The 144,179-nt window shown below is 37.5% G+C and overlaps 1 protein-coding gene across 1 annotated transcript; it reads right to left on the bottom strand.

Moving 5' to 3' along the window:
- Window positions 1–65,276: 65,276 nt before the first annotated feature.
- On the bottom strand, window positions 65,277–125,208 carry MTNR1A (melatonin receptor 1A). Its single transcript, XM_059817782.1, has 2 exons — window positions 125,016–125,208; window positions 65,277–66,158 (listed from the first exon to the last, which is right to left on the bottom strand). The coding sequence occupies exons 1-2, from the start codon at window positions 125,206–125,208 to the stop codon at window positions 65,290–65,292; spliced, it is 1,062 nt and encodes a 353-aa protein (XP_059673765.1). The 3' UTR covers window positions 65,277–65,289.
- Window positions 125,209–144,179: the final 18,971 nt, after the last annotated feature.

Raw genomic sequence — 144,179 nt, 5'->3', positions numbered from 1 at the left:
CACCCCCACAGTATCTCAACTATACACTTATGGGTAAGAAATTATCTACAGGCTGGATAATTGCTTGCATTTCTTTCTCCATGCTGACTGTGTTTGCTAATTGTACTCTGAATACGCAACGATGGTTGTGACAAGCTACATTTCATAATTTCTGCTGTTGTATCTGACTACTTATTAAGGACTGAGTTTAAATTAATTCTATTTTCAGGTGCAGTCTGCAGTTAGAATAAAGCTTGAAAGGGAAATGTCAGTGGTACATGCAAGGTGTAATTTTCTCCTATATATGGTCATCTTCTTTTGACATAAAGTTACCAACAATCAAATGAGATTTCTGCCTCTAATTCCATAGATCTTTTGAAGAGACCAAATCTGTATGTTTTAATTTAAAAGGTACTTATTCAAAAGATTTCCATGGCAGCTGAACACTCAGTACTGCCTTGTTTCATCTGAGTATTAGAGATAAGAAATTAAAACCTCATTCCTATTTGGCCTGAATTTTTCCTACTTTTTCATGTAAAAGCATATGGACTCCTAAAAGAACTCATTCCAACAGCAATTATTTAATATCGTAATTAAGAATAGGCAGATAAGGATTTCTTTCTTACCCTAATCGAAGATGATCTTAACTTGCTTCAGCTGATAAGCATAATTCCAGAAAGTCACTATCTCTTTTTCATGTACTGTAAAACTAGTAAAGTGATAGTAGATAAGACACAAACTCTAAGACTGCATGTACTAAAGTAAAAAATGCAACAGAACAACTTGATATCAGCTATTGAATCCTAGAGTTCTCATCAAAATATAGCATTTTGTGTTTAAAATAAACTGTCTACACTATAGAGGAATACTTAAAAATAAAAATACGAACTGTTTGCTTTTTATCCACAAATAAATCAGAGCATCAGTTCAGTTGTTTGGAAACAACCTTCACTTGAAAAACCTCAAGGAAAGACTATGGACCAGTGTGTATTTCCAATTTCAACCTAAATTAGAAAAGCAGTATCCCAAGAATCCTTCCTTAGTCAGTGAAGGAGTTTCAGAGCTTTACCTTAACTAAATAAGCTGGAATCACTATCCAAAGGAACCTGTTGTTCTTCACTTATTACAGACATGTGAGGTAGGTCCCTACGATCTATGTTACATGTAAGAAAAAGTGGTAAGGGAAAGGGATAGACATGGTCACCTTGACTATATGACAAATAGAACACATTCCTAGAGATACAACTGGATCATATGTGACAGCTGCAGGTTCAAATACCACAACTATTAGTAACTGCGACTTCTGAGTCCATTTGTGGATACCAGCTTGCTTTTCTTGAGAATGACAGTCCTCTCTGTCTGTTTCCTCATCTTATGTTTGTTTCACTGAATGATGCTATGCTTTCCAGAGCTGTCTCATCCTGTCACATTTTGCTGGGAATCTATTATGACACCACTCTGTCATCTTTTACTCTTTCACCATTATTATTTCTTCAGTCTCTTCTGTAGTAATAAAATTCCCCATTACTGTTTCCAGCTAAACTCAGGCATCTTCCATGTTCCTTCTTCATTCTTAGTGAGACATCTCTCCTTCTTCCACTAAATGCCCCTAGCATTTCTTGCACTTTGCATGTCACAGCATTTATTCCTATCTCTTCCACTCAAGCTAGGTCTTCTCCAAATTAAAGCAAAGTAAAATCTTTCATTAAAGTAAATCTTCCCAAAATACAGTTAGAAATGTAGGGAATTATAATTGATAATCTTCTGTAGGTCCCCCAAAAACTGTTGCTAACATATCCACCTATGAATATTCAGGTACCTGAGTTTCATGTTAATGAAACTTACATATCATGGAAAGCAGGACTGGCATGATCTGTGAAAAAGCATGCATAAATAAAAATAGCAGAAGAAGGAATAGTTCGTCTTTGTGGTTCAGCAACGCAGGGTGGATCTCTGTGGTGGTGAGTTAAAAAGCATGTCTTTTGAATATGTGGTGTCTTTACCACAGGCTAGATCTTCCATGGAAAAACCATGCAGTTCATCCACAATACTTCTTGATGCTGATGTTTTGAAACAAACCTAGAAAATTGGAAGAGTGGCATGGATTTCACCAGTCTAAGTAGATTAAAATAGCTCCATTATTGATTGAAGAAAGTACAGCACCAAGAACCTGCACCAAACTAAACAGTATTTCTGTGACTTTCTGAAAAACTCGAAAGACATATTCTGCCTGAGAGAAATAGAAAAAAGTAGAATTGAATACAACAGAAGCTTTGTAAATGCTTGCTATTGCTAGTCACAAACATACCAGTGAAGTAATACTTTTAGCATCAATGTATACAACTGCCTAGGGAATAAAAAACAGAAGAAACTCAGTAATTTTTTTTGCAAATCCATATTATGTTAAGCATAAAGGTGATCCAGAGAATATTCTCCTATTACAAAATTAGCAGTATGCCAGTTTCTATTATCTCTGTTATGGTCATGTACAAAAGCATTAATCAAGGATAAAAGTCTCATTCCCTAAAGCACTATAAACCCACCCATAGTAAAAAGTCAGCGATTTAACAAATTAAGTATCTGTAGGCATAACTACTGGTAAAGTTAAAATAAATGAATATGTGATGTTTTAATCACAATTAAATTTAGTTGTGTTCAATGCTGTGCAAACACACACAAATCATGGCATTTTTTTCCAAAATACATAAAGACATTCAGATTTCAGTCACTACTTGATGCAAGATACCCAGGTTGATGAATCAGTACTGATGTATCCAATATCTTTAAATGGATCTATATGTCTGTCTGTACATGTCTGTGAAAAATAATAATATCATTGAAGAGACATGGATGATCCCCTATCAAACAGGCAAATCTACAAAGACGTTAATAGATCTATGAATGAGCACTTGCATAACAAAGAAACAGTACACAGTGGCAATTATTAGGCAAGATTTAGAAAATATACACCAGACAGAACAGTGATAATGTTTAGCCTGGAGGGGCAAAGTACAGGGGAAAAAAGACTGGTAAATGAGTCTGGTAAAGAAAAAATACTAAATACACATAGGGTAGAAGAAGTAAAACAGCTTCTAGAGAAATGACCAGGGATGGATAAAACTTCTGAAAAGATTATGAAACCTAATAACAGCTTTGAAAGCCATTGCAAGGTATTAAAATAGATATTAGATAGCCAACTGGAAGATCCTGGAAGCCCCATATCTTCGGTGGGCTCTCCATCTCTGTAACTGATTAGTGAAGTTCAGCTCATACAGAGATTTTGTGTGTGTGTGCTGTAGATAGAAATCATATCACCTCTGCCTGTCAGATGGAAATATGTGAATCTATAAATGCATATCATATATGATTTCTTTTTTTCTGCATATTCTGACCACAATATGAACAAAATACCATGAATATGAGTGTGGTATAAACAAGGTTGATGGAAAAAACTCTGCTGCAGGGCATTGTTTTACTACTAGACTAGACAATGAACAAACATGGAATTCTAATGGATTTTATGACAGCAAATTAAACTTTCTGCAATTTGAATCATGACATGTTGAGTATTCTTGTTCCATTATTGTATTTTAAAGTGTAAGGAATTAAGCATAATTGCTACCTAGACTAAATTTAAGCATATATATCAAAAAGCAGTGCGACATACTCTTACAAAAATCTTGCGGGCATAAGAAAAATAAAGTGGACAAATAGTATGGAAAATATAGGAGTCACTTAAAAAGAATGCATTTGTTGTATTGACTTGTTGGTAGAGATGTTCTGACTGACGTGTAAAAGTTATTCTATATGGTAACAGCATACTTGGACTGACTTCTATTCTAAAGGAGCAGAGAGTCATTATTAGTCCTTTTCTGCAATTCAGAATAAAAACTGAAGAATGCTCATTACACAGACGGATTACCCTGATTTTTCATATGACTTGTAAAGACTGAAGAGCTGGGTGCTCTTATGTGCTGAAATGCACAAGCTCTATATACCTGCCATTTGAATATTTGGGGTTACACAATTAAAATGTGAAAGGGAATGGTGGAGAGGAGTACCTGAACGGCTCCGCAAACCTCAACTTCTTAACCTCAATTTTTTACTTAGGGTGTAAATGATTTGGTGAAGAATAGAGTTCAGAGGCAGTACTGATGACAGAAAATAGGAAAAGGAAGAAACCTCTGCAAATGCACAGGAACAAAGTAGACAAACTAATTTGCATGGATTACTCTCAAGTGGATCATCCATCTCAGCGGAGAGAAGTGCAAAGTGATTAGACTAGGGATTCAAATAATCGGACACCACCAGGCAAGAGTCACAATATTGAGTAGCTGTGTGGTTTGAACACATGCAATAGTAGGTTTGAGCAAATTAATATATGAAGCTCCAGAGTACTTTTCATCACTGGACAATGGGAGCTATATGGATTGCAATTTTGCACAACTGCCAACTTACTTGATTTTATTTTTGCATCTTGTAATATTTCATTTTACAGCTTCATAAATCCTTGTGACTTTCATTTGTGACTACAGTTTGTGACTATAAAATCCCTTATCCTCTAATTATTAAAAATACTTTGTAAATCAGTATAAGCCACCTGAAGATCCTGACAAGGAGAGAAAATCAGTGGTTTAGATTCTGAAATCTTCTTAATATTGACATCTCTGGGGACAATATGACCAGAATTTTGAGATGGTACTTGGTTTATCAGCATGATCAGAAGAGAAACTGGCACTGAATACTTCCATGCAACAGATATGGCTACAGTGGAAGTGCACCAGGACAAACTGCAAAATGGTGGTTGATTTGGTTAAAAAAAGAGAAGAAAGGGTCTGAGATGTGATTTGTGCTTCTATTTTTTGTAATGGGAAAATCATATTGTTAGAAGACTGATTAGCATTTGATCTGCACTGTTCTGGTTCTGTGGGCTTTATGATTATAGGTATACAAACTTTCCCACAGTTCTGTCTGTTCTGGCTATATTTAAGATGTGGAATATTATTATAAACTGCAGGATATTATAAATTAATGTAAATATAAAGTACTGAAAGAACGAGGATTTTATAAAATAAAAATCATAGGTTTCACAGGACTAAGTTCAGAAGTTATTGTGGCTATGTGGAATAGCTTTGCATGTATGTGAATTTATAGCTCATGAAATTATTTGTTCATCTGTCCAAAAAATACAAATGAGTAAGCAGCTCCTATAACAATGGTGTCTGATGGACAGAGGCGGCTCACACTATTGTAAATGTCATTAAACACACAACAAAGCAACTGTACACCTGTGACATGATGAACAGCACAATACTGGAACTGCTACACACAGCATATTCATCTGAATAGCGCAAAAAGGGATTTGCATAGATTTTCAAGATTTGTCTGTTTTTCTAAGAGAATTATGCTATTGATTATTATTTATTAATATTCATATGGTCATTGACTTGTACCTGAAAATACATATTGCCAACATGTCACTTATTTGTCTAATTCTAGAATAAATGAGAGCTTGCCAGAACACTTTTAATTAAGTGCATCATTTTCTAAACTATTTATTTGTCCTCTGTTCATTTAATTAGGGAGCAGAAACAATACCATGTTAGACAATAAATTTGACACAATAAATAGAAAACAGAGAATGAGGAAAGTCTGCGAGAGAAACAAGTATATTATGATCAATTCATTATCTTACATTTACACACACTGTGCATTTAATTACAATTTGCAGAAAATTTTTGAAGAAAGCAGGATTTGTTCATGAACAGCAAGTTAAATATAAACTATCAGACCCTATGCATTCCTTAGTTTCATTGATCTTCTTGATGACTGAAAAAACAAACAAATAAATTAATTTAAGTGATAAAATACTATGTCACTACAACCAATATGTGTTCCTAGCCTTGTAGGCACAGGACCTATGCTAATATGACCCTATTACAGCATTAGCATTATCTAATTGATCTGAAAGTAGGAGGTAAAAACGAAGTTCAGCATGTTGCTCAAATTGTCAGCGTATGTAGCATGAGGTACGTCTGGGAAATCTAAGGAGAAAGAAAAACTGCATCATCAATACAGAAGTGCTTTTAAAGCTTCTGGTGGTAGAAGGGAAGTCAAAGCCAAAGCTTTAATAAAATTTGACTTTGTGCCATATTCAAACTACACTTTCCTATAATGTTCTGAGAACCATCATTTAGGGAACTGGTATTCTGTTCTTCTCTAATGTCTTCAGTCCTTGGTTGAATTATACTTTTCAAGACACTATGCTGCTTTATCAGAAAAAAATGATACACTGTAATTTAGAAGAAAAAGTCATCCCAGAAAGCTCATGAGAAAAAATGGTTCAAGCCACAAATTTCAAGAGACACTTCACTGGTTTTGAAATTAAAAATTTATATTCAGTTCACTAAATGGAAATATTTCAATTCACACCCAACTGTTTCCAGACAAAATTAATTGGTTTAGAGAAAAAGTATAAGCAATATTTTCTACACAAAATAATATTTCCTCTTAGGGAATCATTTAAGGAGACATTCCCAGCCTGCTCTAATGGATATCAGTTGTATGTTATGTACTTTGGTTTGTTTTAATGTTTTTCTGCTGTTATCATTATACTGTGTGTGTGCACCAGCTATCCTGCCCTGTCATGTTTCTAGAAGGGCCTCTGAGACACTCTGGACTATAAGATAGCCTTCATAAACCTTTTTCAAATTGTTTTTTCTTTCTGAATAACTCCTATTCATAGCCCATTAATTTTTTACAAAAAATCCATATTAATCTGTAATTTCATGCAATTATATTAGTTTGCTCATTTTACAGAAGCTTTCAGTAACTTGAGATTATTTCTTCTAGATTTTTTGGTGCCTGACAAACTGGAAACAGAGGAGGCCAGAACTAATAGAAAAAGCCGGGAGGTAATATCAAGGAGGAAACAAAGTAAAATCAAATATGTTGTGTCTGTGCCTTGGGCACAGTCTGAAGATCCTAAGTCAAGTAAAACTCTATTCACAAGTAAATCTAGTTCCCCAATGCACCCCCAGATTAGAAATGGCTTGTATCCTCTTCTAGAAATTACACTAATTGTTTCCTCAGAGAGGAAAGTGATGTATATGCAAACTGTTATGTCTGTGGGCAGATGTTTTCTTTCATGGGAGAGATTTCAAGGAAAGCATTCTCTTTTTCTGGCTGCAGATATTGAAGATCACCAAAATGGAGTTATGGTAATCTATCCTGCCAACTTCTGTTATAAATAATGCAGATTTCACTCTGATTTATGCATATTTCCAGGGTACAACACAGGTAGTATAACCATGCACAAAGTGAGTCCTCCACTAAGCATTTAAGACAGCTTCACAGGGCTTTTGCCCTAGGAAAGAGTGCAAAGTGTAGCCAGAAGAAGATGCGAGATGCACTGTCTTCAGATCTCAGCTGAAATATCTGCAGTCTGTAATCTGTGAAACAATGTAGTTTCCCTGAAACACTGAGAAATGTGGAAAGTTCCCTGCATCCAAGCAGTGCACTCTGTTGAGTTTCTCTTGCTGAGAAAAGGATACCCTAGCATTAACAGCTTTTTATTTTTCTGATTCCTTTTGTTTTTCTGTGATTTATGTGGTCAGAGGATCCTACATCTGGTGGACTTCAGGACCCAGGTGACCACCTCCAGTCCTAGCCCCATAGGTGTGAGGCTGCTGTGTCTCCTTGTCCCCAGGTCCAGCCAGTGGCAAGGCTGAGCATGTATTCCCAATAGCACATACACACACTGCTAACATGGCTGGCCGCACAGACAAATGAAGAGAGAAAACTGGATATTTGCTCAATGACGTATGTTCTGAGTGCCTTGTCCTCTCCCACATTTTAGGACAGGTAGTGAAAATAAAAGGCCTGTTAGGTCATCAAAGATGGCCTTGGACTTATGCAGATGCCTGAACTCTGAATTGTGATTTTTAATTCTCTGCTTAATTCCTGACTAATCCTTGAGGTCCATAAACTCAAATAATACCTCGGTTTCCATTGGCATCTAATGTTCCATTTGTGTAAATGACCATAATATTTCAGGCCTGACTCCGTGGTGCAGCTCATTGCCTATATGGTGCCCAAATCTAATCCACATCTACAAACTGAATGGGGCAATGCTTATCTACCAAAGAAGCTGTAGGATGGAATATAGTTCGCATAGAATATAAAGGATTTATTTTAAATGACTGGCATCTCAGGGACTACAGCTCTCACTCAGGACCACAGGACCCAGGTTCAGTTTTCCTCTTTCCCTGGGGAGATGTGAATTCAAATCACCTGCCTCCCTGATTTGGAAGCAAACTCCTCCTGTTGAAGCTATGTAATTGTGAAGAAAAGCCATCTGGCCCAGGAGGAGAACTGTTATGTGTCATTTAGGAGTTATGGCAGTCTCCTGGACTGTGATATTTTAAGTCTGTAAACTGAGGAAGGGAGCTCAAACTACACCAGCTCTAGCATAAGTTTTTCTACGGCTCTTTTCTTCCTCTCAACCATGTCCCCGAAAGGAAAGAATATCATATTTCATTTTTCAAAGAAAAATCATAGACCTTTGTCTTACAGAGAAGTTTCTGCAGACAGTCCTGCAAGGAAGTATTCACCTTGTTGAAATAATGCACCTTAGTTCTACAGAGAAAAGGCATATATGCTTATTTCAGCTTTTCTGTCTCTAGGTGCTCAAACTCAGGAACTTATTCTAAATATCTTGTAACCTAGGAAAATTAATAGGGCAATATGACAGCGTTGTGTAGCAATTAATACTCATTAATATTAAAATTAATCAAGTGCTGAAGAGGCATAGAGAGAGTCAGTGTCTTGTTTTAGTTTCACAGAATCATAGAATCACAGAATCACTAAGGTTGGAAAAGACCTGTAAGATCATCAAGTCCAACCATCAACCCAACACCACCATGCCCATTAAACCATGTCCCACAATGCCACGTGTTTGGGGAGTTCCGGTTTTGGGTTTGGATTTTTTTCCAAAGGAACTCTTCTTTCATATACAGCTAGGGGTAGGGGGGATGTGTTCTGGTATAAAAGGGAAAATTTTTACAATGAATATTATTTTCCATATTTTGATATTTCCAATGGAAAGACAATTACAAGTTTGAAATCTTTAGGATTTAAAATTTTCCTACGTTTAAGATTAGATAATATACTTTTATATAAACCCTTCTTTTGCCTGAGGATAAGAAAGTTACCCCCACACACCCTTCCCACATACATCTTAATGTTTATACTAATCACTGACACCTGGGTAGGTGCCAATAACACTTTTCCAGATGGCTACCATTTTAAGGTACATCAAAAATATAGATCCTAGAAGCTACTAATACCCTCCATGATTATTCTTTTGAAAGTCATCTTTTATAATCACTTAAAGTAGAATACCAAAGGGGATCTGAGTGGCCTTGGGGAATCCTCAGTAGAATTTTGTGTTGTGATGGCTTATGCAAATATTTCTTACCAGCTCTCTTTTATTGTCATACAAGTATCTATGCTCTTCTCCTTTCATATCATAGAGTATTGGAGCTCTGGAAAAATAATGTGCAATGAAGGTCTTACAATACTTTGTGGTTTTGTACTACTTCTTGCTTTGTTTCTAGAATTGTTAAATATGTGAAAATGTTTTCATGTTAAAAAATGTTTCTAGCCTCACAAATGAGGGAAAAAAGCTGAAAAATTAATCCATTTTTGGGAAAAAGAGGTGGGAAACATTATCTAAAGTATTCTAAGTGCTCGAAAACCAAAAAGTGAAAGAAAACAACTCACAATTTATTATTTAATCAATAATTCATGACACTGCAGCAAATTTCCATAATTTTTGAAAGTTGTTTCATGATTTCTGAGCACTTTGAGGTGGAAATACTAAAGAGCTATGGGATACAGTGTATCCACCGTAAAAATTTCAAATGGCTGGTTGTTTTCAAATGAAAATACAAAATAATAAGTAAGATCCCTGAAAATCGAAGGGAAAGTTTGATTAATTTTTAATTTCAGCTTATGCTTGTTCACCTGCAAGGATTTGCCATTAAGTTTTCAAACTGTGAGCAATTAGTAACAGCTGTGAAAGATAGATGTTACTTGCACAATTTTTACCCCCTTAACTGATATCAAGCCTTGACAAAAGACCATCATCATCAAATATGATCGAATACCTCAATACAGAGTCATGTTTGTGGTAAGACAGTGTCAAGTTCTGTCATGGGTAAGTACGTGGATATAACATCAAGAAGACTAGAAAGGAATGTTTTGCAACTCAGATTTGCAGATGCAATCTGCAAATTATTGCACCATGGGAAATCCCTATGTTTTATAGGCTGTTGGTGACTGAAGTTTTTAAAACTTGAAGTCACACAAAATGTTGAGAAACATCTTTCAAATGTGTTTTTTTCATCTAATATAAGAAGTAGGAACTTGAAGAAGGTCCCTCTGGAGAAGGGTAACAGAGGAAGAGAAAGATATAGGTAAAATGCTTTCTTTTCTTTTCTGTGAAATGCTCATGTATTAACATGAAAACGACCATGAAATGATATAAACAGACCTAAATAGAACGGAACCCAAACTATTTTTTTTTTTTCCACAAAAAAAAAATTCTCTAAAAAAAGAACAGAGCAGACTGGAGATTAGAAAGAAACTTTACTTGTAGACTTTTTTTCCCCTTGATTATATCTCTTTTTAAAAATCTTTTTTGGAAGCATCCAGTACCAGTCACTTTTTAGAAACAGGACACCTTGTATTAACAAGGGTATTACCAGATGATGGGGGTGATGACTGTAGCACTTAGGAGCCATCGCAATGGACTTGAAATTCAGATTCTGTCTGTTTGGACAATTATTGTTTTGGGGTTTTTTTGACTCTTTTAATGTTAATTCAGCTTTTGGTATAGTAATTACGTAGCTATGGTAGCCTCCAGTGTAGTTTGCAGCCAGCTGTAAATTACTAGTGCAATAGCCTTTTCTCCCCATTTTTAGATGTAAATAGTTAGTTCATGGTTATCTCAGCTACAGAAGAAATAAGCAAACCTGAAAGAAAGTTTCTGATTTGCAACTACATACTATGTTATTTGAGCGTGCACACATCCTTGGATATAAGATACATTTGGAAAAAGTCTTCAAATCTCATCCATCTTGGCTAAAGGAGTTAACTTGTTTTAAATCATGGCATACACAATCCTGTCCATAAAACAAATAAAACCACACAAATCTGCAATTACTTTGGGAAATTCAGCTCTTAAGAAGCTCATGATAAAGTTTAGTGTTTTTCCAGTTTATATTCTTAAAGTCTACTTGCCAAAGAAAGAGAATAATACTTAATTCTTTAAAGCATTTTTAAAAAAACTAACCTAAACTACATAACTGATATTATTAAGAAAAATGTTTATGTTCTATAACGATTCACAGTGCTAGAAGACTGTAAGTCTTTTCTTTAACCAAGATGTTAGAATATATACTATCAAAGCAGCAAAACAGTTGTGAAACCTTAGAAAAGCAGAACCATGCATCCGAGTGTGAAATTCAGAGGAAATCCAGAGGACAAACAGAAAAAGAGGCAATATGAAGACTTGATATGTCATTGCACCTGGGTAAATAAGTAGGTGAAACAAAAAAATACTGATGCATCAGTCAGCTCCATATATAGACAGATAAAGACATGAACTTATATATTATTACTGTGGAATACAGTATTTGGGCAATTTACTCTGCTCTTTTCCACCCTCAATGTAACCGCCACATTTATATGACTACATCAATTTCTAGACCTCGGTGATCACGTTTCCACTGAAGTGTTTTCTCATTTATTTTCTCCGACTCCAAAGACAGCCTTTTTTCTCGCCTGGAAGCTGGGATGCTTTGTCATTCCATTGGAGCCTTCCTTCTTTGTCCAGGAAGGCCAGTGTCTTAGGAGAAGTGAAAAGTAGTAGCAAAAATTTTCTGTGTGCAGAAAACTTTTGTGAATAAATTGCTTGAACATTGTCACTGGCTGGAGTCAACCTTTGCTTGTTCATGACTATGTAAATTTCATTTCTATCAGTTTGAAAGTCCAAGTCATGTTTATCTGCTTTCATTCATCAGAGATGTGTTATTCCCCATGCAGCTGGCCAGTTTTATTGGGTTTGATTATTGCAGTTGCCCTTTTACATTTACTTGCTAATGCTGTTAGTGTCATCAAAATTAATTTGTGTCTCATGGAATGTAGTTTGGTTGAATTCTTGCCTTTTGGATTTCTAAATTTGGTTCCTTATGTGGGTCTCCTATTAATAAGGTATGAATATGAAATACATATTTCCTGATTTTATTACAGTTTCTTATAAAACAGATTTATGACATGATTTTCATAGATTGTGTTTTATAAAAACTAACTGCAATGGTGATGTGGCTACAAAAAGCCATGCCTTTGGGCAGATGCCTTTCTACTTGGTCTGCAAATTACAGCTTAGGCTTATGATGTACAAAATATGATGATTTTTTTCTTTTATTAATAATGCTTATTGTTACATGTTTGGATGGCATGGAAAACTGTTATTAATATTCCCTACAATAATATGTGATGTATGGCAAAACTTACATTGTCTTTTCCAAAATCAATCTAGGCTTACTAATAAAAAATCCAGTAGTGTGTCTTTTTTTTTTTCTTTTGCAATTATAGTGGAAGACTTAAATAGAAAACACAAATTAGCAAAATGGAAAACAAAAGTTTGAGATAACAAAAAGAAAGATTCAAGAATGATTTAAAAACAGAGAGACAACAGCTGTTGTCTACATTTTAAATGAGACCATATTCTGATTTTATTGATGTCACAGTAGCAACTTAAGACACATTAAAGGGATTTGATTTTCTGGGAAGCAGATTACTGCATTTTCAAAGCTGGACATAAATGAGCAATCTAAAACCTAGACTCACTTTTGTAAATGAAGGCTTACATGCTGACAATTTATGAGAAGATCTCTTCAAGAGATTCTCTGGCCATGCAAGAGATGCACAGCACAAGGCAGGTCCTGGTCTTCAAGATTTGGCTGCAGCATGCTGTGGTTCTCAGAGTCTACGTGGAGTGCTTTTCTTGCCAGGGACAGGAATGTATGGATGGGGCTTTTGTGCATCTGATCTCATTCTGATATGGGATTAAAATATGCCTGGATCACTTACATGGGCCTAGGGACTAAGATGTGCTCCTGGATCATGTACTCTAAATATAGCTCATATGTCCTAAAAGGAGCCGCTTCACCACTCTGCACTTCCATCTGTTTGATGGTGCCTCATTCCACATCTGAATTCAGAAGAGATTTTCTGGGGAATTCCTCTCCTCCAGTTGAATCTGATAAAATGTTGGCAGGCATTCCTTTCTTCATCTATGCATGCAAGGTGCAACAGGTTCATAAAAGAGACCCATGGTTATTGAGAGAAAAGATCTATTTGCCTCTGTAAGAACACTATCTCCTTGTCTATACTGCTTGCCAGCACTTTATTTAAAGAAAAGAACATTAACTTTCCTCTGGTATAGCGCTAGAGTCTAAGTTAAACAATCTCAAGTGTCCTTAAATGCTAATTGATAGAGCTGCTTGGAAGTGGGTTTGGTTGTTTTAATCACATCACGTCTCTTCCAAGCTCATTTCTCTGAGCATGGGATAAAGTTTTCGCAGCTGACCTGCACTTTGTTTCATTGGTAGCATGTGTGTCTTAGAAATAAAATTCTGTACCTGTATTCCACATACTCATATATTCATATGGGCTCTTTATTTAATAACATCCCTGACATTAGAGGAGGAAATTATTCAGTTAAAAAAGAGAGAGAACAAGAGAGAGAGAGAATGCTCTAAATTAGCAGTATGTGCCTGGAAAAATTATGTGGCATTTTAAGTGGAGAGGAATACTCTACTAATTACAAAAACCTTGGGAATATTCAGCCAATGAAATCCCGTGACTGACTGCATGTTGCTAACCTATGAGATTTAAATAGATGTTGACTCACTGCAACAGTGGTCATAGCAACTTATCATTCCGTTTGGAGGGGAGAGGGATGTAGAGGAATGCTGTACTTGAAATACGTTTATACTTAAACAGGCACAGACACACACAGAGATATAGATATAAATATCTAAAAGCATGCTTTCCATGAGCCATATAATCTTTTTACAACCCGTTAGGAGCTTTGCCCTTGGCAGTGCTTGGTGTCTACACACTCAAAGATGTAAAAATGAGAATAGGACCATTCAGTTCTGCTGCAGCATCTCATATCCTGACATTGTTCTGCTCAGGAAACAACCTATAAAACAATTGTAGATTAGTCATCAAAAAAAGTACATAAACAAAATTGTATGAGAGTAGGTTAATATAGTTTATATTGATTTTAAATATACAATTTTTTAAAAGTGAAATCTAAACTTGTAAACAGAAAATTACTTCTGATTTACTTTTACTCTATGTTTTGTTTAATCAGAAGGATTTTGGCTGTAAAAAGTAACATGCCAACATACCACCCACACAATGATATTTTAAACACTCACTACCACAGCAACACGATGCCCTCATCACTAATGAGTTCCTGAGGTAAATTTGTTCCGGAGGCTTCATTTATGAGCCAAAAAAATTTTTTTTAATGTTACAGTGACAGTTGGGGACTAAAAGTTCCCACTTCAGTAGGTACATCAATAAATGAGAACAATTACAGGTGTGTATACCAATCTTTGAAAGCAAAATAGATCAATTAAAAAGCCAAAACACTTGAGAGGATGACACAGTAGTGGAACCACACTCATGTTATCAAAATAATCCTACAGGAAGCTTTCATGTTGCATCTAGTTAAGATATTTACTTAGTCCTCTTTAGCATCTGAATAGATTAGTGTCTTTATTATTCTTGTGATAATATTATTAATAATATTTTTAATAATTGATAATAGCACTGTTTTACACATAGTGATCTAAGAGTACAGAAAAATGAATTGGCCAAAGACACAGTAAGCATTTTTCCCATCACAGTTATGGTCTTGGAAAGTTGGACTATTTTTCATCTGAACTGCTGCTGCTGGAAAACATAGATGCAAAATTATTACAAGAATGTAGGACCTTATCCCGCTCACTGAACAGGTTTTGCTTCAGCTGGATTGCTCATAGCAATGTTTAAAAGTGCTGCCCAGAATCTTCAGTTCTCTTTATAGAAGAACTGCCTCACCTTATTAAAATTAAGAAAAAACTGTATCAAATAAATACATGCTCAGAATGTTTGTCTTTTCAGACAGAAAATGCATTTTATTGTGGGCCAAACTTTGATCCTTTGAGAGAAAGTCACTCACTGATTTAAACTGATTTCAAAACAAATATACAAGTCCACTGATCTTTGGCAGAATATGGAAAAGCTGGATCTAGTTTTGTATAAAAAGAAAATTCCCCAAAATGGAGGAGTTGTCATGATTCATTAAAAACTCTGCCAACCACTTCTTGTGACTTAGAAATTTTTTAGTCTTTACTGTAGCAATTCATTAATGTATTATATGCAATGGTTCACAAGCTTGGCAGACCAGAAGACAGAGGCACATGTGTTTTTTGTTTTCTACCCTGTCAGGTATACAGGGGTGGTGTGAGAACATCATAGGAGGGGAAAAAACCAAAAACATTAGCTGTGAATCTCTGTATAGAGCTTCCTTAGTAGTTTTTCAGTATGTATAAGGACAGCTGACTGCTGGGGTCATAGCATTCCCATATAGTAACAATTACGGTGGTATTTTTTTCTTATTAATAGCCTGAGAGAGACACTTCCCCCAAACCCAGTGAATCTGTCTATCACAGAGTTCACTTACCCAGAGAGAGAGTGCAGAAATTCCCCCAGAGGGAGAATACCTGCTGAATAAAAAGGTGTCACTTCTCACAATGGTTGCTTTAATGATTCTAATAAACTTGGAGACTGTGTAAGTTAGTCACATGTAGTTTAAATATATATATCTAATTACAATATAGAGAGAGCATATATAATATCTATAATAATAATATTTATAGTAGACATATAATAAAGTTTAAATAAAGTTTATTAATGACGTGCTATTCATCCCTAAAAGGTTAGCTTTTCCTTATATATTTTTTAGTATACATTCCTTTATATTTTTATATCTGAGGTCACCTTATCATAATTTGTAAAATCTTCAGCAATGAATTCTCATTAGTTAAGATTAGAAAGTTTTTGGAAACACGTGCTGACAAGTGTGAGAACAATTTCAAGTCATTAATTCATAATACAAAGATGTTTGGCAAATTTCTATAATGTCATGCTATGGATAGAAACAAACATGACAGAAACCGATTGCACTAATCTGCTGATAGCAGCTGCCATATCTTTACACTGTGTAAACTTAAACAAGAGGAGCTGGTAAGCTGTAACAGCATTACCAACAGAAATCTCTAAAGTCCCCTTGGCATTCAGAACAACAGCTTCCAGTGTTTTCTTAAAGGAAGCTTGGAAACAGTGCTCGTGTATAGGAGTTTAAAGTATCTCTTTCCCTCCCTATGTAGACCCTATTCTTTAAAGGCAAATTTCAAACCCAGTATCCAGGAACAGGTTGCACTTTTACTTTTAATACAGTTTAACCTTCTTTCCAACACTGGCAGCGTTGGAAACTACAGCGCTGCCAGGCATACTGAGAACAACCTACACAGTGCTACAGATTGTTACCAACCAAAACCACCATTTAGTCCTTTTCTGAATGATTTTTTTTTTTTTAATAGATCTTAAAAAGTAATTTTTCTAGATTTGTTAAGAAAGTAATGTTATTCCCACAGAATTATTTGGTAAAGTTATGTCCTTCATGTAGGATGGCTCTATCCATTTTCACAGCTCCTACTCAGTGAAAAAACTAGGATATATAAAAAACCCCTTTCAAATGTAAGACACCTTTCTCCCAAAAATTACAGGGCAAAGAAAGTTTACTTCATGATCTTGAAGTTGATGTATTCCTTGGTTATCATCGGTTTTTCTACACTGTTGATGTAATCAACCGTAAAACCAAGTGGTTTTTAAAAGCTTCTCTTATGAAATCCTCTTTGAAAGAGAATACTAACAAGGCTGCAAGCTTCTCTCTTCTTTCATCTAAGGACCAAATCATTACTTTCAAAGGGTGGTGGGTTCCTATTCTTATGTTCCTATGTAATCTATTGATAAACATGTGTGTCAGAGTCATAAAATAACAAATCTCTAGCACATCTTTTTTCAGCTCTTACGAAAATATTTCTGTTACTGACTAACATTTTGGGTATTGAGATGGAAAAACAGTTATAGAAAATCTTATTTATGCTTAGGACAGAAAGTTTGAACTAGCTCCTCAGAATGCTTTAAATATTAGGAAAAAAAGAGCATTGTGGTAACTTTTTGGCAACTTGTTTTTTTATTAAGAAAACAGGTTGTGGCATTTTGTGCCAGCAGGTTGCATGAGTAGATAAAATACGATTGAAGTAATCAGTTGGAGGTCACAAAGGTATATCTGAGTTGTTACTATTTGCTGGGTTAAGATAACATTTCCTGACCGGTCACCTAAGGAAGCACATAGGTTAGTTAAAAGTTACCCTAGCTACAGGGAAACTCCGTAAGTCTAAAGAGATTTCAATGCCAAAAACTGAAGATACAAAACTAATCACATACTTTTCAATCCTGCAAAAAAAATGTGATTTTTTAAAAGATCTACCACTTCTGAAAATAGGTCTTTAAATACTGATTAACTGAGACATAGAATAAGTGGTGGAAAAAAATATTACGCCAGAGAAACCTCATACCTAGAGAAGTTATAGCAGAATCTTTGTGAACAAATACATACATACGAAGAGAGCAATGGAACATTGGGGAATAAAATACATCTGAAATGATAAAATAATAAAATGAAATGGGAAAATAAACTCTAGAGTTCTGAGCACAGTGATAAGTAAAAAATACGGTTGGTAGAAAAATGAGTTGTATTCTTCCACATGGATAGTAAATTAGAAGAAATTGTGTTGAAGTAAATGGAGTTATAATAGAATTTAAAAAAAAAGAGTTTATGAAAACAGAACTCGATCAAATCCATGAAATGAAAATAGAAGAAAAATGTCAGATTTGTCTTTCAAAGAAGTTAAAGCAAAATACATAACTAAGATAGTGAATATGTTATATGGGACAGCAGGACCAAAAGCAATGGTGTTTTCATGGGTATGTGAGAAAATTATATAGTACTATAAAAAAGTTGTATTTTTTCTCAAGCAATCACTCAAGCAAGATATGACATATGAGAAACTGAGGAAGGCCAAGAAAAGCCAGTTGTTTAAATATTCCAAACTGCTATTTGATAGTAGTTTTTACTTCTGGATTCATATCACAAAAATAGAAGGAATAGGGTGGATCAAGTTGTCTTTCAGGACAGTAGCACATAGACTGCTTCGTAAGAACATTTATAAAAGTTAAAAGACATCTATTGATGAGTAATTGTTCTTCGGTTAAGGCAGAACAATGGACAGATATTGGTGGCCAGACTGTCTGGCTCGATATTAAATTACAAAGTATAAATCTAATTCAAAAAGGATACTGCATGGTGATAAGGATAAGGATGTATATGAATGAGCATCCCATAAAAGTTGACTAGCAGTTACAAAAAGGGAGAAACAAAACTGATGCTGTTACCAGACAGATACCAGGACAATATGTGATGCACTGTTTGGGAGAAAATAAAGAGAAAATTATGTAATTACTTAATGTAATTTTCATCTTCATTATGAGGAAAATATAGATATACTTGATTCAAAAAGAAACCAAGACTAAAATAAAAACACCCACAGACTTTGAAAGAAGAGGCATCATTCTGTTAACCTGCTGCATGTGTACCTGAATGTGAAAAAATTACTTTATAACCTTTGTTAAATTTGGCTCTTAAGACACAGCTTGCCTGTTGCATATCACAGAATACTTCAGAGCCTTTTTGTATCCATCGATTTTGAAGTTAGTTGAACATGTGCTTTGTTCTTTTTTTCACTTAGATTAATTTATTTTCTTTCCTACCTGTATTTGTCCCCACATTTTAAACCTGCTTAACAACACTAGTCTGTTGCTCTCCACTATTGTGCTTTGCTAATTTCCTGATTTGGTGTCACAGACTTCCCTAGGTTCTCTCTTGTAAATTACACCAAATAGCAACCATCAAGGCCATAGACTATCTCTTTTTATTCAAATAAATGCTTCAGACAAGAGAAAAATAGCAAGAGGAATAAAGCTGCAAATATAATTACCAAACCTAATAGGAAAGTCAGAATAATTACTTAAAAATCAGTTGATATTTTGTGACCTCACTCAGCAAGAATTATACTGAAGAAATTGCAATGATTGGAAACAGGAAATCAGGCTATTGGTATTCTTATGGTTACTTCATTGGGACAGAGATTATGTGCGTTTGAACAACGTATACCACAACAGAGAAGACCAAAGAGCATTGTAATCTCTACTTCTCACTGATGACATGCTATGGCAGAGCTTTGGATTGCTTTTCAGAACCCACTTTTTCTTCCACTGATTCTTGGATAACAAGTTTGCATCAATCTTTCCAGTCAACAACTTGAAATAAAAAAGCTGAGAGAAAGGGTCTCATTCTTTGGTCATTTTGTCCAAGTGAATTGTTGCAAAAGTTCTGACAATGCAAGAAGACTGCATTGCCTAAAAAAATCTCTCTCATGGCAGATATCTGCCCAAATTTTTAGGCAAGCAATTGGACCATACAGTCACAAAGGACAATATATGATGCAGTACTAGGATATGGTCTCAGTAACAGGATAAAGCATGTATTCCGTTTGAATTTCTCAAGCATTCCTGCACAGTGGTAACGTACTAGTATCAGCAAACATATGTCATTATGTTACAAGCAAAGCAAGACATGTACACACACAGTAATCTAAAACACTGTAATTTGTGGAGGTATGATGATTTATATGGTTTGAAAGCAAAGTTGTATCAAACTTGACGCAAATAGGTCTCAATCCAGACTCTATCTAAGCACTTGCTTGTTGTAGATTCAAAAATAACCTAGACACAGTACATAATTATCTTCCTGATTCGGATGCTATAGAAACTGCAGTACATCTCCAAATAAGACCACCGTAATGTCTTAAAAAAAAACCCTAAATCCCTTCTGTTTTTATCTGTAGATTTTAAATATTATTTTTGCATTTTTAGAATAATTACAACTTACTCAGAATTTAGAGATTAGTATTTGAAAAAGCATTAGCAAATGTCAGATAGAGGTTAGACATACATGAATGTAAATAATGATGCCCTTTTATGCATTCCTTCAAGAGACCAATTTACAGATAACGGTTAATGTACATTAAAATAACTAATGAGCACCAATTAAAACGTGTGGAAATGTTTGTCAGAAGTTGACAGAAGACAGCTAATCTTTTAGTACAGAGAGGTAATTCTCATTTCTCATCTTTTGAATGAGACAGATGCCTTAATCTGGGTATTCCCAGGGCTCAAGCTATACCAGATCAGGCAGCAGTTGCTGACCACTCACAATGTTAAACCCAGCCACAACCAGCTCAGGCCAAGGCAAGCAAAGGCAAGTGCTGAGACCCTGCGCTGCCAGGCCAGTGTAAAGCCTGGCACCTTCTCCTGGTAATGGTGTTTACGTGAGGAGATGTTAAATATGTTAGTAGTTGAGGTGTTTTTATGATCAGTTTTCAGGGAAATCCTATGGCAAGAATAGAAGAAGAAATTCATATAGTTCATGGTTTTGCTCACAGCTGCTTTCATGAAAGGGAATACACCACTTTTTTATTTACCTCTGGTTTAGTCTTTTACAATTTTTATTCGAAATCACTCGCTTAGAGATGCTTAAAAAAAAGCCCCAAACCTTAGATACTAGGATAGAATTATTCTGCAAATTCAAACAGAACAACCAAGTAGCAATTGATAGATTTTCCTGATACTCTGCCTAATTGCATTATGCACGGAGCTGCGTGACATACACAAGCTTGGCAGACCACACTTTGTCTAGTCACTTTCCAGCAATGAAATGATAAACACGAAGTCTCACTTATGGTTCAAGTGGTTCATAATGTACCAGTGCTTCAAGCTGATGAAATAATCACACGTTATCAAAGTCAGCTATCAAGAAATTATGGTATTGTCTCTTTCTTTAGTGGATTGAGCTGAAGAGAACTAATTGATGTATTAACCAATCTAAGTCACTGGTTTTATTCATTTTTCCAGAACATCTGCAATCTGAAATTCCCTTAAAAAAGCAAATATAGCAAAGGCTCTGTGACCTTCTAGATTACTGGAGATTTTGTACAGTGTATGCTTTATAATTTAAATAAAGTTGCAGTCTCTGGCCTCTCTCCAGGTTCTTAGGCATATCGTAACATTTAGAAATACATTTAAGACATGTCATGATTTTCCATTACAATTCCTTAATTAATCAATTTTCCAAGTGCAAAAGCAGTAAAAGCAAATACAAATCAATTTATTCTGCCAAAGCAGAGTCACATAAATGGCTCCAATTTATCCAACAGTCCCCAATTTATCCAACATAGAAAGCCCCTAGTCTCTTTCAAAGCTTACAAAAACAAAACCAAAAATTCTTACTATTCCATGGAGGTGGACAATAAAACATCCAGGCTCTTTTTAATTCACAGAACCATTGCAAGTTCTTAGTTCTGGAAAGTACCCTACTAGTAATCCCTTACCATCTGATTTTAATGATCACAACTAGAATTATTATCAGAGATGTTTTAGAACTGTAACATAAAACCAATACCTTAAACTCTTGCCAGACACGCTCCCTAAATCTATCTCTGCCAGTTACTTTCCTTAAATCACTAACATTATTTCATTGTCAGCTGACTTAAGCCACATGCCACTATAGTATATAGGACAAATGGGATTATAACACAGTGGATTGGTGAATTTTAATAAACAGTATAATCAGTGATAACATAAAATCATTAATATAGCATTCAGTAGATCTTTGGGGTATTTATCATCATTAAACCTGAGTTTATAACAACCTGAAATTGTACAAATCAGAAATCGTTTGAATACTCAAAAGAGAAAATTTGGGTTTGTTTACATGGTTTTGTTGATCTTAATATATTAAATAATTACTTCAGTTGTCCACATTCAGTATTGAGGTTAAGTATGAGAAACTAAAGATCACAAAAGTTTCAGCCTTTAGATACTGTGAAGTCAATTAAGGATATTTAAATTATTCTAGATCTAGGCTTGTCAACATCACAAGGTTTAGACAGACCTGTTAGGAGACTGTCACCACAAAACTTTCTAATTGTGTTCTCCAGTTTGTGATTTTTTTATACATAAGGAAAGTTAATTAATGAGCATGCTTAAGATACCTCGAACAAATGTCTCAAAGGTCCCTACACTCTGATAATGTCCCTTCAATCGTTTAATTTGTATGTTGAAAAGACAATGTGAAGAGTCATCAAGGCAAGCCTAACCAAAATAGTCACTGTGTAATAAACAAGGTGTGACCTCAGAGATTTGTTAACTACCTAATTAGAATTGAAAAGAAATCTAAAACATATATTGAATTAGAATAGATAATGGGAATAAAGAGGAGATAAAATGGAAGAAAATGTAAACAGCCTTGTTGATGATAGATCAGACAAGGCTAAGGGAGGACAGAAAGTCCTGTGACAGATATACTGCCCTGCTGAGCAGAAAAGAGTTATTAGGTTGGAACTTAAACTATAGGTTTTGCAACTCTGTAGAGTACCTGGCACAACGTTACAAAACACAAAATGATTCAGAATTGGCTTCTAAAAAAATTAAATCACGGCTAGAAAAATTTCAAAATGAGAATAAGCACTATGCTTTAAAAAGTTAATATAGCAAGATCTTCTATATTCAAAAACAGGACCCCTTTCTGTGCCTCAGATTCCCTACCTGTAACATAAACAATGCTAATCATAATGGTTTTCCCTGTATAGCACTTTGAAATTTATATAAAAATGCTCAGATATTTCTAGTAACTGGTTAATAGACAGCTTTCCAAAAATGAAACCTGAATATTTAAAAGCATTTGCAGAGAAAGACTTACATTTATGAAGTCTGTAAAAAATACAGAAATTTTTTTTTTTTCCTTCAGTGGAGTATAAAACAGTGATGAATTAAGGAAATTTGCCTTCTTATAGACCAGTACATTCTTTGTTTGAAGTGAGACTCATGTTTGATGGGTTCAAGTAGCTTTTTTTAAAAATAGAGCAAGGCAACGGATTGAACATCCAAAGAGAATAATAGAAGCTGAGGCTGTCAACAAGTTGTTCCCTGTAAGTGAAAATATCACTTGATAGATCAAGAAGGGATTATTAAAATTGTTAGTAATAAAAGAGAACTCCTTGGATTATTGTTAGTAATAATTCTTTTGTCTAACCTCTCAGATTAAGACTTCTCTATTATTGGATCAAAGATGAAGCATAAAGGTGCTACGTACATTTCCAGGAACTACCTGCACATTTAAAAAAAAAAATCATCAATAAAGCTAGAGTATGTAGGGAGCACAGGACAGGATGAAAGAAAGGGCAGTGGACCTAGTGTTCAGGGTGAACAGTGTAAGACAACTGCAGCCAGGAATCAGGCAGCACAAGAAGCTGCCTCCTGACTTTAACTGCTCTAATACTATTTTTATATGTTACATAATGGGTGCACCATATCCAGCAAATTTCTAGGGACAATTTTGATGCAGGCTGGACACAACAATCTGGAAGGTGCTTTGCTGGATCTGCTACTCACAATCAAGGATGAACTTGTCAGATGCATAATACTTGATGAAATCCTTTGCTGAAGTGACTGTGAGACAGTAGAGATTTAATATACTTGTGGAAGGGAAGCAGGAAACTTCAGCACAGCAGACTTTGGCATCGTCGGGGAACTGATAGGCAGGAATCCATGGGATGTTGCTGGGCAGGAGAAAGGGGTCTAGGACAGCTAGTTGATCTTCTAGGAAGACAACCTTCACAAACCACTCTTTAGTGGTCCATTCCAATGGGCAAGAAAACAAATAGGCATGGCAGGTGGCCAAACTGCAAAACAAGGTGAGTAAGGAATTACTGACTGAACTAAAAAATAAAAATATGCTGTATGGAAGGTAGAAAAGGGGACAGGCTACCAACATGAAATGCAGAAGTGTCACCTAAATTTGCAGCACTGGACTTGAAAATGGCAAGGATGTGAAAGGCAGCTGTGAATATTCTTATATATCAAATGGATCTGTATAAGCTTCAGATGTGCCCCTCAAATCTTTTCTCTAAATTTCATGAAGCGTTGTTAAAATTGGCACTAAGACTCATCTTCATCATATGAAGAACATTTGGGGGACAGAGCGTGTGGGGGCAACCAAAGTTGGATCAGTGTATTCAAAGGTGCATGCCTCTAAATCCAAGTTAATTTTGTTGGTTTCATTTCCTGGAAAGTAAAATGGGGAAAAAAGGGAATATATACTGCGATCAAATGAATTCAAGTTACTGAATCACATCATAGGATTTAGAAAGATCAAGTGAATTTTTACACAACAAAGAATATATATTTTTTTATATAGGTAAAGATTAGACAGCAATTTAGATAAATTTGAGTCTGGGAAAGCTGCAGCTGAATCTGCAAGTGAGAAAGGAAAATTTATAACTTGACAATCTCTGATAGATTTATCTTCTGTAGAGTGTTTTAAGACATTACTGCGTTAACCTATCTGAACCATCTTTCCATCAAAGGTTGCTGCCCTGTAGAGACAGCAAAGAACAGACTCATGTTCTTACAGTTGCTTTGGTTCACAGTCTGGCTGTAAGTCTCTAACTCCTAATAAAGGGAACTTTTTATTACTGTGTCAAAGTGCAGCAGCTGACAAGCACCCTGTTCTGCTGTAGCTACTGAGATGGTTGTGATCTCTGGTAAAAGGGCAAGGAAACTGCTTCAGCTAAATCCACCCTAGTGCATCTGACAAAAATTTAAATTACCATTTCCCATCTGAGACTGGACAAAAATTGAATTTTTCTCTCTTCGAATTGTGCTCTAGACTCTCTTTTTTTTCACATTTGACTGCAGCAACATTTAAAGGAAAAGTGAGACATAATTGAGGGAATAATTTTTAACTACTACCAGAATAAAATATAATTTCAATCTAATTGTGCCTGTCTCCTCATACTTATATAATGTTAAACTCGCTGTCCTTTTAATGTTTCTTCTCTGAAGTTGTTGCTACAGGCTTTGAAATAGCAGTTAACTGCATTTTGGAATTTAGATGAGCTGTGACCTATTTCCCTCCCCACCCCGTGCTCAGTGCCATAAGCACTGCCTTTCAAAACAAGCTGTATCAAATCAAAGATTCGCTAAAATTTATTAGGGAAAAGTGTTCACTTCTAATCCATCAATGGAAGCACAGTACTGTAGTGCATAATAATGAATACACAGTGGTTCATGTGAGCTTCATTGGTGAATTTGGTGGGTATTTTGCCCACGTACATAATCAACTTTATGGTAGGTAAGATTATCACTCATGTTCCTGTTAGAAGACTTCTTAAGTACTGTGGAGAAGTGCTGTCCTTGTCCAGCAAATGTAGATTTTGTGGGTACTATTCAGAGCTAAAAATGGTATTTTTGTTCATTCATTTAAAACAACAAAAATCCATAGGTGACACTTTTATTTGTAAGAAACCATTCCTATTTGGGCTCTGCCTTTCAGGCAGAATAATCTGGTAACAGTAACGAATTTACATACTCATGTAGATTAGCAGACATTACTGCATAGTTTGAAATAGTTCTGTGGCTGCATTGGCTCACAGACTGAGTTAATGTACCAGTTGAAAGGAAGGTAGTTAAGCACGATGGTATCCAGGCGATCAAGCTTTCCTCCAGAATTCCTACCAGCAATTTCTTGTGTAAATTCTCTTTACATCAGTTTGGTAACTATAAGTGTGAGATAATAAGTATTCTTTTATTCTCTATTCTGCCTTCTCTGTTCAGCTTGTAAGCTCTTCAGGACAGCAATGTGTTCATATCGATCTACACCCTGTGATATATATATATACACACTCACACTGTTTCCGAGAACTATGCTTATTTCAGAGAGGGTGCTTTACTTACTTACACTTGCACTTCAGGAAGAAGTGGAAAAAATAAATTAATTTAAGCTCTGGAAAAGTATAAGGATTTGATGTATTAAGTGCAACTGTAATATGTTAATAAATTTGAAATACAGTTATAAACATTTCCCATATGGATTCACTATTTTCAACTAGGATTTCCAGTAAAAGAACATACTTTTTGTGAATAATCCTTTTCCCCAAAATAGTTATCAATGATAACAGAAAACAGAAAAACAAACAAACAAATAAAAGGTAACAAAATTGTACCTTCGTTAATTAAACACTCCAGAAAAATAGATTTTTCCAGAGACAAGACATTCCTTCCTTCAAATGCATTTTAAATCTTCAATATAGTTTTATGTAAATGACTTTTGTGTAAAAGGGTCTTAGAAAAAAGAAAATAAGCGGTTTTCCTATTTTTATCAAATAAAAAATGGACCCTGTAATAGACTTTTTAAAATGGACTTGATTATTTATAAACTTTTAAAATGAGATCAATACAATTTTCAGATACTGATCTAGAGGGCTATGTATTTTAACATATAACATATTTAAATTTTTAACAATTTCTTCTGCCCTTCTTCACTTTTTGAAGCATTTATATTTAAGATATATTATAACCTTCATAAAGTTGATTTGATTTTCATTTCAGGCTGTTAACTGTGTCTACTTCCTAACTTTTGGCAGTAAATTTTTAAGAACGTGTAAGCACACACACAAAAAAATATCTTTCTGCATCTCTCTTAATGCAAGAAATTTCTTATAAGCAATGGCAATTATTTTATTACTAATAAACTTTCTGATTTCTGAGCATCTGGTTTCACACCACAGCACAGCTTAAGGCACAGATCTAAATGCGCAGTCATGCACACAACCAGTTATATAGCCATATAGAACTTGTTACAAATTTTATTTGTAGTCATCCCCCAACAACAGCAGATGAAATCTGTACAGATGTTCAGCCGATTACAAACATTCGGGGTTATATTAAAGATATTCTGCTGCAGTCTATGAGAACTATAATATCTCGTACTAAAGAAAGTTCATAAAAGCCACAAAAAGGCACAAAGGAAATACCACAGAAATTCGTATCATTACTTCTTTATGAAAGAAAAGCAACCTCACAAAAACAGCACATGAAAGAGGGCAGGCATTTAGGTAGCACAGCAATGGCTCTTAACAGGAAATAGTGAAACTATTATATACAGACATTATGGTCAGAATAAGAAAAATGCTTAAAGCAGACACTCATGGCACTTCTTGCAATGAGCAAGGGAAACATAATTTCAAAACATATCAGCTCCCCCTTGGAACTACAGCGTTTTTGCAAAGTACTAAAATGTTATATTCATAGTTAAGTACTTCTTATTTGTAAAAACATAGAACAGTTACTTGCATTCTTCCGCATTTCATGAATCTGCCTTTAATAAACCAAGGACAAAGCTCCCTGTGACATTTTTAGGTAAAAGACTGGGACCTCTTGACAAAGTTTTAAACATAACACTAGATAAATGATCTATTGTATAAATTCAGCATACATTTTCTTAATATACATTTTGTTTGGCTGGAAACTGTATAATGAACTGCTGGGGAAGTTAAGCTTTAGTCTGTGGAATATAGCTTCTTAATATCTGCAATAACTACTTCTATAAAGAACCTTGCAGGAGCATTTGGCTAGCAGCCTGCTTTTCAATCGCTTCAAGAAAAATTAGGAGTGCAGGTAAACTCTACGGAGAAAAATATTGCTTCTTCAGATGGTTTTCTAGTAATATCTGCTTAACTTGCTGACTAAAATAAGCTTTGCCTGCTTTTTACTCCTACAGAAATTTAAAGTCAACACAGTTATGAAGGCAGTAATTGAAGAGAGAGTTTAATGACAGTTCACGTGCCCTGGCTTTTGAATCCTGAAGATAGATACTGCCCTGTTGGTTCTGCAGTGGTGGCAATGATGAAGGAACAGGAAAGCTCACAGTTAACTGCAAAATTCCAAGGTGAGATTGCAAAACTGACACAGAAAAAAAAAGAGAAAAAAAGCTCCAGCCAAACACATTTCCTTACTTGTAGAAAGTACTAAGTAGAGAAATAAATCTGTGAGACTTTAGAAACTTAAGATCTCATGATTTATTTTGAAACAGTCACTCTAATAACAGAGTTAATCTTTAAGGACTCATTTCCACTCCTATTGAAAGCATTAGTCTGGAGTAAGACCTAAGGCAATAGTGTCAGAACATGAAGCTTGAAGGAGGGGGATAGATAGGTTTCTTTCATACCACAATTAATATTACCAAGTCAGAAAGCCTGTATATATTATTTATCCTTTTATTAACATTGTAATAATGCTATAATCAGTTAAGCTTCAAAAGTCACATTAATATGTCTGTCATTTGCCACGGCATTCTTAGGAGGTAATCTGATCGACAAAAAGCAATATTGCACACTAATACAATTATAAATATAAAGTCTTCTGCTAATACAAGAAAAAGAACACCAGATTTCTCCTGAGGACTCACTGTAGACCTTCCATCTTGAAAGAAGATATTGTTGGGCTCTGACTGGCTACAATAACTTTATTCTTTTCCAAGTTATAATAAGTATTGTTCTTTTCTGGTGTGTGTCATTTTGTCTTCAATTTAATTTTTAAAAAAATATTTTAAATAGATAAATAAACAAGAGGTGTGTGTGGGGGGTCATGCTATTTTTACTGGTCACCAGCATCATTATATAACTTTCAATTCTGCTTTAAAAAAGTATTTGGCAGGCTAGGATTTCTCTTCAAGGCTTTGTATCTCTTTCATAAAGAAATTCCATCTTTTAGGTAAACTGAGGAAGCCCTTACATTTTAAGTTTTATAAATTCAAAAATTGGTGAATTCTCTTGTGTACACCATTATGAAGTAGAGTAGGAAAGGAACTAGAAGAATTATTATCCTAAAGGACTTTTCAATTCCTAGTACTGTTCATTTTTAGATTACATCAGCTTCTGTCATCAGAACAAAATGTCACTGCAGAGATGCGCATATCAGGAGACAAAACCAATCTTCACAAGCTGATAAAACCACTTGTATATCACCTCAGTTTTCTCTCAAAGGAATTACAGGAAAGATATGGAGATGAGTCTTTTTCTCCACCCCTGCACTGCCTCTGTAATATCTGCATTTGGAGGTAACTCTCCTGCATTGCCACAAAAGCTAATAAGGAGCAGCAGCAAGGCCAAACATTTCTCACAAAGACGCTTACTTCAGCTCTAGAACTGTTTCAGCTCTGCAGTCAAGCATACAACAATCACACTATAAGTGAATTGAGAAAGCCACGTAAGACACTTTCTACATGACTTTTGCATCTCTGTAATTCCAGACATTACCACTTGGCTACTGTTATCGTTTTCTTTCCAGAGATTTTACAAGTATAAGGCTTTCTTAGTTGTCAAAAGATCATATCTCATTATCATAAGGTCTTTGAAAATCATTTAACCTCCACATAAGTTGTGGCCTCCATCTCCAATATGAGCTTATTTTTTTGACATTTAACATAGCTGCTGAATTAATGTTGAGCTTGAAGAGCAATCACACCTCTGAATCTGGCCAGGAAGCAGACACTACCAAAATCCCTGGGGAAAGTCTGCATGCGCTCATTTGCAATACTAGATTGATGCCTGCATCATTCCACCTGTGCTCCAAGGTTACTGGATGCCAACACATCCTTTCTGAAGACCTTGTGCTATATTCCAGTAAACTTTGCTGAGGCCAAAGCTACAGGGCTTGATCAATTTTCAGCACAGATGATCTACAGGTGACTGTAGACGTCTCTAGAAAAGGCTGTGAGGGCAAACTGGATCCTAGCACTCCATAACACATTTGAGTAATGGCTGCATCTGAATTTAAATACAAACCCTGGGGAACAAAGAAACATATACAAAGTAGCAGTAGTCAGACACGCAGTAAGATATTACAGTAGTCTAGTCTTTGAGTTTCAGCTACATTGATCTTAGATAGGCTGCCAAACCTTCAGTCATGAGATATAAGAAGAAACATTTGGAGAAGAGATATTTGTAATACATATGGATCCTCAATGCTAGACACTACCAATCATTTAAGGTAAAAAGATCAAGACAAAGCCTTCCTTTTTTATTGCTAGCAATCAATGTCCTTTACTAAAATAAATAAGCTACCCCATTTGTTACACCTCCAGATTTTCTTAATTTCCAATATATGTGAGATATTGAGATGAGTTGTAGAACTTTTATATTGATTAGGGGAAAAGAAGTAATCCTAGCCAAAGTGCAATTATCCAGAATCAATGGTAATCTAGAATTCCCTGATGCTTAATTGTATAATTTATCAATTTCCATTTGCAGTGTATCATAATGGTCCCATTATAATCCATTGGTAAACTCTTACCACACTTGCTTGCAGCCAAGAATTATGCTTTGTGTTATATATTCAGATAATTTACATACTACTACCACGTATTACACCCAAATTGCCACTTTTCCTTAAAAAAAAATCCTATGAGAACAACTACCTGTTACATATGCCATAAAAAAGCATTGTAACACACATAATAGAGAGTAAACTTTACAGCTTCTGCAATCATTTTAGCTTAATGTTTGACATCAGTATTTCATAGTAAAAATACAGTTATGATCATCCAAAAATGAAACATGTTCATCAAAACAATTTTATTTTGAATTCAGAGAATAATAATAAACAGTTTTATATCTTTCTCCAGCCTCTACGTATTCCATAAGACCTGCAGCCATTTTTCAGTGCAGTAGCAGTAACCGGAGAAGAAAAATATGCATTCAAAATGGTTTTCATAAAGGCTTTTCATTTTAGCAGTTTCTGCTCAAGTCCCATATAACTCAGAAGAGACCCTCGAAGATGAGAATTTTAAAAAGAGAAGTGTAAATAAAATTTTAATTTACTTAATATTATATCTTGTTGCATCCTGTCCATACTCCCTCCTGCTTCTGAAACCTTTCTCAACCTTTCACACCAAATTTTTATCTCCTTCCTGGACATATTACCTCCAGATACGTCCTGCAATATGAAACTTGAACATACTGTGCACGTGTTTGCTTTACATATTAAGTCACGACTGTGCTACTTATTTACATTTTCAGAAGTTTGAACACATCTATATCATGTGAACAATCCCTTATTAAATCTTGTACATGTTGTTCACTATCAAGTATTTATATAATTTAGATTATTCTTAGAATTTATATATCAAAATTATTGCAAAATTGAATAGACATTTCTCAGCCAGCTGAGAAGCAGTCGGTGAAATGAAAACTCAGGTGGGCAAATCTGAACAGATGTATAGGCAAGAATGAAATATTGCAAGTCACCATAATAAAAGGAACAAAGACTCCAAATTTTGTACTATGGAAAGCTAAGAGAAAGAGAGCCAAAGGGGAGCTAGATGGAAATTTTAGCATATATTTTAACACAAGGTGGGAATATATGGCAAGAAGTGGAAGCCAAGGCAAGATAGTGATGTTAATGCAAAAGATAAAATATACAGCCAATAAAATTAGTCAAAACTTCAGAAGTCAAAACACAGTGGAATGACAGCAAATAGAAATGCTGCTGTATGCCAAAACATGCAGAAAATTAATAACTTCTGAGGATTTGAACAAGACACCGGGAATAATGGAGAAAAACACAGTGGTATAACAAAATAAATGAAAAATCAGTAAATTCAGATGTTTGAAGGAATGACATTAGCCTCAAATGTTTAATCCTTATTTGAAGTGACTGCTTATTGTAGAAAATATAAAAAGTCCTCCTTTGATTCCCTTCTTCTCCCCAATCTGCAGTGATTCTTGTAACCACACAGTCTATATATAGACTTATTTAGGGAAGGTTTTCTACTCAAGTGGTTCTAAGGTTTTGTTTTGCAGCAACTAGCGCTCATGGCCAGTCTGATCTCTTCAGTGCCAAACATTTGTGGAATGGTTGCTGGAAGAATTATGTCCTGAGCAGACTATGGCACTTGGAAGTTGACAGTCCTGTTACTGTGGCTGAAAGTAAATATTGCAGGACTTTATGGTCACTCAGGTAGGTCAGGTAGGCAGGAAAGTAATTTGAATCACTAAATCAGGCAATTTTGAAGAGGAATGAGACCTTGATTTTGAACTGGTATTTAACTGAAAGCCAGTGCAGGAACAGTAGATACAATCTCAAAGACCTTTTTGAATAAGTTTTATTTTCTAATCAAAGTAAACATTTTACTCTTTATAGGCAGAGGTTTAATTTCAACATACACTGCAATAATCAACTCAGAAGGCCACAGAGCTACAGGTTTCCTAAGTGATAACACACAGCCAGAGCAAGATCCAAATTCTGGAAAGATGCTGGAGACCTGGCAGGACTTTGCCATTTCTGAGAAGTGAAAGCCATTAAAAGTGCTTCTTATCCATAAAGAAATGACATACCTAACTTGTTTCAAAAATCTAATTTTATGACCATAACAAGTTTTGCATCTTTCAACTCCTCACATTTCCTTTTCTGCTTTCTTCCTTCCCCTCTTCTTCCCCAGTCAAAAAAAAAAAAAAAAGTAAGGGGAAATCAAAAGTGGGAAGAAAGAGAAACAATATTGCTATTTTAGGGATTTAGTAGTTTTTATCTGTTTTATAAGCTGTTTTAACTCTCTCCAGTATTTTAGTACAAGTAAAGTATACAATTAAAAGGGTAAACATTTTCCATTTCACTCCAGTTTCACAGACTGAAACATCTGACAAGGTCAGTCTCATTTCTTTCCCCACTAGATAATAAAGCCTTTTTTTTTTTAGTGCAAAAAATAAAGCCAGTTTTCAGAACTTGGGGGAAAGAATATATGTTCTAGAGATATCTATCCCCATGTCAGCAGGGACAAACTGAAAACTGTCCTAGGATCTTTTCATCCTGTAAAAACATAACAATAAATGTGAATGTGTCCAAGACAGGGAAACAAAATAATTATTGCCTCCCTAACAGTAACTAGCGCTGGTTGTAAATGGGATTGAGGGTCCATTGAAACAAGAGATATTATTAGTAATCATATTATTTAAAACAACTGTAGGAAAAAACCTAATATCTACTACTAAAAAATAATTTATAAAAAAGATATGATATCTTGAGCTGAATGAATAATTCATAACAAGCCATTTAATTAGCTAACTTGCTTGCTTCTTTCTGCCTGAGATTTGTCCAGGAACAGATTGCCATTTTCACACATTTGTTTCCTATTCAGGATAATTTTTCTTAATTAATCTTTAGGTGAGTAGGTTTTCGTTAAAAATTCACCCTAATTATCCACCGTTTCTCATTAATTCAAATTATCTTGGCTTAATTTTTTGTAAAAAAAGCATTTGGTTTCCTTTTTGTTAAGTAATTTTAGAATCATGGGGTTTGTACCAATATGAATGTTAGGTAAGGTTTTATATTTGGCACCAGTCTTAAAAGAGTCTGTATTAGACATACTTTTATAAATAATAGAGTAACTGCATAGAAATGGATGCCATCAGTGATGAAAAATAAAGCAAATTGTGTCAGGGAAAGTTGCTTTGGTCACAATTACATCCCAAAAAAAGAGTGACCACCTGATTTTGATCATTATATTTTCTGCCCTTTTAGACATAGTTTCTTCACAATGGATAGATAAGAGTTCGGAGGCAGCCCTCACTAATGACCTGCATGCCTGTGTGTCAGTCATATTCTCTGGGGACTACTAGAGAGGAGATGTGACAGGGAGGGAACTGTCTGGGCTCGAAGCACGGAAGATGACAGCCTGGCTAGCCCTACTTTCATCAGCCACACTGGCATGGTCAAACAATCTGGCTGTGATTTTCTAACTCATTCCCAACCATACTGCCTTATTTATGTATTAATGTGAGACGACAAGACTTCACAGGCAGATTAGAGACTAATCTTTTGTGGGCATATAGATGTAGATTTGTTCAACAGTCCCTGAGAACTGCTCAGTATATACATTGGCATTTTGTAACTAGTCACCCAGAGTTTTTCTCTCTGCTGGAAAGTTAGACTCCATGCTAAGCTGGGATGTACCATTGTCACACAATGCTCAAGAGAACAACAGAATATATGTTAACTATGTTGCAATACACATGACTGCACATACACTGGGTAATTCAGTCTGAGGCCCTGCAATTACGTATAAGTAATTTAATTAAGTTGTCATGAATATGACTGTAAGCAATTTAGATCTGCATAAATATGTATGCAGGATCAGAGACATACCCTGGAAAACTGGTTTAGTTCAATGAAAAGTCCTCGAAATTGTATAAGTATAAGGTAGCCCATTCACATTTTCATCAGCAGTAATCCTACACTGAGCTCACTAAAGATTCCAACTTTGTATGTGAATTTGACATAGGATTACTTCACTGTTTTTAAGTAGGGGAACACATTTTTCTGAAATACAATCCCAAAAGAATTAAAACAATTCCATGACGCTAATGAGTGAATGAATGTTTCTATACTTACATGTAAGTCATGACATTTTAAAGGTGGCCTGTCTCTTCCAGTTTGTCCTTCTCTTCTATTTTTGAATTGTTACTTACAGAGGTGTTCAGTGTCCTACCAGCTACGAGAACAAGACAGCTTGGTAGAGCATTAGACTCTTGAAAGCTGTAGAAGCTGAATATGCCCTCCTAACTCTAGAAGATCAATTTATACATGATGCAGTACCAAATGAAAGCATGAGACTTCGTAGATTTAACTAGCAGAAATAAAACATTCACTATTGAAATACACTTGATTTAAGAGATATTGACTGTGTTAACTTTGTAACCACAATTACAATATGCTTTAAAATAAGACTGCAAACGCTTTTCCAATACATTTAGATAGAAAAAAATATTTTTTGTTTTATTGCTATGGATAATCATGAAGGCAATAGATATGTTTTTCTACTGTGCTGTAATGGTTTCTTACACAGCAGAAAAGAGGTCAAAAATGTTGTGTAGGTTTAATCCCGCAATCATATCCAATAGAAACAGTGACAACAGAGAAAAATACCATATATTTGTTCCGTAAAATAGTAGTTCTTTAAATTTCATGTGACATAAATCACTAAGGATGCTTCTGCAACGCAAAAGTACCATATGCCACTAATTCTTTAGCAAAAACCAGAGGTGCATTTAGATTACAATGTAGAATTAATTACTTTGGATAGAGCATCCAACTGGAAGACAAAACTGAGACTGAAGTTTCAGAAAGTGACTTCTCACCTATGGACTCTGACAAAGCCCTCCCTGGTTCAGCATCCAACCTGTAATAAGGGCTACATCAAATGATTCCTGGTACTGCAAGTTTCTGGCTGATCTCAGTGTGGACCTCTGACTGTCAGAGAACTGAATGTGATAGAGCGAAAAAAAGAAATAACTATTAAAACACAGCTATACAATGACAGAGCTGAGATAACAGCTCCAATTAAGACTGCTGCCAAAATACTCCTCAGGAGGTTGGATAATTTGCTAAGAACCATTGCTGCCCTGTCAGCAAGATCAGTTCAATCTTCTTTTACAATCCAAAACAAAGGCACATCAACATATGGTGTAAATCTGTATTACGTGTGCCATTCCCATCATTAAAAAAATTAGGTGGACTGGCTTCTGCAATGACTGAGAAATAATGACCTTTATGGACAGGCTTCTCTTTACTCCTGGTTTGCCTAGTTTGGGCCTGACACACTCTTCAGAACTACAGTGATCAAAAGCCACATTTAAAATACCTTTTTCTTCTCTGGAAGAGAACCTTCTCATTCTCTTCAAATCCCAGGTGCTAGCACAGGCACTGCTGAGCAGACTAATATATAAAGCAATCAAAGAAACAAACAAACAAAAAGCCACTTCAAATATCCAAAAGAATACATCACTCATTTTATCCCTCCAACAACAGGTTGTCTAAATATCACAGATGTAGGAAGCTTCTACTTAACCTGTGTAATTTAAGGTCCATAGCGATGTTTTGTTAGTACTGTTTCCTTTTCTCCTTTTTTAAATAGCTACAGCAATTAATTAAACCCCATCCTGATTGGCACTGAACTTCTTTAACTCTTCAGGGTAAAAGTAGTCTGTGATCTTCTTTCCCTCACAGTTTTTTGTCTAGTTGAAGGTTCTCTGTGCATGGCTAATAGCTTCCTCCATTGTTAGGAAGACAGCTTTATGTAGTCTCTTTTTGTGAAAGAAAGAATAGTAGCCATAAGCAACTTCCTATACCTTCAGAAATTTTCAGGTTTACACAATCCCAAGGTTAGTAAGAAGACAGACTTGTGAGGGCTGTGATTATATATGTCTTTGTAAATGCAAGCAACCTATCTAACAGTGTGGTTGCAAAATATTTCTACGTTTTAGAAATTAAATACCTTACAGCGGCAGTTTTTAGTTCAGCATTAATTTCAGAACTGTGGAAACCATATTATTTAACAAGGAGCTTAGTGACTGATTAAAAAAATTTATACAAGTGAGTTTGGCATTGTTTGAATTACTTTTCCTTCAATAAAAAATACTTGTAAAGAGTCGGGAAAATTCTTCCCCTATAAGTAAGGCTTAGGCAAATTTGTCTACAATTTACATCATTATAAGGATATACTTAAACGCAGTGTGATATATGGAGAACTACTCCACATCTACCACGTCAGCCTATTGTGGATAGGATAGCTGAAAGTTTTGTTTCTTTTAAAAGATGTTTGTACTTGTTTCTCTAGACATCATGCTCTGAGACTTGTCACACCACCTTTTTGCTTGTTTGCAACTTCCTGAAAGTCTCAGAAAGCATACCATATCCTTTTGATTGCAGAGGCAGTGTGGAATTTTCTCTATCTCCCAAGTCTGTGCAAAATCTCAGCATGTCCCAGTTTCTTTCTGGTAGTGAGAGTATTCAGGGCGGGCTGCAGCCTACCCTTTTCTCATGGCACCAAACCTGCACTGTGTGTGTGAAAAGCACCATGACAAATTCTAGTTATATCTGCTTTCTGTACAGGGTATTCTATATCTGGACAACATCTGTTTAGTTCACTCCTTTAGTTGACATTTCCATCTTAATACTATTCATTCTCTGTGCTTCAAAGGTCTAATTACAGGTCTGTGATCCAGAGTGGAGCCTGGCCCTTTTCTGACTGAGGCTGATGCTTGGCATAAGTGAACAGATAACCTCTGCAGGTCCCTTCCAACCTCAACCATTCTGTGATAAGGACTACGTTTTGCAGCAATAATTCAGAATATTCTGTATGAAAATTACAAAGCACTACCACATAGAAAAATATCAGTGTAAGAAGCACCTTTCGTTATATATGAAACTAGGATAGTGTGCATTATATCAGGATATTTAGCAAACACAGCATTTTGCTGTGTGACCCTGGTGTCTGTCTGTCACAGCCAGGCCAATACAAAAGTGCTTTTGCCTTTTTAGGTCATGCTATGCAGGGTAGGTAGTGTTGCTATGACAGCTGAAAAGGTTCTCCTGTCAGCCTATGCTGCATCTCCAGCCAGAGTTATGACAACGTGGCTATGCTAGCATTGGCTTTGTAATGTAGATGTGTTCCGAAGTATCAATGGAGCATGATGCCCGGAAATGGAAAGCCTCTGGAAGCTGGTACGATTGCTGGTAGAAAAGGGATGTTTTGTGTTGTAAATAAAATTAATTCTTTCTCAGAAAATGTGGAGCCATGAAAATGTGGTTGCAGGATATGCTGGTGCAAGCCTTTTGAGAAACTTTGGGCATTGTGTAATTCCATCCAGATACCATGCCTTGCTGCAGGACAAGCTCATCTTGGAGGGTATGTATAGAGGTACATATGCATTCAGGTGCCTACTGCTTTGAACTCCAATGCAGAGATATTTGTGCCAGATGGCCTTCTTCCGAAGTCTTCAAGAAGACTGTAGTTTGGCAGCTGTTCACATTTCTGGTTGTTTTGCATCTCCAGATCTCTTTAAAAATGGGAAAGGACTCTGATAATATATTTTCAGGTTTTGATGAGGAAAAAAAAAAAAAAAAGAGTAAGGAAGGAATTGTAGTTCATTATATTTCACCATAAGCATGGGGAAACCATGTCTGAAATGCTGTTCACCAGAAGGCTCAAAAGCAGATTAGTAAATCACATAAGCACAGATGTTGAAAATACTGATAAAAATCAAACAGAAAATTAGCTATAAGTAATTAGCAAATGACATAAAACCTTTAGACCTGCAATAGGAATCTGGAAAAATATATTTGAAATAACAGTACTTGTGAAGTTGCTTCCTCAGTCCTATGAGAGACAGTCCTGGAAGGTGGGCAGACATGTAGGTAACATTGCAAATTCTTTGGATTCTTTTACAAAAGGGGGAATCTGAAGTTTCACCTGAAGCTTAAATTATGAAAAATAAACATTAAAATTTCTGAGACAAGATGGGAGGAAAGGAAAAATCTATTCCTTTCAGCCAGGCTACTTTCCCATCCTCAACAAACAAAGCAAATCCACAGTAATTTATGTCGTGTAGTTCACACTACTGTGAGCCAATTATCTTTTCAAAGGGTGTTTGAAGAATATGGAAAATTGGAGGTCTATTTCAGTCTAAAAGCATTTGAAGGTTGAAAGCTTGTAGAGTATACTTGCACTGAAATGAAGCAACAGGCTTATGGTCTAGCCTCAGTACAGACAAAAGTGATGAGATAGCAATGTCCCATATACAGGAAAGAAAACCTCATCTGAATGTATGCTAGGGAATATACTCTGCATTGCCTGACATAATCTCCTGTCTACAAATACTGAAATCCCTTTGCTCTTGCAAATCCCATGTCTTTGGATCATATACAAAAGAGACTTAACACGGGAAACAACCTCGAGTCATAGCAAAAATGTTGCAACCTGCTTGCATTACCTTGTAAACAATACACAGATGGGAAGAGCAAATTGATTATTTTTAAGAGGTTTATTTCCACAGCGTGTACTTTAATTGGCACTATTCCGTCTTCCATTATGTTTCTGTATGACTTCTTTTGTTACAATGTATTGTACATTCCTAAAGTACATATGATGCAATTTGATGGGGGGTCAGGGAGGGGGGTGCGGGCAGCTGTTGGAATACCAGACTGGGGACAACTGAGAGTATCAGGATTTAAAAAGTCCACAGACAAACCAATCGAATCCAAAATGCCCTGCCTGGTAAAATACCCATTTCTTTCAACTACTCACACAATGCATTTAAATGCAAGGTTAGAAACTTGATTAGAAAGAAAATTGTAATCCCAATTCTACTTACAGATGTGAAATAAAAATGAGCATACACTTCTAATGAGCATACGTAACTTGTATCCCACACATTGTTGCTAAGATCCTTTTACTGGCACCTGCTGCTATAGCTGTAGAAGCCCACGAGGATGACACACACCACAGCATATAGCTGTATGAAGATCATAAGCTTTTCTAAAACTAGTTATTATATTCTTCTATCAGGTAAATTTTTAGGTGAATGAATACATAATATTTAGTACCTTACAGACTACATATACACAAAGTAGGAGACTTCTTTGCAAGACATTTCTATTCACTGTGCCAACTCAGAATATTTATCATGTTTTTTTGAGTCTGCCTATAGTGTAGTTGACAGCACTTCACAACTTATGATCTTATAGGTAAGGGAGAAAGTAAAAGGATGTCTGGTGCCCTGTTTAGCCCTGTCTATGCACAAAGACATCCTGTTTTGCTCTTCATTCATACCATGTTATGGCTAATTATAAAGAAAAGTAATTGTATAACTATAACTGTCCTTAGACCACAGCAAATCTTTGCTTCTTTATGATCCAGTATAACAGCAATTTAGCTTTAGTAGTCACTGCCAAATCTCCTGAAATCCTGTGTATTCTAGCTGGCAGTCTTTGAGCCAGACTCGTCCTCTGGGCACTACTACTAGTCTATGGTCTGCTGTTACCAGGCAACGATTTCTTATCTTAGCCAGACTGTATAATAACTTGAAAAAAGTTATCAGATCAGATAAACAACAAAGCTCAAAGATAGGTGAAAATTACATGAAATAGATCACATAAAGGCACTGGCAATGCCAGTGTTCTCTGTGGGTTTATAGAGGATTTAATGCTAAATCTGCTTCAATGAAATATTGAAGTTCTTGCATATAGAGAGAAGAACTACAGGAACCCAGGGGAAGAAGAGGAAAACACTAATAATGCCATTATTGTCTGACATGCATAACAAGTTGGAGAAACTAGGAAGAAATATTTTTTTTTTCTTTTAGGGCAAAGACCTGTGATCAAGGCAAGGAAGTACTTTATTTCTTTTAAAAAGAGCTTTTATGCTGAGAGGTACAGAAGTCATGTATTTTAAACCAATAAAGCTGCATTTAACATGTAGGGAATATAAATTAAGCTAAATCATTGTTAAAAATCATTGTTAGAATCATTGTTCGCTCTCTACAACTACCTGAAAGGAGGTTGCAGAGAGGTGGGTGTCGGTCTCTTCTCCCAAGTGACGAGCGACAGGACAAGAGGAAATGGCCTCAAGTTGCGCCAGGGGAGATTCAGACTGGGTATTAGGAAAAAGTTCTTTACTGAGAGAGTGGTGAAACACTGGAACAGGCTGCCCAGGGAGGTAGTGGAGTCACCCTCCCTGGAGGTATTCAAGGAGCGTGTGGATATGGCATTGTGGGATGTGGCTTGATGGGCATGATGCTGTGTGGTGTGGGTGGGTTGTTTTTGGTGTGGGTTGTGGTGTGTTTTGTGGTTTGTGGGTGGTTTGTGGTTTTTGGGGCTTTTTTGGGGTTTGTTTTTTTTTTTTTATGGTTGGACTTGATGATCTTACAGGTCTTTTCCAACCTTAGTAATTCTGTGATTCTGTGAAAAAGAAAATTCTCAGAAGAAATTCTCTAGGTGACATAGCACTAAAGATGATGATGAATAAGTGCTGATGTTTCCACAGAGGTCAGACTGTCATTCTAGTTGCTTAGTTTTTGTTGCTATTTCCCTGCTGGATCCATGAAAGTGGTATATTGTGAAGAAAAACCCCACCATCTTAATGAGATCAGATGGTCTTCATGCAGTACTAGCAATACACATAATTTTTGTTCTTTATTTCTTGTGTTTAAGTTCTTTTTTTCAAACGCTGAAAAAATACTATTTAATTGTGATTAAAGATTTAATGCTAAATGTTCCAGATCTACTTGGTTTTTCTGGTTTCCTATGCAGATGTATAATTTTCCTCTTCCTCTCAATTTCTGGATGAACTGTATTTAGGAAGAGTTATTTAGCTGGAGGAATTGAATGTGAAGAATTAGTTTACCTATCTTCCATATCTGGTTATGCATCTGAATATTTGTTATGTTGAAATGTTCTTGATGACATTTTTCGTAATAGGCAGGCTATAAAATTTTTTGCTATTAGTGGCAGCTCTGGGGACTACCTTCTTGCTAAAAATGGGCAGTATGATTAACCAGTGCTTGTTCATTTGCTTTAAAAATGTAAAATACAGCTCAAAAGAAAAAAGATGGCATCAATACAAACTATTACTGTAGGGCTTATTTACTGCACTTAAGCTGTTTCCATCTCCACTACATTGCAGGGATTTCCATCTCCCAGTATGAATAATGATGAACAAAGATGAAAGTTGACAAACTAAATTAAATCATGACAGTTTGTAGGCTGCAGCTCTTACTGGCATTGGAGAAAGCTGGGATCTTAGGGCTGGGACTGAAGACATACTGCATGTCAGTAAGTCACTTCAAGTATCATGATTCCAACACAACATCTTCTGTAAAGTTTCAGAACATCTTGCACTATCTTTGAGGTGCATGCGACTTACTTAGGTCACACAGCCAGTGTACCCAGTAATTTTGCATCAGAAGCTGGATACACACACTGAGTCCCACTGTCAGTGTCAGCAGAGCCAAAGTTTATAGAACAAGGGAACCATATTGAAAGCTCTGAGATCCTCAGCCACAAAGATAAGCTTTTGAACTGCCCGTGATGGATGAAAGTCTTAACTCAGACAATCTACCTGCTGCTTCATTCCTGGGTCACAGGAGAAACCTGTAAGGTATGAGTGACTACCCCGGGGGGCCCTTTGATTTCTTCACAATGGCCAATAATATAAGAAGTGTTAAATGTAAACTGAAACCTCTCTGAAGTCGTAAATGTTTTTTCTTTTAAAAATGTCATGGTATATACCACTGATATGCATGAGCTATCAACTACTTTTTACAAGATTACACTCAAATATTTAAAACACATCTAAAATGCTCCAGTTGTGGAATTCCTATGCAAGCTCATCTTCAGCATTCCAGTTTAACTTCTATCTCAAAAACAGATAGGCAAGTCTGACGAAGACATTTTCATTCTGAATGCACTGATATAAATAAATAAAAATTAATGGCCAACTTTACACACCCTTGAAAACAGAATCTAAAATGGAAGGTGTTAACTCTAGAAAGCAAATTTAGAAAACAAGTTCTAAGGAAAAACATTTGTTACAGTGATAAAATCTGGAAAGTATGCTAGGCATTTCAAGCAAATACCAGCAGGCAAATTCTAAACACAAATCACCTCACCAGCAGGCAAATTCTAAACACAAATCACCTCATACTATAATAATTACCAGTTTTATTTAGTTGTAGTTTAAATATATATGCACAATTTTCCAAGTGTTTTCTAATTGTCAACATCTGAAAGGAGCTAATAAAGCAATACAAAGAGATACACAGGCAGGCTCATCAAGGTGCTTTAACCAAGTGGAACTGGCCAAAGAGTGATAATGAATACTGGACGCTTAATTTCTGCTAGCCTTAAAAAATCTAGTCATAGGAGTTGGGATTTTAAATTTTTTTTTAATCATTCCTCTTAGTAAATCATTTGTCTAAAAAACCAGTGATGACTTAACGGACTGAGCATTGTGACTCTTACAGTTTCTATTGAACTAGCTAATTCACATAACATTTTAATTGTTCATCCTGATTAATGTTTTCAGTGTACAAAACAAATAAAAACTTAGTGAAAAGCAAACCAGGAACTGTTTACACACAGGTACCATGTCTTTAGAGACCAGATCCACCAACATCAGCATCTTGGGTAGAGCCTAATTTTTACGTACAAGCTATTTATGTAGGTAAGTACACAAGCCATTTGTCCACAATTTCCAAATCTGTTACCTGGACTGCTGGGTGGTGTGACAGAGAGAAAGAGACTTCACTGTAAGGTTCAAATTAACAATTTATTTGAACTTCACTCACAGGTCCAATATGGCACTATTGCAGGTTTTTATGGATACAATGGAGGAATGCACTATTGCAATTAAATACTCTATTAACTGACACAAACCACAAATGCACTAGATACTAATACCTTAAAAGAGTGAACTAATCACTATCTTAAAGCATGCCAAATACCATATGTATGTTTCTTAATCACTTACCATCTCTCTCAGGTAAGCCTCTTAATTCTTGGGAAGTTACCTTGTACAGCATCCTGGACAAGGGGAAAAGAATATCCTACAGGCCACATTGAAAAAAGACTCCCCACCTTTTCTGCCGAAACCTAAACGGTTTTTATTCCCTGATTTGATGGGTGGGGGCAGGATTATGTGTGAAAGTTTATCTCTGGTGCCTTGATAGATTCCTTAGTCTGTATGGCTAATTTTGTGATGTCTAGCACACAAAGTTACTGAATAGTGGTGGAATGGTACTCAGGGCATTTTGTTTGTTAAGGGATCATTCACGGCTCCACTCCAGTTTCAGTTGTTCAGGCAGCCCGGGGCTGAGCCGTTTCCGTAGCTCCCCCCAATCATCTTTGCATAGATAAGGATCTGTCGAGGTGAGACAAAGCTGAGTCAAATCACAACTCCCTGCATCTTGCCTTTGTGGTCCGAAACCGGTTTAGCCGGGTGTCCCCATACAGGTGGTCAGAAATCCATTGTTTGCTGCCTGAAAATGTCAGAGCTCTGAAATATTACTAAAAGAATTAACTTGTCTCTGAAAACAGAAAGATTGTCAATCCCTATGCAGTTTCATTGTCACATGGTGACATATCCCAAGTTTTTGATACTTGGAATGCACTTCAATTCGGATTAAAACTGGCAGTACAAAGGAGATCTTCCCAAACTGCTGCAAGCCTGGCCAGCATGGGCTACTCACATGGTATCCCTATCACTGCTCACTTCTATCAGGCTCTTAAGATTAGATGCTAAAAGCAAATGGCAGAGCACACAGAGTGCTGCCATATTTCTACCATTCTTATGGCACTCTATATACCACAGCACACCCTTTGGGAATCACTGGCACCTGGGCTACATTTACCTTTTGAGATTTTGCACTTGCTACTGCAAAGCCACAGCTTTGAGCAGGGGCACTGGAAGCTACCAAATTTTAAATATAAAACAGTAATAAATTACAGACTACATATGCAATCTTCTCACAAATGAAAACTGACATGATTTAATGTCCACAGATCTATGAAAAAAAGGGAAACAATGGCATATCTGAATCAAATTGCAATATTGATTTTTCTGAACACAGACATAGATCTATTTTCTTAGTATTACATCAGCTAAAGACATGACACTTGCATTTAAAGTCAGTATTTGATGCTCACCATACTGAACACATCTTACAGAAAACATTTCAGAAAAATACTGTGTGGCCTTCAAAATGCTAATAATTTTTTCCACTGATGATTTTTTTTTTCTTCCCTAAACACAAAGGGTTTGGATTAAAACGAAGTCTTGGCAGTCCTTTCTTCAGGGGATGGTGTTTATATAGAATTTTTTTTCTATTTTAGTCAAGATCACAGTTTTGAAAGTATAGATAAGAAAACTGGTACTCCGCTCATGTGCATAAACTCAGATTGAGAAGGGCCAAGTAAATGATCAGGTACAATCGAGATCTAGTCACAGCCCAGGCTTCCAGTTGCATCTGGACTTTGAGAGACTTAACTCAAGGAAACAAGGAACTCATAAAATGAGGCAAGATGGCCCTGCTGAACCAGACTTATCAGGAGAGAAGTCAGGTAGAACAAACTTCATTAGGTCAGCATGTAGCTGCAGCGTTTGTAAAATGGGACAACTGATAAGGCCGATGTCTCTGGCGAAGGACTAGTGCCCCCTTAGTGTCAGGTGACAACTAGACAAAAGTAAAACTAGGGGAATGGAGTCTTTTCAAGACTGGAAATAAATACAGCATATCTGTTGGCACAAACCTTGAACTAGACAGACCTGGCCTGATGACAGCTGAGGAGAATGAGATCTGGTGGTAGAAGCAGTCTAACTAAATTCGTAAGGGAGTCCCGTGTGAGTGAACACTATGTTTGAACACTGCTGTCAAGTAACTGAGCCAGCGTGAACTGTGCAGGCTGTCATTAATTTTTTTTAGCCTTGCTGATTTCTTTTTATGAGAACAGTTATTTACCTCCCACTCCTCAATGAGGTGTTCATCTTCTCAGGAACTAATAACTAGATTGAAAGTGAGAAGAAAACAGTCATTCTTTGGATTTGGAGTTGAAGTTCCTAACACCTGAAAGTTTCCGGCTCAGGATTAATTGTGTTTTATTTGAAAAAAAGGAACTGCTAGACATTGTACTTGAATTGATTCTTGTTTTTGCTAATGACACCTAACAAAGAAAGGGTATACATCATGGTTTGCCTGATTTATTTTTACAGGAGGTTGCCAAACTCACTTGTATATTTACAGGAAACAGTTTCACTGGTGTGATTCTGTGTAATCTGCTTTAGAAAACTACCAGTCCATCTAGCTTAACTGAAACGGACAGAAATTGTTTAGATAGGGTTTCAAGAACATTATTCCAGTATAGCAAATTGACATTTTCCAAATCACTTTCCCATATAGCTGTTAGTTCACTTGAGTATAGAATCTTGCTACCTTTTATGTACATTTTATACATTTTACATTTTTATAAACCTAAAATGTACTGCATATTTCAGAGAGAGAGAGAGAGAGAGACAGAGAAAGGCAGAGCACAGTTTTGATATACCTCCTTCAGTCTTACTCAGGAAAGACTGAAGAAAGCATTATTGGGAAAAAAAAAGTTCAGATTCTGGAGCCACACGTCCTAGCGGAGGGTACACCATTCCATGACTTTAATGTAGTGGTACATAGAGACGGTGCCTTCTCTCCATCATAATTTTTTCCATCTCTTATGTTCCATATCTTTGATAACTGTCAAACTGGTGCATGGACACAAGGGATCCTGGAGTCTGATCACTCTGTAGTTAAACTCAGACTTTGAATTTCAGTGAATTTATGTGTTATTCTTAGGCACCACTGGTACTCATCACAAACCACTCAACAAACAAAGAACATTTGCTCAAAACATAAGTTACAAGGCTACCTCCAGATCTACCTCATGAGGCAACAGTTTATTTCTTTCTTCCAGAGAGTGTTGCAGTAGTCATTTGACTTACAGAAACTGAACCTGGGCTGACTTTGTTGAGGTAAAATGCAGAATCCACACAAGCATGAGTGATCATTGTTTTTGTAACAATTGGGAAAGCTCAGTCTGGCTGTTTTGGAAATTAGACCAGGAAAGCACAGGCCAAATGTCTTGACTCTTATTACAGGGCAGGTGTAGAGAAGGTTAGAAACTGAGAGTGATAAAGAGGAAAGGAGAGGCAAGGTGAAAATGACCTTTTAGAGCCTGAGAGGGAAGCTGGACTTGTAACACTTTTGAAGACGGGGAGAACAGGAAAATAAACCCCTGCTTTAGAGTTTGCAAGGGAAATGGATGATCATTTAACACTATGTAATTTGTATTTGGCTCCTGCTGTCTGATTTATAAAATATGTTTGCAGTGCAATTCTCCTCCTTTTGGTGGAGAAATCAAAGCCTCTTTCATAATTCTAGGAGAGAAATAAGGTGTTTAAATAAGCCAGACTCACTGCTGGAAGCTGTCCAAAGAACCTGTGATAACATTCTGTAACAAAGATATGACTGAATCACTAAACACAATAAAGAGTAAAAGGGACCTTAGCATTCCTGGAAACAAATTATCTGTTTTCTATTAATTCTGCTTTTTCATTAACTTTCAGTATATTGACAGATAAACAACCTTTGCTGTTCCTTTAAGACAAAAAATGCTACTTTAAGTAGCTTCCTATTTCTAAACTATGGCAGGCAGAAAACATCCTACTGAGTATTGATTTTATTGGATGGCAGGACTAAAGCCTGCTTTCAGACGGAAGTAAGGAATGTGAGCTTGGAGTCACATGCAGGGGCTGTTTGACAGAATGACGCAATGGATACGTCCTTTGGTTGCTATGGTGATGGCTCATCTGCTTATGTGTCCAAGAAATAGGGTTTTTCATTATTTCCTCTAAGAAGAAAAACTGCTAACTCATAAAAACAAAGTGATTTGGTTTTGCACTAAAGCACAGCTAATGCAAATACCATTGCTCAGTTTTAATTTGGGCACAAAATTAATATCCTAAAGCAAATAATATCAACAAATAACTTTTCTATCCTCTACCTAGTTACTCTTGTAGCATTTTTCACCACAGCAACTGTTTACCTCTTCCGTGAACCTCCAATATATTTACAATAAATTGTATTTCTGGAATAACTGACACAAGGCCCCAGAATACTGTGGCAATTTTAATAAATTTTATTTCAAAGTAGGATTTAATATTTTTTTTTTACCCAAGACATCCAGATGTTAGAGCTGGACAGATCTTACCAGCACTTTCTATTAATAGTTTCCTGAATATTTAAGTGAATTCTGTTCAACTGTGGCCATATTTTATTTCTGTTTATTTTAAGCACCCTCTGACCAGTCTCTATTCGTGGGAATGTTTACAAGAAGCTCATACGAAAAATGCACAGCTGAAGCTCCTGAAAATAACATTTTTTTTTATGTACACAGGGAATATTTTTGTTAGAATTGCCTGCATTCACAATCCAGGACTAGCAACACCAAGACATGACTAATCAAATCAACGTCATGTGTCAACCAGAAGCAACTATTTGGTAGCATTTGATATTTTAACTAATTGATTTGAGATGCAATACTCTGTTTCCTTAAGCAGTAGAAAAATCAGTAGAAGAATGTTAAACAAAAAAGCCAGAGGAAGTCGTGTTCTCTCTGCAAGTGTTCCAAAAGAAAAATGAAATTTTCAGTTAAGATTCTTTGCGGATACATCAGCCATGCCATAATTAAATGTAGCTGCCACTTCATTTTAATATTCCTCATACTGTTTCAGAAATCTAAATAAAATAAATATCAAGAACAACATGATATGTAAAGTGTTACAGAAATTGCAGACACATCTGCGAGGCATTGAAGCCATCTTCTCATTCAACTCATCAAAATCAGAATGCATGACCAAGTAATTATATCAAATGCAGTAAGGGACTCTATGGCCTCCAAAAAGTATTTTTTTATATTAGGATATCAGTAATTGCACTGTGACACTTATTTCCAGATGTCCCCTTCATAAATATGCCAGATAGAAAAACTAAGGAATCTAAAAATATATTTTAGTTGGCATGCAGCTCCAAATCTGGAGGTGCCTCTTGTAGAATAAGCCTGTTTGCTTTGAATTAATTGTGTTATTTTTTTGAATTATTTGTCCCCCAGTTTTATTGCATTACACAGCTTGTTATAAATAACCTTTTTACAGTAATTCACAGCTATACATTTTCAATAGCAATCAACTTCCCTGATACAACAGGAATTACTTTTTTTTAAAGGAAAAGAGAATGCATGAATTTTTGCAAATGCCTGTGAACATGAACCTCCTAGTCATCATCTTAAATGCAGAGATGCATCCTTATGTAATTTCTACAGGTGGTCCATTTTATTATAATAATAGTTCTGTGGTTGCAAAAAATACGACAGCTTTATGCAAATAGTAATGGTGATGACACACACAATGAAGCAAGGACTAGGTTTCATGGGAGCAGCTAAGGATATTATCCCAGAGCCATTCCCACTGCAAGGCACCTGTGTAAATTCTGTGACACGGTAGGCTCTCCTAGGTGTTGGGTAGCATCTCAATCTCTCTTCCTAGTTTATAAATTACATTTCAAATAAGTAATCTGTTTATAAATTTAGGGTTTATTTTCCTCAAAATTTTTTCACCCCAGATTTCTAAGTGCTGGCATAAGGCTAATAATACAAGACTGCCGAGTGCATGTTTTTCTGCAGAAATAATCCAGATTAACCACAGGTAAATTAACCACCTGATTTATGTTTGAGCAACTATGTCCCACACTGCAGTTCCTACCAACTTACCCATTTTCCCCTCGTACTAATTTAATAGCTAAATTGAGGTGAACAAATTTAAAAGCTTAAAGGTTCCTTGCCATTTAAACTGCCTGTCTCAAGCAGGTCGAGGACTCTGCCAATACAGCTCTCTAGCCCGTGTCCCGCCACCTTTTGTGTGTCATCACTCTCGGAACAAATTTCACCTGTTAGTTTGGAAGCAGAGCTTCTGATCTGGCAGGGAAGCTCTCCTAACTGCACAAAATACTAACACCCTCACCTTGGTGCTGACATTAGCAGACGTACACCGGGGACATGAGGCCCATCTGCGGTATCACTCACCAGTGCTGAGGGATCTGTGCCTGGTTCCCAGTGGTGACATTTCTGTTTATAATCTAGCCTTGGCTCCTGCTTTAGCAGAGGTGATGTTGGTCACAGCTGGCTCATCAGAGTGCCTCTGGGCTGTAGCAGGAGCAGGTGCTCTGCTTGTCCTGCCATGTTTTGCCTGAAAGAGTATGCTGGACTTTAATTAAAAATTGCCTTCTTGCTTGTCTTCCCATAACAGACTGACCTTACCCACTTTCCTGTGATCCACAATCTTGTCAAGCACCCCCACATACCCCAAACCCCACAGGAAATTGCTATAAATAAGCCATTGCCTGGCCTGTGGCTTGATCGAGCTGAAACCCACTTCTCCATAGGCCGCGCTCCTTACTTAACTGCTTCTTTTCAGCAAATGCTCGTGGATGCACACCATACTTCGGCTTTTGGGTAGCATGCACCTGCTCCAGCACTCTGCAAAACAACCCTGGTCTTCATTTTTAACTTCCTGATATTCTTCTGCTTCATGCAAACAGTGGATGTACCAGCCACTGCACAGGAATATTTTGCAGCCATCTTGGTCAAGGTAAAATGCAAAGGCCTGGTGCCGAATCATGGCATTGCTAGCTGAAGCCAGGTGTTTGGGTGGATAGGGGAACCAGGCATCTGGACAAGGGGTGGTGAATTGCTGTTAAAGGACAGCTACCCTGCAGCTGGCTGCCAAGGAAGTCCTAGGCCCAAGCCTCCTGAGGACAGCCATTTTGCTAGGCCCTTGGTTGCCATAGCGACAGGGGCTCCTGGCAGCAGGAGGCCTGACATGGCAGCACAGGGTGAGCCGTTACATCCAGCTCAGGTAATCTGGTGCTCCTGAATAACCTCAAGCTTTCAGGGACTCCCCAAATAATCTGAGAGAGTGTAAGCAGAGCTGAGTGCAGGAAGGCAATTATTCATTAGTAGTCTGAGGCCTTTGTGGGCCTATACCTGGGCAAGGCTACGTGTGCCTGCTCGCATCCGCCACTGCTGTCTGAGGGCCTGAAGCTGCTCACAGGGCCGGCACTCACCCCGTGCTTTTGGCTTGGGTTGTGGTAGGAGTTGGAGTCACATAGCTAAGGCACCAATTGCCATCTAGAGAGGTGGTGACAGACTTCCAGGAGTAGAGCTCTGCACCCTGTGTACTTGCTTGGGGCACACAGGTTTAACACACACCCAGGGCCAGCCACCAGCCACCCCTGGGGGTTCGCAGAAGCTCTGGCACAGCCTTTAAAATCCTAAACACGCTTGTCAACTTCCATGCTCTGCCATTGCAGTGGTATATGTACTTACATTGGCAGGACATATATATAGCGGTGTATGTAATTATATTTAGTGTGTGGTTCACTGCACAAAAGAGAGCCTCAGCCAGCAGTGGGAAAGCTTAGTTATAGGCCAAGATTTCATTCTCTGCTGGGATAGAAAGAGCTGTTATCACCCACACAGTGAGTGTATTTGGCCCCTGGGTCTGTTTCATCATTCTGCCACCTCAGCGTTGCTTTGATGCAAAAGCAGGGGATGGCTCAAGATTCGACAATTGGAGAGCATTCCTTCCTACTGTGTTTTATGACAGTGCTTCCTGAGGTTTCTTCATGTGATTCACCTTATGAACGGAAGTACAGCAATAAATAAGTTTCCATGAGTTCTTATCAGTTTGGTTTCCTTCAGAGGGGCAAGCTCATCAAACTTTACTGTTGTCATGCGTATCTCAGATCCTGAAGCAAATGTATGCAGTTACAGACAGACTGACAATGGCAACATTTTCTGTGGCCACTGAAAAGTGCTCTTTAACAATTTAGATGGCTGGGATCTTTCCAGGGCTCTTTTGAAATTTGCTGGCCAGAATTAAAAAATAATATACAATATAATTGCTATCCATTAGATAAAAGTGCATTCTGGAATAACTCATCCCTGGACTGAAATAGAGTTGTATTATTAATTCTTAGTAGCGCTTTTCATTTTTATAGTACCTATGCATTTGTAGGAAATGAAAACTGAACTATTTATACTTTTTGAAGAATTTTGGTTTTTGTTCAATAGATCTTAAAAAAGTCATTCATACATTCATTGGTTGAATTTAGCTAGTTTTCTTAGGCACTCTAATCCAGCAAATTTTTAACCTTATACTTTAAATTAAAGAAGTAATTTGTCACAAAACTTTTTACTCTAACTTAAATAATCTTAAATGACAGCATAACTTTTGTTACATTAAAAACCATAATTAAATCCCAATTCAAACTGCATATACATTTTATTGTCCTCTGCATTCTAGTTTGTATGTCATACTGTGATGGAAATATGGGCTACAAGCTTTATAATTGCACACTGGCCAAACACATTGAAATAAAAAAAAAAAAATTCACTTGAATTAAAACAGGCTATAGAAAGAAAATTAAATGATAATTTTATTGGAATTGAGTCTCAAATGTACATTTACAAAAATTTTCTCAGCTCCAGTAAGTGAACTTTCTCTCACAGAGATGGCTCCACCCTTTTCTACATTAGGAATATTAAATTTATGCAGGCTCTATGAATTCCAGAAAGCTTTTAAAAATTCATGTGCTTTCATGTAACCACAGTGGTGTTTCATTAAGCCAGAAGTTTGCTGTAACACTACTCAAATACAAACACTTGACAAACCTATGCCTCAGTTTTCACATAAATCAGCTTAGAATCCTGCATATTATTGAAGTTGCCCAAGAATTCAGAAAATTTAAAAAATCATAACTGGTTTTATGACCTATTACAGTGTGACATGAAGAGTGATCGTTAATAATATGTAAGGAAAAACTGAGATTGCAACAATTACAATATTAGGTTAATAATGAGGAAGTTTTAAAATTTTATTAATTTAGTAAAGCTTTGAGTTAATATTGGATAGCTTATATGCTAATATCTTGTGGATAGTTACAGTTAAATGGATATTTTTAGACTGATGTTTTAGTAAAAAAGAGTAGTAGAATGATGTGCAAGCACCTTGGTTTAAGTATGCTGGGGAATGCATGGCTATATTAACAAAAAGAGAAAACAAAAGAATAAGGGGTCTTTAGTTTAATACCAATAGGTCTAAGAAGCACTTCTGTTGCTGGGTTAGTTTAGAAGAGTTTGAACTTCCACATAAGCAGCAGATTAATTATTCCACTCCTATACCTTGGATGTCTCCAGCCTTGATTAAGTTGATTTACAGTGCAAGAATCTTACTGAGTTCAATGCTCTACTGCATAGTATGAGTAGATATGCATTTGCCAGGTGAAAAAATGGCTGCACATTAGTCATAAGATTTTCATGTGCAGTTCCATACTAGAGAGGCTGCAGTTATGGGCTGCATGCCAGAACAATTTACTTAGCACATGGCTCACTCCCTTGTTGTTTCTGGAATGATCCTACGCAAGAGCTTGGAAGCTTCTCATCTACAATACGCACAGGACACAATTATCTATGGGAATTGGAGTTGATAAGAAGAGTGGCTATTGCTTTTCACAAAGGAAAATAAGGCTAGGGAAATTATCTAAGAGTTTGCTTAAGGCTAGAAAAAAATCATAGTGGCTTCCTGAACACAGGTAGTTGAGTCTTACTTCTCAAGAATCAACCAAAAATTACACATCTTAAGCATGTTAGGCTGCCCCCATAGCAGAATTAAGCTTTGTCAGAAACAGTCTGAGTAAAATTATATTTTTTACTCAAGAAGGGATGCTGAGTTTGTTTTTGATTTATTTTGTTTTGAATTCTTGCTTCAATTTTAATATGCTCCTATATTTTTAAAGCCCTGTTTCTTTTATATGTGTATGAAAATGTGTACTTTTTAGGATTGCAAAAGTTTAGTCAACATTTGTTCTGCATATTTGAAATTACTGTATATTATTGGATTGTTTTGGTTTGAATTTTCAAAGCACCAATTTGGAGACAATGTAAAGGCAGTGATAAGTCAATCCAAATCAAAACTGATAGCTCTAAACCACTGAAACTTTTAGAAATAATTCATAAACCTGGGACTATTATGTAAGGAGAGTACAGATAAAATTTGTCAAAAGTTGTATGCTACTGTAGAATCTTGAATGATATTATTAAACCAAATACACAAGATTCTCTTATTGTACTGTCACATATGTCTTCTCTGCTGGTTGCTACTAAGGGCTGTCCCCATGTGGAGTCTTGAAGCACCCTCATGCTTCCACAGTCAGACCTCTGGGTCTGACTTGCAATAAATACTTCCTGAAAGGGAATTTCACCACCTGTCACTAGCTGCTGCTCTTGATTTCTACAAAAGGTTGTACAGACCTGTACAAAAGGAGAGGTTCATCAGTATTTTGCTCATCCAGATGTGCACGTGTGCTGGAAGTGATGTATGAGCTAGCTGAACTTAAGCCTTTCCTCCAGGTCTTCCAATTGGCATGTGCTCATGATGCCCTGCAGGACTTATAGGATCTATGGGATCCATAATCAAAACAAGTGAATTTTGTTGTTGAATAGTCTCTATCTATTTTGATGTTACAAATATTCAGGGTGGAAAAAAACAGGATTAGAGATTATCTAAGGGAAAAAAAGCCCTAAATAGATAAAAGAATAACATCTGGGTTTATTTTTCATAAGAAAATATTTTTTAATATATGTAATATACCTAATTCTTAGGTGACTATTTCAGTGATAGTGTTAATTTTATTTTATTTTATTTTATTTTATTTTATTTTATTTTATTTTATTTTATTTTATTATTATTTTATTTTATTGCATTTTAATATACAAATTTTCCTTAGTCTGAATAGCAAGAAAACTCTCAGTAAAGATGATACAAATGCAGTTCATTCACTGTATTTTCCTCGCACTGCCTCATTCTCCCTAGGATTATTTGCAAATAGTAGATGAAAAGAATGACAGAGTGGAGGTGTTGAAAAGTGGTTGGATAATTTATCCACCTGACTATTCACAAAGAACACTGAAGTTTATTGAAGTTTCTTGTTGTGCTGTTGAGCATGGGAGAAGTACATGGAGAGTGCTTTTCCTGGTTTTCAAATATGTATTTTAGTACAGGTCTTCTAATTTCAGCATGATTATGGTATTTGGTGTTTTTCACCTACAAACAGTTACAGGAGAGTATCAGTCTTCACTGGAAAAGGAAAAGTAAATGTCTAGTCCTCCGAGCTTTCGGGAAAGATTGAAAATACAAATATGATTACATCTTAAAGACCTGAAAATGGAAGGCAAATTAAAGTACTCTATTTTTATTATTATTTGAAATCACATTTTTCTTTAATGCCATTCTCAGGTTTTTGTGTGCTGTATTCACGGTTTGTGAAGAATTAGGGCTGGCAATCCCAACTTTCAAAGTGACCCAGGGGACCAATTGCAGTCTCTTCCTTTTAATTCTGATTAAATCTCACTCTTTTTTTTCCAGAAAGAAATCAAATTCGTGGTGTGGATTTGAGTAGGGAGAATTTATCCTATGCTATTTGCAAGTAAAAGCATATATGTATTTGATGGCTGGTTAAAGGAACGATTTGTGCTGCCTCTGTCATTATTACTGAAGTATAGCCATCCTGGGATTGTAATTCCTGTTGCGAAGGAGTAGTAATGCATACCAATGTTAAACTAATTTTTAGTGCATGAAAGGAAAAATATACTAGGTTAGCTCTAAAACAGAGGAGGGACCTTTAGGCAGGGAGAATATAATAACTCAGGCTTGAATTTGGACATACCTTACCTATTCTTTCATGGTATGTCCTTTAAAAAAAAGACAAATACTGGTGCCCTGATGATACATTTTGTCTGAATGAGACCACAATGTCCTCCAATCTTCCATAATAAAATTGGACTAGTATTGACTATCATGACTAGATAAAATTCTCTGACAACACTTGAAAAGTTTTCATTCAGATGTCCTGTTCAAATACCAACCAATTCAAACTTGCTTTACCTGCAAGATATGCTGACATAAATGTGAGATAGCAAATTTTGACAAAAGGAATGGTGTTATTTTAGTATAAATTACTTAGTTTCTATTTCAGTTCATCTCCAGGGTTAAAATACTTGCTTTTTAGAAGCAGCAAACTGAGAAAACTCTAAATTTCCGTGTCTGAAAACTAATTAAATTCTGCCAACTATATTCACTTTCTGGTGCTGCAAGCCTTGAAAATAAGAAAAAACTTCACAGGATCTGCTGTCACGACTCAGCTGAAATCCATTAATACCTTGATCCCTGGTATTAGCAATTGTGCTCTCTGTTGCCTAGGAGGGGAAAGAATTAGGACTAGTATACAGTAAAATGAAACAGGGATGGCTTTTACTAGGGGGTTAGTGTGGTCTATGCCCACCAGGACTTCATAAACACCAGCAAAATCGTTCAGAGTTGTTTCTCTCTTGCGCTAAGTGTGCATGGTGCTTCTGCGAGCACCAAGCCCAGCACTGCAACACATCAGATCAGGAGGTATAGCCTGGAGCAGGAAGTCTGCTGTGCATGCAGAGTAACCACAGTGGTGGTCATTTTGCCTCTCCTCAAGCTGGCAGAGACAGGCATGTAGAAAATCAGGCTGAGAGAGAAGGGAGACCCACTGCAGGGTGATTTACAAGGTAGCAGCCATTCTTTTCTGGTTTTCTACATATAGCAGCTAGCAATTCTTGTCTTACCGGTAAAAATGAGTAACCTTACTGTTTTAGTTCATAAGATATTGTTCTATCCCACCTCCATAGAGCACATGTGTGCACGTGCGCACACACACACACAGACACACATACAAAGTCCACTCCAAAAAGCATTAGAAAGCATTAGGTTTGAATGAAATGAAATGAAATTAAATGAAGTGAAAAGTAGGATAACAGGGGAAATGCAAGTCCGATAGTTCAGTATAGCTCAGTTTGTTAATTGGTGTTGACAAAACAAATTTAATACATCTAATTTTCGAATGCTTTAGTTATTCCCTATGGCTGTTACTTACTCTTTACTGAATGCAAACTTAATTTTCATAGCTGCCTACAATTATCTATACCCAGCTGTATCCAAACATACCTGGAGTGCATTATCAGGGTTCTCCTTGAACATTTTCCTCTTCCAAAATAGAAGGAAGAACTGAAACCAAGAATGTCATAGACAGATGCTAAACTGCTGTTCTCAGTATCATGGAACACTGCCCAAAGGTTGTGATGCTGAAGAAGAAAACTAAAAAATAAAGTAACCGATGAGGCTGAAAGTGAATTCCTATTTAAGAATGTTTTCATGTGGCTACAGACATTGCTCTGAATTTCCTTTTTTGTGTATTTCTACTATGAATGGAACTTTTTTCATTCCATCTGTCCACACTATCATCATTCTGCCCTTCACTATGATTAGATGGTTAGTTTGTAATAACTAATATTTGTCTTTAGATGCGACCCAATGACACTCTGCAGAGTTATTTATGACAATGTTCAACAGCCTCTTGGCTTGCCTTCCTGAACATACATAGCCATCTGTGAAAAATAGTGACAGCTGGTTTTTTGATCAGTGTATTGGTGTTTATATGCAAGCAATGTCCTAAATAAGAAGAGTTTGAAAAATCATTCTCATTATTTGAAAGTTATTCTGCAGATTTGATCATATTTTATTTCAAGTTTCAATACAAATGTTACTCAACTGTTTCTTTGACAACAAGTTGGATTTTTTATTTTTAATTCTTCTACTTGCTGAGAAATAATTCATAATGTAGTATTACCTGTATTATGAAAACACTTCTTAGACATCAAGGAAACATTCTGAGAAGGCAAATTAACTGAAAAAAATGGAAAGAGTTGTTGCTTTTCTGTATTAATAAGTAAACTTACTGATTAGCTAATTCTTTCAGGATACTGTCCTAATTGCTCTGAAAATACTGAATTTCTAAGAACAGTGAAGTAATTGCATAAGATAGATTCTGTCTTTTGATTACTGTTTTCCCAGACAACAGTTTTCTAGCAATATGTGAATCAAATGCAAGATCTGTCTTGAAGGAGTAAAACAGAAACAATAAAAGAAAAGAGATAGGAGAGTCCTATTTAGCACCAGACTTACTGCCTGGCCCTTAGATTCCTGACTAATAGCAGACATCTGTGTAATAGACCTTTAAGTCTATTTGGGATGACAAAATGCCTACCCTGTATCTTCACGTTTCCTGGGCCTCCCATGACAAAAAATATCCCAATACACATAGGTCTTTTCACTATGGGCTGACACTGTTGTGTTACAAATGGTGTCTCCTGTAGGATGAGGCAGTGACTATTCCACTACTTCTATCATGTGCTGTTAAGAATCAAAACAAGAGTGTTATAAAAAAATTTACAGACACAGAAACTGCACCCATGCCGGTCCTTTCCTTCGGGCTTGGAGGTCTCAGTGGCTTTATGGGTTGCAAAAAACTTTATAGCCTCTTCTTCATCTCAACAGATAGGAGTATAAAAATGACCCATAAGTACTGTGGAAGGGTGAGAACAAAAACAGGAAAAAGAGGTAGAAGATAGGAAGTTTTACATATAAAACTATACTTACATGTAGACATATACATGCTTTGAATCACATCATCAATAAGGATTTTCTATAATAATTAGATCAGCAGTGATTCCTTACCAACTGTTCCTTATTGCGGAGCTTTTCCTGTAAAATCTTATATAACAGACACTTATTTTTTGTCAAATGCTTGAATACTTAGTGATGCCTACCCTGAATTTGATTTTCCTTCCTGTCAGAGCTCATTGGAGACTTCAAGTGCAACCCTTCTTCTAGTGACTATTTAATTCCTCCCTCAGTACAGAAGCCGGGTTCTTGACATGTGGAGAAAAAGATGGGGGCAATAATGGGATTCATGAGCATTTAGAAGAACTAAAATTATTTTGAAGATTATAAAGCAAGGTTTATATTTAAAGAATAGAGGCCTGTGGGTTTATATTCATGTTATAAATTGTTATTCTTGTATTAAATCATAGATTCTTGAGGGTCACTAGTACTGAAAATATTATATTTAATTTGTCTGTAAGACAGTCTTTAAAGGATATCAAACTACTCTTAAAAAACACAAGTTGACATAATAGATCACAATAGGAAGGGACGTTTCAGAGTCAAGAACTTTATAGCATACATCCACTGGTATTGACAGATGCAATAGGGACAGCCAAGCTGATAGCATGGTCAGAGCTGAGGAACAAAAGCATGTCACCTGGGATTGCAAAGGAGAAAGGATTAATTTGGGAAGCAGAATTTCTGGGAGTTTCCCTGGAAAATTGCATTAGCATCAAAATTGGTTGGGAGAGGTGATCTGTATGAACACAAATATTAATGAAGCAGTTAATATTTCTGCTTTCAAGCTAGGCAAAATTTATGGTGAGATGAACATTTAATGTTATTAAACTATCAGGAAAGACTAGAAAATAGTGAACAAATTATTGGCGTATTAGCCTTTCAGCTAGTCTGAAACAGAAGTTTGGGAATCTAAGGGCTTTATAGTTGGTTTAGTGTGCCTGTAGTAGCTATATTTCCTTACGTTGGATGTAAACTTCTTGAATATAGTATCTGTGGGCCATGTCTTTTTACGTGACTTGAAGGTTGTAAAGCATGCATATATAATCCATAGATCTACATAATGTTTTTATGTAAGTTTAAAAATAATCACAAAGGGCTTAATGAAGTTTTTCCATATGAATTTTAAAGCATCTGATATTGTATCATTAAAAAGTAAATAAAAAGTATCTTATTAATTTACTCTTAGCAGAAGTTAATAATGATTTTGATGTCATTATTGCCTACATATGTTTTTCTGTTGTTACTAAGTCTACTTAGTAATTTGTAATTTGTGTGCCTGTCCTGCTCTGTCCTATCCTAATCTACTCTACTTTCCTGGGATTTGACTGTGCTATATTTTTAAAACATAGTTTTCACTGTACTAGCAGTTATTGGTTAGTTGGGGAGAAAAGGGACATTGCCAGTTTCTTGAAACAAGTGAATTATGATCAGGCCCTTTTTCTTTCAAAGTGCACTGTGTTGGATTAGTTCTGTTTTAGATTTCTAGATCATATGTAGTTAGACCAAAGGTCCATCTACTCCAGGATCCTTTGGCCAGTATCTATACTGAGAAAGAGGATAAGAACAGGGCAAGAATATAGTGGTACTTCCTCTAGGTATCTTTCCAATAATCCTTGGTTTAGGGATTTCCTGATCCTGAAGTTGTACTCTTGTGCTTGCTAGCCCTAGGGAATCTTCTTGCTGTGAATCAGTGGATTGTTTTTTGTGTACCTGTTTAGGGTTTGTATAGGCAGTGCTCTGTGGCAAAAAATTCCACAGCTTAAGTTGTGTGGAAAAATATTTTGGTCTGAACCTGAAAATCTGATTGTATTGCCCCAACTTTTATATACATTATGAAAAACTGAATATTTGTACAGATTGAAGAAGAGTGAAGAGTATATATTTGAGAATAAGTACTTTTAGAATCTGGAAAGAAACATGCAAAGTAAAATTATTGTTGCGATTAAATGAAACCCTTGTACACACATGCAATATAAGCAGAATAATGGTAAGTAGACTTCCTGTCTCTGGATTGCCCAAATCTCTTGTGTTGGTACAATTTTCTGCTAAATAGATACTATTGATACAGTTAAGAATAAAGTCAAATAAAAGACTGCTGACTTAATATATTTACTTATTAATATAAATGACAAATCACAGAAAGAGTTCCACTGGATAAGGTTAATTTTGCAGATGTTTAGCAGGCAAATTCACATTCTCCCACAACGTGAACAGATGACAATTGGTGAGTTCCTTAGAAATGAAACATATATTGCTTGTGTAATAATGTAAAAGAGATAATTTTTAGATTTATCAAATCTAATATGCCAAAATCCTCAGCTGACATGAATCAGTGAAGCTGTGCTGGTTTATGTGAGCTGCAAATGAGATATTGGGTCTCAAATACCATTTGGTTGTAGCTTTTGGAGTAATAGGTATATACATTTATGAATTACAAGCTTTTCAAAATATGCATACTTTGGTCAGTGTTTGGTAATAGGCATGGTTTGGGTGATGAGTATTTTATTGAACTGGGAAAATATTTTCTGCGACCATTATTAATAGATGTACTTCTTTGCCGAATTTACTTTTCTTTCTATTAAAAATTCTAAAGGCTATTGACTTGTACTGTGAGTCTTTTCCACAGTATTCTTTGTTGCGATCTCTCAGACACATATTTGAGGTAGGAATAATATTTTTAATAAGTAAATTCGTAAAAACACATAATGGAATTCTTACTTATCACAGGCAAAATTGGAGATACGGTACAATGGGCTGTAGGCCAGGCCACTACTTGAATATTTTTTCTTCCAAGAAATTCGGCTTTAGCACTTGTGATTTCCAAGCCTCAGTGACAAGATAACAGACATTTGTAGTTCTTAATTATTTGCAAACCGTATTGATACTTAGAAAGTACAGTTATTAGAAAAGGATTAAAGAATAACAATCCATCTGTATTACTACAGTTTGTGAACAAGGTGTTCAAATAGAAGAGTTTCTGAGATTCTATTTTAAATTTGGTGAGCACATGTGATTATGTACTTGTGTATTACATTTTAAAGAGCTTTTTTATGACTGGTTTTTCAGTGCAGTTTAAGGGAAATAACATTTCCCTTCAGTATATCATAATTAATCAGATTTAACACGATACCATTTCAAAAGTGGTCCAAAAAAAGGAAAAGGTGCCATATTAACTAATTATAGAAGGATGTGCTATACACTGTAATAGAGACGAATTACACTAGTATGTTTATTATGGATGATTCAAAGACTTACCTTCTAAAACACATAAGAAGAAAAATAAAAATAATAAAATCATTGCTATATATTATGCCTATTGAAATATCATATATTTCCTTCATATGTATGTGCTTCCACTAGCGCAGTGGAAGAAGAAAATGTGCAAAGCACTCTTAGGTGAGCTATTCAAAATGAAATTACATTGTTGCATAAAGTTACAGTTTAACTACCATAAATACCCTTTTAATTGTTATTAATATATCCATTAATATTCTCTTTGCTGGTAAATACAAAATAATACCAAACTTCCTTGTTAACATGAAGTTTGCAATGAAGATGACCACCAATAAAACCATTTATCTGTAAGGGTTCAAGATGTGGTGATATAAGATCATATTCAGATTGTCAACATAATCAAGACTGTGATAAAAGAAAGAAATTCTTGTAGGATAAGGTCAGGGTCAATTAGGCTTATAAGCCTTCAGTGTGTTGCATACAGGGGGTTCACTGCTCCTTCACAAAGGTCCTTTGGCTTCATTGAGGCTCAGTCCAGAAATGGATAGGAAGTAGGAAAGGGATGGGTCCCTGCAGGTGTGGTAGACTGCCAAGACTCATGTTTTAGAATTAAATCCATCCAGGGGTGATGACTGCTATAGGACAAGTACGCTATCTAAAACTGCCAGATAGAGCTCTAAATAATGTGTTTGTGTTATGCTAGCCTTTCATACAGGGGAAAATGTAATGACTTGGAATGTAAAAAACACATGTCATGGCTCATCCACTTGCACAGAAGCAATTAATTTTGGATAAGTTTCTAAGTCCATCTCCTTAGAATGGACAGAAATCACAATTATTTTCATCAATCATTTTTATGTTGACCTTAAAGAGCCTGATGTTGTGAGCTGCTGACTTACATTGTCATACTCATTGTCAATGAGCAGCTGACGAGGCTACTGATTGTCTTACATGAATCACCTTGACTCCTTTGAAGCAATAGAATCTGATTAAAAGAAATCATTACTGCAGAGTTAAACATCATTTTACTTTCAGTTTTGCAATGAGTTGTTTTGCAAACCTTACCTAAAACGTACTTCAGAATGGCAGTAAATGCAAAATTAATTTGAAGAGGGCAGCACATATATTTCCCAAATTTTTCATCCATATTAATTTAAACTAAATTCTGAAGACTAACATTCTTCTCTCCCCCCAAAGAAGAACAAGAGATTAATTTCTTAAAATTATTGCTATATTTAGCGGGTCATAACATCACCAACATGTACATTTCTGTGATTTTCGTTTAATACAAATATTTCAAAATATCAGATCTGAAAAATGCTCTCAATTTTTATTACAGGCCTATTGAATAAAATATATACCTTTGGTATAATATGTTTTATTGCATATAGCAAACCATTTTCATTATCATCAAAAATATATTCTAGCACTTGTGGATTACGGGGGACTTTAATTCCTCAGATAACCCACAATATTGGATACAGTATCTTGAACCAGCTCATAAATATGTAGACATGTTAAACATGTACATTTTCTGTTGGAAAAGTCAAGTGAAAAATCTTTGAGAATTCTAAATTTAGTAATGATTAAGCTACTTAAGCTATCTTTATGCTACTTTATTAGATGCATCATAAGACATTATTTTCATTGAAAATATGCTTTAAATAAGGCAAGTTTTGTAAGAATTTAAATACTGTTTTTTCTTACATGAAAAACTTCTTTTCTTGTAAGGTGATCATGCCTCCCTTGCTATTCTGAAATCGCTACACACAAAGCAATAAAATTACAAAGCTAAGCATCCTCCAAGGATGAAATCACAGTGAAGAAAGCTGTGATACACTTTATGCTGTTAATCATGTTGTATCATATCGCATCATATGATGATACCACAATAGAAGAGAGCTGGTTATTTACACAGTGGTTCTGACTGGCAAATGTAAACAAAGATGAGTCAAGCACCTTGGCAATGCATTGACTTGCTAGTTCATCTCCAGGGTTTTACAATGTTGTTCATCAGTTTCGTTGTCAACTTGTCATGAGGCACCTATTTTTAAGGTAAGAAAACTGGCCAGTTGACAAAGTGTCAGTGGGGTTTTCAAGTAAATATGAATCTGTTCCCTTTTAGTTCATTATTAAGTCAAGGGTACACTAATCTATGATGCAAGAAAGATGAAATGCTGTTAGATTTGTATGCAGTTTAAGAAATTATGTAACATTAGTGACTGTTGGTTTCTAAGACATATAAGCTCAAGAAAATCTCTATTACAACAAGTAATAATTTAAATGAACTGTTTAGGTAAAGTCTGTGTTTTAATATAGATTGACAAAAGTCTGATGGCTATTCAGAAACTCTTAGTCCAGTTGAAATAATTGGAATGGGCTCAGAAAAGCTCAAGTGTACTTGAACATCAGTGTAGGTATGAACACTTGAGCATTAAAAGGTATGACAGTTGGAGCATCTTTCCAGAACTTAATGCTTCTTCTTTTTAAGGTCAATTTGAAGCTGAATCCTATTGTTGTGAATTATTTTTCTCCACCAGAGGACTTCATTATAAACAGAGATTCATTGTTGCAGGAGACAGCCTGTCTAGCTATTCTTCCTTACTTCATGGTATGCTTCCCCTCACTGAAGAGGTGCCTGCTGGCAATGGAAAGCCCATGTAGCAGGTCCTGTCCTGAGAGTCACATGTTCCTCCTTGTACCAGGGTCATAAGTAGCATCTTTTCTTTTCTATTAAAGGTGTGTAATTGTTCTAGGTTATTACACTGTGTTCATCATTGTGGTAAACACCTAATTATTATTTTGAAAAGCTTATCTGTGGCGGATTACAAAATAACCTATAGTTTCATGCTATTCTCAGGAGATCAAGTTGAGAAAGATCTTAAATGCTTATCCTGTAAGTATTTCTCATTTCCCAGGGTTTCATGAGGTTAGGATTCCATTAACCAGACAAAACTGTCATCCTTACCCACCATGCCTCTTAAATGCATTAATCGTCTTCTCACAGAGGTTTAGAACTTCTGTACTGTACACAAGTGAGAAATAACGGTCCTTCCTCACTTACGTTTTTAGGAGGTGTTTCCCCAGAAACTCCTCTGGAGCACTTCCCGATTTCATGAATTACTGTCTCTTCAGAAAGAATGGTGGTTTATACTTCTCTTCCCACCCCTCCTACACCTTTTTTCACACCCAACTGGCTTGAGCTGATGTATCATGGCTGTTTTCTTTCCTTGCTGTTTATCCTTCTGCCCTTGTAGCTTTGAAGACAACAAGTCAGCTATATTTCGCCTCCTAAAAGCTATTTTAAAATTAAGAAGTCAATTGAGAATGCCAATCCTAGGAGGGTTGGTGAGGTTTAATCTCCAAAAAATGAATAATCGCGTCCATGTTAGTCACAAAGCAATACAGGTAGAGGTACTTATCAAAAATCCGAATGAATTTTCAATTACCTTGATTTCTCACTTCACATTTCCTAATATATTTCATAATGGTCTGATTTCATCTTTTAAAAGAAGTTCTCAGAGTACCATAACCTGGCCAGAAGAAGCAGGGAGAAAGTGGTAGGAATAGTTTTGTGATTTCTTTTATTGAGCCAGGCAATGTAGATACTTCTGTTTCAATCTGTCTCTAGTTGTTTATCTCCATTTAAGGAAAAAAAAAAGTATCCATGCATAATTTTGTAATTCCGTCAAGGATATCATTGTGTTGTTATACAAGAGATATACCACTGTATAATAGGATCTGTATGTCAAGGCTCTGTAACTTGAGTTCCCAAATACTATGCAAGGTATTCAATCAAAGTGCTTTCAGTGTAGAAGAGATATTTCACTACAATATTTAACAGTAGGTCTAATAAAACAGTTACTTTATTTGGATGCTGTCGAGTGACAATAAGATTCCCATTTTCAAACAGAGTCCACCTTCACTTGATTGTTGTTTGTAATCAATGGAGAAGGTTTACTTTTCATCCTGTCTCCCCCATCATTAGAACTATCCTGGAAAAAACCTTTTGCTGTACAAAAAGTGACAATAATTCTCTTGTATTCTCTTCTGAAGTTCTGGTTCAGGAGTCCATATATGATAGCATTAAGGCAGCTGTTGAAATATGCCATGTAATAACTAGATACAAACAACCACTCTGGAATCCTAGGAATTATAGTTTCCGGGTTGACAGCCACAGCAAGGCCTATAAAGTTCAAAGGAGCCCAGCAGACTGCAAACAGTACAAATACCACAAACATGGTTACAAAGTTTCTGAAGTCATGGGGTTTCAGTCTGGGGTTGTTATCTGGTTTAACCCTTCGCCTTACCTGAATAACAAGGATCCAAATTCTCAAGTAACAGAAAGTAACTATGGCTATGGGAAGTAGGAAATGGAAAAACACAACTGCTATTGTATATGCTGAGCTCACAGATTGTGCAAATGTACATGAGTAAATCCTGGGATCATATTGTAGTGATCCCACAAACAAGTTGGGCACAATAGCAACAAATGTTAGGACCCAGATAAGAACAACATAGCACAATGAATTCTTGTCGCTGTACAGCTTGTCATATTTAAGACTGTGGCAGATATAGCAGTACCGATTGATAGCGATGCCTGTAATATTGAAGATTGATCCAATGACACTTAGGCCCATCAAGAAGCCACTAATCTGGCAGTGAAGGTATCCCAGATTCCATCCGTTGTGAAATACAGATGTGAGGACCAGTGGATATGGGTAGATTGCTACAACCAAGTCTGCAACTGCCAGGCTTACAACAAACACATTTCCTGTAAAATAAATATAAAAACACAAGTATTAGTTTTTCTTTTGCTCTTTTCTGTCACTTCTGCTCTCAATATATTAATGAGCAGCCTTGGTGGAACTTGTTAAATGTAATTAGTTTCTACTTTCTAGACCAAAATTCATTGTCATATATTCACGTATCAGAAATAAGACAGTCATTTTTAATCTAAAAAGGAAGTAGCTCAACTTAAAGATGAACCTTTTAAAAGAAAACTGTCTTTGAGTTTAATTACCATGACCTAATATTTTTATCATCTCATTTATTTGGATTCTTCCAATCACACAGACTCAGAATTCTTATAAAATTAAAATATTCATAACTTTAAGCCTTGCTTTGGTTTTAAATAGACAGTCGCTCTTGAAAAATTAGCAGAAATAATATGATTACTAATAAACTTCATAACTCACATTTACCTTCCATATTTAATTTAATTCAATTCCCTTTCCTTACATTACCCCTTAACTTTTCCAGTCCTGAAATTAAACCCTTTTTTTCCCCCCATTTGTATTTCAAGCTTTCATGACTAATGTGACTTTTAAAGTGACTCTTTTTGAATCTGCTGGCTAGCACTTAACTAAACTTAACTTCTAAGAGTCTAGCTGAACACAGACTTAGTTGTCTTTCCGAAACTGAGAGACACAGTCTTCAGTAAAAGAAGTGGTGCTAGGCAGTGACCTAGACAGTTCCCAGACACTATTGATGCCACATTCTTCTCTGCCTCCAAACTGGAAAATTAAGCAAAGATCCAGAATCTTGGTTAGTTTTTCAATTAAAACAAAGGGAGATTATTTTAAACTGTGTTAGTTCTTGATAGAACCCCTCTCTGTTCCTCAAAGACAATGGAACCCATCATAACTACATGCTTTGAATTAATCTTTTGAGCATAGATTATATATTCTTTTTTTAGTTGCGTAAATGATAAGTCATCTGAATTCCTCCCAACCATTCTAGTTTCTAAGAAGAAGGTCACGAGGTACATTGATATAGCTTTTATTAATTTTTTAAAAATAACTGTTATTCTTGTTATTCATGTCCATATCTACAGAAAGCTATAAATGTGTATATATACATGCATGTGTGTAGGTATATAAATGCATGTGTATGCATGTATACATAGTTATGTGTGTGTTTGATATTATATTTTGGAATTCTGACGTTACTCACTGAAGATTAAATACAAGCTTCTATTGCAACCTGTAAGAAAATATATTGCCAGTTTTAGATGATGTAGAATTTAATTGTTAATCCAAAGTGGGCTTGGTGAACTGTTTTATGCATTTATTTTAAGCAGACAAAATAAAAATAGATAAAAATAGGTTAAAAGAAAAGGTAAAAGTATCTATGGACCATTGGGGCATTTTAGCTGCTATAATTCTCAAAACCATTTTTTTAATATATTATCTCAAGCATCTTAAAATGCATATTCTCTCACTCATCTTATGCCTTAAATGGCCAGGTAGAAGTATGAACTCTGCAAACACCTACAGAGAAAAACATAGAAATTATCTGGCTCAGGATGCTACTTATTCTCTTTTGTTTAGATTTTGATACATGCACGAAGTACCACGTTAGATATATATACTAATGGCAGCTGGGACAAATGGCCTCAGTTAAAAGACTACTACACCATTTTTCATAGATTTTGTATCTGGATTTATAAATAACTTTCTCTTGATGGTGTCTGTACTTGTTTCTTCTTTTCCCCGGAATTCACTGCCAGACTGAAATATGCTTATCCTGAAGGCTTTGGCAGAATTCCAGATCATTTCAACACAAACAGCAGAGCTCCTTTAAGCAGAAAGCAGCAAGGGAAAAAAACATTGCTTTCAGAATTTACCCTTGACATAGTGGCAAGCAATACAAGAATGGATAAAGAGACTGTATGAAACTCAGAGCTCTGTGTTTATCTTATGAATCGAGAAGTGGAAAGTAAATGAAAAGTTGCTGTTGGCAGGTTTTTTCCCCACCCAGAATATTGCAGGTTTGATGAAATGGCACCATATAAACTCCAGGTGGGACAAAGAACCGGGACACTTATTTAAATGCAATACTTAAAAGAATCCTATTTATATTTGCCTATAAATTTTCTGCTTAGCTGGAGACTGCCCTTTCCAAGCATCTCTCTCTGCCATTCACTGAAACTTCTGCTAGTGCTTTCCATTAATATTGCTAATATTATCATTATTTACCCAGTTGAGCCAAAAGATTCAGCTATAAGAAAAAAGCTAAAAGTGTGTGGGGGTTTTCCCTTTGTTGAAAGAAGACAGATGGTATACTTTTCTCTGAATAGTTTTAGCAACCCTGTGCTTTAGAAACAACTGAGTCTAGGAAAAGTAGGCATTCTGTCTCTGAATCAGCCAAATTTCAGGCTTCCACAAACTGGTGTGCCATGGCTATCCCAGCTTACCTTCTCAGTTGGCTGCTGTAAAGCAACAAACTGAAAGTCTTGGAAATACAAGCTGTTTCATTTGGGAATTGGAAGCTAGCAGGATATCCTGGGACCCTGTCTTTTTAAAAAAATCATGAGCTTGGAAACCAAGTCCCAGGCTGCCAGCACATGGTTAGCATGTCAGCTGGATTACCAAAGCATTGGGCTAGAAACTGCCTGGAAACCAGATACCTGCTTGCAGAGAGAACTTTTAACCCGCCTTTCAGCAAGGGTTATCTTCAAACCTGAGTTCCAATATACTGTCCTTGTGAGCACAGAAACTTTGTCATTAAGATAGAATAGAAAATTAAAGTAAAAATTTATTTGGGATTAGTATGTTTATTGTATATTTTGGGGTTCATCATTTCAGACTCTGAATTCAGATCTGAAATGATGTTGACCTTTCATATGTTATATAATATACAATTTAAAAATATGAGCCTAGATTTAGGCACCTACCATTAGTGGAAAACATCGATATTTTATTAAATTCCCATTTATTTAATGGCATATTGTGAAATTAAACTCTTATGTTTGTGGAACACTTGGTATTGTAAAGGTGAGTACCATAAAAAAAAGCTATAGGAAAAAATTAATTTTTATTTTCAGAGCTGGGTTTGAACAGAATGCTAAAAACAAAGCCTGAAGCTCCATATTGAACCCTTTAAAAAAGCCACAAAATCAAAATCTTGAATAACGCTTCCTTGAACAAAAAGTATTCATTCTCTTTAGAGAGTGAGAACACATTGCTGTGAAAAAATGTGATTCATGTAACTAAAGAATGCATTACTGTGCATTAACACCCGTTGGCTGAACTGAGAATGCAGAGGTTCAATATCTTGACTTTGACATAAGTCAAATAAACTTTAATAAATTTAAGCAGATGTTGTGCTATGGATGTATGTGGGAAGGAGGATAATCTACTGATAACCAGCATTAGCAGGCTATGCTTTTAGATGCAGTCTAAAGCAACGTTCCATTAAATACTTTCACCACACTTACTGAAAAAGCCACCTTTCTGCTCAAACACATAGCAACATCAGACCCACCTGCTGAATAAAAAAACTGCATTAAAGCAACAGAAAACAAACAAGTACTCTTCTAGACGATTTGACTTTTCCAAGAGCAAAATACAACATAAACTGAATGTAAAAAATGTGACCCTGGCAGATTATAAAAAATGCTTATGGGATTAATTGTCATGATGTCAAAATTAATATAAGAGCATCAAATAAAAACTACATGATGTAGTTGTATCAGTAGCAACTTGCATCTGCATAACATATACAAATTACTGTGTGGGTTGTTATTCCCTAGATTTAGTGCTGAGTATGTCCTGAAGTTAATGGGAATTAGGAAGTTTCCAAAAATTTCTAGCAACTTAAATCAGTGCAGAGTATTAATGGAAAAAATTACAGTTACTTAGTCTAAGTGGTGCTGAATGCCTCCCATAGACTTAGACTGGAGGGCTGAGCACTTTGCCAGCAGATCAAAAAGAACGAATTCTTTCTGCAATTTTAGGAGAACTGAGGGAGATGTGGTCTACAGAGCTTTCTTCAAGTACTGAGACTGTGAAGTATTTTAACCCTTCCAAAACTTTTAGCCTGGGCTAAAAATATATTGTAATATATCGTAAAAAAGGGAAACATCTTATCTATGGAACAAAATAACAATGTTTTAAAGCATTAGGGACTCCAGCTGGAATTTTTCGGTACTAAGGAAATCTGAATGAATTTTAGAGAAGGTCTCATTTTGCTGACAACATTGGTAAGGCTACTATTTCTCCTCCTTTTTTTCCAAGATACTTCTGTACCTTTTAATATTGGTTGCTAGGTCACTATTTCTGTTCACCTATTTCAGATTATTTCCTGTATAAATAATGTATTGGCTTCTTACAACAAATGCTTTCCAGACACCATCATGTTTTCATCATGTTGCTACATTTTGAAGTATATAACATTACGTTTCCTGTTTATGCATTAGTGCTTCAGGTTGCACCAAATTTAGCTAAGGGGGATTTAAAGTCTTTATGCTAACTGGAGATGCTTTTGCTTTTAGGTAAGACTAAACAGTACATGCAGCTGTCATTGAAGTTACATACAAAGTTTTTGTTTCAGTGGCCATTGACTCAGATCTCTAACGGTTACTTGTTAAGTATATCTTTAAGGAAAGAGTATAGTGTAAATATTTGCAATGTTGGACCAGTTACAAGATCAAACTTAATTTCTAACTACCAGGTCCGTGCCATTCTTATCTCCTGTCTTTTTTATCACCTGTCACATATTGCCAGATATGCTAACAGTCATTTCCAATTGTTTCATAACTAGGCTTAATTAACAGGATGCTTTGCTATAAATTTAGATCAGGTTTTCTAGAAGTTGTGATGTATTCAAATATCATATTGCCAAGATTGTTTTGTCCACAGTTTTATATATTTAATGGCACCAGAGTTTTTATTTACATTTTAAAGCACTGATTTCTGATCACGCTAATACTTCTACTGATTTTCTTCAAGGACAGCTTACAGATTATTTTTTTAGCGTTTTGAAATGTTGCTCATTAATCCAGCCCTTGCTCAGAAGGTTAATTTGGGTTTTATGCTGCTAGCTGAAAACAAGACTAAGATTAGGTGCACACCAGTGAATGCCTGCAGCAGTACAAAATTTAAATGTGGTGCCTCATAGTTATAACTGAACACAGCATCATACTGACACATTTACATCTAGCAAAAGTGACAGCATTGATAGATAGCTGGCAAAACACCTGGTTTAGAAAACAAATAACTCCCCTTCACAGCTGAATGGCAGGAATGAATAAGTCTCTGATTCTAGAACATAAGACGTCACATGAAATAAGGCAATGGGCTAGTTTATGAAGAAAGCAAAATTAGAAGGTTAAGCATAATATTCAATATGATATGCTTCGTTTTGCCACTAAGAGCTGAACTTCTTCCTTAGAAAGGCTTTTCATTAGGCCTCTGCTTCTCACATGGTTGTTTCAATGCACAAAATGGTGTCTAAATGACAAATATTAACACTAGATTTGTTTCATATTCCATGAACATTTTTGCCCTGAAAGTTGTTCCATTAGCACTGGCACTACACTTTTAAAACACAACAAACAACTACAAAATCAAGGAGGGAAAGCTGTTTTTGTGAGTGCCTAATGCAAATTTAATAAAATATCCTTGTTCATGTATCTGAGCTCTACAGGCTCAGTAACTCTTCTCCCTGGGACCTTAACCAGTCATAATGTTTCAAGAAAAAGAAGATCTGTCCATAATCTTTCTAGGATCAGTTTAATGTTGGAAAGTTGCTGTACCTGGCACCACAGTTTGGGATTCCACAATGGCCACGTGCAATAAAAATTATAAAATGAAAATACCTGTAAGTGGGGTCAATGACCACAGTTCCTTAGGCAAAATCCCAAAGCCAAGTAAGGTTACCTAGACAAGCAAGCATGCAGACAGTTCCAGCTTCACTGAAGAAAGATTTGAAAGGTTTAAGAAACTAACAGTCCTTGCAGCTCAGCATCAAAATGGCACAAAACAGCTGAGCAAAAATGTAGGAATAAATATTACATAAGCTGCAGTTACTCCTGGGAGCTTCATTCACTTTACAGATCATAATATCAACTCCCTTAGAACTGAAAAGCCTATTTTTAAACTAAAGGCACTATTTATAAACCTGGCCTGAATCAAGAAGTCCACGTGCACGTTAAATTTGAATAGCATGATGGGCCTGTGGGTTTTGCTTCTCATAAGCAAATTAACCCTGATGCTGCAGATGGTGATGCAGGGAAATTTGAATGGCCACAATGAACCTTTTAGCTTTAAGCACATGTAGGAAAACCTTTCTCTTTACTTTTAAGCTGAAAAAAGACAATTCAGCAATTGTCTTAAAACCTCATTCAAATGTACACCTCTGTCACAGAATAGAAGGCATTTTCAGACCCTCTATCATCTAGTTGGGACACTAATGAAACCAGCTGTGTAATCACAGATATGGCAATTGCCTACAGCTGTAATGATGTCAGGTGGGTAGCTTGTTAGCACTTAGGAGAGAGTATTAAATATTCACGGTTTGAGCACTCATTTATAGTCTTACTGAGGTAGAGATTCTGAGTGTCATACACAAGTTAAGATACTGCAATGACCTAAGTAACCTCAACTTTTAACTACAGTTGATAGAAATTCAGGGTGCTGAATCTTACAGATCTGAACAGCTGGAAAACTACATAACAGTATATTTGAAAGATATGGAAGAATAAATTTGTTAAAGATCATGTTATCAGAATAATGCATATTGTAATACTGTATTCCAGTGCGCTGCAAGTTGAAGAAAATTTGACATAATCAGCACAGTATGAATGAAAGATCATACTGATGCATTCTGAAAAGAAAATGTTATACTGTATTTAGATTATAATAATTATCATAACTTCCAGTGAAACTGCAGCAGCAATTTAATTTGAAATGCCTATGCCATCTTCTGGCCAAGAAAATTAGATGCATGAAAGAGTAATTGGCAGAAAATGGCAGTGAGGAATTATATAATACTCACAATAAAGGAATGGAGGATTTTGGTGTCAGGTCCAAGTTCACTGCAGCCAAACAGTATGTAGATGTGATTAAGTAGTTTTGCAGATATGCCAAATGGCATACAGTTTTCTGTGACTTTATCACCCAGCATCTTTTTCTTCAGTCCTATGGCACACGTGTGAGTGAGACAGGTACTGCTCTCTGTCTTACAATCTAAAAGGTATTTGTCAATGCTATTCTTGGTGGTTCAGGCACAAGAGGAAAGTGATGTGAGTTTTACTATCAGGCAGAGAAAGGAATTGAATCCATACGCTGGATGAGTGCTCAAGACTTGGGGATGTACCTTGCCTCTGGCAGTTTTGTATGACATGTCAGGGGTGCTTTGACAATGTCTCTTGTATTGGACCTCTCACATGACAGGAGTGCTTAGTTTGTACTAGGCAGTAGATTTAGTAGGTGCATGGGATATTGAATATCTCAGTACTGGCAAGACTGAGGTATTTCTGGGTATGCCATGAATGGTAGTGCTATCCACTGGATGAACTTATGTGATTTGAAATATAAAGCACCTGAGAAAAGCAGCGGTAAAGAAAAGGCTCAGACTACCATTGCACATTTAGGCACCAAATGTAGGAGTAGACAGGAGTTGACTGAAGATCTTTTGTGACCTAAACTTAAAAATCTAGAGGTGGTCAGGGTCTGGGTCTTTTTTAAGGATTTTTAAGAAGTGCAGTTTTAAATAATAGCAGTTGGAGCTACCAGTGAACCTCAAGATACACTCATCTTTCTGTTACATTCTGCAGTGCCATGAAATATTTTGCTTTGAGAGTCTACATAGCAAGTTCATGTCCAAGATATTTTGCTTTAGATGCAGCCGCAAATCGAACACGACTTCTGTTCTACGGAAACCTCTAAAATTTTATCAGAGTAATATCTAGCTAATACATATTTACTTTGGTAACAAGATTGTATTAAACTGGCACTGTCATACAGTTTTGTCATTTTATAATATAGAAACAATAGATGAAAGTGACTTTTGTTAAATAAGTAGTCCTGGAATTGAACAATTCAGTTTTTAAATACTTCATTGACAAATCTTCAGTAGGTCACAGAATCGGAATCACAGAATCATTAAGGTTGGAAAAGACCTGTAAGATCATCAAGTCCGACCATCAACTAACACCACCATGCCCACTAAACCATGTCCCGAAGTGCCACGTCTACATGATTTTTGAAGACCTCCAGTGATAGTGACTCCACCACTTCCCTGGGCAGCCTGTTCCAATGCTTCACCACTCTCTCAGGAAAGAAATTTTTCCTAATATCCAGTCTAAACCTCCCCTAGTGCAACTTGAGGCCATTTCCTCTTGTCCTATCACTTGTCACTTGGGAGAAGAGACCAACACCCACCTGTCTGCAACCCCCTTTCACGTAATTGTAGAGAGCAATAAGGTCTCCCCTCAGCCTCCTCTTCTGCAGACTGAACAACCCCAGCTCCCTCAGCCACTCCTCATAAGACTTGTGCTCCAGACCCCTCACCAGCTTCATTGCCCTTCTCTGGACACGCTCCAGCACCTCAATGTCCTTCTTGTAGTGAGGGGCCCAAAACTGAACACAGTATTCGAGGTGCGGCCTCACCAGCACCAAGTACAGGGGCACGATCACCTCCCTGCTCCTGCTGGCCACACTGTTTCTGATACAGGCCAGGATGCCGTTGGCCTTCTTGGCCACCTGGGCACACTGCTGGCTCATCTTCAGCCGGCTGTTGGTCAACACCCCCAGGTCCTTTTCTGTGGGGCAGCTTTCCAGCCACTCGTCCCCAACCCTGTAGCGTTGCCTGGTGTTGTTGTGACCCAAGTGCAGGACCCGGCACTCGGCCTTGTTGAACTTCATCCAATTGGCCTCGGCCCATCGATCCAGCCTGTCCAGATCCCTCTGCAGAGCCTTCTGACCCTCGAGCAGATCAACACTCCCACCCAACTTGGTGTCGTCTGCAAACTTGCTGAGGGTGCACTCAATCCCCTCATCCAGGTCATCGATAAATATATTAAACAAGACCGGCCCCAAAACCGAGCCCTGGGGGACTCTGCTTGTGACCGGCCGCCAACTGGATTTCGCTCCATTTACCACAACTCTCTGGGCTCGGCCGTCCAGCCAGTTTTTAACCCAGTGAAGAGTGTACCTGTCTAAGCCACGAGTCGCCAGCTTCTCCAGGAGAATACTGTGGGGGACAGTGTCGAAGGCTTTGCTGAAGTCCAGGTAGACAACGTCAACAGCCTTCCCCTCATCCACTGGGCGGGTCACCCGGTCATAGAAGGAGATCAGGTTGGTCAAGCAGGACCTGCCTTTCATGAACCCGTGCTGGCTGGGCCTGATCCCGTGGTTGTCCTCCACGTGCCCCGTGAGCGCCCTCAAGATGAACCTCTCCATAATCTTCCCCGGCACCGAGGTCAGGCTGACAGGCCTGTAGTTCCCCGGATCCTCCTTCCAGTCCTTCTTGTAGATGGGCGTCACATTGGCAACCTTCCAGTCGTCTGGGACCTCCCCCTTTAACCAGGACTGTTGATAAATGATGGAGAGCAGCTTGGCAAGCTCCTCCGCCAGCTCCCTCAGCACCCTTGGGTGGATGCCATCAGGCCCCATAGACTTGTGGGTGTCCAGGTGGCATAGCAGGTCATTAACTGCTTCCTCCTGGATCATGGGGATTTTGTTCTGCTCTCCATCCTTGTCTTCAATCTCAGGGAGCTGAATACCCTGAGGGTATCTGGTATGGCTGTTAAAGACTGAGGCAAAGAAGACATTAAGTACCTCAGCCTTTTCCTCATCCTTGGGGACAATATTCACCCCTGCATCCAATGAAGGATGGAGATTCTCCTTGGCTCTCTTTTTGTTGTTAATGTATTTATAGAAGCATTTTTTGTTATCCCTTACGACTGTGGCCAGGTTGAGCTCTAGCTGGGCTTTTGCCTTTCTAATTCCCTCTCTGCAAGACCTAACGAGATCCTTGTACTCTTCTTCAGTTGCCTGCCCCTTCTTCCAAAGGTGATAAACTCTCCTGTTTTTCCTGAGTCCCAAGTTCCTTAAAAAAGGTGAGAAAACACAGAAGATTATCATTACACTGCCACCTTAGCAGTTTGATGATTTTTAGGGGGTATTCCATTGTGTCATTATCAAAGACCCAGGTGTTGATAAACAGTTTAGTTGCTGTTTGACAAAAGTTTGAAGTGCTGTATGCATATTTCCTGATACTCAGAATGAATATTGCTGTAGTTATGTGCCCCATTCAGTGTGTAAATATATGTTTTTTCAGTTCTGTGGGTGTTTTTCACCAAAATGGGGAGTCATGACAACTAATCCAGTGCAATGTAATTCTGTTTAAATCGTTCTTAACTTAGGTTTTGTTTGTCCACCCAGCCAAGGGTGAACTAAGACAAAACACGAAATATCAAGAAGGCTTGTAATGACATTGAAGTGAGTCAAAAAACCCTGCTGTCTTGCAGGTGGAAGTTAGAAACCAGGGCAGGCAGACTTAGTGGTGGATATCTCAAGTTCTGCGACCCTGGTTTTGGCTCTGGTATCTGCCTGGACTGTTCTTTCTGTAGTTCACTGGGCTGGTGTGTTCTCAAAGTCAGGACATCTATTCCCTTTGAACATCAGCCCCTTCTACCATGATGACAATATTTCAGATGAAATAGATTTGCCTGAGTAACTTATCCACTTTTACAGAAGGGAATTATATTATCACTTCTGATTTGATCTTTTCTATCTCTAAATTCTATGATTCATTTGGAAGGAAAAAAATCCTGTGAACAGCCTGTTTTCCAACAAGGTATTGCTTAGATGTTACAGAACACTAAGGCTGTCATCACAGTTCAGCAAGCTGTATAAAACCAATTAGAATAACAATACTGCTGATGTCAGAGGATCACACTACTGAACTGCATCTCAGCAGAATCAGCGTGAGAGTACTTTTCCCCCCCTCAACTGTATTTGCATTAGAGACTGTAAATAAATGGAAGGACAAAAATGATACTATGACAGTAATATCACAGCTCAGATAAATAAAACTAATAATACAGTTCAGAGACTAAAACAAATTAAAAGGAAAAAGCAAGAAAAGGCAGAGAGGGTTGCTTGTGAAATATAATTACGGTTTGTATTTGTACAAAATCTCATAGATCAGTCAGGATTGGTGCTAGAAAATGGGAAGATACAGCCTATTCCCTTCAGTATCAGTATCAGTATCAGTACGGTTGGAAAAGACCTGTAAGATCATCGAGTCCAACCGGGGGGGGGGGGGGGGGGGCGGGGAAACAAAAAACCACACAACATCAAAAAACCCACCAAAAAAAAAAAAAAAAAAAACACAACACAACCACAAAACCCACGCCACACAACAACAATAACAAGCCACAACCCACCCAACACCACACAGCACCATGTCCATCAAGCTACATCCCACAATGCCACATCCACACGCTCCTTGAATACCTCCAGGGAGGGTGACTCTACCACCTCCCTGGGCAGCCTATTCCAGTGTTTCACCACTCTCTCAGTGAAGAACTTTTTCCTAATGTCTAGCCTGAACCTCCCCTGTCGCAACTTGAGGCCATTTCCTCTAGTCCTGTCACTAGTCACTTGGGAGAAGAGACCAACACCCACCTCTCTGCAACCCCCTTTCAGGTAGTTGTAGAGAGCGATAAGGTCTCCCCTCAGCCTCCTCTTCTCCAGGCTAAACAACCCCAGCTCGCTCAGCCGCTCCTCATAAGACTTGTGTTCCAGACCCCTCACCAGCTTCGTCGCCCTTCTCTGGACACGCTCCAGCACCTCAATGTCCTTCTTGTAGTGAGGGGCCCAAAACTGAACACAGTATTCGAGGTGCGGCCTCACCAGAGCCGAGTACAGAGGCATGATCACCTCCCTGCTCCTGCTGGCCACACCATTTCTGATGCAAGCCAGGATGCCGTTGGCCTTCTTGGCCACCTGGGCACACTGCTGGCTTCCTAGTTCTAGTATGTATTTTGAGAAAACAAGTAGGAGAAAATGGTAGAGTGAAGGTGCAACCACATAACTGACAGCAGACTTCTATACTGTATTTAATACTGCAAACAAGAAATCCCTTTCCTGAATCTCTTTGAAAGTCACAGTTTTATGTAACAGGATTTTGTGGCTCAATTTGTCCATAGAATTATTCATGGGAAGAAAAAGAAATTAAAAATACTCTCAAGAGTACAAAAGAATCCATTTTCTTTCTGTTATGACTAATAACAGTATAGGTGGTCATTAAGCCAATCCCACATTTAACTACAGAGTCCACAGTAGACAGCAAAGCTAATGAAATGAGTTCTTAAAACAGTCTTCCCAGTTCTTTCTCCTAAAATCAGCAATGGTAGGACATCTGCCGGGAAACTGGAAAATAGCACTATAGAAAATATCACTTATATATAGTTAAACATGTGTATTTACTCTCTTTTCCTCTATCTGTTCATTATTTTCTACTCCTTTTCTTCCTTCTCTTATTTATTCCATCACCATTTGTCTTTTCTCTCCTTACTGACTTACAACCCAAAATCTTCTATGTTTCTGACAGAAGCCTTTTTCCTCCCTTTTTTCCCCTCCTTTCCTCTCTTTGTTTGTCCCAAGTTCCTTGAAAAAGATGAGAAGACACAGAAGATTATCATTACACTGCCACCTTAGCAGTTTGATGATTTTAGGGGGTATTCTATTATGTCATTATCAAATACCAAGCTGCCTCCAGTTCTTCCTGCCTCCCTTTCATTTCTTCATTTTCTCTATTGTGCTACAGCAGACATCCAGAAGTTGAATGGTCCCAGATCACAGGGGGGGCAAGTTGAAAAGGTATCCAGTATCATGGGGAATTCACTAGAATAAGTGTTATTTTAACTGCAATATTAGTGGATTTTATTGAGGAAAGTAATGGATGGTATCAAGAGCTCTTCTTCTTCTATAGCATCAGAAATGCATTTAGCACTGGAAACTAAAAGAAGGACAAAGAAGTGGAACTTGTATATGCATGGCAGCAAGCCCAAGGATCTTAATATCTCTCTTCTCTGATGTTTAAGGAAATGGGAAAACAACAGCTCTGGATTAAGAGAGAGTGAAGACCCCATGATGTGTAGTTCCTTTTCTCTGTAAAAAGTTTTATAAACCCTGAGAAATTTACTCCAGCTTTTGGACCAAAATAGACTGTTCTAGTCCAACACTGGAACACCTACACTATCATCCCGTGTCTGTGTATATCTGCAGCCTGCCAGGAGAATCCCTTTCTTAGCGTGCACCTTTGTAATTTGGTGAGCACCCACACCAACTGTAGGGTTCTGCACCTGCCACACTGGGGTGAAAATATGGTAAGAAATACAAATTAAACCTAAACTGGTTACACTGAGTGTCAAGCAAATTCAAAATATGACAAAGCAACAATTTAGGTTTCAGATAACTTTCTTCGAGCATGACAGTGTGAGAAATCTATTCAGGATTGCTGCAGCAAGCACTTAAAATGATAGCCTTGACAATTTAAGTGTGTCAAAAGCTTAGAAGCATTAGTATATTTTCCCCCTTTATACTATCTAAAATAACATGGATTTAGATATATGATACAGGATAGATTTATAGGAAATTAAGGAAGTAGGTAGTTTATTCATTATTGCCCTGATTCATACAGGTAATTAATTATCACATTTTAACACCTATATAGTATAATTGACTCAGAAACAATGTTTGTTTGCTTATATTAGATGTGTATTTTAAAATAGCTTGCTGATAAAACCTCAGGCTACAGTTGATATTTTATATTACTGGAGAAGGAATGAAGACATTGCACAACCTTAAGTAAAATCTGTATTTTAATTTTTATCAAAAAGTTGGAGGAAATATAAAATTTCTCTGCACCTAAATTTTTTTCTTTTTTTTTTCCTAAAGATCTAATTTCTAGTGCTCTAACAGAACTAAAATGGATTTGGAGAAAACAGTTTCTCAGTTTTCTAATGCTATCCCCATTGCTAGTAGCAATAGTCTATAGAGATCTTAAGATAAACTTTAACATTGATGACATTTGAATGACCATAAAAATATTTTCATTTATTTTAAGGCTTCTCAGGATTCTTATCTTTGTACAATTTACTTTCTTCATTACAAAAGCAACTGGCAGTACAGATAAAATAACATGGAGAAATTTAGTGTATTTATAGAAGTTTAAAAGATATTCTTAAGTCACTATTCCTTTAATTCTTCAGATAAATAAAGACATGAGTGGTTTTTTTCAGTATTTCTTCTGGGCAGCCTAAAATATACACTGTTACTTCACTGCACGCAAATAATGAAGCTATCCTAAATTCATACCAATATCTTTACAGTATACAATGCTATGAGAAGTACTGATGTGCATGTACATCAGCTAGTTATTCTGCAACAGGATTCATGATGGTGTTTAAAAACATTAACATTGTTTAAATAATTTTAAATATAATATTTAGAACAAGAATTATAATCCTACCTAAGCTTTTCATAGTACAAAATATTTGGAATGTCCTCCATTTAGGCATCATGACCAACCGATCACCAGCCAACCGATAGTTACTGCTCATGACAGAATATGGAAACACAACTCTTGGCTTGGATATACGTTATACTTGTAGTTAATGAATATATCCCTGAATAATCTATTTTTTGCTACCAGTTTGACCAGGCTCTAGAAGTTACAATGAGAAGGGGAATTAATTTATTGCTTGTTGCTTTTCTTTTCCCCTGCATGATGGGATTTTTCACACAGCACAGAATGAAATTTCCAAGCAATAATTATTTGAGAGAAACTAGTAAGAGAAATAGTCAGGTATGATTGCCCTTTGACATCATAAAAGACTTCAGGTATTTCCACAATGTACCCTGATGAGCTTATATAAGTGAGTTCAACCTCTTGAAGGAATTTCCTTCTCTTTAGTAAATATGGACAAAAAACTCCAAAATTTTTCAATACCCTCATGGTTAGTTAGTTAGCAAATACATGACTTTTATATTTAATGCTTATTAGAAATGAAATGGGGTTTGGATTTGTGCCTTTTATCTTAACAGTATTAAGTTCTTTACTAAGAGATCATTTACATGGAGACATGTAATTTAGCATGCTGATGAATTTGCCAAACCGTTCTGTCCTTAGAAGTAGGCTTTTGACTAGAAGCAATTGGCTAAAATAATGATTTAGCTAACTTCATTGACTTCAGACAACTTGAAGTAGTGTAAGTGAGCAAATAAGTAACTCTGTGTATTGAATGTATTTCATAATTTTATTATTGAATTATTATTCCTCTCCATCTTGTTTTAGTTAATTGTCTGTTCTCTGGGTTTTTCAGAAAGCATTTATTTTTCTGTTGCTTAAGTCTAAACTGTCTGTTTATCAACAAATGTAGTTGAAGGACAATGAGGCTATGGCACTAGCTAATAGGAAAGAAATATATAAATGCTGTTGACTTTCAGTACCTTCATATGTCTTCAGAACTTATCACTTAGGGTTCTTATTTAACTTGTAGCACCAGCAAAATCTGTCCAGTACAATGAAATAAATTGCTGAAACCAATACCTGCTGTCAAAAGTATTGGATTTTGTATTATGGCAATTTCAGTATGGTAGCATTTAAAACTTGTGTTATGATATCTCGTCTGAAATATTTGTACCCATTGATTTTTGTTATGACTCAGAAATATCCTAACTGCTCACCTTGAGAATCCAAACACAATTTGTATAATCAAGTTCAATACCTCCAGTGTAAAAAATGTGAACCCTTACTGTGTGTGAAAATAAAATAGATTTGGAAAACTATACCACCAATATAATCTTAGTCTCATAATATTATGTATATAATATCTTGGCTGTTGGAGCTCCTTGACTTTTTTAATGCCTGTTTTTTCTCTTATACTCCTTTCTATCTTTGTTTAAATGTTAGAGAGAATCTTACAGAAAAAGCTTTTAAGCAAGCTGAAAACCTAAATATAGACAGCTAAAGACAGTATCCTTTTAAATACTCATTAAAAATTTTGCCTGTCCTCTCTCTGAACCTTACTCCTGAGTTCTTAATCTTTTTTTAGGTACAGGTTTTTAGTGTGCCAACATACTTCATTATTTAACAAAATTTAACAAATCAGAAGTCAGCACTTCTACTTAGGAAGCTAAAAATAAAGAAGACACATGAAGAAAGGTAGGATAATTATCTCAATTAATATTAAAATAAATACCCCTATGCTGAAAGGACGTCAGAAAGAAGAGGTTCTGTACAATCAGTGTATGTCAAAGATACAGTGAATTTATACTGTGTTGCAAAACCTGACATGAAGTTTATTATGAAAAGGATAGAGTGGTGAGCAAGTGGTAAGGCAGCCTTAGCTTCAGACAGCACTGAATGGTCCCTTTGCTTTTCTTTACTCTGGTCTATTAGGGAATAATCACATCATTTTGTAAATGTTATTCTTGTAAAATGTTATACAGGTGACTGAATGTTAAAAAAAAGGGAAAAAAGTGTCTTCCACATCTCAGCTAAAACCTCCTGGATTTTCTTACTTTAGTTGAAAAGATTCCTTCAACACTTTTGGAAGGGAAAGATAGCTTGAGCTCCTCAGAGAGCCACTTTAGCTGTTGCCATGTATGAGCACAAAAATGTCTGCTTTAGCAGATTAATGTATTTTGTAAAGTAACAGCAGAAGGGCTTCCCCAAAAGATCTGAAAATTCTTCACTCTTTCAAAAAATATGTAAACCCAGACTAATAGCCTTCATTTGTGTGAAGTAAAACTGGTCAGTCCATGATGCAGAAATAACTATTTTGGTAGCATGCAAAAAAAACTTCTTCAAACTTTTTTATTGAAATTGTGTGTGTCAGTTGCAACCACTGATGGGTAATAGTAGCATTTTCTGTCATTGTAGTAATTTCCTGATAGACTTGAATTCATATTTTAGGAAAGTCCAAGCGGATTTTTTCTATAAATTCCAATATCTGGAATAGGACAGTGTCAGTTCTTTATGGTATTTTTAGGTACATTTTATTAACAAGGTCAAGCTTCCTGTAAATTTAGTGTGGCAGAATGTTGAGCTGGTCAGAGCTTTAAAATAGATCAATTAACCTTCTCCTTACAGTGAGGTCGATGAAGAAAACCATGTAAGATGGAGAAGAATAAAAACAAACCAGTTTCTCCCTGTCTTTTTTGTACTTTCAAGCCAGATCCTTTCTTCCAGGATTGACTTCAGTCACTTCGAGGACTTCAGTGGTCTCCTGTGGTCCTCTCCTCCACATTTCTTAGACCTGATCTGTTTTCTGTTCTCAGCCATCTCAGTCCCTGCTGTAGCTGCAAGCTCTCTTCTTCTTGATGCCTTCCTGTGCCTGTCTTCCTCTCAGCCATCTCTTGCTTTTATTGATGCTGCGCAGCTGCTTTTGAGGGAGAGTCATCTCCCCTTTCTTCTGGGGGATCAACCTCACCCAGATACACCTTTACTAACAGAATGTAGCATGCAGAGTGAGAAAAAAGGAAACATATACCTTTAGTCAGACTTAAGGGAGGGAAAAACAGTAGTTAAACTTTTCATCTTCAAGACAGTTCTTGAAAATGTTTCTTTTAAGTATGCATGGAATTTAAAAACCTATGCCAAACTGCCAAACAAATGAACAAATGCATCCAACCTTTTTTCTTCCAGGATGAGAATAAACTTAGTTATATGAGATTTTCAGTAGATGTATAGAAGTCAGTAGATGTACAAAGCAGGAGCAGGTTCAGCAGTGCTGACAAAGTATCTACTTCAGCTTGGTCACCAAACCTTTCCTCTGATGATGTCTGAACATCAGGCCAACTTGAAGACAATATCACTGACAAGCAAGCATTGCTCAGAATAAGAACTTGTTCCACACTGATGAACAAGGGGGACAAGGGGGATTAGTAGAGGACAAAATAGATAGTAAAAGTGACAACATGGCAAAACTCCTTTAAATGACTGGGTACTGAGACAAATTAAAGAAACACTGGAAGAGAATGAGACTGGTAGTGTAGGGAGAAAAGATTTTGCCACAGAGGAATTTGTTCCTCTGCAGTAAATACATTAAATTTAAATCACAGGTGTTAAAGGAGAAAATAATGTGGCATTGTTCCTTAGTTACTGTACCCTTTTAGTAAATCCTATCCTATAGGACACGGTACCCTTTTGCTCCAAGACCTATTTGGAAACAAAATAAGAAAGCTGTTGGGTTGCTAGTTGTTCAGTATCTTTAGACAGGCATAACTGAGGTTCAGCTCTTATTAATCAAGCAGCTAATGGGAAGACACGAATCAGATGTTAGCTTCTTACTATTTCCCTCTACCAAAAAGAGAATTAGATTGTGTTCCATGGACCAAGGACACACCAGAGTCCAATATTTTCTGCCAATTTGCAGTGGTTGGCTTGGTTTCTTTAATCTGTTCTAGTGCATAAATTTTCATGGAACGAATGCTGTAGCTCCATGTTCTGTACCAAGCTCTTAGTTTTCTTTGTATTAGACAAAAAGAAGAAAAAAAAAAAAGAAAGAAAAATGGGAGCACCTTCACATAAATCTGACAAATTGCTCTAAATATATTTTTCTTTGATACAACTCAGAGAATCTACCCCTTACCACATCTCTAGAAAGAAATGTAGCTGATCAGTTATTTAGAATCTCAAGTGGGACCAGCACGAAATGGCAGAGACAAGATTGGATATTGCCCCTGCCTCATTGTGCAACTTTATAATTTCTTTTTGTCCTACAAAACTATACTCTTGCCTAGCATTTGTACTCCTCCTTTTCTCAACTTTTTCCCATATTTATAATCACTCTGTGGAGAAAATCTGTATTCTCAGTGTTACATATGCTATCATATCTAACAGAATACAGTTAAGAAAAAAACACTTTTAAAATTTATTACTATATTTCTGTTGTTATCTTCATATAAATAATTACCATTTAACATACAGAAATTAGCGGTTTTTTATGGCAATGAAGCTCTCCTCCTTGTTCTACCTATATCTAAGTGAGCAAAAATAGGCTAAAATGCATAGTATGCTAATCACCCAAGAATTATAAAATTCTGTTATCCTTAAAGGACATAAAGTCATATTTCTGCAGTTTATCGTAACAATTAGGATTGTAATGCTAATTAATTACATGAACATTTGTTCAACATCCAGTTCACTGTTGAGAAATGCTAGAATCCAAGCATTAGAGGCTGCCTTTTCACAGTGAACGTGAAGGCTGCTCTTGCTCTTCTCCTGTGGAGACACTTTCTAAAATGCAGTTCCCTGGGGCAGGAGGGAAGTGGAGCAGGTCTTTCTCCATCTTCCTACCACAAATGCATCCAGGAACTAAAGCTCAGCATGGTAGTTTAGTGTGTTTAACATGCTGATGTTGTTTTCTGTGAATATGTACATACAGTTTGTGAGATTTTGATCTATATGTATTGCTTGTATCAGTGTGCTTTCTAATGAGTTTACAAACAATAACTGATACAGCTGAACAGCTATATTCATATATAGACATGTAATGATGACTATTGAACAAATATGGGCCGTACAAGGCTGGAAATAATCTTAGCTGTATTGCAGAAAAGAAGCATGGACTGCCAGGCATTTGTGGTTCCATAAATAGGGAAGATTATTTGAAATCGCTGCTGGCTGTGGTTCATAATGAAAATTTAAATTTTAATGTAAATTTGATTATAGTTAGTACAAGATTTAAGATTTAAAAATCATGCTATCCATGAGTTCAAATTACAAATCAACCTTACAGCAACTTCAGTTAGTTGTACAAATACAGAGCATTTGGACTATGGTTTATAGTATTAAATGAGTGCATTAGTATTTTTTAATGTGATAAGCCTATTGTTCATAAATAAAATGATTCACTGAGAACACCAGCTACTATATAGTGATCTTTTAGTGTTCCCTACAGTACTTTGCTCACTGAGACTATTAGTCTTCATAAAAATGAGAAGAGGGAATCCCAATACCAAAAAAAGCCCGTGACAGAAGTCTAGTGAAATTCTCAAACCACCATCCTGTATTTTTCTCACACTTATTATTATTGCACACAATCAAGCTCTTCAAGGAAGGCACCTGCAAATTTCCATTAGCGGTAATTGTTGCATTTTATTATTTTAGTCACTTAATCCCAAGAAAAAATAACTAGAGTGTAGTGATTTCAAAGCAATGCTTTTCTAGAAGAAAATTTTGAGAAGCAATAGAATTAAAATATTAGCTGTTGGCTATTTAAAATGTTGCTAGAGTCAACTGCTTCAAATTTTTTTAAATCAAGTTCAGAAAAAATAGCATGATTAGAAAAAAAACTTTAATGGGACTTGAATAGCTCTGTTTTTCAAATTTCAATGTAGTATCTTTTTAAGTTTCAACATACTAATCCATTATGATGCAGTCTCCAAAATTAACAAATCAGGCATAACCTGTTTCCTTGTAAAGTTAACTATTCTGCAAGTGGAATGAATTTATTTGCACTCAAGTGTGTTTAAGAGTGAATAGAAGCACCCCAGTAGATTCACTCATATAAAGTTCTGAACAAACTTTTGAAGCAAATTCAAGGGTAAAAACCCAGATATCTCAACTCTTTGTTTTCCTGGCAAAGGTTAAAGAAAATAAAATAGTTCTTTTTACAGAAAGCAGAAATATTTCCCTTTCTAAGCTGAACTTTGTGTGCAGAAATAAACTGAAATTCCATGTGGAAAAAACTCACACAGAATACCAGAGAAATGGATGATGGAGACCAGTCCCTCACTCTGAAGATACGTTTCAGAAAAATTGCTGATTAAGTGCTTATTTTAAGTGTCTTTTGGACACTATATACTGTTTACTGATGGATGGTGCTTTGCCTTGCTATACTGCAAGGTCAGTGCTTGCTGTAGAACTTCACCTAGTTTTCACAGTTCATTTTCTGAGCAAAGGGATTATTTTTTAAAAATCTCATGATTACTAGGCTGGATTGAGAGGTTAATTAAAAAAACCTAACATTTAGTACAGCCTACTTTGTGTTTTGTAGATTTTGCTAAAAGGTCAGAAATCCGAAACTTCTATTTTCAAAAGAATGGTGGCATTCATAAGGACAGAGCTGTAACAAATTCTGGGCTTCCAGTAATCTTAAGAGAGCTGCAGCACGGTCATGTCCAGCCTGACCTGAGCCAGCAGAAGATACTGAAGATATATCACTTCTACAAATGGTAAATTAATGGATTGCTTCCAAAATTATGCTGGCTTTTTTTCATTCTTCTGCTTCCTTCTTTGTTCTTTGATTTCTTCTCCCCTTCTTCTTCCCTCAGTTTGAGGCACAAGTAGTGGAAAACATGTTATCTCTAGAAGATGAGCTCTGCTTCCAGAGCACAGATGCTCCAAAAACAAAAGGAATGAGGCATTTGGAGACACCTTAATCACACTAAGACCAACTCTTTTGCTTCCTTTCCTTCTCTTACTGATAAATTGCTGGTGGATGGTATATTGGGAGAGACAGCCCCTGAAGAAAAATGTTTCATATTCCCTAGTCTAGTAGATATGCGAAAGGATATCACAGTGTCCATCACTGAGTGATGGACAGCTTTTTGTCCTGAAGTTTTTATGTCATGCAATTAAGAAAAAATAGGTGCCTTTGCCAATGGCATGTGTCAAGCTAAAGTGAATTTGATTGCATTTCTTATATAGCTGTGGGAAATCTTCAGAACCTATAATATAAATACCCTATACTGGTGATCTTGACATTGTAAACACATGGCAATGTCTCATGGAGGTTTTACTAGAATTACTATAAAAATTATTGTAACTGTTAAATATTTGAAAGAGTAAAAAAAATCCGTATGTTCTCTAGCAAAATTTTACCATTAAACCTACTTCCAATCTTTCAGGTAATTTTTTATTCTAACTGGCAAATACTCTGTATGTTATTTAATGTTGGTGCAGTCACTGAAGTTAACAAATCTGTCAAGCCTGACACCTTCAAATAGAATTGACTTATTTCCTCTCAGTTGTGTTTAAGAATGAATACAAGTAACACAGTAGATTCACTAGCCTGAGTGAATCTTCCAGTTATAGCCCCGTATTCTTATGGCACAGACCAGCCATAAAATAAAAAAAAAAAGTGAAAGAACCAGTGTTTGTGCTAATATGCATTCATGTTACCATCTCTAAAAAGAGCTCCATGTTAAAGAGGAATTGTAATTGTGATGATCATTGCAGGAAAAGTACTGCTATTGGCTACGCTTTCACCTTCTGGTACATTCAAGACAAACAGAGGTGATTCCGTTATATGCCATTTCTGTGTCTTTTCTTACAATTGTATTGGAGGAAAACTTTCAGGTCCAATTGGGTTTGCTTGAGTTAATCAGCATAATCACAGTAACTTTGAGGAAACAATACAGGTTTACAGGCACTGAGAATAAAGCTATTTTGCCGTTTCTCAAATTTAAAGTCACATACATTTGACAGTGTGTCCTTACCAAGGCCTAAAAACAATCATTACTATTCTCCCATAGACTTTCCAAAAAATAGACGGATGTGCTATAATTTTATTATATTGAAATCTATCCTATTATTTCAGCATAATGCCTGGGTGAAAATAGAAACACTTACTAAGGGTGATGTTCACATCCTGGACAAGTTTAACTTTTAACTTTTATTTACCAAACAAATCAGTTTAAATATCAAACAGATAGCAGAAGCATTTTTAGATCCGTGCATGTTGCATTTTCAGAAAGTCAAGAGAATATAAATAATCCACTGGTTCTATGTCCTGTTTCTCAGCTGTATTGTTCTTTGTATGTGCAGACACTGTGTGAGAATGTTCTTTAAATCACTTCATCCATCATGATATGAGATATGCACATTTCTTGGTCCTTGGCTGTTTAGGAACAATATGCGCAAACAAAAAAGAACTCAAAAATTAAGCATGTGTAATTCTCAATTCATAATGACATATGTTACCTACTGTAATAAGTATAACATCAGAGGTTACAGTGTTTCACCATAGGAACAACTTTCTGTTCTATAACCTGAACAGATGTTCATTTTATGAAACATTGAGCTTTGATAGGTCTATTTATTTCTGGTAATCAGAAAACCCATGGTATTTGGAGCTGCAGCAGTTCAACATATATGAAATTTCTGGCCAGTTGTTTGAGCTAGAGGTCTGTGAAATAATTTTTGTTTATTTGCTACATACATAAAAATACTATAGTATTTCAGAGGATATTGTAATTATGTCAACAGTTGGAACCATGTTCATTAGCAACATTTTGTTTTGGTTCAGATCTTACTCTGTATATTCAAATTAAAATAATTTCAAAAAAGAGAGAAAAAGCTTATAATTTAGGAAAAATCTTTATTTTCTTAGCCATTATTGCTAATCCAGAATACTTTTCTTGGTAGATGACTGTGAACTGGAACAAAGAGTCATATACTGAAAATAATAAACAGCCCTTGTAGTCAGCTAAATGAGAATGACTCAGTGTAAGAAGATTTGCATGGAGGAAAGAGATACACAGTAGAGGTAAGTTGTTCAGGGTCCTCAAAGCATATCTATTAGCCACAATATGCCTAAATATTTGATATGAACAGGGATCAAGGCTGGAGGAATTTTACTTAGGCTTCTAAACATTTCTTTCTCCATTAAGCTAGAAAGTGTACAGATAAAGGCTTTGGTTCAGGTCTGGATCATATCTATATGCAAAATATGTCTCTGGAATTAATCACATCCAAGGGAAACTAACAGAATCTTTAGGATCCTCAGTTAGTTTTAAGTTTTTCTGAGACAAAATGATCAAATCAGTCTGAATTTGCATATTTGACAGCAGAATTCTGCCCACTGATTTTTTTGAGAGCTAGTAGCATGCTACTCGTGGAAAACTCTGCAAAGAGCCAACCACAGCCATCATTAGAAATGTGTTTTGTTTAATTCAAGGATGCCATTAATTCACTGAACAATTTTGCCATAAAGAAGATTTCTGTTGCTTCATGAAGTTTAAATTCACATTTGTAATATGTTTTTAAAAAATCCTAGATAGCTTTCAAGTGTGGATTAAAATGGGAAGACCTTATTCTATGCACTTCTTTTCTCATGCAATAAATTACACATAGTATTTACATACCTGCCAAGCTCCACTCATTTCAAGTGAGACTAATAACCAGCATGCTCTCAAAATTCAATGCTCAAAGAAAAGTCAAGTATAAAGTAGTGATGACATCTCTAAAAAAACCTTTGTTGGAAAAACAGATGGGTGTCCAAGTTGAAGTCATGAATCTTTTCTGAGCCAATATTCTGTAAATTTAGCATTTTAAATGTGCATCAATGAATGGGTCCACGAAAAAAATTTAATAAAGTAGTAACCAAATGACTTGAACACAGTGCAGCTCTCTGTGCTCTCTCCTCTTAACACTTGTGTCTTTAGTTTAAATGCATTCCATCTTCAAAAGATCGCAGTCAGGAGAAATGACTTGTGAATATGCAGAAGTGAATAACCAGATGTTTTCTATTTTTGATAAGAGAAATTATATACTGGATACCAGTTGATCAAGTAGTCACTAGTCCTCCCTCTCAAAAAATAAATAAAATTGAACTTATCTACAAAGTACTTTTTTAAAAAATAAATTACTATGGAAAATTGTTTAGCAGTATTCCAAAACTGACCAAGTAGGTGTACAAGCAGCAACCCAGTGTATGGTAGCACTGAATCTTTACCATTACTTTTCAAACTAGGGTATTATGAAAGCTGTGTGTAATATTTGACAGTGCTCAGTGTGCTATTTGAAGGAGTAAGCAAACGTGCTTCCTGCACTGTGAGCTGCAGTAGAAAGATGGCTACACATCTTCTGTAAAAGAAGTACTCTCCAACCCATTTGCTAGCCAGGACACAGACATTACTATGATTCTTACTACTCTGTGGGGAACTGGCTGAAATAGAGTCTGCAGGCAATTTAGCTGCATTTGAAATGGCCCTAACATATGATATAGACCTCAAAAAGCACCATCCAGCTGTGCTAGGAATATGCATAATGTAGGCTTTAATTTTGTACATACAGAACCAATTGTGTAGGCTGGCAACATAACCAACATATAACATTTGTAGAGTGGGTTTTGTAATGATTTGACGGTAGAGGCAACAGTGATAAGTTGCAGAAGATTAAATTATAGCCCTTTTTTATAACTTTAGTTCAGATTTTGAAAGCTGCAATTAATGTTTCAACTCATGTTGTCTATCAATTTTAACTGGAATTGGCCATCTAGCAGCTTGAAGTGGCTTTATAAATATTATCCAGCAATTACTATTTTACTCTACCAGTAGCTTGTGTTAAACTGTCCTAGCTGTTATATTAGACACTATCCTGAAGTTGCTGGGTTAGGACCAAAACAACTGTACAAGAAAGAGTAAAGGAAAAAATATTTTCCCATCTATATGAAGAAAACAAGGTAGAAAATTTTTCATATTTTGTAACTATTGGTAGTGTTTTGCTGTACAGACTATGATGAAAAACAAGATGAGGTAAAATTTATTGCCAAATATTTGCTAGCAGAAGGATCAAACTTGGTTTCTAAACACTAAGAAATCCTTTTTTAGGTAAGGTCTTTAGATATCATAAAGCCTGAAGAAAAACTCTTTAAAGACACTCGTGTCTGGATGCCCCCCTTTTCCAATGTCTGAAACTTTTCAACCAAATTTGAGAGGGTCTCTAAGGCACTGCTGCAAAGTTTCTACAAGTTGTGTGAAAAATTGTAGCTGGCTAAAGGAATAGAGTAGACAAGCCAAGGGCCCAAGGTGATGGGAACAGAAGGGACACAGCAATCAACAAAACAACAGAGTTGAAGTGGAATCCCTGTAAGCATAGGCATATAAAGAATGAAGTGCCTGCAGAACAGCCTTGTGGCGAAAACTCTCAAGCCTGTACTGGGGAATTAGCACACTTGGGTGCCTCTCTGAAATGCCTCTATGCTGATGCACTCAGCATGGAGAACAACTGGGAGGAACTGGAAGTCTGTGTGCAGCTGTAGGGCTATGACCTCACTGGGATAATGGAGACATGGTGGGATGGCTTACACGTCTGGAGTGCAGCAGTGGAGGTATACAGGCTCTTTAGGAAGGGCAGGCTGGGAAGGCAAGGAGGGGGAGTTGCCCTTTACATGACAGAGAGCAGCTGGAATGCATGGAGCTCTTCATTGGGACGGATCAGGAGTTAGCTGAGAGCTTATGGGTGAAGATTAGTGGGCAGACCAACATGGTCAGCTGTTGTAGTTGGTATCTGCTATAGACGTCCTGATCAGGAAGAAGAAGTAGATGAAGTTTTCTTCAAACTAGATGAGGCCTTCAAACAACTGGAAGAAGCCTTACATTCACAGGCCCTCATCCTCATGGAAGCCTTCAACCACCCTGATATCTGCCAGAAGGACAATACAGCAGGGCTCAAGCGATCTAGGTTCCTCGAATGCATTGAAGACAACTTCCTAGCACAGCCAATTGAGGACCCAACAAAGAAAGATGCTATACTGGACCTGATACTTATGAACAAGGAAGAACTTGTCAGGAACTTGAAAGTTAGAGGCAGCCTTGGCTGCAGTGACCATAGGATGGTGGAGTTCAGGATCTTAAGAGAAGGAATTGGGCAAAAAGCAGGATCACCACCCTAGATTTCAACCTTTTCAGAGGATATGGCCCTGGAGAGAAGAGTGGTCCAAGAGAGGTAGCTAATATTCAAGGATCATCTCCTCCAAGCTCAAGAAAGGTCTGTCCCGACAATTAGGAAATCAAACAATGGTGGCAGAGACCTGCATGGATAAGCAAGGAGCAACTAACTGAACTCAGACATAAAAAAGAAGTGTACAAGAAGTGGAAGCAGAGGCAGGTCACCTAGGAGGTGTTGGGTTGATGGTTGGCCTTGATGATCTTACAGGTCTTTTCCAACCTTAGTGATTCTGTGTGATTCTGTGAATCTGTGACTCTGATAAGGAATGTGAAGGGCAACAAGAAACGATTCTACAAGTACGTGAACAGCAAAAGGAAGACTAGGGAAAACATGGGCCTGCTGCTGAATGGGGCAGGGGAACTGGTGGCAAATGAAATGCCTAAGGCCAAAGTGTTCAGTGCCTTCTTTGCCTCAGTCTTTACTGGTAAAATCAACCTTCAGGAAGCTCAGACCCCTCAGACCAGAGGGACTGTTCAGCCTGGAGAAGAGAAGGCTCAAGGGGGGACTTACCAATGTCTATAAGCACCTGATGGGAGGGAATGAGATGCGGGAGACGGACTCTTCTCAGTGGTGCCCCATGATAGAACAAGAGGCAGTATGCACAAATTTAAATGCATGAAATGCCCTCTGTACATAAGAAAACACTTTCTTACTGTAGGGGTGGTCGATCACTGGCAGAGAGGTTATGGAGATATTCAAAACCCAACTGGACACCATCCTAGGCAACATACTTTAGCTGACCCTGCTCGAGCAGGTTGTCAGACTAGATGATCTCAAGAGGTCCCTTCCAACTTAAATGATTCTGTGATTCTGCAAATTTCTGTTTCTTAACAAAAAAGCATTATCCCCTTGATAATGAACACTCAGAAAACTGATAGGTGTTGGTCTTCAGTTCCTTAAACACAGGGTTCTCACATCATTTGTGAGACCATAGGGTGCCCTAACTAGCCTCTTGCTGCTGCCTCAGGACACAGTTGCCCTGCAGGTTCTGTTTATATGTCCCAGCCCTGGGCAGACATCTATCTCAAATACCATATGGCACTTCAGATGGCACCTAGGTTTCAGTACCTCATTTGTAAATATCTTAAGAAAGTAAGATGAACATCCAAAAAAGCTATGGAACAGACAGGGAGAAGAAAAGTAAATAATTTATAGAAAGGAATAGAATCTTTCTTTTTTATCTTCTTAATTGTTAGCAAATTAGTGTCATGACTTGTCTGAAATGGCTTAAAGAAGTATGCCCAAAAAATACTGAAAAGATAAGCATGAACTTCTAGGGTCTTGGCAACCGAGTGGGTTTGTGCCATATCTACTCACAGGTGAAACATTCTTGGAAAAAGGAGATGGACTAGACTGAAAATACACTTTCCCAAAATATCAAGAAACAGCCTTCTTTGTAGAAGTACTTCTTTGTAGAAAGCATTTAAAATAAACAAAGAGAAATTGGTATTTCTATAATAACGTATGTATGTCACATTATTGTATCAGAAAAGAAAGGAATATGAAGAAACTAAGACTATGCCACATCTTTCATTTACGCTTCTGTACTGATTCTCAGCTACTGTACTACTAATTCTCTCAGTAACATTTTGTGTCATTAAGGATTATCTGCAGTACTATGAAACAGGAGGCCTAACCTTGAGTACAGCACAGTTCAATTTTGTGGAATGCAGGTTAATCCAGATGGAATTGCACTTAATCTTTGTTAGTAGATTAACAAAATATATTTTCCTGTTTCTTCTAGATTACATAGAAATTTTTGTAGAGATTAAGAATTGACATAGCTTAGAGCTCAATAACAAAAGCTTTATTGGTTATGATTTCAACACTGGAGAAACACTGTATTTGCAATTGACAAACTCTCTAGGAAATAGGAGGACACAAAAAATTAGAAGTCACAGAACAAAACGAAGGTTTTCCTGGATATATGCAGTCTTTTCCAGAGGGAGCTCTCTTTGTTCCCTTCTAGGTTAATGATTTTACAACTTCTATATATAATTATGCAACTGCAGGAGAAAAATCTAAGTCTTTAATTATACACATATACATAATCATGCTTACATACACATATATAGTATTATATACAGGTACATAATGCCAAATTGTCTCTGACATAACTATAGCACAAGAAATAAAATGCAGATAGCTGTGGTAGATACCTCTATGAATATCAGAGAAGTTCAAGTCCATATCAAGTTTATGGCAGAAGCCTGACTCTATTACAAACCAAGTTGAACACTGTTTTAGGTGGGTTTTTTTAGGTGCCCTTATTTGTTCATAACTCATAGTATAGCCAAAGTTGTTGAATAATAATGTTAGAAAACAATGTGATAGAATAGTACAAAATTAAGCTATTTAACATATTCAGAAATCTCAGTGACAAGTCTCATTCATTAGGGTTATATTTTCCCCTTGTTGAGTATACATCAGTCTCATTAATGTCTTATTAATATTAACTGGGGTGATTTATGCATGATTAAAACTGAAGATGACATTTAATAACTGCATCAGCAATTGCATGGATATGTGTTCAAATAATCTGACTACTCATTTCTGGAAATCATTGTCTGGAACATTTCATCCTTACTAAGTAGTCATGTTTGCTATACATTATGCATGAAGCAGTCCAAAACGTAAGTGCTCCCTTTTATATATCATTCCATTATAGATATGTGGTGCCTTGGTTTATCTAATTAGTTAGTTACACATTTTGATTAATAATCAAGCCCTTACTTTGTGAGACGCACTGGAATTTTATTGCTAAGAGAATTCTTAGAGAAAAATCTCTATAAAGTCACATTTGTAAAAGGATAAACAAAAATAATAAATCTTCCCAACTAGTTAAAGTAGCTGTATAGAATCCTGTCTAAACTCTGTATTTGGCTGTCTCTATATAAATGATCTACTTTCAGATGACTAAACCAACCAATCTCTTTGCAGCACTCTTTTCCTTCATGTTCAGATATATTTACACTTTAGAATATAACCTCATCAAGAATTTGGGGACTTCTGAAAATCTCACCATTCTTTCCTTTTTATATTTCTTTAAAAAAAAACCCCAAACAACAAGCCCAAATCATTTTGGGGAAAGGTGTCAGTCTTTTGCTTGTTATGATCACCTTTTTCTCGCCCACCCACCCCCCCCCCAATGTAGTTGCATCCTTGTCTTCTCACCTCCCAAATGAGTATCAAATGAATTATTATCTTCATATTATTCTTCACTTGCCAATTCATCTTCTGTTACCTAGTAAAACTAGCACAACATCATCTCTCACTGTACTGTAGCACTCAGACAAGGGGTAACCAATTACATTGAGTAATTCTCCTGGCTGACACTTCTATTTATCTTTCCTCCCTTTTACTCTGTTGCTTGCATCTATCAATATAAAAAACAGATTAACATGCATCTCTTCCCTACATAGAGTATTCCTACGCCTTTTCCTGAAACTAACCCATTGAGACTCGGTCAATCTAAGTAAAGACATCAAAGTAATAAGGTAGCAGATGTCTTTTTTATAGCAGCCTTCCAGTCCTTATAGCAGCTTTCCAGTACCTGAAGGGGGCCTACAAGAAAGCTGGAGAGGGACTTTTTACAAGGGTTAATGGCTTTAAACTGAAACAGGGTCTAGTGAAAGGTGTCCCTGCCCATGGCAGGGGGGTTGGAACTAGATGATCTTTAAGGTCCCTTCCAACCCAAACCATTCTATGATTCATAGGAGAACCTTAGACTGAGGTTCTAAAATGGGCCTCAGGGACATGGGTGCCCAGATCTCACTCAAGTTCAGTAGGAACCAGAAATCTAGTTTTCTTGGGCTTCTTTGAGAATCTCAATCACATTTTTCAGCAGTACAAAAAGCAGGTTGCATTAAACAGTTGTAATAGAAACAACCATAAGGACAGTTCATAGAACTGTAGCAATTATAAGGAATGAGCAAAGAAACAACTAGGAACTGTGATTAAAAAGTTATGGTTCTGAAAACTCTGGAGATAACTAAACTTTAACTTACAGTACACAGAGAAAGACAGCACGTAACATCCCACTACTTTTAATACTGTCCCATAATGCCATATGCCTTTTAGTATTGGAGACATTCCAACATCTGGGTTAGGATGCTTTTTGGCTTAGTTTGAGGAGTACACTTGCACACATCTGTTGTGCTCCCTGTTACCCATGACTGTTACACACTTCTGCTTTGTGTGTGTGCCTGTCTGGCAGAAAACACCCCTGAATTTTCAAAGATCTCCAGATCATTTAAAATAAAATGTATTTGGATATATATACAAAATTTTTGGACTCTGAAAAGTTCTAAGTATGCCAAATTTCCCTTTTTCTTGTTTGTTTGGGTTGGGGTTTTTTTTGGAGTGTTTTTTTGGGTGGTTTTTTTTTTTTTTGTGGAAAAGCACAACATAGAGAGTATGGTGTTCAAGAAAAAAGCTGGGGGATTTGGTTGGAGAAAGACAATCAGAAACATAAAAGAATTCTTTGTGCTTATGAAAATTAAGGTACACTTCCTAGAAAAGATGAACTGCAGGTTCTGTGAATGAACATGCACCTATAAAATGTTCATGAGAATTCCATCTGTAAATGGGAATGAAATGAACTAGCTATCATTACCTGGACAAAATTGTTACTGTATTTTAATGGATTTTCAGCTTGTGTAAGGATTAAAATATCAGACTGTATCACATCTTAATACCAGCTGACTGCTTAGTAAAGAATACTGTTATGAATCCCATGTTCTCTCAGATCTGAGTGCTAATTCAATGACTCAATAACAACATTACTATGGTATAATTAATCACTTCCTGCTACAAATAGAAAAACTTTAACAAATGTTTTTATAAGCGACTGTATTCTTATTCTGAGAAGTGATGCATAAAATGGAATGAATACATTACAGTTTGGTTTGCATCTTAATGCTCTAAAAACACGGCACTTTTTTCCCCTCTAGTGTCTGGTAGTGGAAATTGCAACTAGTTGAATGCATTTTTGAACAATTACAATATTTTAGTTAATTTATAAAGGTTTTTTTATATTATGAGCATGTTAAAGTCTTAGCTAGATGTAATGGGTTATTTTGAAATTATTTCCTAGTGAAGAATTAATATTAGACCCATTATCATACTGAAATCAAGGAAAGTTTCATTGTTGATTTCAATGGGCTTTAAATTCCTTATTAAAATGAGAAACTGGGGAAAAGACATATCTTCAGAAATCTCAGATGAGTTAAAGTAGCATCATACTAACGAGTTTGAAGCAATTATAGCAAATATAGATTGGAACTCATATTGAAAATGTGAATATTTAACTTTTGGAAAAGTTCTACACCTTCAGATGTATCAATACCATCTGCACTACAAAGCCAACATCTGTTAACTTGCAGTCAGAGCCTGATCTGCCCCATCTGAGCTTGTTTCTATAGGCTCTATAAATTTAATGCAGTGGAGCCATAGATTGATACTGGCACTTACTAGATCAGCTAAATTCAAGAAATCAAGAAGAGCAGTTCAAAGTGACTGCTATCTGTCATATCCTAGTCCTGGAGAGTCAATGGAGAAAAGCAGGCATGTAATCAAGGAACTTATGTTTTGCACATGGCATTTTCCTGTCTGTGTAGGGTGCTTTGGAAAACAGATGGTCAGAACCATTAATTGCTGCTTTGAATGTCACTACAGTGCCCAGATTTTCTCATAGGCCTGAGAGTCAGTTCTCTAAATACACCCAGTAAGTGGTAAATACTATTAAAAAGAAATCAGACTAAACAACGGAATGTTTCTAATCTTCTGCATGAAGCATACATTCCCACAGAATTTACAATCTATTGTATAACTACATTAAACTAAAAGCCTTTGTGTGTAAATGGGACTTAGCCTGGATTTTGCTGCTTCTTTTCAGATCTCATGAGAGGAGTCTACGTTGGAAGTCTGTCTGTTTTCTGCAGCCATTATTTTAGTGAAATTTATTATCTGTTCGCACAAATCTTACTTCAGATAACTAAATTTCTGTAACTTTTCCAAATTGGTGTTAATGGCAACTTTTGAACATTGTTTCTCCTGTTGGTTTTTTTTGGAGTTTGGTTGGGTCTTTTTTGGATGAAATGTATTTTTTTTTGGCTAGAGATGTGCTGACTATCAAAGACAGCAAGCTCATTTTTGCATACCCATCCTACTCTCCAGCTGACCTTTCTCAGGAAAGGCAAAAGGGAAAACATTCATGTTCATTTGTTCATAGAACATGAGCACACATGCACCATTTCTTCCCTCTTCCCATTCTCAGGCTGATGAAGGCATAAGGTAATAGAGGGATCTTTTTTGGCTATGCAATAGCGAGCTAAAATCACATGCAGGGCTTTGCACTTCTCCTTGACGAACTTCATGAGGCCCCTGTCAGCCTGCTTCTCTAGCTAGATTATCAAGAAACATGTTTTTCTGTTATTACTCCTCTCCTTTTACTTTTCTGCTTTTAAGCAGAGGAAAAGATAGGTATAAAATATAATTGATTATCAGTAAAGAGAAAAAAATATGTTCCAACTATTTAAGAAGTAGTAATATTTATTTCATATTATTTATTATTATTAGTGTTATTATATTAGTAATATTTATTTCATATCACATTATATTTCATATTGTCAAAACCAATTATTTATTTAAAAAAACATATTCTGCAATCAGAAATGTTTCTTTATAAAGAAAAAAGCTCTGAGAAGTCTTTATCCTGGACTCTGATGTTTGCACACACGATTCCAGAGGTGAAAAGTAAGAGTGCCAGCTTCAATTATTTTATTTTCTGATCGATTTTACAAAAAAAAAAAAAGAGTAAAGAGAAGCAAATTCTGTGGCTTTCCTAACTTTCTGTCACATCTTCATTCTGCTTTATGAAGGAAGCAATAAGCCTTCTGGAGATTTTTTTTGCTATTGTTGAATTATTTTTCTCAAATACAATACTTTCTTCCTACTATGGTTCTTATTTTCTTTTTTTTTCCATAGGCCTTGTTATTTCTTTGAGAAAAAAAAAACAACACAGGATCTCCTAGAAGTTCCTTATGTTCTTTTTCCCCATTCTCCTTAACTCTAGTTTTCTTTGAGGTCTACTTTCTATCTTCCAAACTTTTCCATTGGTTCTTATCTATTGAAGAGAAAGTGCTGATGAAATCTTCTAAAAAATCAAAGATGTCTCTACACTTGTAGTGTTTCTGTGAGTATTCTGACATAGGTACATGTGACTATATTTTATTCTTCTTCTGTTCCAGTGATGTTCCCTTTATGGGATTCCCTTTTTCCATTATTCTACTGGTTCTGAATTTTCCAGTTCTTAGCTCTTTCTTGCCTTTCTAAGAGGAGCTCACAGGTGGCTTAATCCTTTACCACATATTATCAGTAGTTCTACAGTAATGACTGTCGTACCTTTCTCTCCTCTGTCCCTCTGTACCTCTGTTCCAACATGTATGGCCAACATTGATTGTTCTGGCTTCTGATATCTTCATAAGGGTGTCCCATATTGCCATATATTTAGTGGGAAAAATGAAACTTCATACCTTTTCAATGAAACCTCTCACCTTGCTCCTTCTCTGTTATAATTAATAGGCCTTCCTCTTCCTCTCAGTGATTCAGGCATGCCATATGTTTATAAGAATGAGTAGTTATCCCAGTAACAAAACTAAAACCCAGAAATAATTACTAGTGGAATGGAGCAAATAGCAGCCAGATGTTTGTTTAATGAGAACAAGATGGCTCTCAGAAAAGTCATAATAGTGCTCATTATCATCAACCATCTGTAGGGCATTTTTATGAACCTCTGAAACATTGTGAAAAACATGATGGAGAATTCTGTCTCAGCTGACCAGCTTTCTTGAGTATAGAGGCCTCTGAGACTGTACTCCTAACTGAGGTACTTTGGTTGGTACTCTACAGCAGAAGACTTGAATGACACTCCAAAAAAGAGAGCAACCATTATACAAATTTTAGATACAAGAAAATAAGAATGCCAACTACTATCCTTTGTTGTTTAAGAAGCAGAGATACAAGAGCTTGAAATTAATAATAAACAAACGATCAAACAAAACCAGTGAACAGAGTCTAAGATAAGATTTCTATACTGCTGTTTAATCTCCCAAACATATTACTCAAATGTCAAAAGTTTGTAGCTGCCACAGATCTGTAGTCTTTTTGGTGCCTAGTCCTTTGATACAACACTGTATTTTCCCTGTTCAGGCAATTGCCTAAGTATTTTCTGGCCTAAAAAATATTTATGGAGGAGGATACATTCAGGAAAAAGAACTCCTACATATGACAGATTGTTTTATTATGACTGTCCTATGAAGGCAACAAGAAAAGGTGTACAATTTTTAGAGACATTTTATAAATAAATGCAATACTGAAGTCCATTATTTAATATGTTTAGCATTCCGGTATAAGAATGAAATCAAATAGCTAGTTTTCAATTAAAGGGAATGTTGGTCATCCTAATGGAGACATTCTTACAAAAGTACATCAGGCTTAACAAAAATGAAGAAATTGTATTCCAAGAGAAGAAAGTTTCAATGCCCTGTAGCAATCTCAGAAAAATATGCTTTATGTACATCAAGTAATTAATGTCTTTTACAGAACTTGCAAATTGAAAGATGCTGCAACTTATTATTTTTAGTGTCCTTTAATGAAGATATTTGCCCTACAGGGTAAAAAGTTCTAAACAGTTCGATGCAATAACACACAAGATTTTTATTGTGGTATTTACCCACTGCCAAAATCACTGCTAACAGTTTACTTTTAAAATCTTGAGAAGCAAAAAATCTTACCAAGTTTGGGTGAGCTGTAAAAATCTGATGTTTGTTGAAACTTTGGCTAAATAGTGCCAAAGGAAGTATAAATTAAATACGTTGCCTAAAATGGCTCTTTAATAAAATCCCTCAGAGTTTGCCGTAGATGAATTAGCAAACAATTGGTTGCAGAGGGAGTTCTCTGTAGATGGCAAGCTAATGAATTCTGACAGGTTGAATGGTGCAAAGATAATGGGCTGTGCTGTCCACTGACTGTAAAGCAGAAGTTGATTAACGTTAAGACTTTAGGAAAACATCCCAACAAAACTGGATCGAAAGGAACTATTTATTTTATTTAGGGGTTGAACTGCAGGGGTTCAGTTTCTTTACTAAAGATTGATGTGTTAGTCCAATTCAAGCATTTGAAGTTTTACACTGGTATCATTACTTGTTATGTAATTCATGATTGTTCTAATATTGCCATTCACTCCTCCTTTCCAAATATGAAGGGTCACACAAAATTGACTTCATCATCTTAATACCATCTTTGAAAGAATTTCAGATTCAATTAGATATTAAGAGTTATTATTGCATAATTTGTTGGAAAACTTTTTCAAAACAGAGTACCTGAAATCAGATTTCAGGAGATGAAACAAGACTAAATAATAGCAAAAGTTATCCAGCAAAGAATTGTTATACAGTTTTTCTTCCAGAAGAAGTGTCATTTGGTGTCTTTAAAATCATGGCCGATGAAACTAGGACTTTATGTAAGAAAGGTGGCAAGATATACGTGAAAAGTCTGGATGACTTTTGTCAGGCCTAGAATCAGTGAAAAATATGTAGGGCTTGTTAGGTGGAAAAGAAAGTTTTGCTTCTAGGGATATTAATTTGTTTAGCTTATACACAAAACAGACTAATTAAATCTCTCTGAAACCAGCAAGAGAAGAAACAACATTTACCCTTTCTATCATCAGCATAATGAAAAGCAATTAAAAAGATACTTATTTTCTTTCCTTTTTTCTGTTTTTTTTTTAGATGTCATCTGCAAAAAGCAGAATGAACTGTTCTAGACAGTGACTCGTATAATCAGCCAAGGCTGGATCCTATTATTACTACGCAAGTATCAACAGACCAAGGTGCTTTTCTTGGTCATCATTACAAAGACTAAAAAAAATTTCACAAACCTAAACAGAAAAAAAAGAAACAGAATCTGAATCTGAAGGTGAATTTGGCAAGATATCAAACTTACTGAGCTTTCATAATGAGGTTCTGAAAATTCTGATAGAGTTATGGATCATTAACATCAGTAGGGTGCTGGGAACAACTTTCAGGGGAAAAAAAACCCCAAAACTTCAACAAGAAGGCAAAGACTGTTTTCAATGGACAAGTATGGTACCTTCACTGTTAACAACCAAGGTTAAGCCATACCTTACGACCCTCAAACTATGGATAAAAACCCCTTATTCTTCTCAAAAAAGGTGCAATAATATGGCATTTTTATGCTTAAAGATAGATTAGCATTTTGTAAAAGAAAAAAGTGACCATATTATTTTACAAAATGCTAAATCTATCTTTAAGCATAAAAATACAATATAGTTTGAAATTAAAGATTTTGCCTTCCAAAACTGTAAACAGTCCGACATATGCAGACATTTTTTGTCATAAACCTCAATGAGATAATTCACATGGTCCAAAGTAGGTTTCTAATTGGTCAAACTCTTTTAAGAATTTTCTTCATAAAGTCTTAGGTCAAGGGTAAAGAGCAAGGGAATATTTCTCATATTATTTTATTGGAAAAATGATTATGTGCTATTGGAAAATTATTATGTGTGTTTAACCTATGTATGTGACACAGACATGTGACAGATAGGCCCCTCAAAAACTGATGATAATACTTTTAAGCTCTCTTCATCAATTCCACATGCCATGAGAAGCAGGAAGAGAAAAAACACTTCCTCTTCAGGAAGTCTTTCAGAATGAGAAAGTAGTTATTGCATGCATAGATGCAAAGTCAGTCTTTACTCCATAACCGTACTGCACAGAAATAAGCAAGGAGATTCTGAAATACAATAATGAATTGACCTAGGAGATACTTTTTCAGGGTCACGTTGGTAGAGCTGATCCTGTGTTAGGTAGGGTAAGAGGCAGACTGGATGATCCCTTGAAATTTCTACAACAGCTATTTGCACTCATCCCTCTAGAATTTGACGTATCTGGCATGTTGAAAGCTGCTAATATTTCATTCTGAGGGCACAAAAGACTAAGAGGTTGAAGGGAGATGGAGTGGAACAGATCAAAATTTCCAACTAGAAAAAAATGTCAATATATATATTAAGTTCCTAAGCACCTTAAATATCTTGTTTTAAGGTCATGCTTGTATGTCCCATTCAGAATTCAAGTGCCATTATAATGTCATAGATCATTTTTCAGCCACTGCAATCTGCCAGGTAGAAATCAGACAGCAATCACTGTGACTATATAGGTTCCAAACTGTTGAAAATATTGATGTGAGACATTTTTCCATTCTGGATAACTGCAATATAGATGGAGTCTAAAAGACTTTCTTCTTTGTGCAGGTGTTAATGATACCATCGGCAAAGCATACATGTCAGGCAGGTTACAGGTAGTAACCTGTGCTGGTTTTGGCTGGGGTAGAGTTAATTTTCTTCATAGTAGCTAGTATGGGGCTGTGTTTTGGATTTGTGCTGGAAACAGTGTTGATAAAGCAGGGATGTTTTAGTTACTGCTGAGCAGTGCTTACACAGAGTCAAGGCCTTTTCTGCTTCTCACACCACCCCACCAGCGAGTAGGCTGGGGGTGCACGGGAAGTTGGGAGGGGACACAGCCGGGACAGCTGACCCCAACTGAGCAAAGGGATATTCCATGCCATATGACGTCATGCTCAGCATATAAAGCTGGGGGAAGAAGAAGGAAGGGGGGACATTCGGAGTAATGGCGTTTTTCTTCCCAAGTAACCGTTACGCGTGATGGAGCCCTGCTTTCCTGGAGATGGCTGAACACCTGCCTGCCGACTTCTTTGTGCAGGTGTTAATGATACCATCGGCAAAGCATACATGTCAGGCAGGTTACAGGTGCCTGCATGGCTTTTGCTTTACCTGTTAAACTGTCTTTATCTCAACTCATGAGCTTTCTCACTTCTACTCTTCCTATTCTCTCCCCCATCCCACCTGGGGGGGAGTGAGCAAGGGGCTGTGTGGTGCTTAGATGCCAGCTGGGGTTAAACCACAACATAACCTCATCTCTCTTCTGAAGAGAGATAATGTTCTCTTATGACAGTCATGCTCCTGGAAATTTTGGGAGGAAAAAATCTGCAAAAAGTGCCATTTACCTTAAAAGACATGATAGTGAAAGGAATCACTGGCACAAAACAGTGAAGTCATTTGCTTGCTGGAAATGGTCAAATTTGTCTTTTGCAAACCATCCATTTGCCTTTACAAACCAGAAGAAAAACCCTGGCTGCTTAATAACATCAATAAGAGCTCTCATATGAAACACGTTCAAAGATGGGGTAACACGGATACTAAAACTGTGGAATAAAATCACCTGGACATTAACTTTAAAACATCAAAGACAAATAAACCCCAGAAAATCTAGCAGTGAAAGCTCCTTCTGAACTTTGAATTGCAATTGATGTGCGCAGCTTCGGCCTGTTAGTACTCAAAGAACAGTGTCACAAACTTTATTTTGATGAAAAGCAGCTGCCTCTACTAATATGACTCTTGTGACAATTCAAGCAGATGATGATAAGCCAAAGGGGAATGCAGTGTGTTGGAAGTGATTTTGATTTTAGATAAATCCATGGATTTGAGTGACTGGAACACGGACATACTAGACATGTGGATACAGTGACATAAAAATCTTCCAGTTACAATTGCTAAAAACGTGTCTTAGGAACTTTATTTTGAATACTATGTTTACCAGAAGAAAAGTCGAGTCATTTGAGCAGAAAGTGCCTTGAGCATCTGGATAGAAAATATAATACATTTGTCTCTTCTTCTCAAGTGTAACTGGCACTGAAGCTAGTTTTCTTTCTTTTCCTATATGTTTAATACACCAATCATGCTCTGCTTTTGTGGAGGTGTTGCAATGAGATGAAGACAGAACTATCTGAAGAAACTGAAGTATTCCTGGGACTTGTTGCACATTCAGTGGCAGCATTTTGTGTGTCCTGAATATTTTCTGCTCTCAAAAACATTTGAATCCTAAATTTGGTTGAGACAAGAAAAAAAAAAAAGGGAAGACAAAAAAAAATCTTTATAATGGCTTTTAGTTCCAAACATTCCAATGGTGACATACACAGCTGAGCCCCAGACATGCAAAGCATTCAAACATAAGTCTGCTTCAGGGATGCATTGTTTGACTGGGGCATTCACATCCTTAAAATGTTTGGGTCGAAATGGAACCGCACAGAAGAATAATCCTGTCTGAAGAATCAACAAAAAAAACCAGCAGTGACCACCTTCCCCCTTCTTCACTTGTACAAAAAATGTCATGTGAAAAAAGAAAAAGAAACTTAATCTGAGTCCCCTGTGAGGTGACTATATTTGAAAGACAGCAGGAACCACGTTTCTAAAAAGGTCCTTAGCAAACTGTAAAGCCTTGCTAACCTACCCAAGTTCTCCTGAAGCAGACAGAATGGACTGTTCCCCAGTCAGTAGTTCCCATAACACAAAAAATCCCTCCATCTCAGGGAAAGAAAAAGAAGACACTCACTAATAATTACAGATCTTCAGAACTCTATGCATGCCCATAACAGTAGAGGAAGTACATGCACTGTACGCCCTTCAGCTGGAAAGTTTATCTCAAGAATATTCCTGTAGAGCTCAACTGCCCTGCTGTTCTCTCTACTCTACCCACAGTGGGGGCAGAGAAGCTGGTACTTGCTTTCCATCTCTCAGTTCTTGTGAACTGCAGAGCCCTAGTGTGTCAGGGACTTTGATAAGTGGATGGGGAGAGTAAAAGAGGACGCAGAGCATGCACATGGATAACACATATTGCAAAGCTCCAGTTCCTGGTACACAACTTTGTCTTTTACCTCTAGCATTTTGTCATGTGCATATCCCTCAATGGGTGATTCCCATCCACCCTATACAGCTTGCAGCTCTAAACAAGATGTCTAGAGGACTGCTTGGCCAATTCCAGTGTCCTCTCTGAAGCCTCTGCAATGATGTAAAGCACACTGAAAGTGCGTAAGGAGTTTTAAATGGCATTATATGGAAATGCTGGAAATAAAGACTTTTTGAAGGGAGGCCACTTAATCTACCTGATAGTATCCAATCAAGTTCTTTTTGGGCTTGAGTGGGCAGATGTCATATTGAATAAGAAAATACCATAGCTTCTTATGGCTTGAAATTCAGTTTAAATAGGCAAAGGTCATTGCACGGGGGTGTGTAACATCAGCTGTAGCTGACTGTCATAGCTGTAGGAGCTGGAGCATTTACATCAGTTAAGGATATGCTTGTTTGATTTAAAGCAGATTAAGGAGGAGACTACCAAACTCTGCAGTGGCACAGAGACCCACTTTCACAAAATAAAATGTGGGCAATGCCACTGCTATTAAAATCTGCTGCAAAACTCTCAATTCAATGTAAAAAAATCAGCACTGCCGAATTCAATGGGGCAGATGGCTCTGGATTTTCATCTGATAGATGAAATATGACACTGAAGTGAAAAGAACAGTTTGAGATACTCAGTCCATTTGAAATTAGATGTGAAGACAAATATATCAGCAGATGCATTCTCACAAACTGAGAGGGCAGAAAATCTAAACATCTGCAGTTGAAGGCATGCAGATGTTAGTTAAAAATGAAATTATTATTGTAAAGGGTGCTGCTCTGGGCAATATAAAAGATGTCATGTAACAGGGATACATATTTCCCATAGTATATGATACACCTAGTATATATACATACATATATACACTAAACAGGCTTTCAGTCTGCCACATGTCTTACCCAGCTCTAATACAAGTTTCAGCTGTGACACACATCTGGAATGAAAGATCAGCAGAGAATTCCAGAATACTGCTGTGATCAGACCTCAAATAATAAATAATTGCACAAAGCCAATTCCTAATTACTTGATTGAAATCCTTTTAATAGGGACCTCTTTTTCGGTGCTTTTGCAATGTTTACTACACAGAAGCTCAATCCATGACACAGGCAGTATAAATAAGCATGAAATTGGTAAATACTATTCCTATTGCTATGTAATTTCATTTCTGTTGTCATAAACATAAGTCTCTTTCATCTTTTTCCTATGGTTTAGAAAATACTTTTTCAAATTAGTAGATAAGGCTCATGGAAATGAAAACAAGAGACTGTTTCCAAATTCGTGCTTTCCCCTTATAGTGGTCATGATAGTTTCAATACTTAAACTGTTGCGTATCAACAGAGGTACCAATCCAATGCTTTTTAGAAAATCTTTGTTTACAGTTTACAGTTGTATTAACAAATATCTGAGTAAAGCTAGCAGCTTGATTTGTGGTTTACTCTACATGACCTCAGCTTTATTATTTAGTTTCTTCAGGGACAAGATTTTTTCAGTAGTCTGCCTGGTGTGGTGTTGTTTTTATGAGAGAGAATTTTTGGCTGCTAGTGCCAGCCTAATATTTTAATGTAAAAAGCATGTTAATTCTATGATGATTACTTTTAAGTCAGTCACTCATTGTTTCTTAAAATTAACATCAGCGTGATAAACGTGTCTGTAGAACAGAAACTTACTAGAAAGTTTTGATTTCTGCAGTTTTTGTGGCAAAGACCATAACTGTAGTAGCAAGCATTACTAGCTTTTCTTGTAGTGATTTTAAAGCTATGCCATGCCTACATTTTATGACTACAGCTGTCAGCAGAATTTTCACACACACAGAGTCACTGTTGACTGGTATTTCAACATGCTTACAAGGACATAAACAATTTTATTAGAAGTTTAAAAATTCACAAGCTAAAGGAGACCTGAATTTCTTACTATAAATCTGTTCACAGATAACCTGCAGTCTTCTGAACATGGTCATCACACATGCTGGTCTTAGGAGAAAAGAGACAAAGCTGCCTGTAAATAAGAAGCACTGTAGGCTTTCCCAGCAAGTACAACAAAGTGGGTTTTGGCCAAACTGAGGGGCTGATCACTGATTTCACATACGTACACTTTAAAACAATGTTAACTTCAGTGATGTGAGCAATCTTAGCAAGGAGAAAAATGCAACTCAAGCCCATCTCCTGCTTTCAGCAGAGCCCAGTATCTTCTGTGAAGTTTCTGATTTCAAGAGTATGGAAAGCTATGGAAATGTGGTGGAAGAGACAACAACACTTATTTTGCCTGGTAAAATGGAGATTTTAGGGCCAGCTCTGTGAAAAACATCATGAACTTTAGCCACTGGTGCAAGAAATGAGAGAAGATGCATTTTGGGGCATATTAGACATTATTTGAACTGTCATTTGAGACACAAAGAGTGGAAATATCCAAAAGCTGTATTTTCACTGAAGCTAGGCAATAGAGGCAGAAAAGTCAACTAAAGGGGCTGGCAGAAAGCTAAAAGAATTCACATAAGCTTCTGAACTTTGTATCACTGGTGACCAATTCACTCATATGTTTAATTCAATGATCTTCATGATGTACCTAGATCAAAAGAGAGGTAAATGGAGATAAGAGTTTTAAATGGCATTATATGGAAATGCTGGAAATAAAGACTTTTTGAAGGGTGACCACTTAATCTATCTGATAGTATCCAATACCTGTAATCCAGTAACAAATGTTTAGTTACAGTTATACTGAAAGACTATGCTGTAGTGGAACCCAGCAGTTCAGTTGAATCACACTCTCGTGAACTCCACTAGCTTTGCCATCTAACTGATGCCTCTCAAAATGGTATGTTTGGGAACAATTCCAGAAAAAATAAACCCAACATCTTGTAATGTTTCTCTTCATTGTATCATCTCATCCAAAGACAGCTATGCAAACTTAAGTAGAAATTGGGTCAGTACATGATCATGAAAGAACATCTAATTATGTAGTTCATTTCAAGGTAATTTTTTGAAGGTATGTTGGACATATATTCTCGGAATAAAATACTTTTGTGAACACGTGGCATTTGTAAGGAAGGCTATTTGGAGAAAAACTCCAGTGTTTTCTTTTAAAATTATCATTCTTGCAACATGTAAGGTACATTTTCAGAATCTCACAAGCTGCACAAGAATTGTTTTAAAAATGTACAGGAAGGTCAAGACTGAATTGCATACTGACAGACTCATAGACTACTCACAAAAGAGCAGGGAGAGTACCAAACTTGAAAGTCAGAAATGAATATATGTAGTTATATATACAGAAGATAGATACACAACAGTCTACACAACTGAGTCTCTATACAGACACAAGTTTTGAAGTAACGGGTTACAAATGTGGAAAACAAAATCACAATCTGCCATATTTAGAATAGATGACTTACCCAAAAGATAAATTCACAGATTTCTGCCTCAGCTCTAAAGTACTACAGAATAAATCACATACAAAGCTTGGAATTCAGAGAAACTTAGTATACTTGCCTGTATTTAGAGAATGTATTGCTCAAGCTTCATAAAGGGACTGAAGCCAATGTATTGCATTATTACGGATACTCATTGAATAGAGATAACAGGTCTCCCTTAGATAAGGTAGTCTGACATTGTGCTTGTAAGAAAGATGTGAAGGGATCCAAAAAGCCTCAGGTGAGATGACCTTAGTGGAAGCAATAGTCCAGAATAAGGACAGTTCTTAATACTTTTTCTTGAAAAATTTTACAGTGCCACTGAAGCTGAAAAGCTTCCTTTTTGCTAAGCCTAAATATGCTAAACTAGGCATGCTCTGAACAAATGCCATTTATCACTGAAATAAACCTAATTGTGCAGTGTCTGAAATTCTTTGAGGGGCTAGGGGCATTCCTGAGCATTGTACATTTGTAATGATTCATATACTCCTTTAAAATACATGTTTCAGAAAAATGGATTTTGGTCAATAGACTCAGAAATACACCTAAAACGGGAAGAACCGTAAGAAGTGTGAATTTGTCATGACAAATGTTAACAGCACAGCCCTAAGGCACCCTCCTAACTATAGTTTGTATTAATCTTGAAGATCCTAACATAGTTATTAAGAAATAAGAAGAGACTATGTACTTAACCACAAACATTTAAGATCAAATAATCAAACAGGTGGTGAAAACAAAGTAACTGTTCTGGATAAGGAAAATGAATACCGACAAAAAAAGATGAAGAATCAGCTAAACTGGGCACACTAGATACACAGTATTACAATTCTTTTCATATTCTTTTGGGGATGAAGTCAACTGTGGAATAGTGGAATACTTTCATAAAAGAACTAAGAGACTAATTCAGGGACATTACAGGCATCCATGCAAATAGCTAAGGACATGATACAAACTCAGAGAGAATATGAGGAGGCAATGAAAAAAGCAGTGACAGAAAATAGGAAGTTGGATCAGATAACATTGAGGACATAGTGAAAGAAACCAAATACTACTATATATAATACAACTATATGTTGTCTCCATGGAAAACCAAGCTGATTGACAGAAAAGCTGCAGTTATAGTCTGCTACAAGGCTTCTATATGGCACAGAATTGCTGTGGAAGATTATATTTCCTGCACAGTTATTTCAGAAAAAGAATCATTGACTGCCCTGCTGAGACAAAAGACTGTTCCAGAAGGAAGCTGGGAGATGTTCATGGGAACATAACAAAGTATTGGAACAAGTAAATTCAACAGCAGAACTGGGATGCTATACACAAGCCAGCATCATTGAAACAGTGAAGTCCAAAAATGGCTTAGGAACTGGGCTTTTACAATACTACAATAGTAGTTGTAACAGGAGACCGACAGTTGTAATGTAAGAAAGAAATAGATTCTCAGATGAGAAGAAATTACTCATCATTGCATATGCCTCAGAAAAATATCAACAAATACATAAACAACATGGGTCAAAATAAAACAGACTGAAGTCAATTCCAGTTGACATTTAATGTTCTTGGAAAATACTTCCAAGGTTATGCTGAGCATTACTTCAGTTCAAAAAAATTGATCTTAAACTCATATTCCTATTTCAGTCTGTATAGAAGGGAATCAAAAAGGTCACCTTAGCCCTTTTTCTTCTTCAAATATATGATTAACTCTGCCTATGGCATTCTTATACATAACTGCCTATTCCATCTGTATCTTAAATCAGCATGTGATCTGCTATCTTTCTTGTCCTGGACTAATTTTTTACACTGTCCAAGTCTCATTTACAAAGTATTACAGACTCTTACAGAACTTCACAAGCTCTGAAAACTGACTATCTATAAGATCTTTTGGCAAATGTGGCATCTTCCATTCCAAAGCCAAAGGCCTCGTGTCCAATTAGGCTTGGACAGAATCATCTCCAGAGAATACACAGGTCCTTAAAAGAGAGTCACTATTTTTAGCTATAGCTATTTTTCTAATACTAGAATTTTGAAAAATCTCGTATGGTTGGAATTTTTTGTTCCACACTTAGAAAGGCTTTATTCTTCTTATTTCATTAAGTACTTCTGTCGCCTATTTTTTGGTGTCAACAGTTTGCATGATGTATACACTATTACTGCTGAAAGGGCTGTACAGTGCATCAAAGAACACAGTTTAGACCCAAACAATAGTCAGCTGTATAAGTAAAAGTCATTGGTGGCAGAGGAAACTTACAGCGATTTTTTTTCTGGATTCACAAAACTATCAAATGGAAATTCCAGGTGCCTACGAGTTTCAGGTTCAAAATTATTCTACAATTTGCTCCACTTAAGTGAGACTAATTTCAAGACATATTAATCCCTTTTTCCACAGGCCCTCCTCTCAGAACAGTGCCAGTACACCATGAAATTTTGAAGGCAATGCTGTCTCATTGAAATAAGCAATCTGTCTGGACAATTAACAAAGCATTAGGTACTGGTTTAAACAGCTTAACTCCAAGCAGACTTTTTTTCCAGTGGCCAAACAAAAACTTGAAACAGGGAGAAGCGAAGAACACTTGTCAATAAATCTCTCTAAGACACTTTCAGAGTAATACTGTATTTCAGATGGTTCAATTTTTTTTTTCTACTTACTATAAAATTCTTATCTTTTGAAATTGTTTTTATTGCTGCACTTTCTTTCAAATACTATTAGTAGTAGTTATTAACTGGCACACTATCAAGCCTATCTACCTATGTAGAAAAGACTTACCTTCCTAGCTGAACATTCCTGGTATTTCACAATGATTTTTACACTGAAGGGATCTGATGGAGACGCAGACTAAATATGAAGTGGTAAACTTTAATTTTTAAAGTCATTGTTTCCTAAGTGTAGTCACAGTTTAAAATGACATAGGGTTTGATGTAGAAAATACATGTAGAAAAAATTGCCTAGGGACTGCAAAAAGCAGTAGAAGCCAATGGATTTAGCTATTTTTTTCACTGACAGCTTGAAAAATCGTGACATAAAGCAAGATCTATGAAGGTATCTAATGAAATGTAATGAATTACAAGCTTTGGCTAGGAACAAATATGGAAGGAAAGACGTGACAGATGGAAGGACAAAAAAAGAGAACAGTACTAAAAGCAAAAGTCCCAGGAAGAACAAGAAATAGAGGTCACATGTACACAAGTGTTCAGAAATTTAGTATTCAATATATTGACACAGACTGAAAGAAAAAGGTCACTTCTGAACTTTGAGTATGGATATAGAGTCAATGAAGTCTACAGAGGACTGGGAAGATGGTTCTGGAAGACAATAAGGAAAAGGGTAACTGATGCCCTTTCATTACAACTTCAATAGAAGATTTTTTAAGTCTGATCTTCTGAAGGAGCACAAATAACAACATTGGAGAGCTTGCTGCCATTTGTTGTTGAAGAGCTGGAAAAACAACCTAAAGCTGCTTGAAAACTCCAGAGAAATAAAGGGCAAGAGAAAATGACAAAATGAACTATGTCTACTTGCATTTATTATTCAGTACTTTAGAGTATGCTGGATGAAGTGCAGTTTTGTTTCAATTAAGAGCAGCAAAATGTTTTATTAACCTGGTCAGATAATCAAGAGGTAAGAGAACTGAATCAAATGCAATCTAAAATGGTCAGAAGCCTGGTGGAATCAAGATGGCCTGAACAAAAGAGCAGATCCTTCTGGAAAGCCTCCTTGTGACAGGGATTATGATGGGGTCTAGTACCATGCACGTCCATCTCTCATGGGTGGTGCAGAGGTATCCTTGAAGTAGCTGTACTGTTCTACACGGTGGCTGAGGCGAATTCCAAGTTGGAGCTAAAAACTAAGTTGAATAATTAATTTTGGGACAAATAAGTCAGGGTACTTATCAAAATCAGGATACTTGTCAAATGACACTAACTGCAAAACTCAACCCAAAATGCTCTGGGGTCTGAAGGGTCTGATTTCTTTTCCAGGAGCAAGAGAAAACAAGAAAGCATGAGAGAGAACAGCACCATTCTGAGGCTGCTAGCTGAATGTCACCCTGTGGACTAAAATCACCTTGAATGACTGAAAGTTTGCAGTGAGGTCCTTTCTGTCCACCTTGAGTACTGTAATTACTGCAGCTGTAATCACTCAGTGGGATGTGGGGCTTCTAATCCTGAGAACAGTCTCCAGTAGGACAGACAGACTCCAGTCCTAAGTAACTATGTAGGTACACATCAAAGAGTCTAGTAGCTTACTTCTAATAACTAACTCCACACTTAGACCTGTGAGAGGAAGGTTGGTTTTAGGATTACTGCCTAATTAGTGCCCTACTATAGCTGATATATATCTGATATATTAATCTAACTTTTCCAGTTATACTGCATTCCTAACTTGTCAACCCACCTGACTCTTTTCTTACCTCAGTAGCAGCTCAGAGTTTCTGTATATAATATTATTTTAATTTACAGATGATCATTAGACAATCCTTTATTTCTAGTTACATTCCAATATACTAAAAATGTGCATTTTTTAGTGTTTCTAGAAAAAATAGTTGGTCACATACTACGTTTGTACTTATCACATGAATGGGAGAGACCCAAGTCAATAACAACTCTAAAACAAGAGCCTTTTGGACAAAACCTGACAGATCTACCCTCAATGGACAAATGCAGGGAAAAAAGAAAAAAAAAAAAACTTCAGCAGCAAACAATTTAACAAGGATAGCTCAAAGCTATTCTTCAACACAGGAGTGGTCATCTTCATGCCATCTTCAGCATAATACCCAGTGGGTATGGATCGTCCAAAGAAAAAGTGCAAATATATGATGAACAGAAGTAGGAAAAATTCCTAGGAACGTCCAAAAATAATTGAACAAAAGTGGGTATGTTAAGTAGATACAAAATACTGTTGGAGAAGAGCATCTATGAACAAGACAAGTATCATGCCATAAAAGCTATGAAAATTGAGGCAGATTTCCAGCAACTGACAAAATGTTCGTAGTTGACAATCTTATCAGGCACTGCAGAGATTTCCACTAGTAGGATACACTGAATGGGCAAGAGAAAAAGGAATCAGAAGGGCTGCAAAAAACAAAAGTAGGATGTACACAAATTTGTAAAAGAAGCTGCAAAAGAAATGCCCAATTATTTGCTAAAAACAATGTTGGAAAACCTTTGCTGCAAGAAAATGCAAGCAAATCTGACTGCATTTTGAGCTCCACATTAGGTATTTAATACATGCCAAGACACAAACTTGGTTCTGCTGTTTTCTCTGTACTTACCAGTATACAGAGGAGATGTAAAGCCGTTTTACCCTGCCTGATGGGGCTTACTGTTAACTCTGTAGTCCTGGATGCTTACACGCAGAATAGTTAGAATGAGCTTGGCCAGTGAAAGCTATGTTTACGTGACACTCATCTATACAAAAATCCCTGTGGGAGCTGTTGCAATAAGCAAGAATTACAGAAATATTGATGCTGTTCTAATTTATACCATGAACTAAACCCACCACCTGTGTTCAGGTGGAGGAAAGATAAGGAAACGTTACTGTCCTTCCTTCCTGTCAGACATGATGAATATTATTCTTCTACGTATGAGAGATTCTCATTTTGAGAGAGAGTGTGTATATTCACAAGCAATATACAAAAATATGAGTTACAATGTGCCAGTGGATGCTGCATTAGGAAAAAAACAAAAGAAAATTAAAAGGTACTTCGTGCAAAAATACCCGTAAAATTAGAGGAAATGTTTCTAGGTGCATCTGTATCCACAAATTCATAAAACCAACGTATACCACAAAATGGAACAACCTTTAATACGAATATGTTCTGCAACATGGTAAAAACCAGTAGGATTTACGTATGCTTTGATATAAATGTGTTTCTGTATATCCCCAAAACAAGACATGCCAATACTACGAAAATCTTTAGCAACAGGTGTTGAAATGTGTTACATCATCAGGGAGAATAAGATGGATTTATGAGGCACTGCAGAGATTCTCAACAGTATGGTTCCTTAGACAAGAAAAAAAATCAAGAGGAGAGCTGAAAAGATGGTGGTTGGAGATTGGCAGATTGATAAGAGAAGTTTCCAAAGGAACATCATACATATATATGATGATGTCGTATTTGAGAACAGAACCACCAGACAATCTGTACAATGAAGCTATAGCAGCAAAACCCCAGTTCTGAAATCTATTCTGCTTAACGAACCTATTAAAGAACGACGAGTTTCTAGAAAGCAGAAGAGGACAAAGATAATATCAAGGATAAACTGACGTGATCTGACCAGACAACTCTAGTACAACCTAACATAATAGCCATTTGTTAAACAAACAAAAGAAATCCTAGAAAGGACAGCATTGCAGTAGTAGATGGTCTTTTGCATTTTCTTTATTTCCAGGAGTGTACCTGAAGCAAAATTCTCAAACTTAATAGCTTGCATACCTACTATACATGAAATTGTAAGTGGCTTCCAATGATACACCCACCTCAGGATATATAGATTAGGCACTTATGACCCTGATCTGTAATCAGCTTTATTGCAAGGATCTGCGATCCAACAAAAATCCTGTTCTGACTCCAAAATTATGGTAACGACTTCTCTGCCTACCGCACTTTGGGTTTAAGATTGTTAGCAGTATAGCAGCCTTCTTACTCATGGACAAGCATTACAGCCAAAACAGTGAAAGGAGACAGGCACTCACTTTGATAAGAGGTTTGCTATTGATTTCAGTAAAACCAGGATTTTGCTTCTAGGGAAGGTATTTCCAGAGGCATACTTCTGGGGGTAGTACTCTCTCACAGAAAGGGAAAGGTTATTTTGTAAATAGACGAACAGAATTTGATATCCGCCTTTTTTTGACCAGCAAAATGACAGCCAAGAGATGATGTTTTTATTCTCACTCATTACAAGAATAGAGAGATGGTAAGTAATATTAAGTAACATTGGTACAATAGCAAAAGCATATAAACTTAGGTAGTGAGAATATCCTTCTTGAGTTGGAATAAGACAAAAAAGCTGCAACTTAAGGTGAAGGGTGATTCTGAAAGGATTTGTATGAACACCTACCACACCTGGAAATTGGACTTGATGACCGAGAACGTCCCTTTCAATCCTTTGTTCTAAGTGGGAACTAATTCAGTAACACAGATTCAAGTAAGGTTGGGAGATGTAACATGGCATAATGGAAATGTGGGGAAGAACCTAGGTTTTGTAAAGTAAGTTGCAATTATGTGAACCTGCATATTAGGTGCAGGCATTACAGTACATTACAATACTCAAATTACAGAAGGCAGACTCCAGAATTACACAGCCAGAGATGATCTAGAGACAGACTTTTAATGTAAATAATTACTGTAATTAAGACAGAACATATTAATGCGAAATACACATAAACTGTTAATAAAAACAGGTGTGGGGTTTTTTTATTTATAGGCCATTAATTCTTCATCCAAAATGAAACAAAAGTGCAACTGAAGTAACTTATTCATTTGCATTTATGCAAACCTGGATTCTTCATAATATATAAGTCCCATATTTTCAACAATATCCAGTCTCAAAATAAGACTGTGGATGCTGTTACTTAAGAAAAAAAAAATATCCAAAGACTACTGAGGTAGGATAAAAAAGCATAGCAATTCTTCATTTTTCAAGTGACTTTGTGATGTTTGACTGAAGGGGCAAATAGTGGCTGTTCATGAGGAATTTTCACATGACAAGGTACCTTCCTTTCAATATCTCTAACACAAAGAAGTCCATTTATTAACTTTATTGGGCTAAGAATACTCTTTCACCTCTGAAAATGAAATCACTTCTTTTCTCCCCAACACAGACAGGGACAGGAATGTGTCCTTAAAAATCAAGTAAGACTAAGGAGTAGAACACTGCTCTCACAGTCTGGGAAGCAGGATAATCAAATTAAATCCATAGCTACTAACCAGTGGGGAAAGAACATTGATGACTCCTGCTCAAAACACACAAAGATAGGTATCTGCTGAAACTTCTCTAGGGTGTGACTGGATACCAATTTTCAAGGATGATTCCTGTAGAATGAGGTTTCTGTAGGTGTAAATGGAAAAATTACATATCCTCCCCAACTTATACAATAAAGGTAGCTAAATAGTCCATTTAAAGGGGTGGACATAAAAATAAAATATAATTAATCCGAAACCATCCATAAACCTTTCCAGCTGCTTAGTATGTATTTGAATAGAGAATTCCAGTGCTTGGTCACACACAGCAGGATTTGAAATCAGCTGCTTCTGTTCTCTCATTTCTTTTAGAAAGCAGGGGACCCTAGGAGTTAGGGGAAATTAGAGAGTCTGAGTGAAGCATTGAAGGACTTTCTTAGAACTCTAGCAATAGAAAAGATGAGGAGTCCCCCACGATCAAAAAAACCCCAGCCTCTCCCCCTGCCCAAACCCAGACAACCTAATTCAAGTTCCTAACTCAAGTATAGGACTCTGCGAGATAAAAGCTGCATTTTTATGATCATCAATAAGGTAGTAACTATTCTTCAAAAAGCATATCTAATAATATGACCTGGTACTATATTAGATCATTTATAAAATGAAAAGAATGAGCTGAAAGATCTTTTACTTCTCATGCAAGTTGTTTCTTCAAGGAAGGTGTATAAGTTTGTCTTCTCTTTACAGATAACAAACCTCATTAAAAAAGAACTAGAGGACATGAAACTTTGTACACTTACTGGTTATTTATTACCACAAAATTATTTAGAAGCTCCAGAAGTCACTATTTAAAAGTTATAAACAGACTTACTGATTATACCTTAGTTTCTGCTCTACTTGAAAAAGAAAAGATTAAAAAGTTTGCAACACGCTTATCATCTGAATTTAAGGGTATCGGTAAAGTTATTTTGTATATTTTGTCCATCCTTAAAACTAAGAAGATAATCAGACCTTTATTTTGTCATGTAAGGTAGGAACCTGGATTATCCCACTGAACTGTAATACTGCCCATCTTTGTGACTTCAGGATTTTGAAAGAACACTTCCTTAGTAGCAGCATTTGTATTATAGTCCCAAGTATTAACTATACATGTTAAATACATGTTTATTTGTTCATTAAATAAGCAAACATTAAAATGTTAACAAATTGTGTTCTGTTATCCTGAAGAATTCTTAGAAACACTTGTCCTCCTGAGAAAGAGGTTGGTAATTGTTTCTCACGAGTGGAAAACATGGAATTTGAGGCAGCTCACGGATGTGAGTAGAAGAAAAATTGCCAACAGCAAGGGTGACAAAGTTCTTATTGAGGCTGCAAAATTAAACTGTGATGCACAGCATTGAATTGACACTGCAACATTTTTATTGCCCTAGGAAAGCAAGCCTGATTGTACAAACAGAAAGGACATTGTCATATCAGCACTGGATGATTGTTGGTAGCGTTTTCTGTCACTAAACTAGACTTGCTGATGATGTCTTACGCTAAAGACATGAAGCATCTATGTTATAACAAGATAAGAAAGCAGCTAATGTGAAAAGAAATAGAAAAGGGATAAGAGTAGAAGCAGATCAGAAATTGCTAACGAAAAGATTAAATATGAAAAAAATCTTAATGAGAAAAGAGAGAACCCCTCCAAAAAATAGCCAAAGAGAGACAGCAAATAGTATAGCGTATCAGTACTGTTGTCTGCTGGCAGCAGCAAACTGGAAAAAGCAGTGCCTCTAAAAACTTCAGAATGCAGAATCTTGCAGAAAGAATAAATAGCTGAGTTTGATGGACATATAGTAAGAACAGAGTATTAATTATTTGAAATACGCATCTCTACCTTTGGTCACTGACAGCACAGTGCCATTTAAACAGGTTTCTGAAGCAAACCTTTGATTCAGTAAATTATTCAATCAAAACCAGTCTGAGGAACATCTTTATTTAAACTGCATTTTTATGCTTAGTTTTGTTCAACAATTGGCAAAGTTCAGCATCTCCACTAGACATTTTCCCTTCTCCCAAATGGCTTACCATTTTTAATACTGGAAGTTATTCATGTCTGAAATAATGTTCATTGCCATCAACATCTCAGTTTTCATCAGAACCCTGAATTTGTGCTACAACTTGATCTTCTACAAGTTATCTCCCTTGAGTCAAACATTTGTCGGGCTACCCATATTCTCTCGGGGCACGAAAAGAAGTCCAAGGATCACCTGTGACAAAAACAATGACTCCATTAGTCTGAATTCACAACAGGACTTTCATTTATTAGATAAAACAATCTTTAATAGAGCATTTAACATTATAATGTTAAAACTAAAACCAAAACATCATCAAGAACAATCATATTCTTAAAAGGCTGATGAGATCTCCAATCTGATTATCAAAAGATAGTTCCATTCTTATATTTATAGAATATATATTCTAGAAAACACACTAAGAGAAGAACACTCTTCAACTAGATTCTTACACTGCTCAAAACCCAGGGCCAGTTTGAAAAGCCTCCAAAACAAAATTCTTACTGATAGATCCCATCCCCCAATTCTGCACTGGCTGTACCATTTAACAAATATTGGATTTTAAAAAAAATCATAAGTAGCTGTGTTCCTTAGTTCTTCCGTAAGTGACTTCACTGATCTTACAGATTTTGGTCAAGGATTACTCAAGTTCATTATTCTTTTGAGCACTCACAGAGCTGTCTTTACGGAACTGTTTGGACCTAATGCAGCTGAGGTAGATTTAGCATACGAACATTGGTTTTACCCTTTTTCTTTGCCATCTCATTCAGAAAAGTAGTTAACACACATACTAAGTTTAAGCATGTGTGCAGTCCTAGTGCAGTTAGCTGTATGGTGCTGCTCTAGGGCCCCGGGGCCCCAGCAGTCAGACTTCCTCTCCGCCTTCTTCACAAGCAACAAAGACAAGTTTTAGCAACAAAACGTTTGGGCCAAGAACATGGGAAACTGGGGAAAAGTACAAAAACCCAAATGCATCTAGCACAGAACAGAGATTGGTGAGAAAGGGGTGAATGCAGCTTTCTGCCCTGATGTGGTAGGTGCTAGTTACCAGCTCGGCACCTGTCCCTGTGTTATTCCAACTCACGTCAGGTGTTAGCAGGCAGGACAGGCACAGAAGAGTGAGAATGAGACTGCTGGGGCTCTCCTCTTGCCTGCTGAAGGCTCCCTTCCAACCCAGGAGTCTGTTGGAGGGGTAGTCAGGGCACCTTTGGACCTCAGCACATAAAGTGCCTAGGCAAAAGGAACCCACTGGGCCAAGAGAACAGTTTCAAAAGGAAGAGAAAGAAGAGCAAGAGGGATAATAGCACTCAAGAGAGCCTTCTTCATTGACCTTAAGAATGGTCCACTCCTGCAATCACCAAGTACCCAAATCCCCCGTCACCAAAATGACAGATGCATGATAACTAACATGTTAACGTAACAAGCAGTAAACTAATCTCCATAGTCAGAGACTTAAAACTGTTCCCTCACCTTGTTCTTGATGCATTGTTTTTCTCAGTATGGGTAACAACAAAGGCATAAGGATACTAGCAATCACTGAATTTGTGTGTAATGTTACATAGATCACTTTAAATGATCTCTTCAGTTTTCTGAGATGCTCTATTCCAGTGTTGATAGTTTCAAATAAAACTCCACTTGTTGCAAAAAGTATTCCACCTTCCCTAAGGCTAGTTATTTCATTTTTTCGGGGTGGAACTTTTGCTGGATGACCTTATTTCTGATCTGTGAATATTAGCAATAGAAAATGAGACACTCTGGGATTATTTACACCAAACTTCTTTTTAAAATGAGCTATTCTCATTCTTTTTAAAATTAATTATTAAAGAAAGCACATCAGGTTAAAGTTCAAGCTGCATGAACATACTAGCAAGATATGGGCATTAAAATCCTTATGCCTTGAATGTTTCCCTTGAACTTTGTTTCAAAGTTAGAAGATCACAGACATCATAAACCAAATTCAGTCTTTGTGTATGCCAGCATTAAATTGCATCTGTTCCCACCAGGACTGAATTGGTGTCAGACGCCTGTTAGATTACAAAGCCACCATAAAAAAAAAAAAAATAGACCAGAACTATGAAACTTATTACAAGTCAAGTACATTAAATAAAAGAGGATCCTACCAGTTGCATCATCAGCTTCTGTGTCTAGAAGAGCATCTACTGAAGCCATGCTTGTGACTATGAAGGAGTCTGTAGTATCAGACACTCCTCGCTTGCTGTGACAAACTTCTTTGAGATACTGACTCCTCTGCTTTGACCAGTGTCTTTTACTAACCTTCTGACTGTCAAGAAGGTTACATCACTTGTTGAGAAGTTTTTTCTAGGCCTTCCTACTATTCCCCAATGCACTTTTTTAATCATAAGTCCACAGGTTCAATTTGTAGTTATCTTCCAAAAATATTTATATAATAGAGAGTGGGACAGAGATGCAAGATGTTTTCCCTCACCAAATCCACCTTTTTGGTAAAGTGTTAAACACTCCTTATTTCTGTTAGTCCTCTCTTGCAAAGAAGGAAGTCTTCCGTGAGATACATTGTCTTCAGGAGGTATCTTCCGTTCCTCCCTGACCTTTTCCCAGTGGAATTTCCATCCTGTGTCCTTTTTCCTCAACAAATGTGCCAGCAAAAAACTTATCAATATAGGTAGTTGTAAAATCAGAAGTTTCTTTCTTATTACAGCTCTGTAAAAAGTTGTAACTGTCTTTGTAACTATCAAGTTACAAATTAATTGTATGTATAAATCAGATTATTTTCAGTGTAATACCTTCCGGAATAATCTGAATTGGTGTAAACAAGACTTAGGAAACTCTTTCTTCTTCATACGCGCAAATATTAGGCCAGAGTTTTCTAAACACTTATGCCTTGTCATAAATTTACTCACCTGAGTAACCCCTTCTTAATTCAATACCATGTTTAATAGTGGTGCTCACATAAGTAAAGTTATGCCCAGGCATAGTTTTTTTGCAGGATTAGTCAAAACCACTTTGCACACCTTTTTGAAGCTTATTAATTATGTTCTTTCCAAAGTTCACTTTTATCCATGTACTATAAAAATCTTTACTTCGAAGAAAAAAAATACTTTAAAAAACTTTAAAAACTGCTAGTTTATTTTTTTCCTGAAACAGACTATAGACTATTCCCCGTCTTGTACCATGTATCTACTTGTTTTAAGTAATCCTTAATTTCAGAGGGTAAACCAGTATCTAGTTCATGTTCCAGTCTAAAATAATTTATGTTCAGAAGAATGCTCTATTCTCCTAGCTGTAGGAGATAACTGTTGCCAGTTCGCTGCAGTTCTTAACAGCCACTATGACAGAAAAGGGAAGAACAGGAAATGTAGTAAGCGTGAGCAAGTGACCACGTGTTGGGATTCAAGAGGGATTACGTGAGATCTACACTAGAGAATATGTGCACACATAGAGCCCATTGATTCAGTTATGTTTCCAGAAGACAGGCACCATATTTATTTCAGACTTATTAGCAGACATGTCTGTATTGCAAACTCCCCACAGAAGTGCTGAAGTATATATTTAGTAATTAAGGGGGAGGAGAATATCACCCTTTCCCCTGAGTAGCCACAGTAATATGCCTGTCTCAACCCTTCCTCCCTCCATCTGAAAGTCTCCCAGGGAACAAGGGTAGTCAAGCGTGACTTGGACTTCCGGAGTCTGATTCTCCTCTCAAATATATAGTATTGCAGTGTGTAACCCTGCCAGCTCCACTGAATGAAATTTCTGTCAATGAAAGCATGAAGAGAATACAGCTTTTAGAATTTACACCAGTGGCAACCATAGGGAGAAAAAAAATAAAATCTGTTAGTCTTCGTTTTGATCCTGTGTGTTGGCATTCCACTATGGCTGAATAAAACTGAAATGTACAATCCATTTGTATTACCTGACTTAACCTCAGAAGGTTAAGCATGCCACTGTTTGCTGGAGTCTGATATTGGCTACCGTTATTAGACTCGCTTATATCAAAGCCCAGGTTCAAGTTCCTCGTCAGATGAATTTTAAACCACTAGCTAATTAATTTAGTGGAGTTATAATAAAGAACCTGATAGTTATTTGTGAAAAAAATAAAAGCAGCATCTCAATCGTCATGGAGTGAAATTCTGCTTTTATTAACAATGCAGCTCTCTTCACATGCCCCCGTATTTTTTTCAATGAAAGATGCAGCGCACAGATTTGGTACATGTGCGCAGCAGCTGGTCTGACATGATAAAGCAGAATGCATCTGAAGAAGTTCCTGCCTGTCTGACCAATAAACCATGAACTAAGAGGGATTTACTCAATAGACCATCACAGAATCTATTTAGAGATTGATATTTAAGAATGTGCCTAAATCTGTTTTCTGTCAGATGTTTCCCATTCCCCAAAGACCTAGATAGCAAGTAGGCAGGGAACAAAGAAAATTAAATTACTGTCTTGGTTTTGGTTTTGTTTTGTTTTTCCTGAATCCTGAAATGTCTGTAACTTAGTATTTTCTTGATTTGAAGCTCCAACCATAGTATTTGTTATTGGAGACGTTTCTGTAACTCAAAGAAAATTGATCAGAAGAATAGCATCCAGCATGCACAGACACACACTGTATGCCACAGCCGCATCCCCAGTACCATGCCTAAATTTCATTCTTAAATAAGGCTTACTTGCCTTTCCTTTTTGCCAGGCGGCAACTGTCGAGAGCTAAAAACAGCACCACGATTCGGTGGCTGGCGCTAAAAATACCCTCAGGCGCTCGGTCACCAACTCGGTACGAAGGATGAAGCCCTCGGCACCTGACACAGCCCGCAGCCGCTAGCCGGGGATGAAGGCAAAGAGCGCCCAGCCCTGGAGCTGGCAAAGAGCGCCCGGGCGAAGTTTCACCGGCAGACGAAGCGGCCGCGGCGCTGCGCCCCGCAGCCGCGGCCCCCCACCCCGCACCCCGGGCGGCCCCCCCGGCCCCCCCCCGCCGCCCCTTACCCGCGTTCCGCAGCTTCTTGTTGCGGTAGACGGAGAGGATGACCAGGAGGTTGCCCAGCAGGTCCACCACGATGGTGAAGATGAGGATGGCGGCCAAGGTGGAGGTCACCCAGGGCGGGCGGCGCGGGGCGCCCTCGGCCGGCGAGTCCCGCGGGAGGACGGAGCTGTTCAGATCGCTCCCGTTCACTCTCATCCTGCCGCCGCCTCCCAGGGCAGAGCCGGGCACCGGCGGAGCGGGCGCGTCCGCCAGCGCTGCCTCCCGCGGGGGCAGGTCGGGGCGGGGGTCGCGGGGGTCCCGGCCGCAGCCGCCCCCCGCCGCGGGGCTGCCCGCCCTAGGGCGGAGCGCCGCTGGCGGGAGCTTCTCCCATGGCCGCCGCGGCCGCTCCGGCTAGGAAGTTTCCCCGAAGTGTGCATGTGCCGCGGCGGGACACTTTTATAGCCTCCCCTGCGCCTCCCGCCCCGCCCGCCGCCGCCGCCGCCGCCACCGCTGCCGACAGGTGACACCGAGCCGCCCCCGCGCCGGCACGTGCGCGGCCGGGGCTTCCAGCTGCCGCGCGGCGGTGGCGGCGGCGCAGCGCCACAGCGCCCCCCCGCGGCGCCCACCCGGCGCGGCGGCCCCATTCATGCCCGCGCCCCGCTTCCCCCATTCATGCGCCCGGCCGCCCATTCAGCGCCGGCCGCGCCATTCAGCGGCGGAGCCGCGAGAGGGCCGGAGGGGTTTTGCTGTCTGCCGTTATGTGGTTCGCAGCGCTCGGGGCTATTTTTAGCTCTGCTGCTTAACGCCGCCTCTTAATTAGACGTGCGCTGAACTCCCCCCCCTCCGCCCCCGTCTTTATTTAACATTCGCACTCGCACAGTAGCGTGAGCGCGGCGAGGAACCCCCCCATCGGGGAGCGGGACGGTGCTGCTATAAAAAGCCCCTCGCGAAGCCGCGCTCGCTGGGGGCGGGGGGGCGCCTGAGGACCCGCGTCCCGGGAGCACCACGTGCCGCCGCTGCACGGGGGCGGCGGGGGGAGACACGCCGCCCCGCAGCCGCCCCCTGTTCCCCCACCCTCTTCCCCCACCCTCTCGGCAGCGCGGGCGGGGTGCACGCCGCAGCCAGGAGCCCGGTGGGGTCTGGCTCCGCCGTTCCCCAGAAGCGGCGCGGAGGGAAGAGGGGGCCATCGCCTAGTCGCGGGGAGGGACCGGTCGGGTAGATGGGGTACCCCCTCACCCCCTCGTACGGTGGCTGTTCCGGTGAAGAGAAACAAGGCACTTCTTCTGACTGTAATAACGGCACTGCATCTTCTCGCTTGCGTGGTATAAAGCTGTTTAAAACACGTGAGCACACGGCATAGGAATTGCTCTCCCATTCAGGGTAACAGGCTGCGAGCGCGGGTGGCAATTCACGCTCCACCGCGCTGAGCACAGGGCTGCGAGCGGCGCTGGCGGCCACGGGCGACCCCCGCGCGCCGCGATCCCGCCCGAAACACTTACTGGGGTACTGCGACTTGGGGGTACCCGAAACCTCGGCGGCGGTGGGGGTGGCGAGGAGTCCGGAGTGGGAGCGCGGGGCCCCTCCTGGGGCGGCGCAAGCTCCGCGGGGCGCTGCGGGGCTCGGGCAGCGGCTCCGCCGAGCTCTGCGCCGCTCTGCGCGGCTCTGCGCGGGGCGGGAGAGGCTCCTGCTGCTGCCGCCGCCAAGTCACGCACGGCAGCCTGCGGTCAACCGCCCGGCGGCCACAGTGCTATACTTGTAACGGCAGTGCTTGGTGATGAAAAATTAAAGCCGTCGTTATGAGCCGCTATGACCAACGCGGGCTCCGCCGGCCACGTTACGTAACGGCGGCGGGTGTGACAAGAAAACCGGCGGCCGCTGGCCGCTGGAAAACCGGGGCCGGCCCCTGCTGCAGGGACCTCGGCGAAAGCGGCAGCGGCTGCTCGTACCCCGAGGCACTAGCGACGGCCGCGCTTTCCCCCAGGACTGAACCCGCTCTTCGGGTCCGCCGGGGGCAGCCGGCTTGCCGCCGCCTCTAGCGCAGCCGCGCAGAGACGCGGAGAGGCGTGGAGAGGCAGGGCGGCGGCGGCGCCCCCCGCCCCGGCCAGCCCCGCAATCCCAGCTGGGCCGGGCCGGGCCGGGCCGGGCTGGGCTGGGCTGGGCTGGGCTGGGCCGGGCTGGGCTGGGCTGGGCTGGGCTGGGCTATAAAGGCGGTGGGTGTTGGGGAAACCCCGAGCTCCCGGTGCACCCAGGGTTTTCTCGCACCACCGCGGGCAGCGGAGCACACCGGCTCAGCCTCCCGCTGGTGCATCACAGCGGGTTTTTTTTCCGTGGGGGAGCGCTGATTCACTTGATCGCTTACTGACTTAGGAAAAAATTCTTTACTGAGAGAGTGGTGAGACACGGGAACAAGCTGCTCAGGGAGGTGGTGGAGTCACCCTCACCGGAGGTGTTCAAGGAACGTGTGGACGTGGCATTGTGGGCATGGTGGTGTTAGTTGATGGTTGGACTTGATGATCTTACAGGTCTTTTCCAACCTTAGTGATTCTGTGACTTTAAAAATGCTCAATATGCTGGTAGCGTGTCGTGTCTACCCAGCCCGGCCTCCCGCGATAGGCACCCGGGGAGGTGTGTCGGCACTGGGGAGCAGTCCCTCCAGCTGCTGCCCCGCGGACAGAAAAGCCCACCACTGGAGACAGAGAGCAGCAGCCCGCACTGGAGGGGAGGCTGCAGCAGGTCTCCCCCCGCACCGCGGCGCCGCAGCCCCTGGACAGTGGGGGGGGGGGGGGGGGTGAGCACAGCCTGACCCATCCCCTTAGCAGATGGTCTTGCAGGGAGAGAAAAAAGAGCATGTGTGTCCTTGTAGGTAGGTAACGAATAGGTTATCAGGCTGTGGGAGAAGCTTAAAATTAGGGGGAGCCAGTATTGGGGGGCCATCAGTTCAAGGGCAGGCACATACGGAGACAGGCAGAACTGCCTGGTCCTCGGTAGACCTCATCAGGTGTTTCCCTGATGAGGGGCTGCCCAGAGAGAGTTGTGAAGTTTCATAATATCAGATATTTTTAACCAGAAGGTAGAGTGGCGATGAGGATCAGCTCAGAATTTTGCTTCAAAGAAAGGGAATCTGGTCCATGAGGGGACTGCTGTCACTTGTCTCATTGCTGGGATCATCACTCAGTCCCACTTCAGTCTTGTGTCAAGAGTGTACACTGGGCATAAAGGCTGCTTGTGCTGTTGAGAGCAATACTTAGGGAAGGGAATGCTTCCTGAAAAGGGAACTGGAGAGGTCCTATCAGAAAACCCTATGAGAACTAAGGGTGACCCAAGCACCAACAAGGGCCACGATACATTGAGAAGCCTTGTGCTATTGCTCCATGTGCCGACTTTGCTTCCTGGAGAGTGGGAACTGAACGTAAGAACATGGGTCAGGCTCCAGCCGGGACTACCTTCCTATTGCCCCTGGGCTGTCCTTCTCTCACCTTGACAGAAACACCTCATCCTAGAAAACATGCTGCTTTTTAAGGTTTTGCAGGTGTTTACTCACATTTTGGAGAGTTAGAGACTTTAAGATGCTACCCAAATAAGCAGGCTGTGAAAACTGCAGAGGAGCAGCTCTGACAAGATCAGGCTAGTTCACACCAATTAGCGTTCAGAGTCAGTCAGTCAGTCTTAGAGGCCGTTTGTCTGGTACTGTCTGTTACATCCTCTGGGACTGGTCTCTCTTTGCTCACATTTTCTACACTTTTTTTCTACATATGCATTTTTAAAGTGTAAGTAAGTGAAGTTAAACTATGCTTTACATGAAAGCAGCGTAGAAGTGATCAAGGCATGAGAACAAGTAAATCTCTAGGGCCAGTCACCCCCCTATTATAATCGTTTAAATCAGGATTGACTTCACTGTAATCAGCAAAGTTAGCAGAGATCCAAATCAGCTTTTGGTGAATTTACTTTATTACTTGAAGAAATGCAGAACTTGCCCAGTCTTTCTTAGAAGAGCGCTAATTTGTCTTTGCTTGAGTTACGTTGTGGGTGTGCCTATTGCCAGTCCCATCTCTGGCCTTGTTTCCTGGCTGACCTTGGACTGATATTGTAGTCTTGATTTTGGTCCTGTCTCCTGTTGATCTTACCTGGGCTCTCTGGATGGGTGCTGATCCCGACTCATCTCTTTGTCCTGTCTGGGGCTGCCGACTGAGCCTGTTGTGAGACTGTGCTCTGGTTGGTGAGGGCACTGTCTGTGCTGTGTTTTCCCTTGGCTCCTGGCTTGCCTTCCCTTGCGGAGAAGCTCATACTGCTACCCAGCAAGAGACACCAGATGAGTGGGGGGAGGTAATGGATCCACACCGTCCATCTGAAAAGATAGGTGGAAATGTAGAAAGCATGAGAAGAAATTAGCAATTCAGCTGGTTTTCTGAGTAAGAGAATGGAGGCTGCCTGGCAGGTGGGACTGGAATATGTGCTGGTCAGTAACAGGACCAAGTACTGAGAGTGTGCTGGTATGGGGGCCTGACAGAGAATGGAGTGAGAGGGCAAAAGGTATAACATTTGTCTCCATCTGGAGAAGTCTTCACCAGGGTACTGCATGTTTTTCTTCCATCAGAGGGAATAGCTGGGGAGGCTGATGACAGATAGCATACCTGGGAAGGGGCTGACTTGGACACAAATCCGTGAGGAAGCCCTTGGAGGGCTGTACTGGGACAAGAAAGTAGGTAAGCTGTGGTGTCTGTGGGAGTGAAGCAGCAGCTTCTGATATCCTTTATGTTCTGGTGCCTTTGTCTTCTGCAGAGAGGCCCAAGAGCTGCATGAAATAAATAAATGCAGACTCTGTTCCGCTCAATCCCAACAGGCATTCCAGTAGTGAAATGCAGAAACTATCTTAGAGTTGAGGGGGAAAGGGATGAGGTAAATGAAGCGGCAGTGCCTTTCTGTGGCAGGCAGTGGTGTGGAAAGCAGGAACAGCAGCTCATTTGAATGGTCAGCATTAAATTATGTGGGTGCAGATTCTGTCTGGTGATGTTCTTTACAGTAAAGCTTATTATTTTGAGACCTTCAGAGTTCCCCTGTTATCCTGAAGAACAGTTATGATGCTGACGGCTCTTGGGCACTCTAGGAAAAAAAGAAACTCGTAGCTCACTGTGATGCTTTGAGCCACTTTCACCGTTACATTTGCCAGCCTCTTGGGCTTCTCTCCCTGAGTGCTGACACTGTCCTTTAGTTCTCCCCACAAACTTCTCTTGAGAGCTGATGTTGAGTACGCAGCTCTTGATGATACGCCTAAGGGTAAACGTGGGACAATTCCACTTCCTCAACAGTAAAATTGGTGTGGCAATAAGTATGTTGCATCTCACCCCATGGTGGGAGATATCGGCTCTTCATTACATCAGACCATTGGTTGTGACACCGCACTACAAAGGAACTTGGTTGTTCCTTCTGTCTTTTAGAGGAAAGATTTTGAGTGCTGAAATTTCACCACGTTTTATTTTGTCATCTACAGCTCTCTCTCCCTGCTGCATCTGTGTGACAAGTCTTTTATTTCGGTGTTTTTTTCCTCACAATTTGTGGCATCTTCTACCTACACGTTGTAAGTCCTAAAATAACTGTGTAAAATGCATCCTGTCTACGAGTACCGTTTTTGGGCATGTGATGTAAGAGATTGATGGGAAATGTGCCAGCTCTTTAGTTCTTCATTCAGCTTTGCCTTAGTGCACACTTTTTGCTTTCGGGTCGAGCTGTTATAACAGTTCTTGTGCAGCATGGGCTGCTTCTGCTTCTGGCTTGGAGGTTTCTAAGGTGAGATGTCATTCACCACGTGGCTAGGACAGGGAGAAACGCTCTGTAGAAATGGAACTATGTACTGGGACTCTTCTCCACATAAATACTGTCTTCTTCTGAAACATGAAATGGCCTCAAAAGGAAGCAATGGTAGCTTCTCACTGTAGAATAGTATGTTATCCAATTGTTAAAGCATTCTCCAGGATGATGAGAAAATTATTTTTGAAGTTTTGTAAGCAGAAGAGAGAATTAATCTTGGCTCATCTGTATTTTAGGGTAGGAATGTGCAATGCTGCATATTGTAGCTGACTCTTTTAAGCATGCTACCTCTTAATTTTTATTTTAAAGATTAATTTGGAGCTAACTTTGAACTTGGGGGGATGGGGGTGGGTAGGATTCAAGGCTATAAATCCTGATTGGAAATTCGTACTTTATGAAGGCTGTAGTCTGACACTAAAGTCGCTGAGATAACTGAGTTAATACTCAGCTTTGTCATTAGTGGCTCCAATGCTGTATTAAATCAGTGATTCTAGGGGTAGATCACACCAAGGGGCCTAACTTGCTACATGTAAGTGTAGAGTGAGGTCACTTACCTCAACTGTACCTCTACTACATGATCTGTTTCCTTGCCCTGTCCATTTCTTTGTCCTGTGATTCTTCAGGATGTTGGTCCCTAACAGCTGCTTTTGAGAGTTGATTGATGTAGATTGTTCCAAAATGTTAGTAGCCCAGTGAGTAACAAGCAAAGCTGCTAGATGGGGCACTTGGTGTTATTGCATACTTGTGCAATGAGGGAACAGAACTGTTTTATTATTTGTGACTGCCTTCTGGTTTCTTCAAGTCTGCATGTTAAGAATAGGCATTTCCATGGCGCTAGCATTTATTTATAGTGTCATGACAATGTATCACTCTGCTGCCCTGCCTTCTGGGCACAGTTCCAGACACTGCCTGGTACACACCACTTACTTGCATTAACTGTAGAAGCTGAAATACTCCTGCAATAAAATTAAAGTTCTGCTAAAAGCCAGAAGGTACCTGCAGATTCAGAATGTCAACTGGTATTCTTTTCTTGCAAGGCTGTTGCCTGTTTATATATGCTGTTGCAGTGCTTTGTTATTTAGCAAACTCTGAAGTTCATGCTGCTTCCAGTTCACCCATTTCTCTAGTGTTCTCACTGTGCTGACCAAATGCAGGCTGTCTGCATAACACTTACATTTGTTTTTTCTATACAGGAGTCATACTTCGTATGACAATGAGGGAAATAGCATATTCCTTTAACAGAGCATACAAAACGGTTTAAAATAGAAATAAAATTCTCTTTCTGGTTGTATATATTTTATACTTGCCTTTGAATATTCTGCTGTCTTGTGTTTATTTTGTTCCTTCTTGGCAGCAATTTTAACACGTTTCAATATTCCCTTGTATTCTTGTCTATGACTGTTTTCTCAGTCTGAATGAATGTTTTCTTTGGCTTTCCTTTTGTTTAAATTTGGGGACGAGAGGGGACATGTTTTGAATTTAAATCACTGGACTGGAAAGGGACTACAACAATAATTGCCTGCAGTAAAGCCTCATGTATTAAAATCCAGCCAGTACAGTTCTTACCAAATGTAGAAAAGCGGAAAAATACATACAAGATCAAAGAATGTGTAAAGAAAGTCAACATGGAAATGGTAGAAATAGAATGGGAAGAATTGAGATTAATAGTCTTTGGCATGAAGCTAGGTGAGAATGAGCCAGGGGTGGGGTAGGGTAGGATGCTGAGTGTGGGAGAATGGAAGAGGTTAAAATGCTTACAGTGGGAAAACATATGATTGTTGTGTGTAGTCAATATTCCAGGTTTAGGTTGTTAATACTCTACTGAAATCAGTGGAATGTAACTTGACTGAAACAGTGATGGCACAATTCCATAATGTAATGCTATGGAGCACCTGGCAATGGGCCCTTTAAGAAATGTGGAAATACGTGCAACTAGAATTGATGGAAACACTCTAAGACTTAATCTGATTTGAAATCATCAAAGGCTTTGCTAAGTATTGAGTGTTTTTAATAATACAGAACCTCACAAAAAAGGAATCAGTAACATAGTTGCTTTTAAAGTTTATTCAACAAATATGGGATAAGCCATTTTCTTCATTTAAAGTATCATCAGTAAAGCAAGGAAGAGATCTTTAAACACCTTCATCTGCAGTGTTTCCAAAAACCTTTTCAGTCTTGAGTCTACAAATAACAACTTCCTCGTTTGGGGTTTTGTTTGTTTGTTTCTGTTTGCCCCCCACTCCCAATAAACCCAGAGCAGGCTCAGATACAGTTTGTAGACGAGAATAAGGCTCATGACATTGATGTACCTTTCTCCCTTCATCTATAAAAATGACAAAACTTCCACTAAGTCATCCAGGTGATACACCACTGTGAGCAGTTTCTAGGGACAGAATGTGTATGAAGGCTAGAAAGGCCAAATAAGTAATTTTGTTTGATCTGGCAATTGTGTACTGCTAAATGTTTGCTCAGCTTCTTTTTATATTAAATTTTCTTACTGCCTTCAACAGCTTATTTCACACTTTATCTAATTTATTTTTATTTTCTACTTTTTCTGTTTCACTAAAGAACAAAAAATGGATTTAGTGACAATTTCTGCTGTAACCTGTTAATTCCCTCCTCAGTATGATGCACCAGACTTCATCCTTATTACTATTAGTAGTTCCTCAGGTCATTGAGAGTCATGTGTCAATATAAGACCTAGCCACAAAATAAACCACGACGTCAGGAAAGGTTACTCAATCTTCTCAGGGATCTCAAAGTCAACAAACGTGATGTTTCCTCAAATGACTAAACAAGTGACACATCAGAGGTCCTTTAGAAAGGATTCAACCAGTTAGTATTGTTCAGTAATCAAAAAACACTTTTCTTTTTCAAGTGAGTACAGTGCTCTTCAAAGAGACGAGTAACAGCTCTGAGAAATGTTTCCTACATGTGGAAAAGATGCAATACACCCAGGGGATAGAAATGCTGTGTCTGTTACTATTGTACCTGAATGTATACTTCAGAGACAATGATGCATGAGAAGGCAATTCTGCCTTCACAGCAAGGGCTTGACATCTTTTCTGAAACTGCCAATCAGGATACCCAGCTTGACGATGGCTATATCGAGGTAGTTAATATTATTCTAGACATGTAAGAAGAGACTGTCTCATTTCCTTTGTGTGTTCAGAAAAAAGCTGGAGTGGTGATGGGAGGCCATAAGAACCTACTGAAGTCAGTGGTCAGCACTACATCACTGTCACGCTTGGCCCAGCCTGTTCCAGGTAACATGAACGGCATCTTGTGATTCCTCACGCGTCCTATTCAGGGTTGATTGTATTCTTTGGATCTGCTGGTTTATGCATCCTCAGGGCAAGATATGTGTGCGGGTGTGTGCTTATCTAACAGGTAACGTCTTGCAGCTTTACTTAGTATTTATGTTATCTCCCTCCACACATCCCCATCCTCTTGCTGAGAAATCCAGTTTGTTTGCCCAACTTTGTCCCAATCCTTGTGCTTACCCACAGAAGTTCTCTTCAGTTTTGAACCAGTTTCACCCTGCAATGTAATTTATGCACTTGCATTTTTTCATTTCACTTCCATCCCTAAATCCTCAGCTCTGGAATGATAACAGAGAGATATTTATTAACTCGTGATCTCTACTCCTTCAGGGGATGCTGTTTCGTGGTAATTACTCCCCTCTTCCAACAAATAACCTTTAAGGTCTGTGCAGAAAAGATGAAGAAAAATGAGAAGACAGTAAAACAGAAAAAAATAAGTCTGGTGATTAATCAGTCAATTAACACCACTTGCAGTACGCACAGTCACTAAGGGGATACCATTTAAATCTATTGGCTTAGAAATTTGACGTCATTAATCCATTATTAATTCATGAAAAAAATATTTCTGTTTTTGCTGAAACTGTTTTGCATTCTAAAACAAAAAGAAAAAAGTGACAATATGCAAATCAAAACTGCCTGCAAAGACAACATGCATGGTAATGAAAGGCTGTCAAAGTAATCTGAAAATCTTTACCCTTTGAGACTTATGAGAGTTACCATAAAGTTTATTTATTCTCTCTAGTTTATAAAAAGAAAAAAAGTACCCAGTTTGTCTCTCTAATCATGAAAATGCTAGAGACTACTCACATGAGTATAATTACTTATATGCACAGGGCTTCCAGGCTAAGCTCTTATAAACTGTTTTATTTAACATAACTCAACCTGTGATACAATACTTCATAATGTGATGTGGTGGAATGGTTCTTTGTACAGCTGTAAAATTGTTTCGGAGCTCTTGAAAATATGCAGGAACAGTAGTTCCTTCACGCTCTGTGGAAAACATCAAGTCAAAGTTATAAAAAAAACTTAAGGAATTACTTAAATTCAGGGGATACACATAAAAAAAGTGTTAACAGATATTTTCTTAATCATTTTTGGCTTTCAAAGCACATATTAAACCTTTTTTTTATTTCGGCAAGATATGAGTTTTTCTCAAATATAGTAGTTGTACCCCACTCATGCAGCTTCTTTGTTGCATACTATTGTGACACAGAAGAAGAAACATTTAGATTAAAATCCTACATAATCCTTGGGCAATTTACTTTACAACCCACTTCTTTTTCTGTCTCTGTCAAGTGTTCAGGATATGTGAATAATGAGCTTGGGCTTTGAAACCAAGATTCTGAAGTTTGCACTACTGTACTGTTGTTACCAGACTCGTTACGCTTTGCTAGCTCTAACATACTTTAAACACAAACTGTTGGCATTTGATTAACTCTAAGACAATCATGTTCTTCATTTTCTTTGTAATGCAATTCCATTTTTGTAAGTTTCCACTTCATATTTTCTCACATTTGGAAAGGTATCTTTTTTTCTTTCTAGATCTATAGCGAGAGAAAGATAATTATCTTTGGAAGTTATTATAACCAGAAAAAAGGAGGTGACAAATCCAGAAAGACATTCTCTGTAATCTCTGATACACTCTATTAAACAACTGGAGGCACCATAAGAGAATGCTTACTAAAATGAGTGAAGCAGTGTTTTCTTGAGGCATTTAGTGTCCAAAGGATCAAGTTTTGCACTGATTTACATTCTACATTGCTAGTGGATTTTTTTTTAGTTTTTTTTTTCTAGAGTAAATGATCTGCAAAACAGGAAATTTGGATTTTCTTCTAAATTCCAGAATTTCAGTCCCAGGTTGATTGTATTCCTGTAGAAGCCACTGACTTCAGAACAACAAGCCTTCTGAAAATGGTCAATCTACTACATGCTACACAGTGTGCACACTGTGCCAGAAATAGCGGAGAGCAAACAATCTTATCTGCATCTGTAACATGAAAGTTACAGTTCTTTATCACTTGCATTAGCTGAGGAGATGGAAACAGCAACAGTTGGAAGTTAAAGTCATTAAGAATGGCAATATGAAAAATCTAGGAATAATTAAACCCAAATCAAGCGATTAATGACTATGTTTTGTTTAAACCTTGATATTCCTCCTTAAACCTAATACTTTTTCATGACTCGGCATTTGATTAATTGTAGTTTGATTGATTTGGTTAATTTGTAGTAAGCTCATTTTCTGTGGCAGCACTGCTGCTCTTTTTAAATAAAGCTTTGCTAATTTTTGCTTATTTAGGATCCTATTTTATGTAATTGTTTTCAGTTTTTACCGGTAACAGTTACTACAAAATTACCTTTCAATTAATGTTTTCAATTAAAATAGCCTTAGTTTCTTGGGGGAAGGAATCCTGGTTTGATGCCATTTTAAGAAAGAATGACAACAGGCAAAATATAATATGAATAACACACAACTGGCATGTAAATTATGCAGGATCATGGTAGTTTCTGGCTATGCACTATGTCATTGAGGAAAATAAACAGGCTTCTTATGGCAAGGATTAAGAAAAATTAGTTTAAGGTACAGTTATATACTTAGAAATGTCTAAGCGTAAGAAGAAAAGCCATGCTACGGTTAGAATTTAAAAAAAAAGTACTAACAGAAGCAAAAGAACAGGATAAGTAGAGAACATTTTGCCCAAGTGGAGGATCCAGATACGAGAGAGATGCGTTGATGGAAATTATTTTAGAAGTAGAGGCCCACTTGACAGGTATATAAGAAGTCCCTTGTCATTGTCTGTGAAGTCACAGATGCACCCTCGAGTAAAAACACTACAATAACAATTCAGAGAAAACAATTCTGTCAAAGTTGTGGGCGTATTTCAGCAACTACCTTATGCATAAAGCACCTAAGTTTTGACCAGAAAAGTTATTTATCATGGAGAATAAGCTTAGGAGAAATGCTCAGAAATTATCTGATGTATTCCCATTACCCTGTGACGGAGTCAACCAGATTGTTTCCTGACTTATTTTCTAACTTTTTTCCCCATCCTGGGATGGATGCCTCATAGTGTCCACAGGAAATTGATTACAATATTCCATTATCCCTATAGCTGTGAAGATTTTCCTAATATTTTCTTTGGTTTTGTTTGAATTTAAATTCAGATGCTATTCAGAGATAGAACTGAAAAATCAAGCTATTACATGAGCAGTGAAACTAACAGAGCTTGGTTTTCCGCAGGTTTGTTTTACATTCCTGTAAGTGGTTCTCATCTTCCTTCTGTGCCCCATGACACTCCAGACAGGTAAGAAGCATTGAGTTGTGGCTAACTGGAGGCTACACATACAACTGTAGGAAAACCAGGTATATTACAGTGAGTTGAGCACCTTTACCTCTGCAGATGTCTTTCTAGCTTCTGTGTTGCTTAAAACTCATAGAAAGTGCCATTTTAGTTGAAATTGGTAAATTAGGTAAGGGAGGTATTGTCTGAGAGACATATAATGCATAATTCCATAAAGCTTATTTCATAAGGAAATAAAGCTAAAAATTACCTGGAAGATCAGCTTTTTAATTACAGCATCATATTGGGATACAAAAAGCCCTCAGCTCAGGTCTTGTTTTAGCCTAAGACCCTCTCCATTGCCCAGGAAAAGTCATTTAGTCTCTCCATACCTTAGTTCTCAATCTGTGAAATGGAGATAATTATACATTCTCTCTCACATTTCTAAATCTTACCTATTTTAACTGTCAACTTCTTAGGATAGGCACAATTTCTCATTAAATGTTTGCATTGTACTTAAACTGGAATTCTATCTGACTGGATCCTCTAGACAATAGTTAAATATAACCACCTACTAATTTGTATTTGACTATGACACAAACAAGGTCAAATCAGGACATTTAGATGAGTTTTTGGCCATTCCTTGATCTTGTTTAAAAAAAACCCAAAACCAAACCAACAACAAATACAACACCTGCCCCCACCCCCCAAAAAAACAACCAAACCCAAAAACCATAATGAACCTGTGATTCAGTAAAATTTTAGCCTCAATAATGACTAGTATAAATTTCAGAAATTTACCTGCATTTGGTGAAATATAAGATAACTTCACTGTTGCATCTATATCCCATGAGGCACTTTTTCCCCTCACTGAGTCCTAACTTGACGTTAGTCCTTGTGGAAAAAGGCCACGCTGTCTCTGAGAACATGAAGCATGAATTTAAAAAAAAAAATCAAACAAATAAAAACCTAAACAAACCGAAATAGAGACAAACTACTTGTTTAGATGATGAGAGAAGTGGTTTTAGCTTAAAACAAGAACAGTCATACGTGATCACAGCTGGCACTAATGGAAACTCAATTGCCTTGTATATTTTCCTCCCCCATCTCTGTTTGGTCTCAAAAGTCTTTGCATAATTTCTTATCTTTTTTTTTATACTACACTTAAATATTGTGCACTTGTCTAGCAGTAAAAGGTTATGAACAATTTTAATTTTGGATTACTGATGAAGACTGAGCAAAGGCAAAATAAGAGAAAAAAGATGCATCTGGAAAATATTGAAGACAGGCTTTAAAACATTGTGCTAAGAATAGCAAATGAAGGTGTGTGCAGGCTTTGTGCAATTAGCGTTGCTTATAGCAGTGTAAAGAGGTACTAACACAGGCTAAAGCCTGTGCTGGCACCCAAAACACAAGCTCTTGAAGGACCTAAGTTGCTTAGCAGATGCTATAGGCCTTGTTTAGGGCAATTTCACAAAAGGGTGGGCAATACTTTCCACATTCACCCTTTTCTTTTGGTCTACACAAATCAGTTCTACATAGCCTACATTGCTGTATTGTTATAGAGAGCTGTTTCGCAAATGAGCTGTGTGACTGTGACTACTAACATTTTATTTTGACAAACTATGGATTCAGTACATCTCAAATTGCTGCTTGGTGTGGGTTTGAATTTATCAACATAAAAGAGGCTGCAGGCAGAACAAGGACTGTATATGACTAAAGATTATGGACTTGATTCTGTTCTCATGGAAGAGGCTAACAAATCTGCAATTAACTGCTGTGGTTCGTGGTCACAGCTGAAGTGGAAAACGTACTGTGTGCCTCTGCAAACTGGACCAAGATAAAAGTGGGTGAAGTGTGGTCTGTCTTTCATCTGTTAGAATTTCTTGAAGCTGTGGCACTGACAGGCTGAGGTATCATATAAACTATTTAGTCAAAGGCTGAGGCAGCTCTGCCTGGGGAACTCGTCCAGTGCCTCAAATAAGTTAGCTGTACAGACAGTGCCCTGTGCCTAAGATGAGTGCCCAGTACATCCAGGGAGAGAGATCATTATGCCCAGAAGCTTTTGACAGGTCCACTTTCACAAGAAAGACATAGTTAACCTGCATTGCATATGCATCAATTGTGAAGTTATGTAATCACAGCACACATATTCCAGTCAAATGTTTAGCTGAGAGGGATAACAAACTGTGAAAAGTTTTGGTTTTCCTTCCACTTATAACCTCACAACAGATGAAGATGCGGACTACCTTATACCTTCTGAGATTAAAAAAATTAAAAACCCCCAAACATCCAAGGGATGTTTCTTCTACTGAGTACTGAATTGTTCAGTAATAAACTTGAAAAACTAACAGCTGTTGCAACCTAGTTTGAACCTAGAATTATTTGGCTGTTTGAAGCTAACAGTAGATAAGCTTTGCATGCTTAAATTTTTTTTCACTGGAATGATTGGTTTTAAGAAAACCAAGCTGGACATGGTCATTCTTTTAAATAATTCATTTGTATATTAAATAATTAGCAGGTCAATCATAAGCAGCTTTGAAGGTTCAAGTCCTTTAGGAGAATATGAGCAAAGCATTGATATCTACTGACATCAGAAGAATCAGATATGGTATACTTTATGTCTAGTTCCTGATATATGAATTGTGTTGTTTTTGAATATTTTCAAACCACAGCAGCATCAGGAAAGTCTGCTAAGCTACACAGTCTGAGAAGATTATCATGGCCTCTGGGTTCTTGTGTTTCTAAAAGAAATTTGTACTGCTGCCACTTTGCCTAGTGTCAGAACTTAACCTGATATGGAAGGCCATATGAACACCCTTCTTCATCATCAACATGTTTTGATCCTCTTCAGTATTCTTAGAGGGGCAAGCAAAACCAAAACATTCAAATTATTTAAGAAGATGATGGCAGGAATGAAACCTGTGGTAGAGTTACAATACAATCATGTAAAGGGAAAATCCTGCGCTTTGATCTTATGTAAGTAGATATTTGTCAGCAAATTTGTCCAGATTTCTCAAACCCAGAAAATGAGCCAATCCCATAGAAGGGAAACTTCTAGAGCAAACTTCTCGTCAAGTCCACTTTGGCAGATGAGTCCATAACACCCTCTGTTTTCTGCCCTAGAAGAATTTGCTACAGATGCAGAATCTTAGTCAACCCTTAGCAGCTCCAACCGAAGAAGCAACAAGGATATGCAAATAAATATCTCCTTCTTTAGTGGTCTTCACCTTCCTCAAAAATTTCAGTTTTGTTGGGGCTTTTGACTATACTTTTCTTCCACTGGCACAATTTTCGAATGTTTGTTCTACTTCTGGTACCATGTGTTGAAACTGAGTGAATCTGACAGAGATTTTCCTCACGAATAGATCAGTATCACTAACATACTCACCCAGCAAGCACTTTGAACTGGTTGATGCCAAATCATCTTAAAGCTTCCCATCTTCAAAAGCCTGTCATTCTTTCTACCCCGTTTTGTCAAGATGTTTTACAATCAGCCTTTTAGCTGAAGTTAAGGATGTGCACCTGGTTTGCTCATTAGGGTAAATCAGTCACAGCTGAGTTTTGCATCTGTATGCAGGTTCCTAACATCTATAAAGCCACCAAAGGAAGGTATTAGATGTATTCTGGTTTATTGTGTAGTCATAGTGGGTGTTAGCAGCTTCATTAGGTTGCATTCAATTGTAATGTATCTCTTTTTAGCTGACCGAGCTAATAGAAGACTTGTTGTACTTAATATTTATCATTTTTTCAAGGAAGTTGATGTGACTGGGAGGCTCAAGAATGTTACAGTAGTTTGTATGGGGAATATACTCTGGATGAAGTGTTTGATCAGTCTTGTGTTACCAGTTTCATCTAAATTTTTGCCTTCTGGGACTTCAGTTATGAAAAATTCTGCAGCGATAACCTAAATATGAAAATGCAGAGACCATGTTCAGAAGTCATCTGTGCTAGTTAAAGTTATGTTAGCCAGCAATTTTTAGTGCCATCAATTTAAATTATCTTGATTATATCTACAGTTACTTTGTTGGTGTGACTGATTAATTTCAGCAGTAATCTGCTACAAGGTCTGCTGAAGGTATGTTGTTCTCTAAAGTAGAAATTGTCTTCCATTGTTAAGATGTTTTACAACTTTCCATGTAACTTTGATCTGCTTTATGAAGGGATGTATTGCTTTTAGGCTTATTTTTACGTCTAAAGATAGTAAAGCATCATATAAAGTTGTATACTTTTTATGTGGTCTGGGACATTGAATAAATGCTGTGGCTATGATATTGTGTGCTACGTGCGTTGACTTAATGGAATTTACCTGAATTAGTACGGAAGTCGGTGTTGTGATCAGTTTCAGAGAAGCTCTTTTGCTTTAGAATTTCATAGCAGATTTTAGCTATATTTATATCATCCTGACTTCTTAGACAGGTGCATGCATCCTTTGGATTTATTTTTTTGAAAAAATTTGCAATTTCATTGGGTGACCAACATTTTGACTGATTCTGATTGATTTTGATGAGTTATTTGTTTGTATCTCTTGCTTTGATTCTTTTCAGACTTGGTCATTCAGGCCCTGGTCTTTATGGCATTATTTGGGATCAGCACGTGCTTTATGATCAGTTTTGTTTGGCTGTCACAAAGTATCCCAGATAACAGATTACATTTTTTTGTTTATTTTCTTATGATTACCTGTAGCTGTCAGTCTAGAGAAAAGTAACTGTCAGTATAGAGAGGAGATCCATAGTTAGTAAAAAGATGGGTTTTTTATCTTATTGATTGACCTGCTGAAATAAGTTATTACCAATTGAAGGTAGCCATTTTTTCCATGTATATTCTTGCTAAGATACAACAACATTCACTAATTTAGGTGCTGAGATTTTTCTATTATTTATTAATATACCTTAATTTGGTATAGCTCTATGGTGTCCAAATAAAACAAGTGTCAGGCTTAGTTCACTGTACATTTGTCTTATACACTGTTAGTAATCTTTTTGTCAGTGCTACTAATGCCTCAGCAATCACTAAGAAAATTCACAATGTAGCACTGAGCTACCTTAGTGTAGGGACTGCCAGATCTTGTGATGTTTAGAAGTTTTTAAGGAGGAAAACAAAGAAACAGTGGAAATAGAGTTGTAATTTGAATGAGTGACTCATAAAATCCTTGGCACTCTTATGGATACCCTTACTTAGTTGATGCGTGCCTTTTGCATGATTATGGGTATATTGAGAGTAGCAGAAAATTAAGTGCAGTTGATGTGGCAGTGTTTATTCTTATTTCAGTGGTTTTCATCATCTACAACGTGATTTGTTCAAATGAAAGTTCCTTTCTAAATTTTGCTGTCACCCTCTCAGCGATTACTAGAATCATTTTCAGATGTGTCTCTCCCATTGTCATGCTTTTACTTACAGACAGATAAAGCTGTGAGCAGTAGCGGAAGAAAGAGGAACATTTTTCTTATTTAAATATTCTTGAATCTGGAAGCCTGGGGTAAGTATAATCTCTGTTTCCAGTCTGGTGAAGTCTGCACATAAAATACTGATCAATCTGATGGAATTGCTCGCTACATCACAGAACTGGGGCTAAATCATGGGTGGCTTTCATGGGAGAGAGCAGAGACTTTTTCCTCCACCACCTTCTTCCCCATAAGGTTTTTGCAGCAGTGGCAATCCCTAAACGTAAGGTGCAATTCTCCTGTGCAGCACAGAGAGAGCAAATGGAAAACTGTTGTGAGAACAGTCAGGGCAAAATTGCTCTATCTTCCTCATAGACATACCCATTACTGATAAGTCCAGAGAGTATCTGTGCCTTATTTTTCTCTGTGCATAGGAAAGACAACCTAGATTTAGTGAACTGCCTAGGGATGTCATGAGCATATCTTTCCAGTATTGTTAGGCATGTTCTAATGCTTGTTGATGAAATTCCACACTTGAAGAAAGTCAGTTTTTCTCATTGAGTCACCAGCTGTTTAATGTCTCTTCTCTGTGTGACTTTGTTCAGATTAACCTGTATTTGCATGACCATGTCGGGTGTACATGTGTCATTGCCGTTAATGAGCATGCATCGTGTGCTTTAGTTGCAGAGACAAGTTGGAGGAAGCAGCCCAGAAAATGTTGTCACTGAAGCGCAAGGTGAACTTCAGTGTAGCGGAATCAAAACTTATAATGAAGATGATAATACGTATTTCCAGTCTGTTGAAAAAAAATAAGGAACACATAACATACTGTCTGCAATGAGTAATACAGAAGGTCAGGGGGAGGAAGGGATTTTTATTGTTTTGTGTATGTTTGTTTTCTTCAAGTTCCACTCTGAATTTAAGCAAAAAGAACCCAGCGTGCAACCAAGTTTTGGATGTATACGTAGACCAGCAAGCAGAAGGGAACCTCAGGGTTATGCAGAGCAGGGTGTGGAGCCTGGCATTTGTTGGAGACGTGGGTAAGAGGAGTTATTGTCGGAAAGGAGGTGAGGAGAGATTGCGCAGACTGAGCTTCTTAATCTGTGCACTAGAAATGGATTAAACAATATGGGGACTAGTTTTTCAAAGCAAAGGTTGGCACCTTTTGCTATTTTTCCTGTGCTGGCTGTCTTAAAGTACATTTAATCCCACTGTGCATATGCTATCTTGTTTTCTGCCACTGCCTTCCTATTCTTCTGCTTTCTTCCTATTATATGGACTTTGTTTGATTTCTGTTTTTTTTCCTACTTTTTTTTCTCCTGTCCTCATCTGCTTCTTGTCATTGTTCTCATGATAATTGAATTTGGTTTGAAAAGACTGATATTTTCTTTCCCTTT

This window comes from Gavia stellata, chromosome 5 (genome assembly GCF_030936135.1).
Source record: "Gavia stellata isolate bGavSte3 chromosome 5, bGavSte3.hap2, whole genome shotgun sequence".
NCBI lineage: Eukaryota > Metazoa > Chordata > Aves > Gaviiformes > Gaviidae > Gavia > Gavia stellata.
This window is presented reverse-complemented; position numbering and strand designations above follow the sequence as displayed.

Coding starts and splice junctions, on each gene's coding strand:
- MTNR1A (XM_059817782.1), bottom strand. CDS start 125,208: ATGAGAGTGAACGGGAGCGATCTGAACAGCTCCGTCCTCCCGCGGGAC. Junction 66,159..125,015: donor CAAGAAGCTGCGGAACGCGG/GTAAGGGGCGGC, acceptor TTTATTTTACAG/GAAATGTGTTTGTTGTAAGC.